We start from the raw sequence: 131,609 nt of genomic DNA, 5'->3' as shown, positions 1-131,609 counted from the left end.
CTGCCCCTTGCTGTGTGTCCTTATCTCTTGGCTCCCATGCTGGCCCAAGGGCACACACAGCTCTTATCATGGCTTGTGAGGCATGAGGCAACGCACACAGTGTGGGAACAGATCCTCTTATCAACTCCTGTCCGGCTTTGGTACGGTGATGCAGCCTCTCCTGGTGTGCAGGGTATCACTCACTAAACATTACCACCAAAGCTGGGAGCTGCTGTGGCTGGGAAAGCACCTGGGACCTGCCAGGGGAAATGGGCTGCTGTTGCACTGGGGCCTTCCCAGCAGGGTTGTTCCCCAATGCCCTGGTGCTCTGTGCGCTCTGTGCTCTGCTGCTGCTCCCCGCTTTGTCACTGGGACTTCTGCTTGAGCCTCACTGCAGGGAAGGCAGGACAGGAGCCCTGCATCTCGCTCAGTGCCTGGGGAAGCACTTACTGTGAGCCCTGGCTGTGCTGCTGTGCTGAGCTTCCTGCATCTCGTAGTGATTTGCTGCCTGATCTGAGCGTTTCAGAGCTCGCATGACACACAGCAGAGCCTGCTCAGATGCCACCCACACTTCCATTATGCATGTTCCCAATGACCTAACTTCTTGCTGGGTTTCATTACTGTATTTTTTTCCTACCTCTATACAGAGAGCTATATATGTAGATGTTTCAATACCCACGGTGCCATAACTGCACGTACCCCCACAGACCTTCCCTGTGTTGCTGTTTGAGTTTGGCTCCCAGGAGCATCCCTATGGGCTCCTCAGAGCTGCCCGTGTGTGAGTTGTTGGAGGTGAAATAAAGGCAAGGAAAGTGGGAAATGAGCACAGGGAGGTTCTGCTTCTGCAGCAACAAACAGTGTGGTGTGGTTAGAGGCTCTTGTTTTGGAGGAAGTGGGGCCAGGTGCGTAGTGTGCTGCTTCCTCTTTGCATTGCAAAGCTCCTGTTGGTGCTGACTATGGGAACAGAGGATGATCTGAGCAGAATCAGGCAGGTGTGTTTTCATGTGCTGCTCTGAGCACTCTCAGGATCCCTGCAGCCCTGATCAGAAGCGTGGAGTCTTGGCACAGCCTGGCTGAGTGTCTGCCTTAAAGCTGGAGGGGCTGAGTTACCATCATCCCCATAACTCGAAGGCCTTTGCTGCCCTGTGATGCTTGAGCGTAAAGCCTTACGAGAGGAGCAAGCCTTTGGAGGGTGGGATCCCTTCTGTTGGCACATTGATACGGAGCCTCCTGAGGGCTTTGAGCCATGTGTGTGAGATGAACGTGAGGGTGAGCCTGGGGCTGGGCAGTGATGTGGCTGCAGGAGGGATGTGGTGCAATCCAGAGATGGGATGTGACTCAGGTCACATCCTGAGTGCCTTGCAGTAACCAGGAACTGCCTTGTGTTGGGTAACACTTGGGTGAGCCGGGTTCTTCTCTGTGTTTCTGACTCTGAATCTGTGTGCTGGTCCTGTACAACACTGAGCTAAAGCTGTTTGATTCTCTCCCTCTCCCAAACCGTTCCTCTCTGCTCTCCTCTCCCTCTCACACCTGGGATGGTCGGTTCCTGCACAGGCAGCCCCAGAGAGGGATGCTCACCCGGCCATGCAGGCTGCCCTGCCATGCCAGCTCTGTCTGTTGCCCTTTCAGCCTCCCCTTCTCTTAGGGGAGCTGTGGTGCTGTGCCCAGCTCGCCCTCTCCTCATAACTGCAGTGGTTTGATGGATCTGTGGCCAAACACAGCCTGAACCCTGATCTGATGGTTTGGGTTGTTGTACCTGGAGGAGGGATGGGACTTTGAGGCCCACAAGGAGGTGGTCAAATATGGGATGGGAATGGAAGCTGTGGGGGAAAACGGGAAGAGCAGGATGAGGAGCTGTGATGGGACCATCGGGGAGCTGGGACCTCCAGCAAAGGGCAGCTGGGTCAGTGAGTGTGAACATAAAACACGTTGCAGATACCCAGCAAGTCCTGCTGTGACTCAGGTCCTCCATCAGCAGACTATTGAATCACACATGTTCTCTTCTGATGGCTTTAGCAGAGGAGCACCTTGAAACAAACTGTGATGGGAGAGCAGAGCTGCGGGTGGTGATGAGTTCTGTTCACCTGCAACGGGCTTCAGAAAGCCAGGCTGTGATTGGTTTGTGATTAGGAAAGAGCTCCTGGAAGTTCTCTGTTAGGAGGCACGCAGAGCTGAGTCACAAAGATAATCCTCTGAGCGAGGGCATCTTAGCAATCCGTGTCTATTTTCATGCTGCTGTTCTCTACCAGCTGGGTCTGTGGTGAGTGGCTGTGTAGCAACGGGTGTAAATCGGAGGTCCAAAAATGCCATGTGATTGGTTTTTTTTTTTCCCATCATAGCTGCAACTTTGGAAGTTTGTTCCTATAGTAACTGCCAGCTGAGTTATGTAAGGCCTTCAGGAGCCTCTGCAGCTTTAAGGTGATTTGCCTTTCAGTATACAAGTAGGTTATCAAAACCAGCTCGAGTCGAGAATAGCTTTGGTCTCCTCCAGGTTGGCCCAGAGCAGCGATCGCTGCGTGCGTCCCAAGAAATGTGGGGCAGAGGAGATGGAGCTTTGTGAGCAGCTGCCCTGGAACTCCACCTGCAGAGCTGCCTTCACCCGTGCTGCCTTTGGGCCATCGCAGCTCTGTTGTCAGCACGCAGTCCCATCCTGGCTCTGTTCTGCCCCCTTGTTAGGAATATTTCATCCTTTTTGGGGACTGAGAGCAAGGAGCAGCTTCTTATAGCTCCAGATAAACCAGAGCTCAGCTCCATCCTCAGGCTCGGCTGCCATCGGTGCTGGTTACAGTTGTCTTGCGTGGATTGGTGAGGCTGTTGCTTTCAAAGCACGTCCTGAAGGGACAAACGTTGCTGCCCCAAAGCAGCAGGAAGGACCTGCAGCTCACAGACCTGTAAGCACTGCAGCTGTCTGTCCAGCAGAGCCAGACGAACGCCCAGCAGTGTCAGTGGCTGCCTGCCATAACCAAGGGATCCTGACACTGAGGTTAACTGTGCTGTCCTCTTGCAAGCAGAACTCGCCTTGTTTTCCCCCTAAATAAGTGCTGAGCTGCAGAACAGACATCTGCACTCGAGAGCAGAGGAAGCTGTTTTGCAATGCAGCTTTTTGTCATCGCTTTTCTATGAACAGAATGAATTTCAGTAAGTTGCCAAGCAATCTCCTTCCAGAATGAGGAAGGCACGGGTGGAAGGAAGCTGCCGGGTGCTTGGCTGTTCCCCCCTTTGGTTCCAAGTTGGAGTGACACCCAAGTGCTGCAGAAAGCTCACAGGGAAGGACGTCTCTGTGCTGGGTCTCCCTTCTGTGAGGAGCATTTCCCCATCCCTGCATCCAGCACACTGCACTGGTTGCTGGGCTCGGGGGCTGCAGCAGCACCTTTCCAGCTCCAGCTGGGCTCCTCTGCACTTCTGCGCTGCCCCAGGCAGGGACCTGCAGGTCAGACATTGCTTTGCATTGCACTGGGAAGATTTCACCAGGCTCTGGGTAGCCCTGTGCTCTCCTTCCTGCCTGTCAAAGCATCTATTTTTCCTCGACCCCCCCCGCCCCTCTTAGCAGAGCGGTGGCTTTGCAGCCAATTTCTGTTTTATTTTTAAATGCCTTCTGCAGGGTTATTAGTGGAGAAAACTTGCAGGAGCAGCTGGAGCCAAAATGGAATGCCTGAGTAAAGGGCGAGCTGCGAATCCCTGCAGATTCCTGGGTTCAAGTCACTTGAGGCTGTGAACTTCCAGCAAGGGGCTGTGTGAAGCAGAATGGCCAGGCTGAGCTTGGGCTTAAGGGGACCTGGGCGCCTTGGCAGCAGGGCTGGTCGAGGGGTTGGTCCTGCAGGCATTGCTGGTGTGGGCAGCTCGCTGTGCAGCCTTTGTTTGGACGTGCTGGATGTAAAGCAGGCCGTGCAGTTGGCTGCTGGGGGCACTGCCTGCATAGCAGAGCTTCGCACACAGAGCTGTGTTTCAGCCCTGTGCAACAGAGCTGCAGCCCAGCAGGGCAGGGCTGTACCCAGAGGGGTTCCCATCTCACACAGCTGCTGTGCTGGAGGCGGCTGAGCTCTAGGCTGATTTGTAGCCTGTTTAACTCAAAATTGCCCTTTCTTTTTTTTTTTTTCTTTAATCCTTTGTTCACCTGCAGATGGTTTTCCTGCTCCAGGAAGGATTTGTGGTGTTGGAGGCACTGCACGAGGCATGAGCTGATTGCTCAGAGCTGAACAAGCGATGCCCAGCGCTGCTTGGTGCCATGGGACTCGCTTTGCTTCCATGGATGCTAAAATTAGATGTGATACTGAAACAGAAGGGCTGCAGCATCAAGCTGGCCTACCTGCTGCTGGCTGGCAGTGCAGAGAACTTAGCTTTGCATACAGAAAGCGAGTTTCATTTGGGACTGAAGCTCTAAAGCCATCTGAGAGCTGCGAGGGTGCCTGCCCAAAGGGAACTGCCCTTACAGCAGTCAGTGTGTTCATGCAGGGCTGCTTTGGTGGTCGAAGCCAAGTGTGTGCACTGAGCTCTGCTGCCCTCTGCTCTCAGTGGGCGCCGTGGGGCCCAGAGGCTGCAGGAGGAGGCAGCAGTGCCAGGAGCCCCAGCTCCACTGCAGTCCTCAGCTGCATTTTGTGCAGGTTTGATGCTGCAGCACGCGACTGAAGTTGCTTCTCTAAATGCTTTCAGCTGCGGCCTTGTGTGCATCAGCCACGTTGAAAATAGGATGTGAAACTGGGGTTGGTGGCTGAACTGAGCTCTGCCCTCACACGGCTGCTCCCCCAACGTGGGATTTCCAGACTGGGTTGCTTCGTTGTGGCCTTGAAAGGGGAAACGGGAGGCCTGTTGGCATCTGCACGGCCTGCACCCTGCCCTGGGGTGCTGAGAATGGCATGAAGGGTGGGATGGCAGGGCAGCCTGCTCCTCTGGGGGTTTGCCACAGCGTCAAGGCTGGGTAGGTGGGCTGAGGGGGTTTATAGGGCTGCGTAACCAGGCTGAAGACACAACCAGCCCCATTCCCAGGCACGGCACTCGTGTCTGAGCCCTGCATGGCCACAGCATCACTGGGTGATGGTGAGCACAGCCCCAGCTCTCAGGGCTGCCCACCTTCCTGCTGGCCCTCAGGGTGGCCCCACCACCCCCAAACTGCTGCAGCTGCAGCCCAGCACTCAGCCCTGGCTGCTCCAGGTCCTGCACTGCAACCAGCAGCACAGAGCGCACCGGGTGGGAGGTGGCCCATGTGATGGAGCTGAGCTGATTACTGCAGCCCTGATGGGGTATCTAGCTGACTATTAATCCTTTTAGCCCTATGAAAGCTAAATATATCTACAGTTAAATCTAACCTTGAATCTCGTGCTTAATCCTAATGCCAGGCCCTCACATCGTGGTGCTCAGGAGCAGTGAAGATGAGCTGGGAGCTTTTCTGGGCAGGGCAGTGACTTTGCTCAGCCCCATCCAACCCGTGCCCACCCAGAGCTGGGTGGCTGTGAAATGCAGTGCTGCTTTTTTAGGGTTTTGAAAAGCCACTTCCTCCTCCCCTTCCCTCCTTGCACCGCAGCATCACTTGCTTTGAGGCAGAGTCCCCCCTTTGCAGCAATGCCTGTAGCTCCTACAGAGGGGTGTGGATGGTTTGTGCTGGTCAGTGCAAAAGCAAGGAGACACGTGGAGCAGTGCTGGCTGGTTCCTGAGCAGGTGGGGGAGGTTGGGGGGCTCTTTGCCTCCCACCACATCTGCTCTGGTTACAGCTATGGGGCTGGGTGCTGTTCTCCTTCCTCAGCCGCGCCATCCCGGGTGTTGAACACTGTGTGCTGCTTTTTCAGAGCAGCTGTGAGTATTCTGGAGCCCATCCTCAGTATTCTGGAGCCCTCACCATCAGTGGGTGGGCAGGTTTCTGTTGCTGGAGCAGAAGCCCACTGTGCCACTGTGGGTTAAGCAGAAGGAGGTTGGGATTTGTAGGCTCAGGGTGATGGGATGTCTGCTTTATTACCTCTTCCTCTTTGAACTTCTCTTGTGCAGAGCTGTTATAATGCAAGAGGGAGTCAATAAAATACTACTTCTATCAATAAGAACAGGGAGGTGGTCTCTCAGCACTCTGAACTTGTCCGGTTTGAAGCTCTGCCCTGGGTTCTTCAGTCCTGGTTGGTTGGGTGCAGTTTCTCAGCCACTTGGCTGCGTGCTGTGAACACACATCTCTTCACAGGGCCACGATGGGCATCCTGGAACATCGGCATCTTCATCTGCATTCGTTGTGCTGGCATCCACAGGAACCTGGGCGTCCACATATCCAGGGTGAAGTCTGTCAACCTGGACCAGTGGACGCAGGAACAAATACAGGTGAGGCAGGCGGGTCGCCGTGTTGGTGGTGCTGTGAGCTGGGAAGAAGCAATAGAGTCTTCAGAGAGAGCAAGGAGATGGGAAGGGGATCGAGTTATCAGGCCTGGTTCGGTTGGAAGAGGAAATGTCCTAACGGCAGCCTCAGCAAACACCAGAGAGCGCAGACAAACACTGCCAGCTTCTGTCCATCTGCCAAAGGCAGCTGCTGTCGATAGCTGCTGCCCATCTCTTTTCCTCGAGGTTTCTAGAGGACAAATCCTGAACTTTGCATGTGAGCTCGGTTGCTGAGGTGCTGTTTATTTTGCCTTAGCATTGAGAGTGCGATGCAGCACTCAGGGCTGGCCGGCTCTGCAGGGTCAGAGTGCTGCAGGGGGGTTCCCAGCCTGGAGGCTGCAGCAAAAGCCTGAAGAGGGGCTGCTGTGTGCAGAGCAGACTTGAGAAGCCTGCGTGCGCCTTCTGGCTGCCACGGGTGGATTCTCACTTGGCAGCCAGCAGTGCTGATGTACGAGCTTCCATGTCTGCAAAACTATGTCAGGATTCTTTTGAATTGCAGTGCATGCAGGAGATGGGGAACGGAAAAGCAAATCGTCTTTACGAAGCCTTCCTGCCCGAGAACTTCAGGCGACCTCAGACGGATCAGCATCCTTTCTTTGCTGCTGGGGGGGTTGTCCAGCTCGTCCCATTGCTGCCCTCCCTGCCTGGGAGGCTCTGCTTCTCATGTCTGGGCATCAGCTGTGGGCAGAAGCTCCTGGATTGCACGGAGAGGATCCATCTGTGACCGCTGTGTCTTGCACTGATGGCATGTGTGCTCTTGAGCAATGGTCAAAGTAAATATGTATCGAAGGAGAAATAGTAGGAAGTGTCCTTTTCCTTATTTGATGTACCTGTTACAGCACTGTCGTGCTTGGAGTAGCCCAGAGGTGCAAAATTGAGTAGCTAAAGTAGTTGGAACTATGACTATATTATTTTAAGTTGCTGCTGGAAATGCTCGTTAGGCAGTCATTAGTTTAGTTACAGCCTGTACCTTGTATCCGCGTGTCAAACAGCGCGATGCACATCTTCCATTCCTGAGCTGTTTGTCTTTAACAAGCTGCTCGCAGAGCTGTGGAAGGCTTCATTCGTGATAAGTACGAGAAGAAGAAATACCTGGACCGGAGCATCGACATCAACGCGTTCAGGGTGAGTCCCTCAGCACCTGTGGGCATGAAGCTAAGTGTGGGTTTGTCTCGTGAGTAAGAGGTGAGTGCATGAAAATAGGTCTGCGTGTTTCCTGTGTCAGTGACTGATGTCCTCTGCGAGGCCAGCCGGGTTCAGTCGGTGTGCAGAGGAGCAGTGAAGGAACCTCTGAAGGTCGTTTGTGCAACTCTGTGCTGAGAGCAGAACTGATTTCAGGTGTTGGTCTGTGCTGCTGCCTTGGTGGCTCATCAGGAGTCTGAAAAGTGGGCGCAAGATGGGGGCCCTTTAGGTTAACAGCAGCCAATACAGCCTGGTCCCTATTTTCACCGTGTGGTGGTGTGAGCTTTGACCCTCACATCAGAGTTTTCCTCTACAGAAAGAAAAGGATGACAAATGGAAAAAGAGTAACGAGCCAGTATCAGAAAGAAAGCTGGAACCTATCATCTTTGAGAAGGTGAAGATGGTAAGCCTATGGCCACGGGTCGCTTGTAGGCTGCTCTCACACAGAGCAGAGGCAATGCAGCTTCATATGGAAGCATTTTTTCAGGTCTCAGTCATAGCAGTGGATGCTTTGAGTCACACTAATGGCAGTAGCTTGTTTTCCACCACTCAGGCAGATACTGAACAGATGTGCTCTGCTTTGCAGCACAGGGCAGATTGGAATCCAGCTATTGCCTGCTTGGCTTTCAGGCTCAGGCTGTTATTTCTCTCTGGTTTAGAGCGTGCATATTCGTATTGATATAATGGGACAAAAAACTTGGTAATGCTTGCTCTGTCTAGTGGGGGGTAGGGATGTTCAAGGGTTTAATCTCATTAAAGCCTCCTGTGTATCAGAGCTAAAAGATGACTTGAGCCAGACTTCTGCTGTTCTTTCCCCAGCCTCAGAAGAAAGAAGAAACACAGCAATCTAGGAAAAGTTCTCCCAAATCCACTGAGCCCATCATAGACTTGCTAGGACTTGGTAAGAGGCCCCCAGCCTGGCTGTGCTCACTGCAGTGACCCCCGGTGCAGTGCTTGGTCTCCTGAATTCCGTCAACTTCTAGTGGTTCCCTTCCCTGTCTGTCACCTCCTTGTCTCTCCCAGATGCTCCTGTGCCGAGCGCCCTCACCAACGGCCGGCCCTGCAGCCTGGAGAAGGACCTGGATCTCTTTGCATCAGTGGGATTGAACTCTGACTCCAGGAAGGTAAGCAGGGAGCGTCAGTGCTTGCCAAAGGGGGGGTGCAGGAGCAGGGGAGCCATCTGTTGTCCCCTGTGCTGGATGCTGCTGCACCTGTGCTGCGTCCCTCTCAGGTCTCCGGCTCTATGCCTACATCTGGAAGCGCCGGTTCTGTTCCTGAAAACCTGAATCTCTTCCCCGAGCCAGGAGGCAAAGGGGAGGAAGCGGGCAAGAAGCAGCTCTCTAAAGACTCCATCCTCTCCCTGTACGGCTCTCAGACACCTCAGCTGCCTGCGCAAGGTAACGGGTCTCAGAATAGAGCAGCGCTGATGCTGGGTGGGTGGGCCGCCCTGATGGCTGTCAGGCAGAGCTGTGGGAGGGTGGCTGGTGCTCGAGGGCTGCTGAGGAGCACGATGAGCTGCTCAGCCTGGACTCGCAGCCGAGCGAGCGTTGCAGTCGGATTTGAAGGTCGGCATTCCCACCCTGGCAGCCAACACAGCCCTCCTTCCCTTCGTCGCTTCCCTGCCTGTTTTCAGGAGCGATGTTCATGGCCCCGGCTCAGATGGCGTATCCTGCGGCGGCGTACACGGGCTTCCCGGGAGTCCCCCCCTCCAGCAGCGTGATGGGAGGCATGATGGCCCCGTCGGTGGGTGTGATGGCCCAGCCTGGGGCTGCGGGGATGGTGACCCCCATGGCCATCCCTGCTGGATACGTGGGCAACGTGCAGGCAGCTGTCATCGGTGTCCCCAACGGGATGATGGCTGCGCAGCAGGCCGGTTACGTCGCTGGCATGGCGGCGGTCCCCCAGCCTGTCTACGGCGTGCAGCCAGCACAGCAGCTCCAGTGGAACATCGCTCAGGTGAGGGGTGGCTCCTGCTGACCCGAGGGTGGACGGAGGAGGAGCGTGGTTGAATCCGACCTGTGACTGCTGTGCTCTGGGGCAGTGAGGCACAGTGGCACTGCTGCCATGCAGGGGTCACAAAGCAGTAATGCGTTCAGGGCTCGCGGGGTGGAGAACAAAAAATCAGCGTCGCATCAGCTGGCATTGAAATTTCTCAGCTCCATAGGTGGGCAGGCGCCTGAGGAGGTATCAGCTCCAAGGTGATATCCTCATGCATCCAGGTGGGAAAGCAGCAGCTCAGGGCTTCGTGGAGAGGTCCAAGAAGAGGTGGAAGCGCCTGGCTGCTCGGAATGGCGAGCTGTAGGCAGAGAGCTGCAGTGTCCTCTGTCCAAGCCAGAACTTCACATGACCTGGGTGCTGTGTGTCCGTCCAGCAGCGTCAGTCTGCACTGAGCTGAAGGCTGGGGGCTCATGGGCTGGTTTGAGGAATAGCAGGAGGTGCTGCTGAGAGACAGAGGGGAGCGCAGCTGGCTCTGCTGGCTGCTGATTCATGCTGTGTGCTGCTGCTGAAAGGTCAGATAACGGCACACTGTGATTCTGCAATGGCACAGCTTCTGTAATAAGATGAAAAAGTCGCGTGCTTGAGAATGAGGAGAGTCTGCTTCTGTAGGTCTAACTGCTGGGCTGGTGATAGTGGAGCCCAGCCTTCGGGGTAGCTTTCAGTGAAGCTGTGCTGTCTCGTTTAAGCCTCTGTTTGCTGTAACTCTTTACGAAGTCTTGCTGAAGGCTGATGTGCTGGGAGGCATGCATGCGGGCTGGCACCTTCGGCCTGGTGACTTCTCTCTCCTCCCCTTTGCAGATGACCCAGCAGATGGCTGGGATGAACTTCTATGGAGCCAACGGTGTGATGGGATACGGACAGTCCATGGGTGGAGGAGGTGCCCAGGGCAGCAATCAGTCCCTCAGCACTCAGCTGTGGAAATGATCCCGCGCGTTGTGACCATTTTTGCCTTCTGTTCTGTTTTTCAAAACTGCTCCATGAGACATTCAGGGTTTTTCTTTCAGGCTGGCTGCCCGGCCCCAGCCTCTTTCCATAACTGAGACCCACCTCTGCCTCGTCACTGTCAGACACGGTGCGACCTCGGTGACCAGAACATGAGCTCCCCTCTATTTAGCACAGTCAATGCACACTTTGGGGTGGACCCCCTCCTTGCACAAACCTCCACTAACGCTTCTGGGTAGCACGAAACGTCCTGGGATCTTAGCAGAGGTGTGACCGAGGAACGGGGCGACCTGTCCTCCTTACTGCCCGCGACTTCAGGCCTCTTAAGAACCACTCAAAGCTCCAGTATTTGTCGGGGTTTCGGTTGGCAGAGGGTGGGATCCGTGTTTGGTGCTGAGGCGCTGGATTTTAGCCCAAGCCCAGGGGCAAGCAAGCCTTGCTACCTCTTCCTCGAGCGGAGTTTGGAGCTGTGCTTGGCTCGCCAACCCTCGTTGGAACCAAAGGCATTCAGAGACCCCCTCCCTCCCCCCGTGAGCAAGCAGGATTCTCGCGCAGTGTGGGGGCAAGCTGTCAGAATGTGAAACTTGCACTTCGGAGTGGCTTTTCTGTCTGATCTGTGGTATTGATGTATTTAACTTTTAACTAACGGAGAGTTAACTTATCCAGGGCTGAGAGCCCGCTGCGAGTTTTCTTACACTTTTAAACGACATCCTAATTTATACTTTTTTCATATTTTGTTTTGTTCCCCTGTATTCCCGGTACCCATCCCTGCTAGCTTCAGCCATTTTAATCCAGGCACAAGAGTGGGTGGATCAGATTTCTTTTCTCATCTTCGGTAGAACACCACAGCTTCAACTCGTCAGCAAGGAGCCCGAGCTGTGCGGGCTGCGCCTCCCTGTCTGTATGTGAATTCCCCAATAAAACATTGCGGTGAAACCTCCCTGCCCTGCCTGTTCCTACAGCAGCGCTGCGGTGGATGCAGGCGGCCTCTGTGCCCTGGGAGCAGGGCTGTGAGCAGGGCTGCGTCCCGGCACTGGGCACGGAGGAGTGCTGGGAGCCGGGGGGGGCTGAGCAGGGTGAGTTCAGGTCAGTTGACAGCTTTGTACACAACAGAAACCTGCAGCCGTGGGCTGCGATGCTGCATTCCTGCTGCGGGGAGAGCTGCAGCAGCTGGCGGCTGATGGCAGGGGGTTGGAACTTGGTGATCCTTCAGGGTCCCTTCCAAACCAAGCCTTCCTACTGCAGTCTGCTGGGAGGCTTGGAGCTCCCAGGTGGTGGTGAGAGCAGGTTGGGCTGGGGGGCCTGCAGAGAACAAAGCGCAGGAAGGCTGCAGCGAACTGCCTGGCCTGGAGCTGATGCTGCTCTGATGCACGCAAGCTGTGCTTAACGCACTGCTCTGCTTCTTTCTGTCCTTCACTAAAAAGCTGTTCTTTTTCAGGGCGTCCCTCAGAAGAGAGCATTTCTTCCTCCTCCCCATCAATCTGCCCTGGGGGGGGGCTGCTGTTGGGCTGCACCCCTGCCTGGTGGCTGGGCGCTTTGTGACGCTCGACTCAAGCACAGAGGGGTTTTCAAGCTGGCTTTAATCATCTTCACTTGCTGCCCCGTACTGTACATGCAGGTACAAGCCAATGAAAATGTGAGTACTGAGTCAGTTTGTTCCTCCTGGGGAAAACTGGCTTAGGAGTATCTTACAAAATAGCGTGCACCCTCACAGCCATCAGTCCTGCTGCATATAAACCACAAAAATACAAGAGTTTTACATTAAGAAAGACCACGCACATATAAAACATTACAGAACACAAGTAAAAAAATTGCCATTTGCTTTTTTTTTTGTTTGTTTTTGTTTTTTTCCCTCTTAAATCTTATCACCTCAAGGAGCCATCGAAGCCCATCCTCCCCTTGTCTTGAATGCGGAGCCGGGGCGCAGCGCAGCCCCCTGCCCCCCCCTGTGCCGCTGTTTGAAGGTGGCGTTGTTGAACGTGGGGATCTGTCATCAAAGCAAAGTCTGTGAGCGCATGGTGAAGGCAGGCAGGTTTTGCTCCGTGCTGTGCTGGCAGAGGAGCTCCATCAGGCGTGGGATGCACACAGCGAGCTTCGCTCCTGGGGGAGATGGGGACGGAAAGCAAAGCCAGCAGCGATTTGTGGCTCACCAATTCTGACGGCTTCCAAATTCTTCCTCCATGCAGTTTGCTGGGGATGCAGCACGGTTTGCAGGCCGTGTTCCAGCGCTGGAGCTGCGCTGTGCTGCTGGGAGCAGCGGCTGGGGGCTCCTCCTGGCCGGGTGTCTGCAGCACACGCTGCCACTGCTCTGCTCCTCCAGGGGTTGGCAATGAAGTTCAAAAGGCATTGGTTGCGTGTGAAGAGGTTGAAGGTAAAATTCTTCCCATCTTGAAGTTTGGGAGTCTGAATTCAGAGCTTTGTGGCAGGTGAGCGCTTCAGGCGCTGCTTTCTCTGTGCTCAAAGTGCTGCTGTTCTCCTGTTGCTGTGTTTCAGGACAAACCTCAGTCTGAGCTGCTGCTCCCCTTATGGCTGTTTCCCAGCCAGAAGGGTCTGGTGTCGTATCTAACGTACAAACTGCTGAGATTCATGACAGATCCCGCAGCCCTGGCGGTGCTTTGTCCAGCCGAGCTGCTCGTCGATTGGGTTTGGAGGTGGGGAGAAGAGCAGTGCGATGGGGAAGGTGAGTCCGATTTGACTGCACGGAAAGATTGAGCCCTTTTCAGAAAACAAGGCCACCAACTTCAAAGTGCGAACAAACATTCATGGGGCCCAGAAGGCAGGAGGGAACCGTGGGGTTCTGTGCTCCGCAGCCATCCTTGTGCAGGTGAAGCCTCAGCGAGTGGGGACAGTGCACTGTGCATCGTCCTCAGCTTCCTACAGCTTCCTTGCCTGCCCTTCTGAGGGCTGCATCGCCCCCAGGTTGGGTTACGGGGCAGCATTGGGGCGCAGGAGCAGAACAGACTCTGCTGCCCCGTGTGCCATCCCTTCGCTTTGCTCCTTGGCCATCGGAGTGGCACAGAGCAGGGGAAGCACACACACGCACCAGCACCCGCCCCCAAGAATTGCTCTTCATTGCACAATGACAACAAAAAAGAACCTGAATGCGGTAGAGTGCACGAAGGTCTGGGTCTTAAAAGAGAGGGGAAAACAGGAAAGGGAGGGAGGGGGGGCGAAAAAAAACAAACCAAAACAAAAGAATGAGGTATCCCAATCAGCAGAGCTGCGTCCTGACCCCACTCCTGGGCAGCTGCTGCCCCGGTGGCTCCGGGTGCTGCTGTGCTCAGTCCCGGCTCGGGGTTGGCTGTAACAGTGCGGCGGTTCCTCGGACAGCAGGACGACCTCGTGCCCTTTGCTGTACGTTTTTCTCAAGTCTGCATTCGAAACCCAAATCTTCACAGCGTGAGGATCAGCACAGGGCAGCGAGGGCTGAGCAGCGGCGCTGCCGCCCCTCTGACCCGCTGCTCCGTGCCCCGCTGCGCTGCCCGCCTGCTGCTGCTCTCCTGCAGGCCATCACGTCTGCGGGATTCCAACCTTCCTACCCAGACCCGAGGTGTAAGCAGGGCCTTTCCACCGCCTGTGTGCATCCATGTGGTAGAGGAGGACGACTTCCCACTGAAACAGCTGCGTCGAAGGCCATCGCTGCAGCGTGGGATGCAAATCTGGCTCTTAGAGCTCTGTCTTGAGGCACGGCAGCCTGGAGGCCAGCAGGGCGAGCTGCTCGGAGCTGTACCCATCTCTGACGCGAAGCACAGCGAGACTTTGGGTGTAGCCATGAAGAACGGCGCCTGGCCACTGCTGCCTGGCCGCTGCTCCTTGGCCTTCAAGCTGTTTTCCAGCAGATGCACTCCCTTAGGGAACTCTCTGTTCCCCTCGGTGCAGGGAGAAGCATCTGAGTCAACTGGTAAGGAAGGGAAGGCGCTCCAGGAGCGCAGCGCCAGCACTGCTTCTGCACAGGAGCTGAAGTGCTGAGCTGCTCACTGCTTGTGCTGCCCCAGGACTCCAAGGCTGGTTGGGTAACATCCATCCTCACTGCTTAGCGAGGAGCCCTGGCTCCTGCCCCTCTGTGAGCTGTGCTGCAGTGAGATCCTCTGCGCCACACGTGGGTGCTGGGAGCGCCAGGCAGGGACCAGAGCACCGAGCCCCTTCTGTCTGATGCTCATTTCTTTTCTAGAGGAACATATTTGGGAAGGAGAAGGGCCTGGATCTGCTTTCCTGGGGGAGGGAAGATGCAGCGACCTCCCAGGGTCCGATCAGCCATCCTCTGCTCCTTGCAGCATGCAAGGAATGCCCTGTGCAATGAGCATTCCCCAGCAGCTCGGAGCGCAGGGCCGTGGCTGTGCTGCACTGCAGGCAGCGCTGGGTGCTGGGTGCTGCGTGGGGCCGGGTGCAGGGCTGGCACAGGGCTCACAAGGTTGGAGATGAACGGGGTGGACGCGGTGATGTGAGCACAGCCTCGGCTGCAGGAGTCGCTCCCACACCCGCAGCGTTTGCAGCAAGGCAGGCGGTGCTGCTGGGAGCCGTTTGCCCTCCTCCTGCCTGCACCGCGATGCCGTTAGGAGCAATAAGAAGTGAGCCGGCGCTGCCGGGTTCCTGGTGCTGGGCTCTCAGGTGGCGCAGAACGCAGGGGCTGCGCGGTGCTGTGCGCCCATGGCAGAGCGCAGTGCTGAGCAGTGCTGACAGAGCTCCTCCTCCTCCTTTCTCCCACTGGAGTCGAGTTGGCAAAGCGAATCGCATCAAACTGAGGGTCTGTTCTGCGCCCTCCGCTCTGCCTGCGTGCCAGGACCCGGAAGGCAGAGCCGTGGGGGCGGCGGGGATCCCCCGTTCCTCCTCTCTTGGTGTCGTGGTTTGGTTTTTCTCTCTTTTTTTTTTTAAATCTTTTTCTCTTTTTTTTTCCTCTCTGTTGGACCCCGATCCTTCGGGACAGTCCTCGTGCTCACTGTATTCCGCGAAGAAAGCAGAGTCGCTAGTGGTGTCTCCCCTGAGTATTGTCAGCAAATTTCATTTAGGCACCTTCAAAAACAAAACAAAACAAAACAAAAGAAGCTTCCGCCATTCTCGGTGTTGCTACAAGAACCGATCCCCGGGGGGGGGAGGAGGGGAAGGGAGCACCGGAATGCTGCTTGAAGAACAAACGACCTGAACACACGAACAGAAAACGAACAAACACCCAAACGCTCGTCGTCACCACCGAGCGCTGCGTCCTTCGCTCGGCTCCTCTCCGTCACCCCGCTTCCAGCGCAGCAGGAGCTGCTGTTGAGATGTTCCCTCCCCGCATGGAGGGGATGGGGGGCGCCGCGGTGCGCTGTCGCTTTGGCAATGTCACAGGCAAAACGCTACCGAAAGAAAGGAAAAAGGGCACCGGTGCCGCGGGGTCGGCGTGGGGAAACCAACGGGCTGCGCCCGCTCTGCTCCGGAGCCTCTCGGGTATTGCAGTGATTGTGTCGTTAGCACGTGGCGAGCTACATAAGAGAAGATGCTACATTCCTTGGAACGAAAAGTAGTGCTGAGTTGGATTCTTCTGCCGAGTCTCTCGTTGCTCCCTGTTCCTCTCAGGGCAAGGAGCGAGATGGAAAGAAGGGAACGGCGTCTCCGTGCTCCCAGCATGGGAGGAGCGCGCCGGGAGCAGGGGATGTTGGGAAGGAGATCTTTAAAATTAAAAAAAAAATAGGGAGGAAAAAAAAAGGATGGGATATTTACAGCCATCCACAGACAGTCCTGGGGGTCGGGATGGCTCTCCCTGCCCGGCTATGGGCAGGAGGGACTGGTGGAGCTCTCCAGAGAGGACTGGGAGAGGCGGCGTGCCAGCGGCCCGATGCTGGAGTCGGCCAGAGAGGAGGTGGGGAAGAGTTTGTACCAGCCCGCCACGGTGCTGGAGAGGTCGAGCTCCTCCAGGACGATCTGAGCCATGCCCATGAAGCACTTGCTGTCCATGCGCCCGTAGTCGCCCCACACGATCACCTGTGGGGCAGAGGCGGCATCAGGGGAGGGCGCCCTCAGGGGACGCCGGGCCCCTGCTCCATCCCAACCCCAGGGGCTGCCGGGGGGGTCACCTGCAGGACTTTGCCCTGGGGGCTCTCCTCGAAGAGCAGCGCCTGCTGGTACGAGGGGTCGCAGGTCTTCTTCACCGCTTTGGTCTTTTTCTTGGCCAGGCAGACGCCGTTTTCCAGCAGGTAAACCTTCACGTAGGTGGCTGCAGTGGGGAGAAGCGCTGACTCAGAGCAGCTCCTGGCGGCGTCCCGGCGCAGCGCCGTCCCTCGGCAGCCCACCTACCTGGGATGCATTTGGAGCCCATCTTTGGGATGAGGCCCCGTGCCTGGATCACCTCCACCTCCAGCTGCCCGCTGCGGTCCGCCATGCCCATGTGGACATCACCTGGGCAGGGGAAGGGACGCACCGCACTCAGCATCCTCCCAGCACCCGCCTCCTGCCGGCTGTCAGCTGGGCTGGTCCCCAGCCGTTGGGAAAAGCCACCTCCAGGGTTGGCAGCCCCAGTCGGAGAGTCGTTAAGGTTGGAATAGACAGCTAAGATCACCAAGTCAAACCATCGACCCACCCCGCCATGCCCACTGAACCGTGTCCCCTGCTGCCGCACTCAGCGTGCTGCCAGAATCGCCCCGTGCACCCTGCAGGGTGCATCTATGCACAACCTGTGGCCCTGTTGCTCACTTCCTGGTGGCCCTGGCAGAGCCAGGGGACAGGGAAAAGGTGTGCTGGCATCCCAGTGGGGCTTTACAGCAAGGAATGAACCTGCGCATTCTCAAAACACACCTACTGCAAAAGCCAGAGATTTGGGGCTGCCCTACATTGTGGGGAGCAGGAAGGATCTCAGGGGAAGCCAGAGCTGCCGCGTGTCCCCCCCCCCGGAGATGCTCCAGCCCTGTGCCCTGGTCAGGGACGTCCCCTTCCCTCAGCTGAGCCACACGCAGCCCCAGCTCCTGCCGTCCCACACAGCCCCGCTGCGCGGCGCAGCGCGGACCCCCAGCACTCACCCATCGGGGGGGTGGCCAAAGTCTGCCGTCCCACCAGCTGCCCCGGGCCCAACCCATCCAGGAAGTCACTGAACTGACTTTCGGCTCCCAGCCGTGCGGTGGGGAAGATGAACCTGTGTGGGATGGAGCAAGAGATGCCGACGGGGCCCCGGGTGCCCCCAGCCGCCACGGCGCGCGTGTGCCAGCGGTCCTTACGTGCCGTCGGAGCTGTTGCTGTTGGTGCTGCCGTCGGTGGACTCGCGGCTGCCCTGCCGGGTCACCCTGGTCCTCAGCTCCACCGCGATGCCGGTCTCGGTGCTCCGGCGGATGTTGCTGCGCAGCTTTTTGGGGCCGCCCTCTGGAAGCCGAGGAGTGGGGTGTGAGGCGGTGGAGAAACCATCCCAACCCCGTATCAACACCTCCAGGTCCCACTGACCCCGTTCTGTCTATGGCTGAGCCGTCCCTGTTGCCACCCCCGGGAGCAGCGGCGCCCGCTGTGCTGGCACCCCACTGCTGCTGTGTGTCCCCAGCGGTGGCAGATGGCGCAGGGAGGAGGGCGCCCAGGGGAGGAGATGCCCCCAACCCCCACCGGTGCCACCAGGCCGATCCCTGCACTGCGCTGCCTCTGCCAGAGCGGGCAGGATGCCACGATCACCACTGGCATTGCTTGCAGGAACCTGCCAGCTCGCCGAGGTCTGTTAAGGTGAGCAGGGAAGGCCGTGGCAGTGCTGCAGGAGCCCTGAGAGGGAACCACGCATCGCTCTGCTGCAGCCACAGAGGATCAGGGATGGGCTGAGGAGGTGCAGCCCCATCGCTGGGAGCGCTCCTGCCTGGCCCTGGCACCCCTCAGTTCTGGGATAACGACGTCCCTCCTGGAACGTCTGGGATGTGTGGGGCTGCAGGGCTCCAGGTGGGCACCTCTCGTTACGGAGAGCGTTCCGACTGATGGAACGCCAGCAAGGCCACTGAACTGAGCCATAACCAAAGCACTAAACTGAGCCTTTCTCCCTCCTTCGCCTTCTGCAAAGCCTCTTGAAGCACTTCAATATTTCCCACAGCCGGAGATCACTCGACTGGCCCTTTCCACACATCAATTTTTCGGGGTGTTTTAACCAGAGTGGTGCAGGCGCCCACTGCAAAGCAACGGGGACCCGGCCGTGCTCACCGCTCTGGTTGAGCTGCAGCGTGCTCCTGCTCCACTGCGACAGCCCCACGATGGCCACCATCTTGGCACCCAGGCTGGAGCGCCGCTTCTTGCTGGCCGTGATGCTGACGGAGTCGGCGCTGCCCCGCGCGCTCTTCTCCACGCCGTACATCTCCCCGCTGATGCTGGAGCTGCGCACCACATTCCTGCCCGCCGACGGGCCGGCGTCCCCGTTGAACATGGTGAGGCGTCGCGGGGTGGGATCAGCTGCAGGGACAGCGGGGCGGGTTGGGGGGCACTGCGGTACCCACAGGTGCTCAGCTGGATATTCGGGGCACCCCGAGGTGGCTGCGTGCCTTGTGGCTGCACCACCGCCAGCCCGACGGCCCAAACCCCACCACGGCCGTGGCTGTGCCCACCCCGATCCCCCATGCCCAGCACCACGCTGGGTTTCCAGCCCTCACCGCTTCCCTTCCCCATGAATATTTAAAGCGCGGCGGGATGGGAGGCATCCATCTTCCAGGCAGAGGTGAATGATGAACTGCGGGCCAAGTGAAGCCACTTTAGGATAATGGATGGAGGCAGCGCCCGGAAAAATATTTCTCTTTCAAGAGAAGCAGCCACAAACGCAGAGGAGAAGTGGCAGCTGCCAGTGGGGCAGCGCAGGGCATGGAGCATCACGAAGGAGACGCAGCGCAGAGGGGACACGGATCCCCACGGCGCCGATGTCGCCCAGCTGCACCCCGGCACGGCGCTCAGTTTTAGCCAAGCTTTGGGGCACGGCGGCCTCTGGCCGTGAGGAAGGGAGCCCAAATGCTCACCCCGACTCTGTGCACGCTGCTCCCTGCCTCAGTTTCCCCCCAGCCGTCCCTGAGCACAGCGACCCTGCAGGACCCAACGTGCCCCAAAACGGCGCACAAAGGGCTCCCAGCGCTGTGCTCCCCACTCGGCACGGAGCTTTGCTGGGAGCAGACGACATGATGACAGCGCCGTGGCAATAGCATGGTTTCACTAGGGATCCCACCCCGGAGGGAGGAGGGATTTGCTGCACTCCCGCAGCCCGGCCCGCACGCCGCACCCCTTTGCCCACCCTCTGCATCTCATCTCCTCCCTCCTGACAAAGCACTGCGATTCTGACAGCTGCAGCCCCTCCGCTCCGTGCCCCACGGCTCCGACCCACAGCCCCGATGGGCCCGGAGCGACGCCGCGGCCGTGGCGTCCCTGCACTGCTGTGCGACGGCTCCCACACGAGCTCCGCGCCGCGTTCCGCGCCCACCCTGCACGCACCCCCCCAAATAGCACGAGCTCCCTTACCTGAGAGCAGCGCCCCGCGGCCCCCCCGCCCGGCACGCAGCCCCCGGCCCCTCTATGGGAGGAGGGTGGCAGCCCGGGCACGCTGCACGGGTTTCTGGAGAGCGGCGTTGTGCCGGCGCTGCTTCAGCATCTCCATGGTGACATGGCTGACCCAGTTCTCCTCCCAGCCCTGAGCGAGCGGGGGCACGCAGCGGTGGTCCGGGGGGGAGTGGGGGAATGTGGGGCGGTGCCAAGGAAAGGGGGCAGCGGGAGATGCGGTGGGGTGAGGTGGGATTCGAGGGGATGCGGTGGGACGTAATGAGACGAGCTGGGATCCGGTGGGCTGCAGGAGGTTTCGATGGGATGCGGGTGATGTGCGGCGGGGTGCGACGTGCAGCAGGAGGTGCAGAGGGCTGGGGTGGGATGCGGGGGGACGGGGTGGGACGTGGTGGGACACGATGCAATGGGATACGGGATGGATGGGATGACGTGGGATGCGATGGAATGCAGTGGGCACACCGGACCCGCTGGGGAAACTGAGCCGGGAAAAGGGGGATGAGGAAGCTCAGAGGGTCACAGGCATTTGAAGGACCAGGGTGACAATGGAGCCCCAGCATCCCGGTGGCCCCGCATGGTGCTACCCGGGGCTGTGAGAGAGCCCGACCCCAAACATCCCACCACCACAACAGCGATAATTGTAACAACAACAACAGGAAAATTGGGATGATGCTTTGCCAAGGGCTCCGGGGGGAGGGAGGAGCTGAGTGGTGCCCCACACAGGTGGGGAGCAGCCCCTGATGATGGGCGGGGAGAGCAAGACGGGGGGAGAGGAGGTGATAAATGAGTGCCCCATGGCAGCTCTTCCCCTGGATGGAGGGCATAGAGGGGACTAGGGGTGGCCCTGGTTGTCCCCATGCAGGGGGGCTCCCCGTGCTCCGGGGCTGCAGGGGGGGGAGCCTCAACAGCAGGTGGGGGCACTCAGCCCATGCTTTTAGGGAAAAGCCCACCTGCTGGGGGTGCTGCTGCGAGGTCACAGCTCACCAGCATGCTCTCCTTGCACTGAGAGAAAGCAAGGCTCGATTTCCCCTAAAAGTACTTAATTGTAATTAAATGCTTCGGGTTTGATAGGTGATTGCTCAGCTCAGCTCAACTGCCCAGCAAGGGGCGTCACTCGGTGCACCTGAGCCGGAAACCAGCGCAATGCAGCCCAGGTGAGGACAGCAGGGACCTGGAGGTGGCGGTCCCGTATGGGAGCATCCTTCAGTCCTGCCGTGCACACATCACGCTTTGGCTGCGGGGTTTTCTTCCCCAGCCCCGACGCACAGCTCACCCGCAGCCCCCCGGTGCCACGGTGCTCCCGGCAGGGGCCGGCAGCGCCTCTGGGATGGGGAGCTGTGAGCAGCACCTCCCCACAGCTGGTCTGTCGATGGGTGGCAGCACCCACCTCTGCCCCCACGTTCGCCCCCCCCTCCCAGACGCCGTCCCTCTCCCCCTGTCCCTGTTTGACGTCTGCCACGCGGTTAAATCAGATCTGCGCTGAATCCCATCGTTTCCACGGCAACGTGGAGGAATCCGAGGACCCAAAGCCGCCCGGCGGGGCTGCGGTGGGGGGCAGCGACGCTCTACGGACCGCATCGGGCAGCCCCACCGCTCCGTGCTCGGTCCAGAGCCCCTCTTGGGGCCGTGCTCCCCACAGGGCCGTTGCTTATGGGGCTGCCCCGCTTACGGAGCTCTCCCCACAGAGATTCCCCCCGCGGGGTCGGCAGTGGGGCCGGGACCGATGCGCACGGAAGGGCCGCTTGCTGACGGCGTTTCCCATCCCCTCCGCTTTCCGCCTTCGCGCCGCCCGGCCCGGAGCTCCGCAATGCAGCTCACAGCGCTCAGCGCTGCGCGAATCCCATCAATATTTCATGGAGCCGCTTCCTCCAGGGGAAGGGCTGCGCTCGCTCTGCTTCTGCCGCTCCCAGCAGCGCTCCTGCCCTGGCGGAGATCATCCCATTTCCTTCTCCTGGCAGCCAGCCCCCAGCAGCCCCCCCTTCCCCTTCCTTTTCCAAATGAGCCACCAGCGCTGCGCCTTTCGGGGCTGCACCCTATGCGAGCTGCGAAGACCCCTCAGGTGGGAATCAAAGCCCCCGCTGATTTCTGCCCTGCGATGCTCGAGTGCAACGTGTTGGGCTGACGGGGGCAGCTCCGGGATGGGCACTTGGACCCCCCCCAGCTCCGTGTGCAGCACTGAGCGCTGAGCACAGCCCCATAAGGCAGCATGGGGTCCCTCCTGGCTGCGCCCGCGCTGCCCACAGCCCAGCAGGTCAGGTGCAGCGTTTGCAGAAAAGTTGTTTGTTGGTTGTTTTTTTCTTTAGATGCTAAGGCTGCACAATTACAGCACCGCTTCTGAAGGGATCAGCAGAAAAACTTGCTTTGGGAAGACTTCTGTGAGCCGGAGCGATGCCAGGAGAGCGCGGGAGCACAGAGCTGCCCACAGCAGCACCCAGCACTGCCTCAGCCCCCACCCACCCCGACGTGGGAGCCTCGTTGGGGACACTGCCATGCACCCATGTCCCCTCCTCGCTCCATCACCCCACAGCCAACACGTGTGCAAACAGCAAGCGGCGCCCCCGGCTCCAGGGGTCCCCCTGCAAAAGGTGAGGGGCTCTGGGGCACCCCCTGCCCCCACACAGCCCCATGGCACAGCGACCCGTGTGGGACCCCTAGGTGGGGAAGGCAGCCGTGCAGCACATCAGCCACGCTGTTAATCCTGCTCTAAATCACTACAGTGGTGACAATGTGAGCCTGTTTCCCTGCTATTAGAGATGCTGTGACACAACATCTTGGAGAGCATTGAAATGGATGCAAGGAGATGGTGCCGTGCGGCTCGGATCCTAACAAGCAGGAGGGTTTGGTGTTTTCATAAGCTGAAATTGCGCTGTGCATCACCGAGATGCTCCCACACGGCTGTGGCACAGCAGGACTGAGCTCAGCTCAAGTGGGATCAGAAGCGACAGCACAAGGATGGAGCGGGGGGGTGGCTGTCCCTGATTTGGGATGCATGAGGAAGGATGGAGGCATCACACAACGCAGGCGGTGCTTCAGGGATGGGCCTGAAACGGGGCCGGAGAGAGAGCTGCGAGTCAGGGCGTGAGCTGGGGCAGCAAATGGATGGCAGAGAGGGCACAGAGCATGGGGAGATGGGGGAGTGCAGCAGAAGAGCTGGTTTGGGAGAGGCTCTGGTGCAGGAGGAAACGGGCGCAGTGCTGGGGATGGAGGGGAGAAGCTCGGGGCTGCAGCCCAGCCTGAGGCTGTGTGCTCTGCGCTCCAAACCCCAGCCGTGTCCTCAGCACGTGGGGAGCTGCAGGACCTCACGGTCACCACAATGCAGGAAGGAAACACCCAGCACAGCCCCAGGGCTGCGGCCTGCATCCTGCCGTGCCCTTTGGCTCGGGGCTGAGGGCCCTGCTCGCAATTTGTGCTTCCCTGCAGCCGTCACCAAACCCCGTGCGCCGCAGCACCGTGGGGACGGACGTTGGCCCACCCCATAGCGCCGGGTCCTGGGCAACTCTGTGTGTGGGGGGGGTGAGGAACAATGTGGGCGCCCACCCCACAGCCCCACACCACCACCCCTGGGGACTGCGCTGAGATGTGAGAGCAGCCACTGCTCCCGAGCAGCACCGCCCGGCTCCGGTCCGTGCTGCAGGGCCGGAGTGACGCCCATGGCTTCCTCCTAACACAGAGCCCCAGTGGGGCCCCTGCCCACCCTGCAGCACCGTTTCACTCCTCCTTAGCAAACCTGTGAGGGGTTTCCCTGCAGGACCACCAGCAGCACCTGGCTGTGTGCGCGCAGAGGGCACAGCAGGACTGACAGACACGGCACAGCGGGACCGATGGACACAACACAGTGCAACTGATGGGCATGGCACAGCAGGACCGACGGACGGAGCAGAGCAGGACCGATGGACACAGCACCAGCGAGAGGTGAGGTGAGCGCCGGCATTCTGCGGGTTGGGGGCTGTGATGTGAACCCCCTCCCCTCCTCCAGGCAGGACCCCCCCCGCTCCCCCTCGGGCGCTCGCTGCCCCCGTGTCCCCCCGCGGCGGGGCCAGGCTGGCACGGGACGAGGTTGACGTCAACGGGCTTTCAGCGGGGATGACGGATGGCAGAGGGACAGCGCTCCCGGTCCCGAGCCGCTCTGGGAAGCGCTGCCCCGCCGGTTCAGAGCTCCGGTGCTCGATTCCAGCAGCGCCCGACCCGGAGCCCCCGATCCGGGCAGCCCCCGCGCTTCGGGGCTCCCTCCCTTCCCCGAGCATCCCCCAGTCGCGCCGCCCCCCCCCGGCCCCTCTGCCGCCCGCGACGCTCGGGGCAGGTGCGGTCCCGCCGGGTCCCGGAGCGCCGCGCCCCGCGGGCACTCACCCACCGCTGCCGCCGCCGCCGCCGCCGCCCGTGCCCGCTCCTCCCCTCGGCCCCGGCGGGTGCTGGGAGCGGCGGGCGGGGGAGCCCCGACGGAGCGGGCGGCGGCGGAGAGGGGCTGGAGGAGCCGCGGGGAGCGGGGCCGCTGGGGGCAGCCCGAGGGCGGCCGGGGGAGCCCGCCGTGCCCGCGTCTGTGTGGGGCTCGTGCTCATCGGCCGGACCCCAGGAGGCGCCGGACCGAGCCTGAGCCCACCGCTCGGAGCCCAAGAGCTGCCACGCTGACCCTCCTTCCACCATCCGGACCTTAAGAGCTCCCAGCTGAACCTCACCCGCACCCCAAAAGCCACCAGCCCGACCCCATACCCAACAATCGGAGTCCCCAAGAGGTGCCAGCAGGACGCTGTACCTGGCAAACAGACCCTGAGAGCCGCCAGGAGACCCTGTGTCTGTTGGTTGGACCCCTGAGCTGGCCCTTCTTCCACCATCCGAACCCCAGGAACCAGCACCGAGACCGAGAGCCCCCAGCTGCACCTCGCTCCCCATCACCCAGAGCCCCCCAGCAGGCTCCACACCCACCAAGCAGCCCCAGAGCCTCCGGCCATGCCTGCAGCCATCAGCCTACGGGTGGCTGTGGTGGATGCTGTGGGGGCAGAGGGAACACACAACCCTCTGGGATGCAGTGACCCCAAATCATCAGCCGCCATCCCTTGAGCAGGGACCAATTTGGGGGCTTTGCCTGGTGCCTGAGCGCAGCCCTGCCAGGGAACGGGGTGCATTTTGTGCCTCAGTTCCTTCTGAAGGAGGGAGACGGTCGGAGCAGAGGGGCTGCGATGTCCCGCGCTGCCCTTGGACTCACCTTGGCTCCCCAAAGACGAACACTAACGTCCCCCGGAGCCGCTTCTCTTTTCGCTCATGGTGAATTCCTGCAGTGCTCTCCCTGCGTTCCCTCCGCGGGCTGCGCACCCTTTGACATGGCAGCCACGTGCCACGAGGAAACCCTCCTTCACCAACTTTAACTCTGTCTCTCCCTCAAATAACAGCAGGCTCGGATTGCCCTGCGCTCCCCGCTGCACGGCACGGGGGTCCCGGTGGTGGGTAAAACCCCAACGGGGTCCAGGCAGTGAGCTGGGGTTTGCAGGTGGCAAAGTGCAATTTGGGGGGCAGAGAGGATGGGGAGAAAATCCCCTCGGGGTGCCACAAGGGAAGGGGACGGCAGGGACACGGCAGGGACACGGCAGGGACACGGCAGGGACACGGCAGGTCCCAGCGCCGGGCACAGGAAGGCTGGGGAAGGAGCAGGAATAGCTGAAAGAACTAAATATGGAAACTTGGATAAAACAGAGCTGAAGTAGGGAGCCGGTTTCCTAACAGAATTCAAAGCATATAAACAAAGTCGGGGAGGGAGAGAGGTTGTCTGGAGGGGGCCTTTATGAGTAATATTTAGAAAAACGGGCTGGAAATGTCTCTTGGGGAAAGGCAATTTCATCAAAGCGGGTCTGCAGCTTTGTGGTGTCGGCGTAGTTCTGGGAACACGTTGTTTGTGGGGAAGAGGTGCTCGAAACGCACGCCTCGATGCTGGAAAGCAGCTTCTTAATTCACTAAGGAGCTCAGCTTTGCCGGCTTCCCACCACCTTTGCGTTTTGGTGCTGTGTCGGAGGAAGGAGTTGTTTAATGTGATTACTGCCGTCAGGGCGACTTAAGAAGATTAATGGGGCTCGGCTTTATGGTGTTGCAGGGGCTGTGGGCAGCAGGCTCAGGTCCTGCACCCGCAGGGAGCTCAGCTGCTCGCTGCAGCAGCTCCCTGCACCCAATGGAGGCAGCCTGCCGGACCTCAGAGCCCCACATCTGACCCAAAATGGCTTCTTTCTTCCCTCCCAGCTCTACGAGGCGAAGCCTCTGCGTCCAGGCGGATCTCAATTATTCACATCCAGATTTTTCTCTTCTACGCGTTTCTTTGCTTGGGGATGCTTGCCCCAAAGCAACAGCTGGTTTGGGATTAGTGCAGAGGACTGCTGTAACGGGAGCCAGGTGGGATGGGAGAGGGCTGACTGATGGGAGGAAGGCCAGGAGTGCAACCTCTGCTGTAGCATCCGATTTCCATAAGCGTCAAACAAACCCAGCCCTCCTGAAAGCCGGCTGGAGGCTGCAGTCAGTGCAGAACAGCTCCTCTGGGTCTCATTGCTGGCGCAGGAGGCCCTGATTGAGCAGGTAGCAGATGTCAGTAAGAGCGAAATCAACAAACCACCACAAGAAAATTACACAGGCACCAATAAACCAGAGAGCGGAAAAAAAGCTGTTGTGGTTGTTGTTGGGTTTTTGTTTTGCTTTTTTGTGTTTGTTTTTCTTGGCTCCTCCGCGTTTCGGGCAGGCTGACACAAGAGATCTCTGTGTCTGCAGATGGCTGCGATCCTTGGGGAAGCCAAAGCACCCCAGACAATGCATGCATTGCTGCTGAGAGCAGGTGGGAAGGAAACGGAGCATCACGGGCACAGGGTGACGGCACACAAAGGGATTCAGCAGGAGAAGGGGTGGATGCTGTGGAGAACGCCCTCCTTCAGCAGGGAAACAGCTGGCTGGTTGGGCAGCTGGGCCCGGCAGCAGTCAGCAGCAGTTCTGGCTAATTGATTTAGAAATGAGTCATTTCAGCAAGGGGCTGCTTTGCAGATCATTGCTCCCAGTCACTGCAAAAGGAGATTAGCTTAGGAATAGTGAGAGCTGGGGGGAGGGAGGGTATACTTTTAAGGAAAAGCTGTGGCACATCTCTTATTTCTTTTGGCTGCTCTGCCTCGCGAGTGTCCCCAAACCGCAAAGCTGCAAGACTTGCAATAAAACTGCAGGGATTTGCTGCATTTTGGTGCCAACAAGCAGTCTTAAGGGCAACTTAGCTCTGAAACCCCAACGAACGTGGCAGAGGAGATCTGTCCTGTTTCCTACAAATGCACCCGTCTGTCTGTCTGTCTGTGTGTTGTCTGTCAGGCTGCAGCACTCCTCCTCCCACGCAGGGCACACAGCTCCCCGGGCCTGGCTGTAGACAAGGCCGCGCCTGGAGGCCTCGGGCCTGCAGGAGCCCAGCGCAGGCCCAGGCCAAAGCCTTGGCTGCTCCCTCAAGGCCCGGACAGCTCCCTCGCTCCGCTCCCTGCGGCCTGGCCCCGCTGCTCCCCGCTGCTCCCCGCCGTCCCCGCTCTCGGTCCCGCCCCACGCCCCGCCCGTTGGCTCCCGCCCCGGCCCCACCGCCTCCCGCCCCGACGAAATCTCGCGAGATCAGCCCCGGGTCATGCGCCTGCGTGGTGAACCGGCCCAAGGGGAAGGGGCGTGGCCTCCGCCCCGCCGCCTCACGGGTCCGCCGCCATCTTGTTTCTCGGCCGCCGGGCGCGCGCTCTGCTCCGGACGCACCCCTCCCCCTCCCTCCCGCCTCCCGCCAGCCGGGCCGGAGGCAGCGCGGCCGCCGGGCGGAGGAGGCGGAGGTCGCGGCGCCGACCGGTACGGTGAGTGAGCGGAGGGCGGGTTGGAGGACGGCGGGGGGGAGGCGGCGGCCTAGTGAGAGCCGTGGGGCGGGGGCGGCGCGAGGGATTCTCCCCCTCCCCCCTCTTCGGCGGCACCACTCCGATTGGCGCAGACTCACCGCGCGCGCTGATTGGCCCATGCGGAGGGAGGCGGGCGAAAGAAGCCGCGCGCTAATTGGCTGCTGAGAGGCGGACCGGGGAGAGGACGGGGAGCCCAACCGTTTCCCCGCGCAGCGCGGGGTGGGGGCGGCGAGGCCTAGGCGAGTCTGTGCCTGTGTGTGGGCCCTGCTGCGGACAGCTCGGTTCCGCGTCCCGTTACCAGTTGTTACCGATACCCGTTTGTTTTGGTTTATTTTTATTTTTTTTTTGCTCCGCACGCCTTAGGAGGGGCTGGGCCGGGCAGAACTGTGCTGTGTGCGCGGCTCTGTGCTGAGTCCTGAGCGGTTCCTGAGGGAAGGACAGAAGCGCTGCCCAGGGCCAACAGCTGTTGCGGTCGGCTCGGTTCCATTCAGGCCGTAGTGTTCCCTATCTGCTGGCTGTGGAGCAGCGGCAGGCTCAGAGTGCTCACAGGGAACGAACGGCGCTGGTGGCCCCTTGGTCTGCAGTCTGCCTCCTCGTGGTGCTTTGTCTGCAGGCAGCCGAATGGGGGTCCAGCTGGTTCTGCAGAGCAGACTGCAAACATGGTCTTAGACACAGCACACACACCTGGCACATCAGGCAGCAGGCACTGCCGTTGCCCGTGGCAACATCGCATGTCTTTTGATAGGTATATCCACGCTTTTTTTAAACGAGGTTATGTTTTTGGTCAGAGCTGCTGTTATTACATTGAGCCTCATTCCGTTGCTGGCCAAAAACCTTGCGCAGCACGCTGTCCCTTGTGCATTGGTGACGAACGGGCACAGCCTGTCGTGATGCTGCTGGCATTGCACGGCTCTGTGTGACCGCTGGGTTTGGTGCAGCGGGTACCGCTGACCGCGGGATGCAGAGGTCGGGCAGAGCCTCCGCTTTCATTCTGTTTGTTGCGATTTCCCGGCATCGCTTCTGAGCGGCGGGTGGGTGCCCTGACTGGCGGCCCCGCAGCGCTGCCCGCCAACCCGGCCCCGCGCTGCCCAGGGAACGGCTCTGCGCTCCGCCCTCCCGCGCGGCCCCGTGACTCGCCGCCGGAGGAGGGGGCGGGCGTTGCTGGAAGCGATAGCCGCGCTGGCCAATCAGCGGCGCCGCGCGGCCCCTCCGCGTGTCAGCTGGCCAATAGGCGTCGCCGAACGGGAGAGGAGGGCGCAAGGCCCCGCCGCCGAGGGGGCCGCGGGCGGGCGCCGCTCTGACCCCTGCGCTGCCTCTCAAGGTAACTTTAAAGCAGGAAGCGGACGGCCGGGGCGAGCTGCCGGCGACAGCCAATGAGCGCGCGGGGCTGCGGCTCCCCCCGGCGGCGCTCAGCCAATGGGCGCGGCGGGGCGGGCGCAGCAGGGTAGGCTGAGCGGCGTCTGTTAAAGGGGCCGGGGCCCCGGTCCGGCGGGGACGCGGAGTCCCGGCAGGCAGGGGTCAGCTCAAAGACAAAGGAATGGCGGACCGGCCCGGGACGCCTGGGGGCCGCGGCCCCGCGGCATCATCCCGTCTCGCCCGGCGGCCAGCCTCCGCGGCCCGGTGAGTTGGTGGTGCTGGCGGGGGCCGCGCGGGTTAGGCGGGGGGCGGCCGCGGCCCGGTGACAGCGCAGAGATGGCACCGCCCGGCACCGCGCGGGGCCTCCCCTCTGCAACGACGGACGGGGCTGCGGGTGCGGGCGCGGCTCGACGCCCCGGGCTGAGCCCCCGGCGTCGGGGAGGCGGGGGGTGCGGGCGGGCGGGCGGGCGAACGGAGGGGTCATCCCGGGCTGAGCTGTGCGCGGGGCCGCGCCGCCAACCGGGAGCGTGGATCGAGGGGGGGCACAAAATGGCAGCGCCTCCCCCGGTGCCCGCCGAGCTGCAGGGCTGGGGAAGGGGGAGAGAGATGAAGGGGGATGCGGGAGCCGGCGCTGACGCCCGGCCTCTGCGGCCCGACGGCACCGTGGGCATTGGGCCCCCAGCCGCTCCCGGGCTTCTGCCCGCAGCCCTTTTGTTGTCTCTCCCATTTGCCACCCAACACTGAAGGTCACTGAGAGGCCGAGCTCCACTGGGCACACGGCACGGCCAGCGAGCTGAGAGCGATATGGGTGAGCAGGCAGCCCCGGGGGAACCAAGCCTGGGCCTGGAGCCGGTGCTGAGCTGCAGCCCAGTGCCCGAGTGAGGCCTCCCCACATCAGCAGCAGTGACCTTGAGATGCCGCGGCTCCCGGCCTCCAGAATGAAGGACAAAGTTTGTTGACGGCACTTTGGCTGGGAAAAAAAAAAAAAAGAATGCGAGTTGAAAAATGAAGCTGCTCCCCTCGCCCAGGGCAGCAAGGGCATGGGGAACGGTGTGCAGCTCAGCATGAAGTGCACATCGCAGGCATTCCTCGCCCTGCACTGCAGCGGGATGTTGGGTGCTGCTGGCACGTCCTTGCCCACTTCAGGGCTTTTCAGCTACTAATTGTTGGCTTCAGAATTGCTGTTCTCAGAACTGGAGGTAATGATGTTTTGCACCTGATGTCAGAGCTGGGTACGTTCCCTGAGCTCGGCTGATGCCACCTGTAACTGAGGGACCACACTGGGCTCTGGCTGCAACCTGAGTGCTTTTTGAGTTGCTGCAGCCTCTGAGTGTCACTGGGTATTTTAATTCCATTACAGCTGGTGGGAAGCATTGCCTTTCCTCAAGCTTTCTGTGGCTTCATGTGGTTTCAAGTCGGACAGGAGCAGAGGGAAACCATCCCCTATTGGTACCAGTGGCTGCTCCAGATCGTTGGTGGAGCAGCAGCAGCACCTGACGCGGCTGTGGGGCATCTGGGTGTTGCTGCCAGCAAGGTCACTGCTGGCCTCTACGTGTAGACATGAGCCATTTTAAGCTGTTTTTTTCCATGTATTTTGGATGCCTTCAACTCCTCCATGCTTTTGAGAAGTAGCCAGAGCCTTCATTACATCCAGCATTCGTCGTATTTCAGATCTTGAGCTTGCAGGGGGCCGTGGATGTATAGCAGTAGGTGCTGCTTGATCTTCCTGGTAGAAGAACAGCAAAAAGAAGCCATGAAGCTTCCAGCACAGAAAAGGGATTTGCGTACGCATTCTGCCTGCTCTGACCTTCTGGTACCCGTGGAATGGAGGGAAGGTTCCTGTGTCCCAGCTGTGCTGCTCTATGGGCTTGGGGTGCATTCTCCATGCCTCAAAGGCCCCTGCTTTGAGCAGGCCCACAAACCAGGCCCTAGGTTTCCTTTGAGGACTTTTCCACGGCTGTTTCTTGTACTAATGCAGCTGGCAGCACCAGCAGGGGAGGCTTAGAGGACGCAGGGTTGTTGTGGGAAGCTGTTGCCTACGGGTTGAGCCTGGTGGGTGCCTGCAGGAGGTCACCTTCGGAGCTGGTGCTGGTGTTTGTATTGTTGGGTTCCTTGAATTGGCCTGGGATCTGGTATTTATGTAATGCAGCGTGGCATCTGTATTCCAGCGGTGTGGGTACAGGAAGCAACTTAGTAGGGCTGCCTGCACTGGAAGTGAATCAGATCGGTACGGTTAACTTCAGCTCTTTCCTTGTTTTGCTGTTGTGCTTCAGAGTGGCCAAAGAACCGCTGTGGGGGCATTGTTGTGTGACCACGCGTTGGGTTCTGCTGAGGAAGCTCCTGTTGTGTATTGCTCAGAACCCAAGAATTCCTGCGTGCTGAGATCTCGCTGTGGGGATTTTCTCCTGGTGTCTATGGCTTGCTGTCCTGTTTGGTCACTGCTTGATGAGTCAAAGTGGGTCACCCTCAGCTGTCTTCCTTATTCATTGAAGGTGACCCACAAGGGTGCAGATTTGGGTGTTTATAGCAGGAGACCATTAAAAAAAAAAATAATGAAGGCCTCATGACAGCGTTCTGCTGCCTATTGAGCACTGTAGGTTGTGCTTTAAGTGAGGTTTTCTGACCTTGGGAGGCAAAAAGCTTGAGCCCGTGTTATAAAAATGATTACTTTTAACTTCTGTGGGATGCCATTTGTTCATTTAATTAATGAAATGGAGTGAAGAAGGAAATAAGAGCATGAAGTGTTCTGATAATCCCTGTAGGACAAAGAGCCCTGCAGCCCCTAAAAGCCGTGCGTTCATTTCATTTCTCTACCAGGAGCAGCAAAGTTCTCAGAAGCAATGCTTAGAGCTGGCGGCCTTTCCCTCCGCTTACAGCTGTCACAAGGGTTTGTGAGCACCTCCTGTTTGCCGTTCACACTTCTGCTGCAGTTGAGGTGTGCTTTTAATCCTTCCTTCTGCCTTGCCCTCCTCCCTTCCAGCAGGACGGTGGTGACTGAGCCTAAAAGTGCAGCAGATGAGCAAGGAAACACGCAACGCTTAAGGCTGCATTAAAACTGGAGCATAACTGCCCTAGATGAGCAACGATTTAATGATGTTTAACTGTTGAAATTCCAGATATCGAGTGTGACCCTTGTGCTCTTTCATTCAAAGAAGAACGGGGAGTAAAATAACCAATGCAAACAGCAATTCAGATTATTTTGTTTGCTTTACCTTCCAAAAGAGAACTACGCCGGCGTTATTTTCCACGTGGTGGTTGAAGGTTTGCAGCCCAGTTTTGGACTCGGTGCAGGCAGCTCTCAAGCCGAAGCTCAGTTCTGTGCCGTGCTGGGGTTGTGATACCAGCCTGGCGGATCTGCGTGCGCGGCTGTGGGCCCTGCTGGGCTTTTAGCAGTGCTGTCAGGGAGCTCGTGCGCTGCGGTGACCTCGGTCAAAGTGTGATTGCTGTTATCTTCCTGTCCTGAAGGAGCGAAGCCAGCTGACAGCAGCCTGACGCTGCCCCGTCCCACCTCCTGCGATGGCCGCTGCCTTTGGGTCACGCCGTGTCCTGTACGGAAGTCAGCAAGGTGCCGTGGCACAGCAGTGCTCCCATCCTGAGCGCCCAGGGCAGCACGGCGCTGCGGCTCTCGTCCTGAGCAGCCTGCGTGGGAAGTGCCAGCTCTTGATCCAGTGACAGCCCGGAGTCGAAGCTTTTGTGCGGCTCTGTGAGACCTGGGCTGTAATTCCATATCAGGAGAAGCTCTCTGGTCGCTTTGTGCCCTGTGTGAATGGAGCCAGCGGGATGCTCTGTTCTGCCTCCTCTCTGCAGGAGCTGCAGCATGGCCTCGAGTCCAGCCGCGCTCCTCCAGCCCCAGGCTGCCCAAAGCAGGTGACAGGGGCTGTGCTGGGAGTACAGTGGGATTGGTGCAGGGCAGATGGGGCACGTGGGCAGCGTGCCTGGTGGCAGGGCCCAGCCAGGGTGCCAGAGGAGCTGTGTTTGAGGAGTTGGGTGCTGGTAGAAATGCAGATCCGGAGCCTCTCCTGGGCGTTGCGGCTGATTTGGGCTGAAATCAAACGCTGTGCCTGGCAGGAATGAAAACAAGTAACGCGTTAGAGGTACGAGGGAGTTAATGTTCAAACAGTGCTTTGAAGATAAAATATATACTGCTAAATAGTTCAAGAAGAAAGGGCTGGAAGGCACCTGAAGAGGTCATCTTGTTTGTTTTTCTGCCCCAAGGCAAGAGCAACTCAAGCTCAGCCCTTTCTGACTTGTTTGTGCAGCCTTTTCTTACCAACCTGCAGCAAGATGTGCTCTGTATCCTCCACAGGTAACAGTCCAGCTCCACTACCCTGTCTGTTGTGGTCAATTTTCATTTAACCAAACGAGAAATCTACAAATGTACACCTTATCCAGCCCTGGATGATCCTCCATGCCGACATCACGGGGTGACGGGACCAGCTGTGTGTGCAATGCTGCAAGAAGGAAAGGTTAAAAATAAACCACGGGGTTGCAGAAGCTTCTTATAATGGCACACTGGAAGGAAGTGCTTGTTTTGAGTTATGGTGGTTATGCAGAAACCTCTGGAATTTGCTCGTAAGAGGTTGAAAGTTTGTTTTCATCGAGAGCAGAACTTGAGAATCTTTGTAGGTTTGTGAGCATGGCCTTTTCCCACTGCCTGCAAGGCTTTGCAGGGCTGTTCTACAGAAATGGAGAAGAGTTCCTGCATCGCTTGGGTAAATGATTTTGGCCTGCATTTTAGCTGTGACTTGATGTGTGATTGCTACCCACAGTTAAAGGTTGTTCTTATGCTTTGCTAACAGCAGTGTCGCTGGTGCTGCCACGTGCTGAACTTCACTGTGCTGACCCTGCTGTCTTTGCCTCTTTCTGAGTATCAACCAGATCATTCAGCTCACCTGAAGTTTATTTTCTGGTGCAGTTGGAGCTCTGAGCAGACCCAGAGTGTGCTGCGAGGAGTGCAGTTGTGCTGCTGTGTTTTGATCACTCGCACTTACGTACACGTGTGTCTGGATGCTTTGTGCAGAGCAGCACGTGGAGCCTGGCTGTGCTCCTGGCTGGAACGTCCTGCTTGTTATCTGTGCTTCCTGCTTGGTTTTTGTTTGGTTGGTTTTGTTCAAGGCTGATCTTGCTTCAAAAACGGTTGCATACAAACACGATGTCTCCTTAGAATTGCAATAAACGCCACCTTATTTCAGGAAAGGTTTGGATGGGAATTAGAAGATTACCTGTCATCCTGAGTGGCTCTCAAAGCAGAGGAGCTGGGCGGTGAGCTGAGGCATCTCAGTGGCACGACTTCCAAAGGTTTGTTCTGAAGTGAGGCCGCACGGGGTGCGATGGTGCGCAGAGCAGCGCAGCTCCTCGCAGCATGCAGGCGTGCTGCCAGCTCAGCATCGGCCGTCACAGAGCTGCCCGGTCTCAGGCTTGGTGTAGCCCATTCCAGACTGGACTGATGCTCTGTTTGGGGTTCTGCTGCTCCCTTGGATGCCCTCATGGCCGTAATGAGAGCAGGATCTCCCAGGAGTGCTGGCACGTGGCCGTCATACACTGAAGACTCCTCCTGTGCCACCATTTACAGAGATGTGTTACTGGATTCGTGTAAACCTGTATGTGCCTCTTGTGAAACTAGTTCAGCGTCGCTAGATTGTTCCTCCTGATTTGGGCAGGATCAGGTGTCTGGCACTTCTTGCTACGCAGAGCTCATTCCTTAGATATGCAAGTGGGCTGTGCACATCTTACTTTTTAATCAAGGGACAGGCTCCCAAAACAGCGCTGCAGTGAGAGCATCGCGCTGGGAGCAGTGCTGAATGTCAGAGCAGAGTTTGTTCCAGATGCTCGCTTTTCAGCTCTGTGGATCCGTTCTTCGTACTTCAGGGTTTTGCTGTGTGCAGAGGCATTGGTTTTTATTCTTCGCTATATCAAAAAGTAGTAACATGAAAGGAAACGCAGTGCTGCTTTTTTTCCTGTCGCACCACTTCCCAGTAATTGGGCTTCTCAGGAGTTGGTGTGATAGGAAGCGTAAAACCAACAGAGTCCTGTGGCTTTTTGGGTGGTGGTTCTTCAAAGCCCTGTCTGTGGAGGTGGTAATTCCACAGAGGAATGGCGATAGACTGACGGGGGGAGGACGTGCAATGGCAGTTTCCAGTTAAAACAAATACGTCTGTACCTGCAGCTGGGGGTGCTGAGGCACAGCACCTGTCTGTGCTTCTGCCTTGTTTCTTCACAGCCTCCATCTCACTGCAGGTTGAGCCGCATCCTGGAGGCGCTGGGAAGGAACCCTGCTGCCATGGAGCGCTGTGCAGAATGGGCTCTGTGTCGTCGGGCCGGGCTGGGAGCAGCGCTGTGCCATGCAAAGCACCTGCCAGCTCTGCCCAGCAGCAGGTGCCTGGCGGTGGGAGCTGGTTCCTCCTTTCCTGAGAGCTCACAGCTTCTCAGCGCGTCCCTCCGGCGCTCTTACTTTGCATTTCCCCTCAGATGTTTGGATAAATTGCATTTAGACCTGCTCTCCACCCACCCGGTTTGTTCAGCTGCTGCCGGGCACGGCCTGCTTGGGGCTGCAGTGGGAGGTGGAGGCTGTCCTTGTGCCTGGCCCTGTGGCAGTGCCCCAGCTCCTGCCCTGCATGGCCGCTTCTTCCAGCTGAGGAGCTCCAGGTGGAACTGCAAGATCAGAGCTCTGAGTTTAGTTTGCAGCTGTTCTGCAGCTTGTGTTGCCAGTAGCAACTTCTTGCTTGAATGTGCATCAAGGCATCCAGGGGGAGATGGCTTCATTTGGCTGCTTCCCCTTCCCAGGCATTAAAGAAAGATCCTTGCTGGGGCTCTATTTAAAAACAAAACAACCACAGACAGCAGCAGTGTCTTCATGGCTGCTTTGTGTCCTACGAACTGAGGTCCTTAAGCACTTGTCAGCTGCCACAGGGTTTTTTAAGTTGAACGTCTGCAAAAGGTGTTCTGCTCTGGTGAGCAGAAAAGCTGTAATTGCAGAGTGTTGCTGCCTTAGTTCTTGAGATGTGCTGCCTAATCTGCTCTGTAATCACCTCCAGGCGTTTTATGCCCAGGCCTCAGCGTTTTGGCCTCCTTTTCCCTGTGTCTGGAAACAGAATGTTATCCTTCATGGGGCGCCCTGGGGCTGCTCAGAGGGGATGCGTGGTGTCAGGGTGGATGCAGCCCACTCCTCCGTGCCCATTTCTTACCTGGTGTGTGCTTCGGAGGCTTTGGGATTTGTTTGCTTGTGCCTAATGGAGTTATGTGAGATGGGTTTGAGCCTCATTCGGCAGCAGGATGAGGTGGGAGAGCCTGGAGCTTGTGGGGATCCACAGGAGGAAGTCCTGGGTGGGAGAAGCAAAGTGGAAGGGAGCTGTGGAAGCTCCCTGCATATCAAAGCAGGTGAACGGGGTGAGATGCTGATCCCACGAGCACACAGAGCTGCCTTCCCACTGGCTCAGGGGGGTTCAGCTCCAGCCCCGCGGTGTTTTTTCTGCTGGTGCTATTCCTGATAGCAGGCATTCTTAAATCACAGGAATGCAGTTCCCCCGGGTGAAGGAGCTTACCTAATGGTGCAGGAATGGTTCTGTTGTTAAAGTTGGTGTCATGGAGCCAACGCCGAGGGTTTGCATGGAAGTTTGGGTTTTTCTGTTTTCTCTCTGATGCTTGCATGCATATTCAAGGTCCCTCACATATCTCTCCTAGTGGGAACCAAGAACTGGAATAATGTCTTAGCTTTCACCTGCTTAGGCTTTTATTTCAGACTCTGCCATTATTTCCTTCTGTAAGTTTTCTGAAGAAACCAGGCTGTGGGCACTTCTTCTCCCCGCTCACCTGCAGCCTCCTCTCACTTCTCCTCCACAGTCACTCTCCATAGCAGGCGTCCCTCACTGCTGCTCTGAATCCAGTCCTGTGTGTGCTCTGCAGGTGGGAGTTCTCTGCCTTCCTCAGGAGGACCCTTTAAATTCTGGGTGATTGAAGCAAGCCGTTTCCAGCTCCTCCTTCCAAGTTTGGATGAGTGTGACAGAGGCCTACACCTAATGCTTAATTTGCCCTTGAGGTAACACTGTGTTGTTACCAGAGCTTTCTTCCCCTTTGCTCCATTTTTAACCTGTTGCTTCTTAGGGTTCTGTTGCATTGCAGTGCAGTGTTTAAGCAGGCTGAAAGCAAGACATCTGTGGTTTTGAGTCAGCCCTGAGAAGTGATTCGGCACCAGGATGAACGGCATCTCCAGTTGCAGCAAAGACCCCATCAGTGCCAGTGTTGAAGTATTGCCAGGTAGAAAGGATTAGCTTCTGTTTGTGCACCTATGCTATTTTTTGTCTGCATCTGACAATGCAGATCATGGGGGGGAATCAAGGGCCAATGTTAAAGTTTCGTTAGAATATTTCTCTCTGTATTTTCTTACAAATACTTGAAATATCTTCGTCTGTGGGAGGATGGCATTATAATGCAAGTAATTGTTGAAGAGCCATCAAGCAGCTTGTCAGTCCCTGATTTCCATAGGTGCCCTGCCTGCAGTTCTTCCTGTCTCAGCACCTGTTTCTCTGTGGTCTTGTTCCCTCCTCCTTGCTGTGCTCTGTCAAAATTCCCCCCAGCTCCTCCTTCCCAGGGTGGTTAAATGGAAAGGATCCTGAAGAGCACAGCCTGCAGAAGGTGCCCCTCTCCCTGATCTGCTCATAGAATTTCATGGCATGGCCTCACTTTGGCCTTGTAGGTGCTGGACTTGGTGCTGCTGTGCTGCATTGGGGCTGTGCTGCCTTTGGCCCGAGGGCTGAGGGTTGGCAGCAACACGAGCTGCACCATTCATGTCCCAGCTGAACGTGGGCTGCTGTCTTCTGCCCTGCCACGGTAATGACAGCACTGCTCTGGAGGTGTTTCCCTATGGAAGCTGTAACACCGTTGCTCTCTTCACAGCTGCTGCGTATGAGGAGAAGCTCAGAGGTGTATTCTTGTATTCTTTGTGCATCTTGTCATCTTGTGGGGACCTCGGGGCTGCTTGGGGTGTCCTCAGGAGCGTTTAGCATCACTGACACAGGGCCAACTCACCAACTCCTTTGGTGTGCACCCAAACATTTCTGTGCTGGGAACATCAGGTCCTGCACCCTGCTGGGCACGGCTGCCTGCTCTGCGGTGCTGCTGGGCTCCTGCCGCGCTTCCAGATAGTGAGCTCTGTGCACAATGACACCTTTCTAACAGGCACAGAAGAATTTGTTTAATTAAGCTTTTTAGAAATAATACCAGGCCGACCTTGACATTGTCTCTTCACCTTGAGGGGATTTGCTGCTGTATTCTGCACTGTTGTTGGCTGTAAGAAGCGCTGGAGTAAATGACTTTCCTGTTGGTGCACAGCGCAGTGTGGGCTGTGAGCACCCGTTGTGTTCTGTAAGTCCCTGTGAGAAGGCAGAACTCCAACAAGGGAATGAGGAGAGCACTTTTATTTTCAACTCTTTTTTGTGTGTATTCTTTTTACAATCTTTGGAAAAGTAAACAAACAACGAGCACAAAAAACCCCCACTTTTAGAGGTTGTGAGTATTCTGAGTATCTTCACGTGGCTGCTGAGCCGCGGCCTGGCGGACCTCAGCACTTCTTGGCCAGGCTGGGCTCTTCCCGCAGTCCTGGCACTCGGGGGGGATCTCTGGATGCCTGCATCCTTCTCATTGCTGATGCTTGCTCTGCTTTCTCCCAGCTTCCAGCATGTCTACAGATGGCAGCTTCGGCACAGGCAGCAGCAGCGATGCCCAGCAGAGCCTGCAGTCCTTCTGGCCCCGCGTCATGGAGGAGATCCGCAACCTCACAGTGGTGAGTGCCTCAGTGGCTCACATTGCTTCTAGAGAACCAGTGGTGGATTTCAGAATGCCTTCAGGTGTAGCTGCCTTCGGTGCTTTGAGCTGACAGGAGGTTGAGGGATTTCAGATGGTAACTCGTGCTGTTCTGCTGCTTCTCAGCTTCAGTAATACAAAATAAGTGACGAGAGTTACTCCCATGTAAGAGCACTCTTAATCCCCCTCCTTCCCCTTTGTAAATTCAAACATCTGGCTATTGGCAGACGGTGGCAATTTTGTGAATGAATTTTTGGTTTTCATTTTCTGTATAGAACAATTATGCTCTTTCAGAACCGCCTCCTTTGACAAGCCTGAAGTCTTGAAAATCACTTGAATGCCAAGTGCATCGTTATCACGTGCCTTATTAATTTAAAGACATTTCATTAAAAAAGAAAAATCACATAGAGGCTGAGAATAGGAATTGGACTAAGTAGCTTCTATTTTTCCATCCCCAGAAGAGAAGTGCCTGGGAACGAGGGCATATAATAAAAATTGGCTTTTGGAGAGAGATGGAGAGATGGCTGTGATGCAGCAGTCCTGCAGGCACACCCTGAGCTTGTAATGCAAGTGAAAACAAAAGAGCCCCAATTGAAGACGGGCTGTTCAAAGTGAAAACCCCAATCCAGTAGTTGGAAGATAAGCTGCTTTTTTTTCCTGCCTGCGTGCAGACAGTTGGTTGGAGAAACAGATGTAGAATTTTGTATGCATAACTAGAATTAATTACTTTCTTCTTTTACTGCGTTGAATTCTTGTGTTCAAGAGCTGTAGTTTGTCTCCACATGAAAGGGGTTTATTCCACAGCTTATCAAATACGGGCAGCTTAATTTTTAACTGCTCTGTGAAGCTATTTATCGCATGGCAAGGTAGGAAGTCGCTGGAAATTAACTGGAGACACTGGAGCAGAGATAGCAGGGAAAAGGATGAAGTGCAGCACATCTGAACGCGGCCGTTCCCAGCACAACCAAACCCTGGCACCCGTGTGCATCTGGCGCTGCCATGCATGTGGATGGAAGCAACCTCGGAGCTCACCTGTGTGTGCTGTGCTGTGCAGCTCAGAGCAGCTGTGACGGAGGCCTGCTTTGCACAGCTGTCTGCTTTGGGGCGTTTGCAACGTGCTGCCACTGGCTGGAATGCAGGGGAGGAAAAAGGGATCTGCTGTGTGAGAGCTGGGATCACTGGGCTGCCCTCCATCCTGCAGGACAAGGGGCTGTAGGTTTCTCTTGGAGAAGCAGGAGGCAGAATGAGGCTGAAACAAGCATTGCAGCTCCGCAGAGAGCTAGAAGTGGCCTGGGAAAGTATTGAGACCTAATTTGGAAAAAAGAAAAGATGAAGAATTGGTTCTACAGTTCGTTGTGCTGGGCAGTAGCCAGTAGTGGTCACGCTTCCCTTCACCGTGGTACTTGCGTATTGATTTTGATTTATGTGACATTTGCCTGTCAGCCTTAAAGGAATAAAGGCTCTTTAAATTGCTCTGGTTTCTCCCGCTGTCTCTGCTCTCTGAAGGTTTTAATAGCATTGCACCTTGTGCAGTGCACTTGTAGCTGCAAGCATCTGCTTGCACTTCTCTTGTTCTTGGAAGTGAAATAATTAGCACCGTTACGAGTTTCACCAATTAGGAATTTTGTCGTCATCTTTCCTTGAGGCCCGAAGCTCGTGGGGCACTTTAAAAAGGAATGAGCTTAACAAAATAAACTCAAGGAAATCTCTGGGATGTTTTTTCATGCCCTAGCAACCTCCTGACTTGTTTACGTGATGGTGGCTGGTGGGAAGTGCCACCCTGACGTGTGTGTGCTCAGCACAGCTCCTGCCTGCTGCCCTCTCCCAGCCCTTCCACACCAGGCCTCTGCCCTCCTGCTGCACGCACCACGTCCGAGATTCTCCCCACAGTGAGAACGCAAAGGTTTGCTGTGTTCTGATACATATCTATCATTTTCATACCTAAATTGATCACACACCTCCTGCCGGAGCGCTGGCTGTCCCACATACGGCTTCTGTACTTTATTTTAGTAGAAAATGGCATTTTCAGTATTTTTCTTTCCTCTTTTGTTTCATTACCGTGTCTGGCAGTGCTCTCTTACCACGGAGAAGAGTTTCCTTTTGCTTTTTGTGCCATTTCTGTGGAGAAGACATTTTGCAGAAGCCCTGTGTGCGCAGGGATTCTGCATCCTGGTGCAATGGACGTAACCTCACCTTTCTCCCTCTTTGAAGGGGCCCCTGCTGGCTGCACGGCGTGGATTTCTTGTTCTTCTGCACCTGCAGAGGAGGGCAGGCAGTGCTGCACTGAAGCTCGCAGCTTCCCTCGCCCCTTGCATCTTCTCAGGGCTTTGTGTTGGCGTCTCAGTGCATCTCTGTTGCTGAGCAGCCGCCAGCAGTGAGCAGGGAGGCTGATTCACTGCAGTGATGGCTTCCTCTCCTCGCTGCCTCCTAAGCCATCCTTACCCTGTTCTGAGTCAGCAGTTCCCTTTGCTGGAAAATGGCAAGGAATCCATTTAAATACAGGAGTAGACAAGGTTTTGCAGGGCTCTTGACACTAAAACTGATACTGGGGAGCAGGGAAGTGCAGGTAGGGCAGAGATTTCATCCTATGGCAATATAGCTCTTATTTGCCTTCATTTCCTCTAGTGAGTCCTTGCAAATTCCATTGCTTTCTCCGTCCTAAGGCACCTAATTGAATTAGTTGCTTCAAATACACATTTCTGCATCTATTTATAACTTTAGAAACATTCTGTTCTGCAGAAGGACTTCATCTTCGAGGTGAAACTGTAAATGCAAGTGTCTGACGGAGGGCTGAGGTACCGCTGTGCTGTGTGAAGTACAGGAAGGCGGCTGGGAATGCTCAGATCTGAGGAGGAGCTGCCCCACCTCAAAGCAAAGGAGTTGTTTCTGTCGAGTTTTAGCAGGTTCAGTTTCAAACAACAGCAATTTGTTTTAATTTTCTTACCTGTGTCTCAAATGTGGATCTCTCTGCAGAAAGACTTCAGGGTTCAGGAGCTGCCCCTGGCTCGGATTAAGAAGATAATGAAGCTGGATGAAGATGTGAAGGTACCCTCATGGCTTCTGTCTTAAGTGTTTATGACCCTTTTGGTGGATGCTGTAGCTGTAATTCTTTGCAATTCATTCCTTGTTATTGTCATTGTTTATCATTATTTTTAAGGTACTTTACAGAACAATTACTGGAATGCACCGTTAGCTGGCCTGGTGTAATTAAACTGAACTGGGGAAGCAAGATCACTTGGGATCTTTGCTGAAGACTTTTTCAATTCTGCTTTCTTTTGTTCAATACCAACCTGCTGCATAACTCTGGGTGTTTCCTGGCTGCTTGGCTTTTTTTTTCCTAGTGCTGACCCATCTTTTCTCACATCTCCTTGTTTTTCTTGACTCTTCCTTTCACAAAGCTGTAGAAGGTTCACGTGGGCAGTGACAGCACTGAAAGGTGCTGCGCTGCTCTGTGGAAAAGTAGGGAAAGGTAGTAACTTAGGTAGGTACCACTGGTTTGGTAGTGATACTCGAGCTGAATCTTTGACTTGAATCTGATAAAGTCCACTGGTGAAAGGTTGGAGGCATAAGAGGAAGGGGGGAGAATGGAGCGCGTGTTGAGTCCTGCGCTGCCCCAGCCCTCCTGTTTGTTTGAATAGCAAGAGGCCCTCAGACGTGGCTCTCCTAAGAGAGAAAAGAATGGTTTGCACTCTTATTCTCAATGTGACACCATCCTTCTCCTAGGACAGCCTTTAAATGTTAAATGAGAGTCAGAAAAAGGCGTGTGTTGTCTCCCTGTCCAAGGCAGCTATTCTGTCAGCCTGCAGCCACAAGGAACCCAACCCCCTCAGGTCCCAATTTATGTCTGAAGCGAGTGAGTGCCAGCTTTGTGATAATGAAGGGAAGGTGAGATTTAAGAGGGAAAAGAGTCTTTGGCATTCCTTCTGGTGTTATTTAAGAAGCCTGCACTGGGGATTCAGCACTAATGCCAAGCCAGCTAATAACGAAACTGCTCAACGTGAGCAAAACTTGAGCGAGATGCTTTTTAAGGGAAAGGAATTTGGTGAGGCGCATGGTCTTTATCTGTGTCTCCAAACCTCCTTTGCAATTTCTGCATTCATTTCAGATTATCTTAGTGTTACAACTATAAAGTAAGGGCCAGGCTCTCTTCAGCTTCTCGTTCAGAATCACTTGCGTGTGCCCAGCGCTGCCAGCAGAAGCTGCTGGGTGATGCCCACAGCTGAGTACAGCCTGGTGCAGCAGTTCAGAGCTGCTGGCTCAACACAACCCGACACGAAGAGGCAGCACCTGGCCAGGTGTGTGCAGCAGGCTGTGAAGACAAACTGCGTGTGGTCAGTGCTCTTGGCACTGCGTCTGACTGGAGGCTCTTTGGGCTGTCAGACCGGGGATCTGATGGGGAAATTCCCCAAGCTTCACTGTTAGGCAACACGGCCATTCAGATTTGAGTAACGTTACGCAGTCACCTTGACTTTGCTGCATTGGAGTCTTGATAGTAACTTCAAAAAACGTGTGCATTTAATTACAGATGATTAGTGCTGAGGCCCCTGTGTTGTTCGCCAAGGCAGCTCAGATATTCATAACAGAACTGACGTTGCGAGCCTGGATCCACACAGAAGACAACAAGCGCAGGACTCTGCAGGTAACAGCAGCTCCTACCTGGCCTTCAGCAGCTTCAGAAACTGTTTCCAACTTTTGTTTTCATAATAGGAGGCATGCTTTGTAAACAGAGGCTTCTATCACCAGGAACCTGGGTACAAAGCGCGTTGCCCGCTGTGGTTGTGCTACCTAAGTGCTTTTTGCTTAACTTGGTTTTAAAAACAAACAACAGCCATATAAAGAAAGAAAAAAAAGCAGCAGCTGTCTGCTAATGGTGACCTGCTCTAATCCCTTTAGGGCATCTGTATCTGTCAGACTTCTGGCTGTTTTGTTTTTCAGCAGTAATTCTCCTAAGGCAGGCTTGTAGATGTTAGTTGGGGTCCAGAGATGAGAACAAAAATGGTTCCTCCTGCGCCCTGATGCAGGGATTGCCATGGTGGCAGGCAGACAAGTGTGATTCCAGCCCAAAGGCGTCCTGTTGGCTGGGTGTCCGACCACTGAATCCTCACTAATTGAGGCCAGTGCCAGTTCCTTAACCTGGATTTTAATGCAGTTACCGTGGGAAGGATGTATTTGATGCACAGAGCAAGGACAAGGCGCTGCATAAGCAGCAAGTGTCGACTCAGGCATGTCCTGCTAACAACTTTCAAGCTGTTATTTCAGAGTTGCACTTAGATCCTGATCCTAATGTACAGGACCTTTAATTGACCCAGGTTTCAATTCAGGAGCGCTTTGCCTTCCCCAGCAGCTGCCATCGTAGAACAGCTGCTCTCCTCATGGGCAGTGCAGTGCAGCTGGAGGAATGCAGTCTTTGCTTATCAACTATTTGGGAAAAAATGTAGAGTGGAGAGGTCTGAGTTATGGGAGGAAATTGGATTGAGCCCAGCCCTCAGCACGGAGAACGGAATGGGAGAGACATCTGTTCAGTCAAAGGTTTCTTCCTGGTGAAGATCCTGCTGTAATATATGCTGCCTGTGGAACAGAAGAAATGTCTCTCTTGTGCTTTCTGCATGATCATTGTTTGCACTTAAATGCCAAGGCAGAGCAGGGTTTGGAAATGTCAGCTCTGAAATGTGAGGATGGATGGTCGTAATGTCACCACGCGCCAGGCAGCGCAGGCAGTGCTGTCCCAGCTCCTGTTCATAGAAATGCTTTACAAATTTACCTTCCGTTAATGAAAACGAGGCTTTTAAGAGCTTCTTGAGTCAGCCCTGCTTTTTGAGGTGGTTTGCTGGGATGTTAAACTGACACAGAGCCTTTTATTTTTTTCTTTTTAAGACTTGCAATCTTTTTTCACCTTTTTTTAATCGTGGGGTTGCTGGAGATCTTAAGCAAACCCTGCAGTGGTGCCTTCTGCTGGCTGCCCCTATTCAGGTCAGCAGCACTTTGACCTAATGCTCGTGTTTGGATTTCTTCTTTTGGTGAAGATACGAAAGAAAAGTTTCTTTAGATGAACTTTTTATGCTTATATGCATGAAAGCAGCTTGGAGAAGCTGTTTGCCTTGCCAGTGTTCTTAGAAGCTCACTGGCTCTTGCGCATCCTTTCTCTGATACCTTTGGCCACTTTGCTAACTCTGTGTTTTAATCTTGCTGCTTTCTCTTAAGAGCCCTTCCACAGGCTGCATTTTGTTCTCTCTCCATCTCTTGGGATTCCCCTGCCCCAAATAAGACCCTGTAATTCTGTGTCTTTTTCTCACCAAACGCGTAGGTTCCACCTAGGGGAGGTTCTGTAAAAGCTGAAGTGTAATGAACACCCCTGATTAAAAAGCTCTGCTTTGTTTATCTCGTGACAGAACATGCTTCTAAAGCTGAAAAGTGCTTTTTCTTGTTGCTGTTGTAGAGGAACGACATTGCCATGGCAATTACTAAGTTTGATCAATTTGACTTTCTGATTGACATCGTCCCAAGAGATGAGCTGAAGCCTCCGAAGCGTCAGGTGAGACAGAGCAGCTGCCCTGTTGGCTGTCCTTTCCGTGGGGTGGTTTCACTCTGATTGTTAGGGAGCTGATAACGAGTACAGAGTCTCAGATTTAGACACGTTTGTGCCCCTTTGTGCACGTTTCTTCTTCACAGTGTTCAGATTCTTAATTGTTTTTGGTGCAAATAGAGGGGTGATGACAGAAGCCCGACTCGGGCACTTACCGAAGAACAGAAGCATTTCTAAACAGCTCTGAGAACAAACATTAGCACTATTAAAAATGTTCAAAACTGTGCTGACTCTGCATCCTTTGGCTGCCATGAAGCAACCCAGGCAGCTTTGCCCAGCAGTGCCACCTCCCGCGTCCTTCAGGGCAGTCGTTGCTGCTGTAAACATCCTTGACTGGAAGCTGTGAGGTGTCAGCGGGAGCTTTCAGTCGGATGTTTACAGCTGCAGGCTGCTGCAGTCACCTGGGTGCTGCTGCCCCGTGGAAGCCAGCAGACGTTGCTCCAGGAGCCCTTGTTGCCCTCGTGTGCCAGACGGTGCCCAAACTGCAGCGTGGTGGGGCTGCAGCTCAGTCGTCCCCTGGCTCGCCGCTGCTTCACGTGCACAGAGGCAGATCCTGCACTCGGCTGGGCTGTGTCTGCCTGCTTCCTTCAGCTGGTTTTCAGATGCCTTTGGAGGTCTTTCAAAGGTTCAAGGTGGTCTTTGACATTTCTTTGAGTGCTGCTGGAAAGACTGGAGAACTGTAAAACAGCTTCCTGGCAAGTGCTTTACTTGGAAGCTTTGCTTTGATGTGTTTCTCGTATTCCATTACAAGTCAAACATACAAGAAGTACCTGCTGTGAACAGAGATGCTGCTCCCATGGTAGACCTGGAGTTTGAAAGCTGCTGTTTCACTTTCCGTCTGAATTGTTTGGGTTGGAAGGGACCTTTAAAGGCCAGCTGCTCCAGCTGCCTGCAGACAGGGACCCTCGCAGCTCCATCAGTGCTCACAGCCCCCCAGCCCGGCCTTGGCACTCTCCAGGAGCACAGCACCACGCTCCTCTAGTGACCAATGCCACTCCTCACCAGCCTTGCTGTACAAAAGACTTCCTTGTATCCAATCTACATCTCTCCTTTTTTAATGAGAAACCATTTCCCTTGCTCCTATCCCAGCAGACCCTGCTATGTCCTCACGGTTCTACTGAAGTGGCTGCAGTGGGAGCTTGCCTGTATCTGGTTTGATACAGAGATGCCAAAAGATTCACTCTGAACACAGCTGAATCATGAGAAATGCTGCTAAGGGGAGAAGTCTGATGCAGAAATCCAGCGTAGGTTGGGACTTTTCAGTGGAAAATATTTCTCTTCTTCCACGGTGTGAAGAATTGCTGCCCATAGGCTGACAGGCTGCCCTTTTTGGCTGGGGGTGCAATCTGTGCTTTAGCACGGGCAGGACTGTTTGACAACTTGGTGTTGCTTACGAGGAAGAGCTGAGGAGGGAACCATGACTGTTATGTTGCTCCGGTAACTGAAGCTACGGCTTGGAAATACAAGATGCCCAACGATGGGGTGCAGCCTACTTCATGCAGATTTGTATTTAAAGTCATTTTTGTATGTAGCAAGGAAAATTTGAACCTGGAATAGATGCTGATGTCCTTAATTGAGGGTTCAGCGAGCAGCAGGGTTGGAGCTCTATGGAAATAGCGTACCTAAGGACTGGGCTTTACAGAAACAGCCATGGCTCTTCAGTGCTTGCAGTTTTATGACTCGTTGGAGAATTGTCCTGTTGAATACATACTTACATTTATTATGAATCCCTCCTGCAGAGGATTTGATGAAGCGAGCAGGAATTAATTGTGTGCTGCTGTGTGAAGGAGGTGCTGTAAGTGGCCGTGGTACTGCGGGGTGCTGCTGGGAGCCAGGCTCAGTCACTGCTTCATTACAGCCAGCTGCCAGCAGCGTAACCTTTGGGGTGTCATTTCCTGGTATGCTGTTAGAAACCTGTTGAGTGGCTCAGAGTCCCTCTGAGAGCTGAGCACTGAAGGGAAGGGGCTCTCCTACCCACGCCTGATGCCCATGTGGGCAGCGTACACTAGTTTTGTTTAATGGAAGTTCTTGTGCTGCCCAGCTGGATGCACTGAAGGTAAGCCATGAGCGAGCCTCTTCTGATGCAGGGGAGCGGAGCAGACTTGTGTGACGTGGCCCCTGCCATGCTGTAGCACGTGTAAACATCCTACACTCTCAGCTGTGAACTCGAGGTGGCTGGGAGAGGATTGTTTACGCCTTCTGCCATGGAGTGAACGTCTGGTGATCTGTGTCTCCTGCTGGGCGCAGGGTCCAGTGCTCCTCTGGGAGCTCAAGAGGTGCGATTCTCGAGCGTTCAGCGCTTGTCACATAGCATAATCTCCCCAGATCTACTTTGCATTAAATATCTTGAGTTACAAGGCGCTTTTCTCTTCCAAAGGCATCCACAGATGAAACAAGATGGCAGTACAACAGCCTGTGCTCCTGACAGCAAGCTGGAGCAGAAGCTGTTGTTCTTTCCACTCATGAGATATCCCTGCTTCCTGCAGAATCAGGCTGTCAAGCCGTGACATGAGACAAAGTTGTTGTTATTCTGAAAAAGCTGGATTTCAATAAGTAGACCAAGGCCCTGCAGTGTGCATCGAGTGCATGGCTTCAGTTCCCAGGGGTTTGACATCAGAGCTGGGCTAAGATCTGTGTTGGGCACGTGGGCTAAGGAGAAGGCTTTGCAGGCAGATGAGGCTTTGCAGGTCTTCCTTGTGCATTGCAATTCATTCTGTGCTAAGATAACCAGCGATGATGGAATTTGCTGATGAGGAGCTGTGTGGATTTCAGCTATGGTCATTTTACACGTTTGCTTCTCATGATGAAATTGGTGACTCCATTATTATGTGTAGGATACTGGAAATGGTTTTGATTTCCTTCCGGCTTCATAAATGAGGAAACCTCATTTGAGTGATCGTTTTTGAGTCACTTAAGCTGTTAGAAAGGAGGCACTGGAGGCACCTTGGTGCTCGTGGGGGTGCTCAGCGGTGGCTGGGCTGGCAGCTGGGGGTTCCCTCCCCATTTACCCACTCTGTGCTGTGCTGCAGGAAGAGGTACGTCAGGCTGTGACCCCAGCTGAACCCGTGCAGTATTATTTCACCCTCGCTCAGCAGCCTGCTGCAGTGCAGGTCCAGGGGCAGCAGCAAGGACAGCAGACCACAACATCTACAACCACCATCCAGCCGGGGCAGATCATCATCGCACAGCCTCAGCAGGGGCAGGTGAGTGTGGGCAGAGCTCGGGGCTGTGCAGGGTGCTGGGGATCCTTGGCTCACTGCGGTGTCCTGTTCTCCCTGCTGCCAGCAGTCAGTAGTGCCACAGAAATGGGTTTTCCTTTGCAGCGTAAGGAGCTGAATTGTGTTGAGCCAGTGAGCAAAGCAGAAATATCCTTTGAATCTCCGTGCTGTAGGTTATGTTGTTTTGTGGGAGTGCAGTGCACTGTTAGCCCAGAGTGAGTCACAACAGCCATAGGACACATTCTGTCTTTTCCACGTGCAAGTGAAGCTGTAATGGTTTTTGAGCTCTGCAGTCAGCAGTGTTACTGTTACAGTGTGGTTTTGTTGGTTTTTTCCCTTCCTCTCCCTGCCTTTCTTAATAGCATATTGAGTGCCACGGTGAGGTTAGCAAGGCACCCTTTGCTTGTCTGGATGAGCACTGCTCTGGCAGCAGGCTGCCCTTGCCAGGTGCCGACCACGACACCGCTGCGATCTTCAGAGCTCTGAGATCTCAATTTGAAATGCATGCATTTTCTTGAACGTATTTGGCACGTCTCTCGAGTACCTGTGCCAAAGAGTGGCTATCTGCAAAACCAGGACACAGGACTCCCCCTTCGTAGTGTTGTTACAGGGTGTGCAGGATGCCCTAAAGCCAGGATCACGCGGGTCTTGCTGCGGTGACTGAAGCATCAGCGAGGAGCAGCGGGGCTCAGCAGCAGCCCTGCGGCCTCAGCCCTGTTCTGAACGCAGCCCTGTGCCAATGCAGGTGGGAGAAGGCCAGCAGGTGCAGATTGTGCAGGCCCAGCCGCAAGGACAGAGCCAGCAGGCGCAGAGCGGGACGGGGCAGACCATGCAGGTCATGCAGCAGATCATCACCAACACGGGGGAGATCCAGCAGATCCCGGTAAGCCGTCGTGGGGCTGGGAGTGAGGTGTCTGCAGCTGCTTCAGCGCGGGGCTGTGTGTGTTTGTGTGCCTTCAGAGCTGTGCAAGGAGGTTTGGGCTGCGCGCGTTTCCTGCGCCGGGAGAGAAAACGAGCCGGGTGTGACGTGAAGGGGGAAATAAACTGAGGCCGTGCAGTGCCAGCACCACTGCTCCCCACGGGTGGAATGGAGTTATTAGGAGGCAGGACAGAAAGCACTTCCTGCGTAAATTAGTTCTCCACGACAGCGTGCTTGCAGTAAAACCTAATTAACTTGTGTTGCCTTTACTCGGTTCTGCCTCTGCAACCCGGAGCCACGGCCTGTCGGACCGAGTGGGAAAAGTGCTGCCTGTGAGTCATTAACCAACTCCTACGCTGCAAAAAAGCATTTCTACAACGTAGTCTGAGCTGATGGCAGGGATGGCTTTGTGCTACCAGGAGATTTCTTCTCACTTTCACGTGAACGTAAGGCTGCTGTGCCCTAAGAATGGGATTTTGAGTACACAGCGAGCCGTGAATTCTGGCACGTGTCCTGGGTAAACACGAGGCTCCCAAAATGTCATTTTCCCTCTCTTTGTAGCTTGGAATGACAACAAAGCTGAGCCTTTTGGTTCCCACCTGAAAAATTTCACACGCCTTAAAATAAAAATGGATAAAATCCTTCCAGTTCCACGCACTCAACCAGCAGCACAGGGGTCAGGCAGGTGACCAAGATGAGCGCTTCGCTTCATCTGTGATTCCTCTTGCTGTTAGGAGGCTGAGCAGCTGCGCAGAGCTGATCTCACACAGGCTGAGGTTTGGTCAGCATCCCTTTGGCAGATGTTTGTGCTCTGACAGAGCATCTCGAGGAAAGCGAAGGCTCTGCGTGCTGCCACATTGTCCCAGTTCACTTCCCTCTTCTCATCTCTGCAATCCTCAGCTGATTCCTACACCAGGTGTTGATCAGGAGGGACAAGACTGCTTGCCAAACGTGCTGCTTTACCACCAGCAGCCTTTTTCCTTCTCCACGTTCTTCACCGCCTTTCTCTTGCATTTTTGTCCTCCTTTGCTTTATGGAAGTCTCTCTTGGATGCTTCTTAAAAGCATTTTGGATAGAGATCTCTACCCCTGCCTGGGTGAATCTGGCATAACAGAGCAGCAATAAAAGAAGTTCAGGCTTGTTTTGCAGTCATCCCCAGTGCAAGCTGTAAGTCCCTGTAGGAAAGCGACCTGGAGATTTGCAGGGGAAAGAATTCTTTATAAAGCAGCTTTGGAAGGGGCTGAAGCATTCTGCAGGAAATGCCATTCTCCACCCAGGTGATGCTGTTTTAATTGATGGCGTGTTTATGAACGAGCCACTGGAGGCTATTTAATTAGCACCTGCTTTTGGCCAGGAGAATTCTTCCACCTCATCTTGCCTGGCAGCGCTGGGGCTCGTGGCCATCCTCAGGCACTGCTGGGGTTGCAGTTGGGATGGAGCTGCCTGAGTGGGCATCTGTTGTGCTGGGGATGCTTGGGCTCCTCGTGAGCGTAAGGCGATAAAGCCGAGTACCTCAGGAGGGGTGTTACAGTGGAATACAGTTCTCACTCCAGTACCTAGGAGAAATGCTGCCTTGACAGTAATTAATGTGATTTCTCTTAATTGCAGCATGTTGAAGAACCACAGCCTGTGCTGGAGGAAACACCTTTCCCTTTGCTTCCAGCAAATGAAATGCAGCAGAGCAGGAGCCACACAGCCAGCATGAGAGCAGAGTGCCTGGGAGCACGCTGTGTGGATCCACAGTCACAGTCCTTGCTCTGCTCACTGCTGCTCTCTGTTCTGCTCTCTTTCTGCTCCTCTTTTATCCTTTCTCCCCTAAATCTCCTTCCTATCTTGGTGCAGTCAGTGTTACCTTCTGGCAGCTCTTTTCACTCCGCTCTCTGGTAGCGTTCAGCTCCAAATCTTCCTTAACACAAACACAAAAGGCTGAAACACAGAGCTGGTAGCATCTGCCAGCATAGGAGTGGTGGGAGAACGGCCTCAAACAAACAGAGTGGAGCTGGAAGGAAGGCAGGAAATGCATCCATTACAGAGCAGCCATTTGTTTGCCCACATGAATTCTGTGTTCAATTTCATCCATGCCTTCGCCTTGACGTCGCGGGGCGAATCTTTGGAGGTTGCCCTCATTTCTGGAGGAACTGTGTGTGAATTGCTTCCATCGCTGCTGGGAGCGTGGTTGAGATGGAAGCAGGAAGCTGCAGCGTGGAGAAGTTGCTCAGCAGGCAGAGCTCAGTGCAGAAATGGAGTCTTTGCTGAGATGTGTGCTTGCGTGGGGTCCATTTGCTCATGAAGTAACGTTGGTGCTGCTGGGTGCAGCTGGTTCAGCAGCGGGTGGCAGCAGGGCTGTGTGCCAGCAGCTCCTGGTCCCTGAGCGGTGCTCAGGTGCTCTGCACGCCTTCCTTGCCCCTCCTTAAAAACAAAAAGCACCTCAAAGTGTTTGGGATGTAAGGCACCGTAAGGCTGCGAACCAAAATGTTCTGAAGTTCAACAGCGCAGCACCAGGAGCTCGATGGCAGTCAGCCACGTGGGGACCTTTCCATCGCCTCTCGGCGTGTCCCACCAGCTGCCTCTGTCACAGACTGAGAGCTGAGGGCACTAAGATGGCTCTGCTCAGACCCCTCTCCCCAGGCATCCAAGATCCAGGCTGTAGGAAATAAATGAACTTGCATTGGAATGTGACCCAGCGCTGACACGAAGCGTTGGCTTTGCCAGGTAAAGAAGAGTTGCGCTTCAGGGCTGCAGATATTGTGGTATACTTCTGTCATCTCTGCTGCCTTCAATGATTTGAAAATGTCCTGTGTTTCCTTTATGTTTTTGGCAGCACGTAGTGGGAGTGTCATGACGTGCAGCTAGCTTGGAGGAGCCTCTGTGTGTGAGATGAAAGGCTGAGCAGTCGCTGCATTCTGGTGACTGAGAGGGAAAACAAGTGTTACAGTGCTCCGAAACGTAGCACTCAACATGCTTTAGCTACTAACTGGCCTTTTGTCCTGGAGAAGGAAGCGCTGTGCTTCTTCAGGTTCTCCTTGCAGAGCCTGGAGGAGTTCTGGGGACTTGGCTCTTGCCCTGTGCTAATTCCTCTCCCCCACCGCTGCCCGGCTGGAGCTCCCCAGTCTCATCTGTTACCTGGCTTCTGTTGTGGAAACGAGAAGGCAAGTTGGTGTGTTTCAGGTTACACAGTTACCTGTTTAATTTTCTTTCCCTGCCCCCTCCGCTTGTCTCCAGGTTCAGTTGAATGCTGGCCAGCTGCAGTATATCCGCTTAGCCCAGCCTGTGTCAGGCACCCAGGTAGTCCAGGGGCAGATCCAGACGCTTGCAACCAATGCCCAGCAGGTATGCGCTCCAGCAGCAGGGCTGGCCTTTGCTGTTATGGTGTTGTTCCCTAACTCCTGAAACTGCAAACTCTGGTGGAATTGACCAACTCTTGGGCCAGGGATCCTGAGTTTCTTTTCTTCCTGTTTACCTTCATCAGAATAACGAAGCGAGGAGCGCAGCGGATGTTTCCCTTACCTGTGTGTGAAAGCTGCATGCTGTGTGTGTGTGTCTTGCTGCATAAAGCCCTTGCTGCTTCTGAGCTGGCTGCAGGTTTATCAGCCTTTTCTTTACTTCTCCTGGTTGGGTGAGGGAGGAGCAGCAGCTCTCAAAGCTCTGCAGCAGTGACACATCAAGGCCAGCCCTGCAGCCGCCAGGTTGGCTCATGATCTGTGGGGCTGCTCGTTAAGGGATTCTGCTCTGCCTTCCGAGGACAGGAGGGCTGCTGCTTCCCTGACATCCTGGAGGCCGCAAGGTTCTCCTTGTGAAAGCCAGACGTGCTTTGTGAGCACTCAGTCCCTGTCCTTTGTTCCTGACTGCAGTCAGGACCAACGTGAGCACAGGCTGCTGCCCTGCCATGTGTCCCCCCCTCACGGCGGGGCAGTGAAGCTTGCAAGAGTGGAAAAGCTCTGGAAGGGCTGCGGCAGGATGTTGTCTGTGGGTTCTGAGCCTCCCCAGAGCTCCGTCCCTGACTGCCCTTCTCTCATCCTCGCAGATCACGCAGACAGAAGTCCAGCAGGGGCAGCAGCAGTTCAGCCAGTTCACAGACGGGCAGGTAAGAGCTCGGGCCGTGTTGGTGCCGCGTGCCTTCAAAGTCCCAGCTGGAAGGACGGTTTGGGTTTGTCCTGGCAAATCAGCTCTTGGGGTAAAGCGCTGCTACTGCAGCCAAACCTGAAGCAGAGGCAGAATAATGGATCCTGGCCACTCCTGATGCAGCTCCTCAGCGCTCTGTTTGCTCCAGATTAACGCAGCCCATTTCAGTCCTGACCAGCTTTCAAATACAGGTCTGAACGTTTAGCCTGGCTGTTGTGTGAGCAGCACGAGCTCAGTCTGAGCATCAGGAATGGACAGAACGATGTACGATGCAGTGATAAAAGTCCGATTCACGGCCTGGTTCTGGGGACAGATTTCACACTGAGCTGCTCAGGCTTCGTGCCCACAGCGGCGCTGCGTAGAACTGACCTCCCTTCCCCTCCTTCTGTCTGCCAGCAGCTCTACCAGATCCAGCAAGTGACCATGCCTGCAGGCCAGGACATCGCGCAGCCCATGTTCATCCAGTCCACCAACCAGAGCTCGGATGGCCAGGCCACGCAGGTGGCGGGGGACTGAGCGGCGTCCCTGAGTGGGGATGCAAACAGCTTCACCCGGCCTGGTCTGAGGAATGCGTTGCTTCTGCGTCTCCGTACTTGACAGTGAGCCTCCAGCAGGCTGCAGTCTCTGGTGCACCACACGCCTTCGTCTGGTGGGTATGAGAGCATATCCAGCAGACACCGACAAGAATGCAAGATTTTTATTTTTGGAAGTCCATGTTTCAGTGCGTTCAGCTCCTCGTTCAAAGCGAAACCGAAGGGGGCCGATGGAATTCGGAGCATCTCACTGAGCAGCGGTGAAAGGCTCTGACCTGGGGAAATGATTCAAGGTTTGCTGCAGGAGCTTCCTGCCTGGTGCCCCGTTTGTGTTTCTCCCCGAATAGAGCTAGGTTCAGTGCTGCCATCTCAGTGGTCTGTTACGGGTGGGAGGGGGGAGCGTGTCTGTGTGTTGGGTTGCCTCTCCTGCCTCCTTTTTTGGTAAGCCGGAGCATTGGATATATGCAGCAAGGGGGCAGGGAGTGGGGGCAGAGTAATTAAAGTGAAAACAAAAACATTCCTTGCATTATGACTGTGTTTTCTAAAGACAAAATGATTCTTGAATTTGACCTGGTTTATTCCAGAGATGCTGATGGCGTCCGGATGAACCCCAACCCCTGTTCACTGTGCTTCGGTCGATGCATGTAATATAAGCTTCCTCAAACAAAATAAATTCCCTTTGTAAGATAACGCGTGCCCTGTGGTTGAGAAGCAGAGCCTGGCATCAGCCTGGAGCCGCGGTGAGGAGCAGCGAGGAGCCGCGAGGAGCACGGCGGTACAGCGATGCTGGCGGCAGCACGGCCGGGCGGAGCTCGTGGCCGGAGCTCGGTGAGGTTTCGCAGCTCCTCATCGCTGTGTCCGCCGTCGGGGGGCGCGACGGCCTCGGTGCTGCGTCCCGGAGGGGCTCCGCTCTGTCGGCGGGGACGGCGGCAGCGCCGGCAGCTCGGCTTTGCTGCTGGTGGAGGTGCTGAGCTGGCCGTGCTTCGGCGGCGTGAGAGCCGGGAAACCGCGGCGTGAAGGGGGGGAGAAGCGCAGCGCCCGAGTGGAGCGGAGCGGGGGAGACGGAGGGGGGCGGGGTGGGCGCTCAGTGCGGGGAGCGCGGCCGCCAGGGGGCGCCCGTGGGCGGCTGCGGTTGAGCTGCGCGCTGCGAGACCCCCGGCTCAGCCCGCAGCAGCGCCGGGCTCTGCCGAAGGAAAACTCTTTCCCCCAAAGCAGCGGCGTGTGATGCGTTTGCTGGAAAGAGTTTAAATGTGAATGGGGGAAAAAAAGGAGGAAAGGATCCCTCGTGTCCTTCTGGAAAGGCAGGAAGGGGGGGTGAGGTGGTGCGGCTGAAGGGAGAGTGGTTTCTGTGGGAGCCCCAGCGGGGGATGCTGAGGATGCTGAGGATGCTGAGGATGCTGAGGATGCTGAGGATGCTCCCCACGCGGCATCGTCCCGAGGGCTGCCTGAAATCAGAGCTCTGCCAGCACTGTGAGCGCTCCGCTCTGCACAGGTAGCACTGGAGCTGGCAGTGTTCACACAGCTCGTAATGGAGATAAGGCATCCCAGAGCAGCGCCCTCACTGCCTCCAGCAGCAGCGCTGTTATGAAGATAGCTGAAATCGTTGGGCTGTCACAGGTACTGTAAACCCCAGGCGTTAATAAGAGCCAGATCTCCCATATAAGGCTGCGTGTGCTGCTCCGATCCTTTTGGTCCCCACTCGTAGGAGAAATGGTTTGGGACCCATTGGCTGCTTTCTAACCTTAAGCTGGGGCTCTGCCCCTCTCCTGGAGCTGGCAGAGCCTGGGCACGCTGCTGGGCGGCACACGCAGCACAACACAGCCGGCAGCCTCAGCTTTGGGTCTGAGCGCAGTGCAGCATCTCTGTCTGCCCCGCTCAGTGCCTCCCTCCCCAGGAGCAGTTTCTGCATCTCCTGGTTGGGATGAGCTCAGCACAGCCGCGGTGTGGGTGACAACGGGCAGCTGATGCTGGGGAAAGTTGCACTGTGCTGCTGACAGCTGCTGTGCCCCGGGGTGCACATCTCAGGCTGCCCTGCAGGAGGAAAACGCAGCTATGAAGGTCACAGTGCTTCCGAGGGCTCCGGGCACGATGAAGTGCTCTGTGACTCTGCCCACCACGGTGGGAAATGGGGTCCATGGGAGCACAGCTGATGTGGCTGAGGCCTTTCTGAGGAGCTCGTGCTCAGCTCTTCCCTTCCGAGCATCACAAGCTCTGGGGATCCTCGCCCAGGGGCTCTGCAGGACCTCGTGCTGCAGCACACGGCGCTGAGGCTGCGCTGGGCAGAACCAGAGACCACGCAGGCACAGCAGCTCAGGGTCTGCCTTCAGCCTCCCGTTTGCTGGAGCTCAGCAGCTCCAGGCTGGCTGCTGCCTGCCCTGGGCTGAGCCCAAGCCTCACACAGACGCAGGTGCTGCACGGCTCCTGCAGCTCCCAGCGCAGCATCCCTCACACCGTGGGGCTGCTCGCATCCTCCTCTGCACCACAGCAGCCCCAGGATCTCCCAGCACCCCCATCCAGGGCACCGACCCGGGGCTTTGCTCCGCCCCATCGCAGCCCCATCCCGCAGTGCCCCCATCCCACCCTCCCCCCCCCCCAAACCAGCAGCTCTGCAGCTGCATACCAGGGCTGCAAAACTTACTGGAAATCCTGTAGATGCAAATCCCGGCCTCCCATCCGTGCCAGGAATTTGAGCTGCAATCCCAAGAGGGCAGCAGGCTCCAGGCACGCAGGCCTCCCCGCTCTCATTGCCCAGCATCCGAAATGCTCTTTAAGGCCAGACTGGAGGAGGCGCTGCTCGCAGCCGCCTGCCGGCTTCCCCAGCCCCATTTCTGGGGCCGTGCCCGTTGATGGCAGCTGGCCGCCCGCAGCTCCAGCAGTGGCAGAGATGCCCCGCGTGTGCGTGCAGCTCGGCCCTCGGGAGCGGCTGCACCTGCAGTGCTGTGCAGCAGTGAAGGATTGCAGCGCTGGGGCGGCCTGGGTGCGATCGGCAGAAGCGAAACTCTCGCGATGGAAGCCTCAGGGAGGGCAGCGCTGGGCCGCGGCTCTGCTCCGTCCCTCTAATTTATGAGCAGCTCGCAGCGCCCAACAAACAAGTTGGAGGAGTGACGTCTGTGGTTAAAAAATAAATCAGTGGTTCTTCTTTGCTTCCAAACTCAGCTCTCCCGATGCTTCCCCAGCAAGACGTCGGCCGGGCAGCCCGTCCAGCCACAGAGCAGCAGCATGAAGCGATTCCCACCTCCTGTGAATAAATGCAACGGTTCCCCCTCCCCAGAGCCCTCCTTCAAGGGACCCCAGGCCCCGTCTGAGTCCTTTGGGGTCACCTTAGCTCTGCCCCTGCGCAGCCCCGAGGCTTCGATCCATCCCAGGTGAAACCCAACCCTGCAGAGCGCAGCCCGGCGCTGCACCGAGGCAGCAGTGAAGGTCAGGGAGCTCCACGGCACTGAGGGGTGCAGGGTCCTATTGGGGAGCACCGGGGGGGCTGCAGGGCTGCGGAGGGAGCTGGTTTGGGTTTGCACGATTTCAGCCTCTGCGGACACAGCTCTCATTGCTGCGCTGGGGTTTGTGTTGGCAGGGAGGCTCCTGGGGGGTGGGAGATGTTGGACGGGACCGTTTCCCCCCGTGCCCAAATCGACATAAGTGTCTATTTATCGTTTGTGCGCTTCCCTACACCTCCCAAATACCGCAGTGCTCACACGGGCGCACGCTGGTGCCAGGATCTCCAACCACGTTAAATAATTCACCGCCCCACGCCGTAACCGCTCTGCTCTGCGGGAGCTCAGGGCGCGCTGTGGGGCGGGGGCAAACGGCCTCTGGGGCGCGGGTCCGGCTGGGAGCGGGGCAGAGCGGCGGGGGAGCGAAGGGCGGGGGGTGGCGGCGCATCCGGAGCGCAGGAAGGACCGGATGCGCGTGGCCGAAGCGCTCCGTGCAGAGCGGCTCCGAGGGGCGTCGGGCACCGCAGGGTCGGGATGCTCGCTACCGGGATGCTCCGCACCCGCAGCTTTGGGAGGCTGCTCCCGGGATGCTCGGTTGTCAGGGATGCGCGTTGCAGGACGCTCCGCACCCGCAGTTCGAGATGCTCGCTGCCGGGATGCTCGCCGCCCCACCGCCCGCGACGCTCTGCAGCGTGGGACGGCCGCTCCGGGACGCTCCCCATCCCCGGGACCGCGCGCTCCCCGCCCGACTCGGGGTCAGCAGGGGCCCTCGGAGCAGCGTCACCCCGCGGGGATCCCCCTCCCCTCCTCCCCGGTCGGAGCCGCGCCCCCCGCGGGCGCCCATCGCGGCGGTGCCGGGGGCGGGGGCCAGGTGCTGCGGGGCGGGCCGAGCGGAGCGGCGGGGGAGGGCCCGCAGGGGCGGCTAAAGGCAGGTGGCGGCGGGCAGCGGCCGCGGGAGGGCGGGACGGATGGGACGGGACGGACGGGTCGAGCCGAGCGCTCCGCAGCGCGGGGCCATGCGGCGGGAGGCGGCGGGGCGGTGAGCGGGGCGGCGCGCCATGGCCGGGGCGGCGCGGAGCGGCGGGGGGCGGCGGGGGGCAGCGCTGACGGCGGTGCGCAGCGAGGACGGGACCCCCCCTCCCAGCGCTCCCCTCAACCGTCGGGGGGGACCGACGGCTCCGCGCCCCGCGGCCGCCTCCCGCCCCGCCGGGACCGCGCGCAGCTGCCGCCGCCGACTGCAGAACTGCCTCTACAACGTGCTGGAGCGGCCCCGCGGGTGGGCCTTCGTGTACCACGCCTTCATGTGAGTGCCGGCCGTGCGGGACCCCCTTCGCTCCCGGGGCGGGGGGCGGCGGTGCTTTTACCGAAGTTTTCCCGGAGGTCGAGGGGGGGATCCGGGCCGTGGGTCGGGAGGGTCCGTGCGGACGCGGCTGAGCCCCTGGAGCTCCTCCGAACGCGGCGCCCGTCGGTCACCGTCCCGCTCCGGCCCCGTCCCGTCCCGGGTTCCCGGCGCGGGGGGAGACCCAAAAATGAGAGGAGGAGACTCGGGAGGGGTCGGGGTAGGACTGGGGGTTGGGGGCAGCGGGGGAAGCACGGCGAGACCCCGCCTGCGCCCGTGGGGTGGGGACGGCGGCTTTGGGTAACGCCGTGGGGACGCCGTGGGGCTGCGGTGCCCGGAGCTGCGCGTGAAGGGTGGCAGCGGGCACCGAAGCCCGGAGCGTTACGAGCCCGGCGTTACGGCATCGCCCTGTGGACCGCGATGCTCCGGGCTCACGTCCGCTCCCCGCCGCGCGTCGGGCCGCTCCGACAAAGCCGAGCCGTGCGTGCGCCGATTGTGCCGGGGGTCCGAACCGCTCCGGGCGGCTGCGGTGGCACGACGGGGTGATGCGGGGAGATGCTGCCGCTCCTGCCCGGCCGTGCCGTGAGAAAGGCGGCCGCTTTGGAAAGTGGGTCTCGCCGAAGTGCGCGCACGGAGCCGTGCGGGCCGCCCGTCACCTGATCGCCGCGCACCTGAGCTCCCCGGGGAGCTGCGCTGCTCCTCACACCCCCGCGCTGTGCTTCGGAAATAATACCTGCGCTGCAAACGCTGCCCTCGAAAGATCTGTAATTAAGGATGGCAGCTGAAACCCCATGGAAAGAGAGGTGGGGGGGTCGGGCTTTTGGGTGCTCGCCGGGCTTTGGCACAGGGATCCTCCTCGGTGCTTTTTCCCCAGAAACAACCACGCAGCGCTGGATGTGAGGTGCGCGTTGGGTCGGTGGCACTATGGGGCTCCTGTGGGTTTACCTGCTGGGGCTGTGCGTGGCTCCAAGCGGCCCCATCCCTGCCAGTTCATGGCCACGACCCGGCCCTCCCTCAGCGCCCTGCGGGGCTCACGTTGGATGGAGCCTTTCTGGGAGCGGAGCTCAGCTCGCGGCTCTGCCCCGTTTCCCCCTCCCTCAGATGGAGATGAGGCTTTCACTGGGCGCTGACGTTCGCGAGAGCGAACCCTGCGTGTCCGAGTGCTGGGCTGTGAACGAGGAGGGCTCAAACCCGTCTCCTCGGGGACATCGGGGCACAGCGGTGCCGCAGTCCGTGGATCCATCCCAGAATGATGGCAGCTCCCCGCAGCCCGGCTCTGACACCAAGATGCGCTAACACGGGAATCCTGCTGCGAAGCAAAGAGCTTCGCTCCCCCCTCCCCCCCGAGCAGGGCTGAGCTGAGACCCCTTATTGGAGAAGTTCGCCCCTTTCTGCTGCCGAATTGATCCCGAAAAGCTCCATCTGAGCCGCTGTTGGTGCACATCGCAGGGGGGATTTGTCACCGCCCCATCTCTGCAGCCCCGGCCCTGCCTGCTCTGCTCCCATCCCTCCGTGCCCTGGCTTTGGGGCCGCGCTGTGCCCGGGCTCCCGGTGCAGCTCTACCAGAGCTTCTGGCCCCGGAGCTTACAGAGAAAATCTGGGAGCGTGACTGGAGCCTTAACCTAAAGCTTTACGGCCAGAGGCAAATGCAGGCTTCCTTTTTCAGCCTCCTCTTTGCGCGTGCAGCGCTGCATCGGGGGCAGCGAGCAGAGCTCAGGCCGAGGAGCGGCGCACCGGGTGCTGCTGCTCCATGGGGACGGGGAGCTTTGGGGGCGGCAGCACCGATCGCGGCGCTGGACGTGGCGCTGGAGGCGCTGGCTGGGACAGGCGCTGCCGATGAGGAAGGCAGCAGGACGAGCGCTTTCCCTGCGACGCCGGGGGTTGCGCTGCGCTCCGAGCTTTTGGCCGCTCGGCTCGACGCCGAGCACGTGGCAGAGCGCAGCAATCCCAGGGAAATGGCTTCGTCCCCCGCTCGGCGCTGCTGAGAGCCTCTCCCAAATCGGCTCCGAGGTTTAACGCGGCGCTCATCCCCAACCGCGGGCGTCTCTCGTGGGGCTTCGGCAGGAGGAGCGCTTTCCCATCCCGACTCCCGCGTTCAGGCGGTGGCGGCGGGATGGGTGCCGAGGCCGGGGGGAGGCTTTGCCCCCCAGTGGGGCCGCCCCCGGGCTGCGCTCACCTTGTCCGGCTGTGAAACGGGAGCCGCTTTGGGGCAGCGCCCGCACGGAGCCGCCGGCGCAGCAGTTCCTGAACCCGACGCGCTGTCGCTGGGGCGTAAAATTAAGCGACGATGGCGCAACATGAAACTCTGCATTGATTGCCTTTTTCCTGTTTTTTTTTTTTTTTTTTTCTCCCCTAATTTCCCCTTTTGCTGCCGCCTTCAGCACGGGTTTGGGCCCCGTTGGCGTTCACCTCCCCGTGTCCCCAAGGTCCCCAGCAAAGCCCTCCATGCTGGGCTGTGCAGCCACCCGTGGGGCGCGTGGCCGCTCCGTGCGAAGCATCCGCAGCGACCAACCGGGGTGAGGTGTGGGGCTCAGCCGTGGGGTGACGCACGGGGCTGCGGGCTCCCACCCCACTGGTGGGCACCGAAGGGGCAGAGCTCGGCCGAGGAGCCCCGTGTGCCGCTGGGGAGCGGCGGCTGCGTCCCCCGTCCCATCGCAGCGCGGGGCGGGCGGCCGTGCCATGGTTACGCTGCAAACAGCGCGGTTATTTATATCCCGGGGCGGACAGGACGCCTGCCCGGCTCTCCTGGAAGGCTGCGGGGTGGATTTATAGGACGTGCTGTTTATACAGCCCGGGCTGAGCTGACGGGGCCGCGCGGAGCAGCGAAGCGCCGACCCCATCCCCATCCCCCCCCCCGTGCCGCCGGCTTGGCTTTGTCCCACCCTGACCCCTTCCCCACAAGTGTGGGTCAGCCCATGTGGGGCTGTGCGTCCCCACGCCGAGCTGTTGGCACCGCGTGTTGTTTTCCTGCCCGGCACCGGGGGCCGTAGCAGAGCTGTTTGCCTCCTCCTCCTCCTCATCCAGGTTCCCCCCCCCCCAAACCACGCCGCCCTTTGCCAACCAGGGCTGCCCCCAGCGCCGTTTTCCCCGACCTCAGCATCTTTCCCAGCTCACCTGCTCCATCCCCTCCCGTGCAGCCGGCAGCATATGGCCGAGGCCGCTCTAATGAAGATTAATGCGAGGAGATTCGCCTTCTCCAAGCAGGGCTCCCCCCCCCCCGCGATGGGTTTTAATTAATATCTGGGGGCAAGGAGAGAGAAGTGCTCCCGCAGGCAGGCGCCGTGCCTGCAGGCTGTGAGCTGCCCTGCGCGCTCTGTGTCACTGCAACGCCGTTCAGTGCTGCTGCAGTGTCCCCTCCACCCGGGGCTGCGGGGAGCCCCTTCCTTCCAGCCCCCCCCGCGGCTGGCCGTGCCCTAAGCTGCTTAGGAGCTGCCGGGACGGGGCGTTTGCGTGGCTTTGTGAGTTAATTCCCAGCAGGTGATGCATTCCCAGCAAGTTGTTTCCCAGCCGGACCGCTGGGGCTCACATGACTGCGTCCTGCACCAGGGCCGGGGGGGGCTGCCACCCCTAAACAGCCTTCCCCAGGCAGAATGCTTTTTGCTGAGGGCTCTGGATGGGTTGCTGGGGATCGGGTGTCTCCCAGCATCCCTCCACGGGGCCGGGCTGCAGGCATCCCTCGCCTGCGTGGTCCCACTGCTGCTAGGAATTGTGCTCGGGGAAAAGAAGGGACCCCCCCGTCCCTGCACCCCAGGTTGGGTGAGGAGCACCAGCCTTTGCAGCCAGGGTGATTTCTGCATTCTCTTCTGCTTTGTGCTTCGCTGCCTGTGTAATTGCCGGCTAAATCCCGCTTGGATAATCCTTCTTGCTGATGGTGCACGAAGGCGCTGCCCTGGGCGGCTCCTCCAGACCTTGTTTTGCTCCTGGGGCTCAGCGGGGAGCGGTGCTGCCGTGTTAAGGGTTGGCACAGAGCTGGGGTGGGCACAGAGGGATGAGCACCGGGGGGGGGGCAGAGCTGCTGCAGCGCAGCACGGCACAGCTCTGCACTGCACTGCACAGCCAGCTCCTTGCCCAGCTCTGACCCTTCCATCCCCTCCAGCATCCCCCTCCCCAGCATCCCTGCATCCCAAACCAGCTCCTGCTCCTTGCTGTGCACTCACACCACACGGCAGCACCCGCTGACCCCCACCCGGCTCCGCGCTGAGCCCCCTCCCACATCCCCACGGTCTCAGTGCCCAACCCGGGGCCGCGGTGCCCCTCGCTGCCACGCGGAGCGGCTCCGGCCCCTCGCACATCACGTGGCACAGTGGCACCAACCCTTTGCTTTCCATTTTTAGAACCGCTGGATCAGGGGAAAAAAAAATGTATTTTTGGAGAGTTTCGTTCGCTTCAGCTCCAGGATCTTTTTTTTTTCTTTTTTTTTTTTCCCCTCCTTCCTTATTTTAAATGGGCCAAAGCCCCTTTTGCCTTCAGCCGGCTCTCGGGGCGCATGGCCTCAGGGCAGCTCTCCATCCGCCACCCCGGGCTCTGCCCCCCTCCCCCCCCCCGTGCCCCCATGGTGGCAGTGGGGCAGCAGATGAGGTCCCGCCGTGCTGTGGGGCCTCGGCTCCCTGCCTGCCTTTCATTAGCAGCAGTTTTGCCGGGGGGGAAAGGCTGCAGGGCTGCGGCACAACCTGGCATTGAGCCACGTGCTGCTGGAGCCCGGCCTTCCTCCTCCTCCTCCTCCTCCTCCAAGTGCTGTGGGGTGACCCGGGGACACATCCCCATCCCAGAGGATGGGACCATTGGGCACAGCTGCCCCGTGGCACATGGAGGATTTCGTTCTTGTGCTTCCATGGCTCCAGGGGGAGGCAGGTTTGAGGGCTTTCCTGAGCCTTCTCTGTGCTACGCACCCTCGGCCTCCCTCACAGCAGAGCTGCTCCCACCTCTGAGCATCCCCACGTTCCTGTGCCGGGGCCCAGAGCTGAAAGCAGCACTCAGGTGGGGCCCTGTGAGAACTCGCAATTAACCCTGAAGCAATCCCCACACGTTTGGGTGAGGGCGGAAGGTGGGCGCTGGGGGCTGGAGCTGCGGGTCAGGGTCAGCCCCGTGCCGCCCCCTGTAGTCCGTGCCTCCAACCCTGCGTGCTCTGCTTCCAGATTCCTGCTCGTCTTCAGCTGCCTGGTGCTCTCCGTTTTCTCCACCATCCAGGAGCACCAGAAGTTGGCCAACCAGTGCCTCTTCATCCTGGTAAGCGGGGGGGCACTCAGGGGCCCCCTCCCCACACTGCACCCACTGTCACCCCGTAGCCCTTCCCATTCCCTCAGCCTCTCTTCACCCTCTGTGGCTCATCTTGGTGGGGGGGAGGGGCTCAGACCGCTGGAGGAAGCAGGGCAGAGGTGGGGGGTGGGGGGAGGCGTTAAGAAAAGGCCGACTTTTCCCCCAAACTGTCAGAAAGGGCTGACGCCGGAGTTCTCCCGAGTGACGGAGACTAAATCGGGAAGGTCCTTGTGACTTTCCCGCAAGTAAGCAGAACGGGGCCGGTTGGGGCGCGCGGCCGGAGGACAATGCTGACGGAGGAGGAACAGAACCCGGCTCCGCTCGGTGCCGGCAGGAGGAGGAGCGCAGGAGCCGCCGCGCCGGGGTGTCCCGGGAGGGACGCAGCGCTCCCCTCGCACCGCCGTTCAATTCTCGCCCCATCCCAAAGCTCCCACCCCGCACCTCCCGCCTCGCGTTGTGCTTTTCCCCGCAGGAGTTTGTCATGATCGTGGTGTTCGGGATGGAGTACGTCATCCGCGTCTGGGCGGCCGGCTGCTGCTGCCGCTACCGGGGCTGGCGGGGCCGCCTTCGCTTCGCCCGGAAACCTTTCTGTGTGATAGGTAGCGCGGGGGGACGTGGGCACGGGGGGACGCGGGGTCGGGGGCTGCTTCAGCGGTGCTGCCCCTCACCGCCCCCCACCCGCCCTCCAGATTTCATCGTCTTCATCGCCTCTGTGGCCGTCATCGCGGCCGGCACGCAGGGCAACATCTTCGCCACCTCTGCGCTGCGCAGCATGCGCTTCCTGCAGATCCTGCGCATGGTGCGCATGGACCGCCGTGGCGGCACCTGGAAGCTGCTGGGCTCCGTGGTTTACGCGCACAGCAAGGTGGGGGGCGGCCCCCCCGTGAGCCCCCGCCCCTTGCCCACCCCCGCCGACCCCCCCCTCATCCGGCCCCGCTGCCCCCCGCTGCCCGCAGGAGCTGATCACCGCGTGGTACATCGGCTTCCTGGTGCTCATCTTCGCCTCCTTCCTCGTCTACCTGGCCGAGAAGGACACCAACGGCGAGTTCGCCACCTACGCCGATTCCCTGTGGTGGGGCACGGTAAGCTGAGCGGCGGGAGGGAGGGAGGGGGCCGTGGGGGGGGAGCTCCCTGCAGGGCCCCCCGTGTTCTCTCCCCGCGCAGGTGACGCTGACCACCATTGGTTACGGGGACAAAACGCCGCAGACGTGGCTGGGACGGATGCTGGCAGCCGGGTTTGCTCTGCTCGGCATCTCCTTCTTTGCGCTGCCTGCAGTGAGTGTGGCCGGGGCTGGGGGGCCGGAGGGGTCCCCGCTCTCCGTGTCCCATCGCAGGGCAGGAATTTGGGAGAAAGGGGCAAAATCCACCCCTGTGGAGGTGACCCCAGTGTGCCCCATCCTCCTCCCATCTCCAGGGTATCCTGGGCTCCGGTTTCGCCCTCAAGGTGCAGGAGCAGCACCGGCAGAAGCACTTCGAGAAGAGGAGGACCCCAGCAGCAAACCTGATCCAGGTGCCCCATCTGCACCCATCTCCTCCTGCAGTGCCACCGTTCGTTCCTCCGTGACCCGTGGCTGGATCCTGACCTTGGGGGCTGGGAGGGGGGGCTCGGGGGACTCAGGCTGACCCACGGGCTGCTTCCCCCTGCAGGCAGCGTGGCGGCTGTACTCCACAGATACCAGCCGGGGGTACCTGACGGCCACGTGGTGCTACTACGACAGCCTGCTGCCCTCCTTCAGGTAGGGGAGGGGGCACGGGGGGACTCACCGGGGGTCCCCGCAGGGCTGCTGGGTGAGCACTGCAGCGAACACACACGTGGGCGCACGGAGCCGCAGCCCGCTGGCTGCCCAGCGCCCCCTCCCCACCCGCAGCACCCACCCCCCTCCACCTCTCACCCACCATCACTTCCTGGGGGAGGAGCGGTGCCGACAGTCGCGGCTCGCACCGCGCGGCGCTCAGCCCTCTGCCCTCCGCCGCCCCCGGTGGACGGACGGTTCTGTTTCACCTTTTTGCTTTTCCGAAGGCGGAGATTTCTTACCAGCTGCCCTCACGGAGCTCGGTGCCCCGCAATGGGTCCCGGTCCCGCTGCGCCGGGAGCTGTGGAGGAGCTGGATTTAGGATCCCGGCTCTGCTTTTGCTTCTTGTTTGGCTCCGTTTTGGCGCTTGGTTTTGCACGGAGGACCCGGCTCTGCTCCGCCTTGGTTTTGCTCATCTCGTTTCTTTTGGGAAGTTTTAATTTCTCCATGTTTTTATTTAACCCCCAACCTCAGAGAGCTGCTCCTAATGTTTGAGCACTTGCACCGAGCCCGCAACGGAGGATTTAGGAATTCAGAGGTGAAAAAATGGCCTGACGGAGCCCCGCCGCCGTATCAGCCCTTCTTCACCTCTGGCCAGAAAAGCCCCATCCCCGCCGCGTGTGCCGGGGACAGGTAGGGAGCAGCCGGCTCTGCCCCCGTGTGTGTGTGTCTGCGCGTGGTGCCGCCGCCAGCAGCAGAGCAGCCGCCCCGGGATGCCGCGTGCGGGGACCCAGCGCGGTCCCCGACTCCAGGGGCTGAAGGGCACCCAGTGTTCCCACCGCGCCACCCGGGCCGGGGCAGCGGCGCTTTGGGTCAGGGTCAGTCGGGGCCGACGGCTCCGCTCTGCCTCCTCGCGGTGCCGGAGCTGCGGCTCCGGGAAGTCTGGTGCGGCACAGGGATGTGCTGAGCTGTGATGCCGCCCCACTGCAGGGCTGCGGGCACAGCCAGGTGAGTACGGGCCGGGGGCTCCGGTCCCATCCCCGGCTTCTCCGCGAGCTTCACCTCTCATGACATCTCATCTTCTCTCTCTCCCCTTCCCTCTACTGCTCACCTTCCGCTCTCCATCCCCCCCACACCTTCCCCGCCCCACTCACCCCGAAGCTGGAAGGAGGAGGACGCGCAGCCCCACAAGTGCTTGAGCCTCAGGTAACGTCCGCCCCAAAACGTGGCCGTGGTTTCGGCCGCCCTCCCCGCTCTGTGCCATCCTCCCATGGGGACCCCGGCACCGTTCCCGTGCCGCTGCTGTGCCAGAGCTCTGCCACCGGGACGACAGCCATCAGCGTTTATGCAGGACCCACACAAACGCGCTCACGCTTCTCACCTCCGCAGCGGGGAGGAGGCGCCTGGGGGCTCTGCGCCCTCACACGGGGGTCACACGTGGGGCCGGGGCGCAGCGGCTCAGCTCACTGATGCTCTCTTTCTCTGTGTCCCTGCCCTGCCCCCCAGCCAGGCGGGTGGTGGGAAGCGGAGGCTCTTGAGAACGTGGGCCACGTGGAGACGGAGGTACCGCGGCCCAGGAGCTGCCGGGTGCATGGGGAGCTGCCGGGTGCTGGGCAGGGGATGGGGCAGAGGGGCAGAGGGGGGAACTGTGATGCAGCACTGGGGGTCGTGCATGGCTTGGGCTGGGAGCCGGCTTGGGCACGTTGGGCTGCGCCTCAGTTTCTCCCCGTGCAGCGTGGGTGAGCCTGGTTGTGCCGTGTCTGACAGCAGCAAACTGAGGGTAACCCCGTGGCGGTGTGCCCAACAGCCTGCCCTCCCCCCCTCCCCTTGGGGAAGGAATTTCCCCCACCCTGTGTGTGTGCTGCCAGCCCAGACCCAGCTCCTGGCCAGGGAAATTCACAGAGCTCTCCCTCCGACTGCAGTTTTGTGGCATCCCCTGCACAGCAGCAGGTGTCTCCCTGCACTGCGCTGTGTGCTGTGTCCTGCCCAGCTCTGACTCCCTCTGTTCTTGGGTGCCATTCTGCTTGGCCTCCTCTCATGTCCCCAACGTGAGCCTGCAGTCCCCCATCACCCCAGAGGCAGCACCAGGTGGTGTTTTTGTGTCGGTCCTACATAAATGATGTCCTCTGCTCCCCCCCCCCAACCTCCCCCCAGCCAGCAGAGGGGTTGGTTTCGGGAGCAGAGTTTGCAGCGGGGCTGCAGGAGCAGAGCAGAATGGTGGTGCAGCCTGCAGGAGGAGAAGGAGGAGGATGGCAGGGCCCAGCCGGCCCCACGTGTCAGCAGGAACGGGGCTGCTCCATGCACTGCTCTGCTGCGTGTCCCCACCTGTCTGTCCCTCCACCGTCCGTCTGTCTCTTCTCTCTGCTCTCAGAAAGAGCTGCATAGAGGCTGCTCTGCACGGGCATGCAGTGACGCCTGCTGCCAGCCTGAGCTCGTGCCCAGTTCACGTGCTGGGCGCTGCCCATCCCTTCCACCCCCCGTCCCCATCCCTGCTCCCCGGGCACCCGCCAGGCACTCATTCTGCCCCCCACCCCCCCTCGCAGCACCAAGATGGGCATCAAGGAGCGCATCCGCCTGGGCTCCCCGCAGCGCCTGGGCAGCCGCGGCCGCCTGCACCTGGCCCCCCCCCTGCACCGCTCCCCCAGCACCGAGGCCGTCCCCGAAGCCCCCAGCCCCAGCAAGGTGCACAAGAGCTGGAGCTTCAACGACCGCACGCGCTTCCGCGCATCGCTGCGGCTCAAACCGCGGCTGCAACCTGAGGGTGAGCGCCGGGGGGGACACAGGGGGCCTTGGGGGGGCTCAGTGTGGGGGCTGAGACCTCTGCTACCCCCCTTGCAGCAGAGTGCCCACCAGAGGACAGCGGCGAGGAGAAGGGCTCCCACTGCGACCTGACCTTCGAGGACATCATGCCAGCAGTGAAGACCCTGATCCGTGCTGTGCGGTGAGCGCGTCCAGCCCCGGGCACTGGGACACCAGAGCCACGGGGGCTGGGTCCCCACCACAACCCCATAGCAACAAACAGAGCCCCGGGTGCTGGCCGTTCTGCATCCAACCCCCTTCCCCCCACCCGCAGGATCCTCAAGTTCCTGGTGGCCAAGAGGAAATTCAAGGAGACCCTGCGGCCCTACGATGTGAAGGACGTCATTGAGCAGTACTCAGCCGGGCACCTGGACATGCTGGGCAGGATCAAGAGCCTGCAGACACGGTGAGATGGCCCCGGGGAGGGAGGGGAGACCCTTGGGTCCTGCACATCCCCAGTTACGTGGGGCACATCCTGCCAGCCCCACGGCCATCAATGGGGCCCCATCCCCGTGACCCCAGTCCATTGGGAGTGATGCGCCGTGTCCCCTCCCTGCAGCGTGGACCAGATTGTGGGCAGGGGGGGCCCCGCTGCTGACAAGAAGATCAGGGAGAAGGGGGAGAAGGCAGCGCTGGATGCAGAGCTGGTGGATGAGCTGAGCATGATGGGCCGCGTGGTCAAGGTGGAGCGGCAGGTATGGAGGGGACGTCCGCGTGTGTCACCGCGTCACCGCGTCACCATGTCACCACGTCACCACGTCACCACCCCATGGCTCATCCCGTGCCCACAGGTGCAGTCCATCGAGCACAAGCTGGACCTGCTGCTCGGCCTCTACTCGCAGTGCCTGCGCAAAGGCTCGGCCAACTCCTTCAGCCTGGCCGCCGTGCCGCTGCCCCGCGAGCCCGACATCACGTCGGATTACCACAGCCCTGTGGAGCACGAGGACGTGTCGGCGTCAGCCCAGACGCTGAGCATCTCCAGGTCGGGCAGCGCCAACATGGACTGAGCGGGGGGATGGGGCCGCAGGGACGGGCTCCGGCAGTGGGGGGACGTGGGGACGTGGGGAGCCCTGGCCCCACTGAGCTGCGTCCCTCTCTGCGTTACTTGAACTCAGCGTCCTCGTGGCTGGGCAGCAGCGGCGCTCTGTGCTGAGCGCTGTGGTGGGGATGGGGGGCAGCGGCAGTTCTGCGGTGGCCGCTCTCTCCAGGGGGGGTTGGGAGCCCCCAGCCCAGGGTGGGTGTCCGCCTCCCCATGGGGGTCCTGCACGTCCCAGAGCCGCACTGGGACCGGCACAGCTATGCAAGGCTCCGGCTCCGGAGCTGAGCCCTTGGGCACAACCCCATGGGGTCTTATCGGGGTTGGGGGGGGTTACCCCCCATCGCCCTCCTCTGCCAGGGTTCCCCCCGCTCACGGGGCTGCGGCTGCACCTCCACAAGTGCAGCAGAACCTTCTGCCCCTGCATGCTCCCAGGGCAGCATCTATCCGTATATGTAAGAGACAGATATGCAATAATGTCTTAATATGCAACACCCCCGGGAACAGCCGCCCGGGGGACCAACGTAGGCAATAAGAACCTCCTGCCAGCACGCGGGGCGGCGTCCTGCTCTGCAGGGGGCTCAGACCCCCCCGGAGGGCGGCCCCGAGGCTGTGGGGCCGGGCAGGAGGAACCAGGATCATCCCTCCCTGCCCCCGCTGCAGGACTGACTCCTTCCCTGCTTGTCCCTGTCCCCTGGGGGTGACTGCGGGTGGGGACGGCGCGGCGGCGGCGCCCTTTGCACGCTGCTTGCACCAGGGCTGCTTTCCAGTCCCCCACCGCAGTAGTGCCAAAATTTGTTGGTACCCCTCGGGGGGGCTCGTGGGACCCCCTTTTGCCTTGGAATCGTGGGGGATCCCAACCCCACTCTGCTGCTGCTCCCAGCAGGGCTGTGCCCTGGGATGCCCCCAGCCCCTCCTTTCCCTCCGTAGTGCATGCGAACAGCATGGGCTGTGCTCGCAGCCCCCCGGGCTGTGCCGTGGGGCCGGGGGTGCCCAGGGGGTGATGCACAGCCGTGGGTACCCGGCCCTGGAATGAGGGTGCATGTGACAGCTTCACCCCCAGCCCCGCTCAGTCCTTAACCCGTAGGGCTCCTCCCTGGGGCTGGCTGGGCCCCTCAGTTCCTCTTTTTCCCCCCCAGCCGCCCGTAGTGACCTCACTTTATTAACTTATTAACTTATTTCTTTCATTAAACTTTGAAGTAGACGCCGCCTGCCCGCCTGGTTTCTGCCCCCGCTCTCCCGAGAGGTGGCACTCCAGCCCCACCGCAGCACCCAGCGCCCATCCCCCGCCCCCCCCCCCCCCCAACCACTGCCCCACCTCGGCCGGCAGAGGGGCTGTGCTTTCCGGGGCGGTGTGGTGTCCCCAAACGGCGCGTCCCCACACGGGCATGGCGTTGCGATAGCCTCAGGAGCGTTCCAGACGAGATGAGGGTGCGAGACCCGTCCTCACAGTGCTGCAGCCCCCCCGGGGGGGGTGTCAGACCCCCTTGGGCACGCGGCCCCCCGCCCGCAGTGTCCCAGCACCGACCCCATTGCCGGAAGGAAGCCGGACTCTCGGCCGCTCCTTCGCCGCATTTCCTGGCTGAGCCTTCGCCAACAGCCGGTCCTGCAACCGCCACGCAGCGATGGAGCGACCCCTGCAGCCCCTCTGCCGCTCCTCCCGCCCCCCAGAGCAGCCGGGCCGCGTCGGGACGGAGCCTTTGGGTGGCCTCGCTGAGCGCTCGGGGTGCGGGGTGCAACCCGGGGAACCCCCACCTGCTGGCGGTGCAGCTCTGGCTGCGGTACCTCCGGGGCTGCTTTGAAGGGAGAGCCAGGTCGGGGCGAGCAGGAAAACCCCGTTCTGCTCTGCTTTGCTCCCGGCTGGCAGCAGAGCTTCTCGGAAGGGGGGGGGGAGGGAGGTGGTCCGCGGTCACTCCTTGTGCCCGCAGTGGGGTCCGTGCATCACTGAGGGGGGCTCCGGCCATGCAAAAGGCTGAGCCCCCGCGTGCCCCCATTGCTCCGGGTCTGAGCTCTGCGCAGCGCTCCGGGTCGTGGCTGCAGCCTCACCCACGCGGGGCAAAGAGCACAAGTGTGCGATGCCCCCTGCAGTCGCGTGTGGCACAGACGGGGACGAGGCTGTGGCCCAGCGAATGTGTCCGTGCGTCCTGCCGGCCGCCAAGGGCACCTGCGGGAGGAGCGTGGGGCTGCGGGTGCTGCTGCCCGTATTGCGGGGGGGGGGGGGGAAAGGGGGGGGAAAGGCAGGACAATACAGAGCAGAAGAGGCGATGTCTCGCGTCCCTCTCGCGGTGGCTTTGCTCTGTCCCCGGAGGGTCTCGGAGAATTCGTGACTCACTCCGAATTCCTGTCCGTGTGCCTGCAGACAGCCGGGCTCCGGCCCAGTTCCTTCCTGAAGCTCTCGGCGGTCCAAGGCCGCGTGCTCAGGAAAAAGCTCTTGGAGGAGCACCGGGCAGCGCTGCCTGCGGAGGTGGGGGGGGCCGGGGAGAGGGGTGCTCTTGTAGGACCCCCGGGGGTCGCGCTGTCTCCGTCGGACACCGGGAGCTCCTTCGGGGAATCCCTCGGCAGCGCCGGTGCCGCTCCTCGGGGCCAAACCTCCCCGGGAGGAACAGAGTGCAGCAGGTGGGGGGGCCAGGGGCTGCCTGTATTCACCCCCAGCGTGCGCCCCAGCGGCGGGACAGCCGCGTTCCGCCCCGGCAGACGCAGTGCCGGGCACACGGACGCACACACGGCCCCCTCCACACGCTGGCGGCTCGGGGGACCCCCACCCTGCGACAGACGGGTCGGGGTGCGCAGAGCTTTTATAGCGCGCTCTCTTTGGCCCCAGCATTCCGAGGGTCTCCCCCTCCACACCCCCGGCAGAACTCGGGACCCCGGCAGCAACAGGAGAAGGGGCTCTGCGGGCGGCGGCATCGAACTCATTCGGCGCGGGGTGGGGCAGCGCGGCCCGGCCTCTACCCGGGATACCCCCGGCACCTCCCCGTGCCCCCTCCCCCCCCCTGGGCGCGGCTATAAGGGAGCGGCGGGGCCGGAGGAGGCGCTCGGAAGCGGCTGCGGCGGGGAGCGGTGCACGGCGGGGCGGCAGGTATGGGGCGGGCGCGGGTGTGCCGCTTCGGTGCCATTCGGGGTCACCTTGAGCCCCTCAGGAGTTCTCCTAGGGTCCCCCAGGGGGTTTTCTCGGGTTCCTGGGGCCGCGTTCCTCTCCTTTTCTCTGACAGCCGTGGGCTGAGGTTGGGGAACTCATCTCAGCGATGGTACCGCCGAGCTCCCCTCAGGCAGCCTTTACGGTCCGGTTCCCCCATGGGGCGCAGCCCGTGCTCGGCCTGGGCGTCCCACGCAGCCCCACCGCTTTCAGGGCTCCGCCTGAAAGCTTTGCTTCGGGAAGGGGGGCTGAGCTGAGCGTGGACGCGGGGCTGTGAGGCCGTATGGGGGGGAGGAGTGAGGGAAGCCGGGCAGGGAGGGGGGGTCACAGAGCGGCTGAGGATCTCCGCTCCGGAGCTGCGTGGGCGCTCCGTTAAGGAGTTGGGCGGGAGATGAGGAATGCGAAGGATTTGCGCGTCACCTGGCTCCGAGGTCCCAGCCCCTCCGGCGGCTCAGAGCCCGGCACGAGGCGACGCCGGGGGCTCGGGGTCCCCACGCACACCGCCCCATCCCGTACAGCGGCTCCGGGGACATGGCCAGCACCGCGCTCGTGCCCTGGGCGCTGCTCTGGCTGCTGGCGGCGCTGGGTTCGGCCGCCCGGACGCGGACGCGCCGGGAGTTGTCGCCGGGTTTGTACGAGCACGGGGTGTTCGATGCCGGCGGCTCCTACTGCCAACGCGGGGATGTCTGCTGCCGCGGGCGCGACGACGGCTGCACCGTGCCCTACCTCGACACCATCTGCTACTGCGACCTCTTCTGCAACCGCACCGTCTCCGATTGCTGCCCCGACTTCTGGGAGTACTGCCTGGGCATCCCGGCCCCGTTCCCTAAAGCTGCAGGTGAGGCGGAACCCCCCGGAGCGGTGCGCGGCTGCGGGATGCGATGCGCGAGTCCGGACGGCGGCAGAACTCGTGGGACCCGCGGAGCCGCTCTGTGGGGCAGAACGGGGCCGGGTGCCGCCCCGGTCGTGTCTGGGGCACGGCGCGCCGTCCCCGACTTCACCCCGTGGGCAGCGGGGGAGGGATGGGAGAGAGGGGGGGGAACCGGGGCGGCCCCCTCGTGCAGCACAAGGCTCTCTCAGAATCCCCGCAGAGCAGAGCCAGCTCCGGCCATCAGTGGCCCCTTTATCCCGTCCCAGCCTGCAGTTAACCCTCCTCTTGCCCACCTCTCTCCCTCCCAGGCTGCGTTCGCTCCGGTCGCGCTTATCCCAGCGGGGCCACGTACCGGGACAACTGCAACCTGTGGTGAGTGCCCCCGTGCTGCGCCGGCCCCGCAGCGTGGCACCCTGACCCCGAACCCAGCCGTGGTGGGAGCGGGGCCGCGCCGGATGGCGGGGGCTGATGCAAGTTCCTTTGCTGTGGCATATTTGGGGTTTCTGTGCCCGCACCCAGCTTGCCCCGGCTTGATGGGCTGAGCGTGCCCCGTCCTGCTCCAGGTGGGGATCCGGCCCCACGCAGCTCAGCGCTGCACCGGGGTTGGCTCCGACACGGCACTGCGGGCGTGCTGGGATGGGGAGCACGGAACCTGCAGCTGAGGAGCACTGAGCTGCACTGAGATGAGGGCAAATCCAATGCTCCATATGGAGCTGCGCATCAGCGTGCGTGGATGCAACCAGTGTGTGCTCCTGCAAGCCCAAGCAGCCTCGTGCAGCCCTGCAGGATGAGCACAGCCCTCCCTGACCCACCGCTGCCCCCCTGGGCACAAAGGAGTTGGGGGAACTGAGGCCCCTCCGTGCTCAAAGGAGCTTTTTCTGTGCTGGGAAAGCATCCCTGCTGCGCCCCAGATCTTCTTCCCCTGCACTTGGAATGCAGAGAGCAATTCCTGCTGTGCTTCACCCCAACTTGGGGCTGTTGTATGGGAGGAAAATGTAAAGCATGGGAGATGCAGGAGAGTTGTGGGGAGATGCTGTGGGTGCGCAGCTTGGCTTCACCCCAGATACGCCCCCAACAGCTGGGCTGCTCAGTGCTTGTGCCCAAGGAGTTAACAGCAAGCAGCTGGGTCACCAGAGCTGCGGCCAAGGAGGGCAGCGAGGGGTGAAGGGCTCGGGAAGCGTCTTACAGGGTTTTTCCATTGCCTCACAGTGCCTGGGGAGAGCAGATATCGGGGGATTCACACTGCCTGCTCCAAACGGAGCCTTGGGATTTGCCCTGTGTGGGGATGTGGGGCTGAAGGCGATGGCTGGGATGTGGGATGGCTCCTGGGAGGGGCTGATGGTGGGAATTGGGGTCTGGGCGGTGCTCTGACCCCAACGGGGTGGTTGGGATGGGGATGGGGAGCGGTGAGCGGGGCTGCTCTGTTCCCATAAAAGGGAACGGCGTGCCGGCAGCTCGCACTGCGGGCAGCGGGGCCGGATGCCGAGCATTGCTGGGAATGTGGGGGGAGCACGGCTGGAGGCTCCCCATGGGGACACCCGTCCCCCCCCCACCCGGGTCCCCCATGGGTTGTGCAGTGCTCCCTGCTCAGAGCAGCGCAGCTCCTCCCTGGGCTCATTTCCAAACCCTGCTGCAGCCCTGGTGGGTTTTCGGCTCGTTTCTGTCCTTGGGGACCAGGCTGGTGTTGGGGCTCCCAATTCCTGGGGTTGCTGCTCCCCACCTGCTGACCATTTCCTCCCCACAGCACCTGCGGCCCTGCAGGGCAGTGGCAGTGTGAGGAGCACGCCTGCCTCGTGGATGGGGACCTCATCGACGCCGTCAACAGGGGAAATTACGGGTAAGGGCTGTAAGCGACTGAAGGGATGCAGGGGTGCTTCACCCCTCTGTGCTCTGTGGATGTGCCGACCCCATTCCGTGCTCTGTGCAGGTGGAGAGCAGCCAACTACAGCCAGTTTTGGGGCATGACGCTGGAGGACGGGATGCGCTACCGCCTGGGCACCTTCCGGCCGCCCCCCACCGTCATGAACATGAATGAGATGCACGTGAGTGGGACCCCACAGATCTTACCTTGTAACCCCCGGCCCCAAAGCTGCGAGCTGCCCCGCTTTTTGGAGACAGCAGCTCAGCACATTCCCCCTCACAATCCCTGCGTTGCCAGTGTTGTTTTTGCCCCTTCCCTCCTTGCTGGGTTCCCATCGGAAAGCCGGCCCCGTAGCTGCTGAGTCGGCACAGCCGTGTGACGGGATGCCCTCGGGCTGCAGCCAGAGCCGGCCCCATGGGGCACCTTCTGCTGACCCCATAGCGGGCTCCATCAGTGGAACCCTGTGGCTCTGTCCCTTGTCATGCCCAGAATTTGAAGTCCTCCTGCGCTGGGTGGCCCCAAAGGATGCTCCGTGGGGACAGGATGAGCCCAGCGCACGGCTCACACCCATTGCAGGGCCTTGACTTGCGAGGTTTAATTTTAGCAGCATTTCCTGCACTGGGTGCTGTGACCTCCCCAGAAGGGCTGCTCTGCGCGTGGCCTCCAGGCGGAAATGCCGGGCGTCACTCGGAGCCGGGAGCAGGGATACAATGAGGGCCCCCTGTTGGCACCCGTGGCCGGATGCTGAGCACTGGAGGTGCTGTTGCTGAGCCTGAATTTGGCAGAGGTTGAGAGAGATGGCTCCTCAGGGCGGCACCCACATCCTGGCTGTGGTGTCTGTGGTGGGGCTGGGGTGGCGCTAGGGATGGCAGCTCTGGGGGTGCCTTGGAGCGGGGGTCCCCACACCGTGAGGCCGTGCCCCTGCAGATGGCCATGGACTCCAACGAGGTGCTGCCCCGCCACTTTGATGCGGCCACCAAATGGCCCGGGATGATCCATGAGCCCCTGGACCAGGGCAACTGCGCCGGCTCCTGGGCCTTCTCCACGGCAGGTGAGATGCAATGGGTTTGGGGATGGGGGCTCGTGGGGCAGTGGGATGGGACCCCCGGGGCCGCCTCCATCCCTGACCGCCGTGCTCGTCCCCAGCCGTCGCCTCCGACCGCATCTCCATCCATTCCATGGGCCACATGACGCCCTCCCTGTCGCCCCAAAACCTCCTGTCCTGTGACACACGCAACCAGCGGGGCTGCAGCGGGGGGCGGCTGGATGGAGCCTGGTGGTACCTGCGCAGGAGGGGGTGAGCAAGGATGGGGGGGATGGCGATGGTGGCAGGATGGCAGCGGCAGTTGGTCCAGGGGTGGGTTGGGATGGTGGTGATGATGATGGTGAAGGCGGCGGCGGTGGGAAGGCAAAGGGCTGGGAGTGGAGATGGGGATAGCAACAGGGATGGGAATGGGGTGGCAGTGGTTGTGGGAAGGGGATGGGAAGGTGAAGGAATGGGTGTAACCTGGGGATAGCGATGGCTATGGGGTGGCAGGGGGATGCTGATGGAGTTGGGCAAGGGGACAGGAATGAGGACAGCAACGAGGACAGGGACGTGTCCAGGTTTTCCATCTCCTCCTCTCATCCCCATCCCTCGCACAGGGTGGTGACAGACGAGTGCTACCCCTTCACCAGTCAGGAGAGCCAGCCTGCTGCACAGCCCTGCATGATGCACAGCCGCTCCACGGGCCGGGGCAAGAGGCAGGCCACAGCGCGCTGCCCCAACCCCCAGAGCCACGGCAATGAGATCTACCAGTCCACCCCTGCCTACCGCCTGGCCCCCAGTGTGAGCAGCTGTGGGGCTGGGGGTGGTTCTGCCTGCAAAAGCCAAGCTGGGGATCAAAGCGGGGCAGAGAGGGAGGGGAGGGATGCGATGCCGGGGTTGGATGTGGAGCTGCCTCTGCAGGTGGCAGAAGAGGGGTGGTGTCACCGTGCTGGGTGTCCATGGGGTGCTGTGGGTCAGAAGGTGGGGACCCCAGCCCTTGGTATCGGCTGTTTCTGTGCTTGCAGGAGAAGGAAATCATGAAGGAGCTGATGGAGAACGGCCCTGTGCAAGGTAGGGAGCTGGGGGGGGGGGGGCACTGCCCTGCAGAAATGGGATCTGTGCCCTGGGGTGCACTGAGCTGAGAGGGGACTGGGGGGGGACAGCTGCTGCTGGAACAACTCAGGAGCTGCCCCAACCCCGCTGCTGCTTAATGCTTAATGCAGCCCCAGGGAGCTGCCCGCTGGCACCTGTTGCTCATTAACTTCTCAGAGTTAATCTCTGTCTCGGCAGTTGGTTTTATTTGATTTTTATTTTCTTAATCCTCCTCCCCCGCGCAGCTGAGCCTTGTCCCATGTCCCCAGCGCGGCCCCGTGTCCTCTGTGCTCGCGCCCTCCGCTCTGGGGGACGCAGAGCTGAGCACCCAACCCCTGTCCTCAACCCTACAGCCATCCTGGAGGTGCACGAGGATTTTTTCCTGTACAAGAGTGGGATCTATCGGCACACACCAGTGGCTGAGGGGAAGGGGCCGAAGCACCAGCAGCATGGCACGCACTCAGTGAAAATCACAGGGTAGGTCTGGGGGGGTGCAGGGCATCACAGTGGCTGGAGAAATGCTTCCTTAGGGGGGAGGAAAGGCGTCCACCTTCCTCTGGGCAGGGAGAGGAAGCGAGGAGGGAAGGAGGCTGCTGGGCTGCACTGGGGCTGCTGCCACAACTGGTGGGGAGCATTCTGTGCTCAGCAATGGGGCTGGGATGGAGGCACAGACCTTTGTGCCGGGGTCCCAGAGGGGCTCCTGGCCCTGGGGGAAGATGCTGGAGCTGGGAGTTGGTTTCCCCAGTGGGCAGGGAGAAGGTGTGTTTCAAGAGCCCCCTGGTGCATCCCCGCGGGGGGCCCGCAGTCCCTCCTCACTGCCCTCTTGCTGCAGGTGGGGTGAGGAGCAGCTGCCCGACGGCCAGATCCAAAAATACTGGGTGAGTACCGGTGTGATGAGCGCAGCCGGGCTCAGCCCCGAGCTTGGAGGCTGCAGCCCGGGGAAGATCTGAACACCAGATTTGGTGCCGGGGAGGGGAACGGTCGCTCCTGTGCTCAGCGTCCCCCGTTGCAGACCGCGGCCAACTCGTGGGGCAGAGCGTGGGGCGAGGACGGGCATTTCCGCATCGCCCGCGGCGTCAACGAGTGTGAGGTGGAGAGCTTCGTGGTGGGCGTGTGGGGCCGCGTCAGCGTGGAGGACATGGCCCATAAGTGAGCGCAGACCCTGCGGAGCTTTCCTTGTCCCTGCCCTGCCCTGCAGCCCCCCCCGGCCCCAGCAGGGACACCCCGGGTCGGACCCCTCGTGCCGCCGGGCGCTGACGCAGCGGCCGGGGTGCATTGGGCCGTGCACGGGGTGTGGGGCCGGGGCGGGGGGCATCGCATTGCCTGTGGGACGGAGGATTTACTCACTAATCCAGCCCGGGCTCAGCCGGCTTTGTTGGCAGTCGGGGGCTCTTCAAAAGCAGCCACCCCTGCCCGCGGTGTCTGAGCCCCCCCCGGTCGCGTACGTAGGGCGGGAGGTGCTGTAGGATCCCCCAGGCAAAGCACGGCTCCTACAGCCCTCCGTCTGCCCCTATGGAGATGCGGGGGGTAAAATGCCGCGGCACCGGGAGAGGGGAGGACGGGGGAGGCTCCATCTGAGTCCCCAAGGAGGAGGAGCCCAGGGCTGGATGCTACCTGATAAGGATGGCGTCCCTGCAGCTCCCTCCCCCCCTCCCCATGGTGCTAAGGCCCCGGTGCAGGGAAACGGCCGCTGCAACCAGCCCTGGGGTCTCCAGGCCCCCCCCTGTGTCCCCACCCCTGCCAAAGGAGGGACCCGAGCTGCCGCACAGCCTCACCTAACCTTCAACCCCCCCCAGGCTGTACTTTTAAGTCTCTTTTTTTTGGTATTTATTTTGCTTTTTATTATTTGTAAATAAAACTCCTCGAAGTCTCCTCCTGCCCCTGCAGTGCAGCTCCTTCCCCCACCCCGGCTGGGGACGCGTGGCCCCGCTGCCCCAAGAGCCCCATGGTTACGGGCTGAGCTCCACCCCCATCCCGGGGTCAGCACCTGGAAGGGCTGCGTGGGGCTGATAAGGACCACATTGTCTGCTTTCCTGTTTTGTCAGCACAGTGACCTCAGCCACGGGCCGGAGGGGCTGTGGGCAGGCGCAGACGTACGGCGTCCCTGTGCTGGGAACAGCGGGCGTGAGGCTTTGTGGGAGGGTTTGAGGTTTGAGGAGGGCACCAGCAGCTTTAGGGGGAGGTGGGGGCTCCCTCCAGGCTGGTACCCTTGTGCCGTGCTCAGCTCTGTACCCACAGGATCACAGGGGGTGGAAGGGAGCCCTGCAGCTCAGCTGCTCCGTCCCCCTGCTGAGGCAGGTTCACCTCCATCACTATGAACAGCTTTGGCCCTTTAAAACTATTTTTAAAACAATTTTTTAAGTGATCATTTGCAGCGTGGAAACGTGGCGGTCTGGGATCTTTAGCACAGCTTGCACAACTGATCTGGAAATCAAACCTTTCTTTTTCGTCTTTCGAAGTGCCGTTTCAGCCCTGCTCCCAGCCGTCGGGTTCCCCTTCATTTCTGCACGTCCACCCCGTGCCCACATCCCTCCCTGCGCCCACACCCAGCTGATATCCACACCTCCACTCTCACCTTTCCCCCTGCCCAGCTCAGGGGGGCGCTGGGATGCTGCACCCCTCCTGCTCAGCACCCAAACGCGGCACCCATGCGGCTGCACCTCGCCCTGAGCTCCCGGGGATCACAGCAGGCCCTCAGCGTCGCTTTGGCTCCTCGGCTGAACGCTTTGCATCCGCATTTTCTCTCTTTCACTGTTTCCCTTTCCCTCCTCGTGTCTCCGAGCGCTGGCTGGGCCCCAACACGGAGTGCGGCGCCACCTGGTGGCTGCAGCCCGCCCTGCATCCAACGCCTGCAGCGCCGTACGTAAACACACAGAGCTCCATGTAAACATCGGCCCGACGCACAGCGATATTTACACATATATGCGGATACATCGATGTGCGGGGACGGAGGGGCGCACGCTCTCACACACACCCTGCTGTGCGCCTGCTGCCAGCTGGCCCGAGCCGCAGCCTTGTCTGAAAAGCCACAAAAGTCAGCTCCAAAAATAGAGCAGGAACGGCTTTACTCACCAGAATACAACTCCAAATATTTTGGGAATGGTTACTGGCGCTCAGAAAGTCCCACCTGGGGCCGAAGTTGAGAAAAATAAGCTTTGTTATTTCTCCTAAAAGCACCAGATAATGTTTTAACCCTTTCATACAAAATCCTCTGTCCCCACAGAAAGAAACGCAGCCGTCACAAAACATTCAGTGCACAATTAAAGGCCAAAGAATTCAAAGAATAACTACACAAACATCATTTTGGAGGCACAGGGGAGAAAAAAAACCCAAACCTTTTCAGTGACGATTTGCACTTTTGTGGCCGTATCTCAGATTTATGACAGCATTTCTTCCCTGAGCCGTGCAGCCATCGCCCCACAGACCAGCCAGGAAATGGTGCCAGGGGTCTTTTATTAGAGCTACAAAAATTAGCTGTAAACCGTCTTTCCAAGCTTGGCTTCCACAGGCAGAAAGAAATCAGTACAGACATTGGCAATGGGGGACCTAATCCTGCCTGCCAACAGCACGAGGCAGCCCCGGGTTTTGCTATGATTCTGAGGCTGGCAGAAGATCCAGGCGCTCCCAGAGGCACGGCGCAGAATCTCAGCATGGCACAGACACCCCCAGTTTGGTTGTCACACTGTGGCACAGCCCCGCAGCACAGAGGCACCCGCCGCCATCCAGCAGGGATGAGGAATGGGAGCAGGGAGCTGCCAGCAGGGCTCGGGGCCCTGTGCTCCTTCCTGCAGCACGGGGGGCACAGCGAGGGGCAGGACGGCCACCACCCCCCTTGGCCTCGGGCCTCACAACATGCGTGTCATGACCATGGTGAGGAAGTCCTCGTAGCCCAGCCGCACGTTGCCCGCCATCCCCGTGTCCTTCTCACGGAAGGCCTCCGTTAGGCTCTGCAGCTGCATGCAGATGTGAATGAAGCGGTCGAGCTGGATGGTGGGGTTGGAGGACCTCTGGGCGTAACGGGACAGCAGCAGCTGGCTGAACTGGGGGCTCAGGTTGTAGCCCATCTGGGAGAACGCTGGGAGTGAGAAACGCACAGATTAAAACCCTCCGAGAAGGGAAACAGCGCCCTCCCAAAGCGTGTTCCTGAAGGGCTTCTGAGTGCAGGCAGGGTCCTCGAGAGAGAGGAACCAAATCCAGGCAGGAATTCCAGACATTCTTCCCCTCCATCTGAGCACACACCCAAGAGCTCCTCCCAGAACGCAGGGCTTAGTCATGTGCCATCAGGAAGGGCAACAAAGAAGGGATTTCCCTAAGGAAGTTCACACTGTGGCCGGTTCAGCCTGATGCAGGGGAAACCGGGAAGCTCAGAGAGAACCAACAGCAGGAATGGGACTGGGAAGGGGAGGGAGGTCAGTGGACTGGCTATTAGGAAGAGAATCTCCTCTGAAAGAGTGATCAAGCATTGGCAAAGGCTGCCGGGAAGCAGTGGAGTCACCCTCCATAGGTGTGTTGACAAAACGTGGACATGTGGCACTCAGGGATGTGGTTTAGTGGTGTGGTGATGAGCTGGCAGCTGAACCAGATGACCTCAGAGACCTTTTCCAACCTTAACGATTCTATGCTGGGCTACAAATTAGCACCAAGCAGGCAGTGCTCCCTGGGGAACTCGAGTGTGGTGCCTCAGCCCCTCACCCACCTTGCTGGAGCTCACTGAAGCTGATGGAGCCCGACTGGTCCCTGTCGTACTGCTGGAAGAGGTTTTTCCACTGCTGGATGAAGCGCAGCAGGGCTGAGAAGCCGTACACATCCATGCGTCCCGACCTGCTCCTATCAAACATGTCTGGCAGGAAGGCAGAGAAGCACACACGGGGCAGTGAGGAGAAAGCACCGACGCTCCTGGGGAGCCCAGGACCGCGCTTTGGCTCCAGCGCTCCCCCCGGTGCGCCCACATGGAACGGCCCGGGGAGGTGGGGGGGGGAGGGGAGCGGCCCCCACTCACTGATCATCAGCAGGCAGGTCTCGTCGTTGAACGCCGACCAGTTGGAGTTGAGCAGCGCCTGTTTCAGCTCCTTCACCGAGATGTAACCGCTGCGGTCAGCGTCCACCGCCTGGAACCAGGCGAAGGCCTCGGGATCCACGCCCTGCGGAGCGCCGCCTGCGGAAAAACGGCACCGGCGGCTCCGGCTCCGGCCCAGCGCGCGGCCTCCTCCCCCTCAGCACCGCTCCCCGCTCACCTCCAGGAGCGGCTCCTCCGTAGGGTCCCGCCGGGGGCGCTCCGTAGGGCTGCCCGGGGGCTGCGCCGCCGCCGTAGGGGCCTCCGGAGTAGGGCCCGGCCTGGCCCGCGCCGGGGTAGCCCTGCGGATTGGAGCAGAGCTCGGTCGGGGGGGGCAGCGCCGGGCCAACCGGCCTCGATCCTCCCCAGCCGGGCCTCGGAGCCCCGCGCAGCACCGCACCGCACCTGCCCCGGAAACCCCGCCATGACTCCGCTTCCGGCAACGCTTCCGCCCCCGCTCGCTCCTCTTCCGTTCGTCTCGGGCGTCTCCCACTCCTATTGGTCGAGCCCCGCGGATGAGCCCGGAAATCCCGCCTCCCCAGGTGATGTGGGTCACGTGACGGAGAGGCTTAAAGCGGCGATGTTGGGTGGAGAAGAGTGGGGCTCACAGGGTTGGGATCCCGCAGGAGCGCGGACGGAAACCTCCGGGCAGCTTCCAGGGCCACCAGTAGTGCAGGATTCCCCCCGCATCAGGCCCAGAACCACCATCAACATTATATCCCTGTCACCATTACCGTCATCACCCCCACCACAGCCATCACCATCTCCACCATCATTGCCATCAGCCACATCACCATCATCATCACCACTGGAGTTGGACTTAACGGGTTGTTATGGGACCAATCGGTTCTTATGGTGGCTCTTATGGGACCAATGGAGGATATTCTGTGATCTCTATCATCAATATCACACTGTGCTCATCACCATCATCACCATCATCATCATCACTACCATCACCATCATCAAAGGCAGGAGCAGGGCGCTGGCCTCAGCTCCATGCACAGGGCTGGGGACAGGGACAGGGATGGGGACAGGATGATCAGACGAGACACCACACAAGAGGAGTCAAGGTGTGGGGCAGCAGCACGGCTGTATTTCGGCTGGGCAGGATCCACCTGCCCTACAACAACCACCCACCCGCGGAGCCGGACAACACCCACAGCCCCGGGACCGGCGCAGCCCCCTGGAAAACGGGGGCAAGAATAAGAGCAGCAGTGGGGAGCGGTGGGGCCGGCTCAGCCGAAAGGACCCTTGGCATTCTTGGGCTGGAAGAGTGGCTGCTCCATGGGCAGAGCGCCCATGCACTCAGCAGGGCTGCAGTGCCCCGTTTTGCCCGGCGGCCCCGTGGCACCTGGGGGACCGGGGATGCCAGGGATGCCCTGCTGCCCCACGGGGCCTGGAGGGCCCATCTTCCCATAGCCTGGTGGCCCTTGGGGACCTGGAAGGCAAAGAGAGCGATGGAGGAAGGTGGCACCGAGCTGACGGCATCATCAGGAACACGGAGAGGGAAGGGGAAGTCACCTGGGGGTCCTGGTGGGCCACTGTCCCCCATCAGCCCCATGCCCTTCTCCCCTTTCTCTCCTTTGGCACCCGGCTCCCCTGGAGGAGAGATGTGAACGGTCAGACCCCCATCGCAGCAGACACCCCAGCGCTTGGGGACACGGGGGGCAGCACCTACCCCGCATGCCTGGCACACCCTGCCGCCCCTCTCTGCCAATCTGCCCTGGCATCCCTGGGGATCCTGGGGGTCCCGGCCGGCCAGGCAGCCCATCCTTGCCCGGGGGACCTGGTCTGCCTGGGGCTGCCACCATCTCCACCGGGAAGTGCATCCGTGAGGTGTAGTATGCCATGCGCTCTGTGGGGACAGGCGGCTCAGCTGGGGCTGGAGGGACTGGAGGAGCACCAGCCCTTGCCCCTATCACCCCCGTTACCATCAAACATCTTGTTAATCTCCTGCTGGATGAACCTTTTGATCTCATCGTAATTCACCACGTCACCCTGGAGGAGATACGGAAAAGACACGGCTGCTGAGCCCCGGCTCTGCGCCTCGGAGTCGGAGCTCCTGCCCCCGGCTGCCCCCTGCTTACCATCATCCCAGGGGGTCCCGGCAGCCCGGGGCTGCCCGCAGGTCCTGGTGAGCCGGGGGGACCCCTCTCTCCTGCAGGACCCCGCAGCCCTATGGGGCCCATGGAGCCACTCTTCCCTGGCCCCCCAGGTGATCCAGCACGGCCCTTCTCCCCAGGATACCCTCGCATTCCAGGGGACCCGGCTTCACCCTGTGGGGACACAGAGAAGCAGAGCTCTCACCGTGACACCTCCGATGTGGTGTAGGGCTGGGGACGCCATGGGGGAGCTGTGGCAGACCTCACCTTCTGGCCAGCAGGTCCTGCAGTGCCAGGCTTTCCTGGGGGGCCCTGGGGAGACAGAGAGGTGTGGGGTGGTGGTGCTGTCCCAGGGGCACCCCAGCATGCACTGCCCCTCCTGTACCTCTTTACCAACGGGTCCATCCGGCCCCTGCTCCCCCTGTGGGATGAAAGTGAGGTGATGTGAGGTGTGCTTGGCGCAGTGCTCGCAGTCCCCTGTGCTCACCCGCTGCTCTCACCGGTGGCCCTGGGTGTCCTGGTGGCCCTGGCTGTCCTGGCATTCCTGGCAGACCTCGGTCCCCCGCTGAGCCACGCTCACCCTTCATCCCCTGTGGTGTGGATGCAGTGTGAGATGGGGATGGCCACCACTTTTTGTCCCCATCTCTGTCTCCATCCTGCTGCCACTTGGGGGACCACAGGGCAGCCCCACAGGTACTCACCACTCCAGCGAGACCAGCAGGACCCGGCTGCCCCGGGCTGCCAGGGGGGCCCTGAGGACAGAGAGAGGGGTTTCAGCAGGAGACAGAGCCCCTCGGTTTGGGGACACAGCTCCATAGCACTCCCTACACCATCCCAGTGCACATCAAGGGAACAGAGCCACTTACAATGAGTCCCGGGGGTCCCTGCCGGCCTTGGGGTCCCATGGGGCCGGGGTCACCCTGCAGGAGGCAGTAGGATGAAGGGAGGGCGCAGGTCCCATCACTCAGCACAGGGCTCCTTTGCCCCCTCCCCACTTTCTCACCTCCGCCCCGGGACGACCCGTGCTCCCGGGAGGACCAGGTTTGCCGCAGTCACCCTGCAAGGACAAAGGGATGGGATGGGCAACACAGTGCATGGAGACCCTCCCACGGGGCTGTCAGCACCGCAGGATGACCACTGCTCTGGGGACAACAAGGGACCCCCAGCCACTGACCTTTGGTCCAGGCAGCCCTGGGTGCCCCGGTTTTCCTTTGAAGCCCTGGAGGGAGAGGACAGGTAGGTTGGGGTCAGGACTTGCACCTGCCACAGTAGTGACATTGGTGCAGCATGTGGGACAGTGCGGGCATCAGGAAAGCCATCGCTCACCGGAGGACCCATCATTCCTGGTGGCCCAGGGGGGCCGGGGTCACCCTATGGAGAAAGAAAGAGACAGACATGGGCTGGGGACATCCAGGGGCTATGGGGTGGTGCTGCCTTCGGAGCCTGGCACACCCCGACGCCTCACCCGCAGCCCCGGCTTGCCATCCTTGCCATCCAGTCCTTCCAAGCCAGCAGGGCCCTGCAGGGACAAGGAAGGGATTTGGGGGTGACGAGCCCAGAACGGCTCCTCAGGGACCAGCACAGGAACAGGAGCAACTGTGATAGGCAGGGGAAGCCCTTACCTGAACGCCTGGAGGTCCAGGGGGTCCAGGGGGCCCTGGCATCCCTGTGGGCCCCCGCATGCCCTCGCTGCCCTGTGAGAACAACACCAGGGTCAGGGTGTCCCCTGGTGCCACCACCCGCTCCTGTCCCCATGGCACTCACCTTCTCTGCCGCAGGTCCCGGTGGCCCAGCAGGGCCAACCTTCCCTGGGAAGCCGGGGGGACCCTGAAGAGGAGAGCAATATTCCCCAGGGATGAATGAGATCCCCCATCCCCTCTCGTGCATCCCTTCATCCCCAAATTCACTGCAGTGGGTTTGCTACAGGGATGCTCTCTTTGCATTGTCCCACTGCATGCGCCCAGGGAGAAGATATCGACCCCTGCCCTACAGGATGTACTCACAGGTGGCCCTGGGAAGCCGGGCTGGCCCTGGAAACCCTGTGGAGAGACAGAGCTGAGCTGGGTCCTGCCCAATGGCCATGGATCCTCTTCCCAAAGGGAACGAGGCCGGCAGGAAGGGGCTGTAGGGATGAGTTCGGCCACCTGGGGATCTCACCTGATCGCCCTTCTCACCAGCACCGCCTGGGAGCCCGCGCTCACCCCTTGGTCCCTGCAGACAGCAAGCGTGAGCCCCTTGGGGTCCCTGGGACCACCGCCCCCTCCCCACAGCCCCGCACCTACCGCTGGCCCCATGGCACCGGGGAGACCATCCAAGCCTGGGGGGCCCTGGGGAAGGGAGAGCAGGGCTCAAATAGAGGCAGCGACAATGCCGCAGTGAGGGGGCATCCGGATGAGCCCCCAACCCCTCTGCCCCACACAGCTGGGCACAGCGCTGCACTCACCAGTTCCCCTTTCTCCCCCGGTGGGCCCATGTAGCCTCGTTCACCTTTGATGCCCTGAAGAAGGAAGGAGATGGAGAGGGGACACAGGGCATGGATGGGACACGGGGCACTGAGGGGACACGGAGAGGGGATGGGACACAGGATGTGGGTGGGTCATGAATGTGACACGGGGATGGATGGAGGGAAAGGATGTGGCACAGCAGGTGGGGGGGCACAGTGAGTAGAGGGAATCAATAGGGCACTGGGGACACTGGGACAAGGGACAGACGGGGCAGGCGTGAGCCCTGCAGGGATGTGGCACTCAGTGCCCACTCAGGTCCCCTGACCGCCCACCAGTCCCTGGCAGCATGGGGGCCCAAGCAAGCATGAGAGGGGGGCATGGGGACACAGGAGGTGGCAGGGGGCTGGTGCATGCTGCAGGGCTCCCCACATTACTCACAGGAAGGCCAGGAGGGCCTGTGGCACCGGGATAGCCAGGCTGTCCTGGGGGTCCCTGTGTAGGGGGAGGGTGGTGCTGAGCCAGCTGCACCCCAGGAAGGTGCGCAGGGACAGCGGTGTCCCCCAGCCCCTCCTGCCTTCCCCCCCATGGCACTCACCGGCTCCCCTTTGGCTCCAGCCAGCCCAGCAGGGCCTCGCTCCCCCTGGAGACCCTTTGGAGGGGGAGAAAAGAGGAGCTGCAGGGGGGCTGCACCCCCAAGAGCTGCGCTCTGCCCCCCAGCTGTGCTGTGCACATCCTGCGCACACACTGGGTGTAGGGGCACCAGCACCTGTGCCACCCCCCAGTGCCAGGGCAGACCCTGGGCGTCTGCAGGGAGCCCAGCCAGGAAGGCGCTGTGCAGGGGTGCCCACATTTTGGAGCACAGCTCCAGCCTGGTTAGGGCACTCAGTGCCGCCCATCCTCCTGCAGCACATGAGGCATGGTGATACAGGTGACACAGGTGACAAGAGACACAGGTGACAGCCAGCAGCCCCTGGGCTCGATGGCACAGGCTGCAGGGGGGGGTTAGTGGTGGTTATGTGGTGCTGACACAGTGGAGTCTGGACGGGACAGGCTGACACCACAGAGCGACAACCCACACAGACCCACACAGACCGTGACGTTACGGTGACGTTAGCAGGTGAGGGGATGGGAGCAGGATGTGGGGAGGGCAGGATCTTCCCAGAGCCACTGGAGTGGGGCTGCCACCAACCCCACAGACACTTCCTGAGAGTGGGGATGACGGGAGGATGAGGATGAAGATGATGAAGATGCAGATGGACATGGCGGTGGACCCTGGAGGAGCCGGGGACCAGGGGAAGGTGAGGACGAGCGCACTGGCTGCATGGCAGCATCCCCCCGGCCCTGAGAGAGGCGGGCTGAGGACCACCGGCTGCACTCAGCGCACACACGTGGCTGCACCATGATGTGCCTGGCTGCTGGCTGTCCCACCCTCCTGGCACGTGGTGTGGGACCCAGCATGGATGGCAGAAGGGAGCTGCACCCTGAGCTCAGGGCGATGAGCCTTAGACCAGTGAGAGCCCCTGAATGGAGATGGAAGGCATGAATGGATGGAGATGTGGGGAATGGAGAAGGGCAGAGCCGTGCTGTGGCTGCTCCCGGGAAGCTGGGATGGGGACACAGCCAAACCAAGAAGCAGCGACAGACGGCACAGAACGGAGCCCTGCTGGGTCCTTACGGGCAGTCCAGGTGCGCCAGGCGTGCCAGGAAAGCCTGGGGGGCCCTGAGGGGAGAAATGGGGAGGTCACAGCCTGGAAGCGCCCACCGGGGCCTGGGCTGAGCCCTCAGAGTGCCACACAGCAGGCGGCGTGGGGCAGCTCAGCCCCAGCCCAGCTCTATCGGGTCCTGCTCCATCTCCGTGCCGCTGCTCCACGCTGCCTGTCACCGTGGCCTCATGGCAGGGCACCAGGTCCTTCCTTGGCGACTCAAAACGCAGTGACATGATGCCCACGCAGCCCCCCGCCTCTGAGCATGGCTACTTACGATGGGCCCGGGTGGCCCTGGGGGTCCCCGCTGTCCTGGTAAGCCCTGGGGAGGGAAAGGTGCCATCAGATGGGACCACGGCATGGGGACACGGCCCCACTCCAGCTCCAGGGGCACCCACCTGCTCGCCTCTCTCACCCGGGACACCTGGGGCACCGGGGAGCCCAGGTTCACCGCAGTCTGTGTCTGGGCTGTCACCCTGCAGGAACGGCACCAACGTCAGCACCTGCATCAGGAGCCCAACGGCACCCAGCCCCAGCAAGCACCCTGCCAAGCAGCCCAGCAGAGCAGGGCCGTGTCCTGAGTCACTCACCCGAGCCTCCTCAGCTCTTGGGAACTGGGCAAAGCACTGCAAGAAAACCCAGAGTCACCGGGGGCTGAGCTGGGAGCAGCGCTCAGCACCCTCTGCTCCCAAGCTGTACAGGATCAGCCCATGTCCCCACTGTGCCAGCTGCGTGTGGAAGCGTGCCCAGAGCCTGCCCAGCCCTGCAAGCACCTGCTGCTTTGCACAACTGCTGCTTTGCACAACTGCTGCTTTGCACAACTGCTGCTTTGCACAACTGCTGCACAAGCTGATGCCTGGGTGCTCGGGAGCATCTCTGCATTTCACCCAAGGTGCTCCAGTCCCAGGTGGGAGCCGTGCCAATACTCACACGAGCACAGCCCTCGTTGCCGGGGGCTCCTGGCATGCCTTGGTCTCCTTTTTCCCCCTTGAAGCTTCTGGGTGCTTCAAAGGCCGCCTGCAGCTGTGCGCAGTCCCCACAGATGTTCTGGGAGGAGGCGGGGGGTCAGCAGCTCCCCGAGGGGCTCAAGAGGGTGGTGTGACCCCAGGTCCCACCCCAAGCTCTCACCTTCAGCACCTCGATGTTCCTCTCAGCCATGACGGCCAATGGTCCCTGCAAGATAAGAGGGAGGGATGCAGGAGGGATGCATAGGGATGCAGAAGAGAAGTGGGAGGGATGCATAACAGATGCCTGCGGGGCACTGTGCCCAGAACAGCCACCACCTACCAGGTCTCCTGCTGGTCCGGGCAGCCCTGGCAATCCGTTGTGTCCTGGGACCCCCTAAAGCCAAGGAGAGAGCTCTGACTATTGAAACCCTTTGCCCAGTGAGGGCTAGGATGTGTCCAACTGGACGCTCCACCATTTCCATTTTCTGCCACTTACCTGGCGGCCCGGGGCACCAGGAGGACCAGGGGGACCAGGCGCTCCAGGAGGACCCTACAACACCCCAAAATAGGCAAGGAAATGAGCAGTGAAGCAGTGTGAGCTGGAAGCTGTGCCACACGCAGGGACTGCACCCACCTGGGGACCCGGCTGGGGCTGCCAGGATGTCCCAGTCCAGAGTCCTGGAGCTCCCTGGGGCCGAGAGAAAGAAGGGATGCTCGGTGGGATGGCACTGTGTTGTGGGAATGGGGATGGGAGCCATGGCACTCACCGGCATCCCAGTGTGGTTGGGGTCCTGGCGTGGGCTGGGAGGGCACACACATTCCCCAGGGTCTCCCTGCAGAAAAATGGAGCAAGAGCAGAGTGGTGGAAGGTGGCAGAGGTGCAGCCCCATCCTCACCCCAGCACCCGCTCACCTTCTCGCCCCGGGCACCCTTCTCTCCCTGCAGAAAAGCACAGATGGATGTCAGCAGGCGGCCCCCAGCCCCACTGTGTCCCCACCACATCCCACACCTACCGGCATCCCACTGGAGCCAGGCACCCCGGGGAGCCCCCGCTGCCCTTCGGGGCCCTGAGAGGAAGAGGAACATGAGGAAGCTCAGAGCTCAGCACCAAGAGGACACTGATGGCGACGTCCCCCTCAGGGCTGCACTTACTGGTGGCCCAGTGACGCTGATCCCTGGTGGCCCGGGGGGGCCTACAGCACCTTTGAGCCCTGGAGATCCCTGCAGAGAAAGGACAGCAGGAGCTGAGGGCAAAGGGAGGCAGAGAGAGCTGGGGGTGCACAGTGGCAGAGCCCTGCCAGAGCACGGGAACGTGAGGCAGCACAGGGGGACAAAGCTCAGTGCCACGTTCCTATACCTTGGCTCCTTTCTCTGCTGCCATTCCTGGAGGTCCCTGGGGCCCTGGGGGTCCCTGGGGACAGGAGATGCCGTTAACTCTCCCCACCCATCCCACTCAGCCAGCAGCAGTGACAGCACTGTCCTCAAGGCCACTCCAGAGCCAGGACCGTGCTGTCACCATCGACACAGGGATGCTGCCTGGGGGAGGTGTAGGAATTGCGGGGCTGGAGACTCTGCATCTCAGTGCTGAGGAGCCCAGAATAACACTTACGGGGGTCCCAGGCTCTCCAGCGCTCCCGGGCTCTCCCTGGAAAAACAGAGAGGGAGAAAGGTGGCAGAGTTGCCTGGCACAGCAGAGCACAGCATGGCATGGCACAGCACAGCATGGCACAGCATGGCTCAGCACAGCACAGCACAGCATGGCACAGCATGGCACAGCACAGCATGGCACAGCATGGCTCAGCATGGCACAGCACGGCATGGCACAGCACAGCACAGCATGGCACAGCATGGCTCAGCACGGCACAGCAGGCGCTCACCTGTGGTCCCGGCTTGCCAATGCCTGGTGGTCCTGGCTCACCCTGCAGACACGAGGGGCAGTGAGAGGCATTGAGAGCCCCCCCCATCGCCCACCCCCGTGGCCCCACTCACCTGCAGCCCTTTCAGCCCAGCGGGACCTCGGATCCCTGGCAGCCCCGGCTTCCCCTACAACACAGCGTGGTCACCCCGGGGCTCGGTGCTGGCGGGTTGCTGTGGGTCGGGGCACTCACGGCTCTGCCCGGCTGCCCGATGCCCGGAGCTCCTTGGTCCCCTTTGGCACCGGGTTTTCCCGGGATGCCGATCACGTCTGAGAAGCGCCCCTGCAGCGTGGGGCAGGATTCGCAGGCGTCTCCCTGAGGAGGAGGGAGCAGAGAGGGGAGGTTGGGATGGGGTGACAGGACGAGGGTCTCTTCCTGAGCCACTCCAATGCAGGGTCCTCACCTTCTCGCCTTTGGGGCCGGCCGGACCCCTGATGCCCGGCTCACCCGACAGCCCTGGCAGTCCATCTGTGCCCGGCGTGCCTGGGTCCCCAGGGCTGCCCACGTCCCCCTGGCAAAGAGAAGGCGATGGCTGGCACAGCGCAGGGAGCACTGCCCAGCTCCATGGACAGCGGGGTCCCCCTCTGCGTCCCCACCCCATACCATCTCACCTTCTGCCCTTTCTGGCCAGCATCACCAGGCTTGCCCTGTGGGAATGGAGGAACTGATGAGGCCAGAGCATCCCTGGGCCCCTAAACAGGAATCCCTCAGACACTGGGGGAACTCACCGCTCTTCCGGGAGCACCATCCCTGCCCTGCGGTCCTGGTGCCCCGGGCACAGCCATCACTGTTGCTGCCCCTTCCAGTGCCTGTGGAGCTGAGGGACACTGCCCACACGGCTCACCCTGCGGGGCACAGCGTGCTCAGAGCCGGGCATGGGGACTGACCCCCAGCCTCAACCCAGGGCCCACCTGCACGGGGACACTTCAGTGATGGGGCAGGGAGGTTGGGGACACAGCGCAGCACTCACCTTCTCCCCTTTGAGCCCCTGCACGCCTGGATCACCCTTGCTCCCAGGGAGCCCCTGCAATGGCAGAGATGAGCCTGCAGAGTTCACAGACCCCCACAAGCCCCCAACCCACACCCTACCCACCGGTCTGCCTGCAGGTCCCTCCTGGCCACCAGCTCCCTGCAAGACAGCAGGGTCGGGGTCTGGGTCAGGCAGCCTCCCTGAGCCCATGGAGTGGGCAGAAAGGGGGCTGTGGAGTCACCCACCTTCTCGCCTTTGATGCCAGCCAGCCCAGGGAGGATTGCTTTGTCCTGCTGATCAGCACGTGTGGTCACACACAGCCACAGCAGCATGGGGATGGGCTGGGGGTCTCAGCCCCATGCACTCACCAGTGATCCCAGTTCACTCTCACGCCCCTCGGGGGGCTCCCGCAGCAGCGCGGCGAGGACACGGCTGTCACAGGACAGGCAGGAGTCCCCCTGTGAGAGGCATGGGGGGCTGTGGGACTGTCTGTGGGGCAAGTCAAAGGGATAGAGGGACAGGGGACAGCAGGACGAACACTCACCTTCTCTCCTTTGATCCCATTGATGCCAGGGTCTCCCTGGGAAGGAAAGAGAGGAGCTGACACTCAGCGCTGTCCCACTCCAGCGCGCTCAGCCCTGCATCACCTACCCTGTCCCCTTTGGGTCCTGCAGGGCCGGGTCTGTCCTGGAGATGGAGAAGCAGTATTTAGAGCTGCAGAGACAAAATCCCCCTCCTGCCCTCCCACAGGCTCACAGCCCGGCTCACCGACACTCCATCCTTGCCAGGAGTCCCGGGCTCCCCCCTGGGTCCAGGCTTTCCAGGAAGCCCCGCAGTGCTGAGCATCCCTGTGGGCAGAGCGGGGCACGGCTGGCACGGCTCACCCTGCAAACAGGGACAGTGAGACACAGCCCAGGAGAGGGGGCTCCCCAAGGGGCTCCGAGCAGCCTGGAAAGGCACAGGGAAAGGCACAGCCCTGTGCCCAGTACCATGCACCCACCTTGTCTCCTTTGGGCCCCAGGACACCACGTGGTCCCTGCAGGAGGAAGGCAGCAGATGGCAACAGGGCATTGGGTTCCTGGAGGTCTGTCTGCCTGCACACAGCACCTCCAAACCCCCAGCTGCTGTAGGGTTCATCCCAGCCCCCAGCAAGGCTGTTGGCCATCCCAAACCCTTCTTATGTCTGGGCTTGGATCCCACTCAGGGCTCGGGCCAAGCAGCCCCAACCCTGCGCCAAGAAACCCGTCTGTGACCCTGGTTTGGCTCCAAGTGCAGCATTCGGTACTCACGGGTGTCCCAGGAGATCCGCCGGGTCCAGGAGCTCCTGAGCTGCCCTGGAGCCAGAAGTCACAGTGTGAGCCTGGCACACTGGGAGCTGCAGCTCCTCAGCTCCATGCCCCCAACCCAGCATCCTCCCCCCTCCCCAGCACTCCCATCCAGCTCCATAAATCAGGGATTGGAACCAGCCCCTCTTCCATGCTCCCCAGCACCAGCTATTACAGGCAACCCCAGCAGCTGCCAAGCCCCCACAGAGGGGTCTCAGTACCTCCTGAGCAGCCCCTCCCCGGGCAAGGCGTTCCCACTCCCCTGAATGAGCCCCCAGTGAAGCCACAGCACCATGACACAACCAGAGAGGGTCCCACGAGCCACGCACTGACCCTTCAGGCAGGAGGAGGTAGTGGGCACCCCCCATCCCCCTCTACTCACCTTTTCTCCCTTTGGACCTGGGGGGCCACCAGGATCACCCTGAAAAGCAGAGGATGGTATCAGCTGTGTGGCAGCCATGGGGCCCTGTGGGGCAGCATCCCCTCACTGCCCCTCCTGCAGCAATGCCCACGGCACAGCATCCATACCGGCTTCCCCGGAAAGCCGATCCCTGGTGCACCCGGTTTCCCTGGTGGCCCCGGCTCTCCTGCCAGCCCCTCAGGTCCCACGAGGCCCGGGTCCCCCTGGAAGGGAAGGAGGGGTGTCCACGGCATCGCTCCCAGGTGCTCTCAGATGCCCCCAAGACCCCACTTACCTTCTGGCCCTTGGGACCCACCACACAGATCTCTCCAGGCCGGCCCTGATGGGATGGATGTGTGGTGAGTGTGGTGCATGGCACAAGGTGGGCAGGTCTGGGGGTGCTGGTGCCCCACAGCCTGCCCCACAGCTGGCACTACTCACATCACGACCTGGGCGGCCTGGCTTGCCCTGGAGTCCCCCGTCACCCTTCTCACCCTTCTGGCCCTGTGGGACAGACAGACAGATGTCACCAGCATCACCTCCCTTGGGCAGAGTTTTGTCCCCTCTGTGCCTTTGGGCTCCCCATCCCCATATCTGCAATGTCATCTCCTCACCTCCCCAGCGCTGCCCTTTGTCCCCAGCAGCACTGCCCCACATCCCCCCAGCAAAACCCTCCAACCCCACATCATCCAACCCCACATCAGCACCCCCAGCTCCCGGCACCCCTGTCACCACGCTGTGCCCAGATGTCCTCAACCCATATCCTCACCTTCTGCCCATCGGCACCGGCCACCCCTGGCAGCCCCTGCGTGGGACAGAGAGGGCAGTGTGAGCGGGACCCTCAGGCACACACCTTGCAGAGGATGTGCGTGCAAATACTGACATCCAGCAGCAGCCCCAGCCCCACTCACCCGCTCTCCACGCTGCCCCTGCTCGCCCCGCGGCCCCTCAGCGCACTGGGGACAGAAGGGGACAGAAGGGGATGAGGTGGGGTTGGAGATGGGGCAAAGGGGTCTGTGTGAGGTGGGGGGGGGGGGGTCTCACCTGCACAGGGCCAACGGGGTCTGTGCGCACGCAGTCAGCACCCTGCAGAGGGGAGGAGGTGGCTCAGAGTGGGACACAGCTCCGGAGCCCCATGGCACAGGGGGACAGCGGGATCCCTGCTGGGGAAACTCACACGCTCGCCTTTCTCCCCCTTGGTGCCGTGGGTGCCGGGCAGGCCGCGCTCTCCCTTCAAGCCCTGTGAGAGAATGGGTGACAAGAGGTGACATCACTGCCCCACATCCACGTGCACCCCTCACCAACGTGACTGGGGCGCAGCCGGGGGTCTCCGCAGCCAAAGCCTGCTGGAGCTGTCCTGGGGGGGACAAACCTACCTTGGGTCCTGGGGGACCGAGCGTCACCTACAGAGAGGAGACAGAAGTGTCACCTCGCCTGGCACAGCCACAGGTGACACTGAACAGGGACCCAGAACCCCGTGCAGCCCCAGGACACTCACATTCGTTGGAGCCGTCTGCGGTGGGCAGGGCGGGCACTGCAAGAGATGGAGAGGGCATCTGTACCCACAGAGCTGTGGGGATGTGTGGAGTGGGAAAAGGGAAATGGAGGAAAGAGTTCCGGCCCCAGAGGGGGCAAGCACATGGCCTGGCACAGGCTGTCCCTGTGGCTTTGTGGCTGACCACAGCTCCTCGGAGCCAAAGCAGCCACTTAGGCACGTTGCCATGGGACTGAGGAATATACGACTGAAGGCACCCAGGGGTCCCCCCCTCCCACAGCCCCCAGCCTCACCTCCTCGTTGGACATCCTCTTGTAGCCCTGTGGGAAGCAACATGGAGCAGAGGTGAGAAGGAGCATCGGGCAGGCTCAGACCCCCCTGCACCCCTCTGCCCACGCCAAGGGGTCCCTGAGCCCCCAGGGATGCCCAGTGGGATCCCATTGAGCCAGACAGGGCGGTGCAGGGACGGGGCACGGGCTGTGCTGGAGATGTTTCCCAGCTCTGTGGCCGCTTGGAAGGAACAAAGAGGCCCTGAGTCGCGGTTGGGATTGCTCCAGCAGCAGCAGAGAGCAAATGGGGCCTTCATTCCTGCTCGGGGGAGCAGACACGCCGCTTCCTGACAGCAGCTCTGGCAGAACCGCCCGAAGGCGGCGGAGGAGGAAGAGCAGCACAGGGCACGTGGGAGCGGGACGGGGGGGTCGGGGGGCTCCTGGCCACCCTCATCTCACCTTCTCCACATAATCTCCCTTCAGGCTGCTCTTCTCTCTCTCTGGCTCCTGGGGAGAGAGCAGAGCATCCTGGGGTGATGCCTCTGCGTGCACCCCTGAGGTACCCTGAAATTGTACCCTGGGCTGATGCTGCTCCATGCACCCCCCGGGTTACCCCACAGCTGCACCTCAGGGCAACGCCACCCCATACACCCCTGGCTACCAACCCACATCTGTACCCTCCCCACCAAACAGGACCGGCAGCCAGCAGCCCCCCCCATCCTCCCACCCTCCGCAGCGCTCGGTGCCGCCGGCTCCTGTGCGCTCCCTCCCTCCCAGCCCTGCAGGCAGTGGAAAAAGTGAGGCAGGGCTTTTCCAAGGCTGAATCCACGTGGCTGCGCGCTGAGGCTGCCAGCACGCCGCCTCACCGAGCCCAGCGGCTCCTCCAGGCAGAAGCAGCGTGTGAACACCCGGCCCTGCGGCTGCGGGGAGATCTCGATGAGGTTGCTGCTCTGCATCAGCTCCGCCTGACGCCGCGTCTTGGGCGCTTCAGGTTGGCACTGATGGGAGACAAGAGGGCACAGGGGGCTGTGAGCCAACGCAACTGGGGACGGGGACGCGCCCTGCACCGCGTTGCTGGTGGGGAGATGTGCAGCAGTGCTCACGACGCATCCCCAGCCACCCACAGCCCCGGTTCCCCCTCCAGCAAGGCTCTGCTTGCAGCGCTCACCCCGCTGGCTGAGATCTCGCAGCATCCCTCGTGCCGGGCCAGCTCTGCGTTGCAGTAGATGTGCGCCTGCTGCAGGTCGAACTGCGGCACCGCGGGGCGGTGGGGTGAGGGGTGACGGCCCCGGTGCCAAACCCCGACCCCGCAACCCCACGGGGACTCACCCGCACCGGGGTCCCGCGCACGGCATCCAGCCCCAGGAAGGCATTGCCCTCAGGGGTCAGCGCCCGCCGCGGCGCCAGCGGTTTGGAGGAGATGGAGCCGCAGTCCACATGCAGGGACACAGCGCGGCTCTGCACAGCCAGCAGCACTTTGTGCCACCGCCCGTCAAACAGCGACGAGACGGCCTTCCCCGTAAAGACGGTGCTGACAAATGTGGATCCTGGCGCCCTGGCTTGGAACTCCAGGCTCTTCTCAGGGCCGTGCACGGACAGGGAGAGCTGGCAGAGAGGGGACACAGTGCTCACGGCCAGCACCTGGCCGTCCCCTGGCCCCACATCCCACGGTCCCACAGCCGTACCTGGGGGTAGCCGTGGCGGTCGGTGACCTGGAAGAGGTACCAGTGCTCCCCCGTGCTGTTCTTCTTCAGCAGCAAGGTGAGGATGAGGGTGAACTCAGAGGGCAGCCCGTGGGGGAACACCTGCCTGCAGGAACAGGCATCAGCAGGGCCCAAGTGAGCTCCATCTGCACCAACCCTGGGCCTCCACATCACCACCAATGCCACGTCCCAAACAGCCCCGCAGGGCTGTTCCCACTGGGACAGGAGCAGCTCTGGTCCCAGTGCCATGCTGGGAAGTGCAGCCCCAGGACAATGCTGGACCAGCAGCTGTGTGGGGCTGGGAGCTGTTTGTGTCTCTGCTGGAACACAAGTGGGCTCTGGCTGGGAGCTGCCAGCGCTTGTGCAACAGGAGCTGAACAGGAGATAAACATCAGAGCTGCTCCCTCCTGCCTGATGGGACACAGACCTCAGTGCCACTTATCCCAAAGCACAGCTCCACAGCCCCACATCTCAGCCCCACAGCCCTCACAGCAGCCAAAAGCACGTGCAGAGGTGAGGACAGACCATCCTCGTGCCCACACACAGCCCAGCCTGTGCCAGGGGCTCTGTCCCCACCCCTGCCCCATGGCACAGCCCCACCTCGCACCCCGAGCGCTGGGTATCCCCACACATCCTACTGGTGCAGCACCCAGGAGCGTTCATTGCTGCAGCACTTGGTTTTGTCCCTGGGCAGCCATCCCCACTCCGAGGGCCGTGCAGGATGGATGCTCCCACGGAGGCAATGTGCTGAGGCAGCCACAGAGCCCCACTCTCCGCCCGCTCCACCACTGCAGCTATTTGCTTTGGGATGCACTCAGCTCCCAACCTCCACCACAGCAGCAATTTTCCAAACCGCCGCTCTGGAGCAGGACCAGGGTGGCTGTGTGGGAGTGGGCTGTCCCCTCCGTGGGGCGCAGGGCCGTCCTTGCTGGGCATCACAGAGCAATGCCAGGGCAGCAGAGCACCCATGGGTGCCTGGTGACGGTGCCATCCCCGCGCTGAGCTTTCCCAAGAACTGTCTCCAGGCACCCAGCCAAGAGCAACACCAGCCTGCAGCCTCCAAAAGCCATCTAAGGACTCAGCTGCCCGGGCCGGGAGCTGGCTCTCCTTCACCCTAAGATACCCTCAAACTCTGAGCCTTCTCCCCACTGCCAAACTCAGGAAATGCAAAGCACATCCCATTCCTACACTCCCCAGCACACGGATGCTCTTCCACCCCACGGTGTCCCCACGCCAGCGTGGCGGCCCCACAGAGCCGCTGGCCCCGATGCCATGAGTTGGCGCAGCCAGAGCAGAGCCTCAGGCACAGGCGGACGGGATGTGATGCAGACATCAGGGCTGGGCTCTGCACGGCCCCAGCAAACCCGCACCCACCGCTCAGAGCTGTGCAGCACTTCGGGCTCATTAGACCCCAGGCAGTGCCTGCCAAGTTCAGGACAGCAAAGACAGAGCATCCGCAGCGCAGCGGTTGCGTAAGGGCTGGCTGCGTCCCCACCGCCCAGAGTGATTTACTTCCGAGGAGGAGAGCAGGCAGCGCACACCACCGGCACCTCCGCACCCCTATGGGTGCCGCAGTCCTGCTGCCTCCCGCAGCGCTGGAAGGGCCGGGTTCACACACGGCGCTGCTGGAGGGGTGGGTGGGAGAGGGCTGGGAGTGGGGGGCTGCGCTCACCTTGTGGGCTGCACCAGCGGCACGGCCCCCAGCCGCAGCAGCACCGCGCCCCGTGGGCCGCGCACTTTCTTGACGGAGGAGATCTTCGTCAGGTCGAAGCGCTTAATGAGGTTGAAGCCTGGCGGACGAAGGGGGTGAGGGCATCGCTGCGGCTGCGCAGCCCATCCCTGCGTCACCAGGCCCCTGTCGCCATCTCCTTACCCGTCACGTTCTCATACTTGTTCCCAACCAGATCCTCGTCCCAAAGCTGCGGGCACAGCGTCCCTGCAAAGGCAAAGCAGGGCATCAGCACCGCCTCCCCGCAGTGTCGCTGCAGTGTCTCCCAGCGGAGTCATGTGCAGCCCCGCACCACGGCAGCTCCAGCATGGCGCCCACCAGGAGCAGAGCCGCGCCGTGAGCGGGCGCAGCACCAGCTCAGCCCTGGCTGTGCACGGCGAGGTCACTGCATGCAATGCCTTCCCCAGCTGTGCTTTGTCTGGACGGCCCCGTGCCTGGAATCACCATCAGGAGTTGGGCCCGGCGCCGCGGCCACCCAGCGCGGGGAGGTGGTGTCCTGTGTGCCCTGCTGCATCCCCAGAGCTGGCGGCACGTGGGGTGGGAGTGAGGGCTGCCAGGTGAGGGGTGAGCAGCACCGAAGGAATGGGGGCAGGCAGGAAGCACTGCGTCAGACCCAGAGTTGATAGATCACCGCTCCAACATCATTCAGCCACCTCCGCTGGATGCTGCCAGATGTTGGGAGGAGCGAGATGGAGGAGGAAACAAGAGGATATTGAAAGAGGGATTTGTTGTGCCTCAGTGCAGGCGGCAGCGCAGGGCCATCCCCCGCCTCCGTCCCCACAGCCCGCGCCCCACAGCTTCTCCCCATCGCTGCCCACTCCCTTGCACTGCAGGGCTGGCATCGGCCCTGGAGCACATCGTGCTGCCAGAGCGGAGCTCCACGCGCAGGCGGTGCTGAGATCATTGCTCGGGGCAGGGGGTAGAGCCTCACCCCCAGCACTGCCTGCTTTGAGGCCACCCCAGCCCTCGTTTCCCTAATTAACAGCCCACAGTAGCATTGCCACGGGGTCCCACACACTGCACCAGGACCTCACGGTGCCGTGCCAACAACGGTGCTCTGCCCTCCGGCTGCCCCGGCTGTGCCAAGGGGCTGCAGCCCCTGCGCCCCCCAGCAGGATGAGCGCCGCTCCACCCCCACAAGGACTGATGCAACCACAGCCTCGCTGCCAGCAGCTCCTCCCCACCATCCGCCTGCAGCTCGCCCCACAGCCAGCCCCACACCGCGCCCCACACACAGCCAGGGACACTGCAGAGGGGACTCCCAGGGCTCCACCAATGCCCACTGCTCCCCAGAGCATGGGCCCAGCCCCGTGCCTCCATTCTTTCCACACGCTGTGGCCAGATCCCTTCCCACCTTGCACCCCAGAGCCACAACGCGCCATGAGCTCCGAGCAGCCCCACTACAGGACAGAACAGCCAGCTGGCAACCGGCACCTGCAACCAAAGCGTGGCCAAACCCCCCCCTTCCCTGCAGGGTGTTCCCAGTGCCGTGGGGGTGACGTGGGTGAGAGCGGGGTGTCCCCAGCCTGGCTCCCCACAATGGCGCTGGCGCTGCTCTCGCTGGCCCTGGGCCCGGCTGGGACGCTGAGCAAAGCCCCACATCCCGTGCAGTCGGCACAGGGAGCACACAGCCTGCCCTGCTGCCGGCACGTGGGGTCCTGGCACGGCTCGTGGTGACCCCCAGCCACCTCTGCCCCACGCTTCGTGGCTCCAGCATTGCTCTCTCATCTTCTCCTTGAACACCCAGGGACAGGTAAGGAGGGAGCATCCTGTGGGGTGCAGACCCTGTGCCCCTACTCTCCGTGCCCCTTACCTTCTTCTGCTGGCATCTCCGTCCCATCGCAGGCGCTGATGAGCCCCACCACGACGACGGCCCAGAGACCCCTCATGGTGCCCTTGGCAGCAGCTCGGGGTCAACTCAGCTGCCTGCAGGTGGGAGATGGGCAGTCAGGCAGGTGGGCGGTGGGCCCCAGCCATTCCCCACACTGGGAAGCCGCCTGCGAGCCACCAGCATGGAGGAGGCCCTGAGTCACTCGGCCGCAGCTCACACAGCCTTCGGGGCTGCAGTGAGGCCCCCACCCACTGCTGGATCCCCCCACCCAGACTTCACATTCAGGGTCGCTACCCGACCCACAAACCCCAAACCCAGACGCACCCCAAAGTCAGGTTGAGGCGCCCCAGAGCCCCACGTGCTTCCTGCTGAGGACCCCAAAAGAACTCTCCGTTCTCTTTTGCCTCCCGGACCCACGTGGTTCCCTGGAGTGGTCCAAAGCCCTTCGGGTCACTGCGACCTGACCCCCCCCCCCCCTCCGCCCGCTTCCTGCCACGAAGCAAGGCTGTGAAACAGCACGAGGCTGCTGCCCCGCTCCCCACTGCTCCCCATTGCCGGGTGGGACACGCACAGGACCCCCCGCACCCCCGCTTCATCCCCCTGCACCGCGACTTTACACCCTCGGCTCTGTTGTAGTCGCGCTCTCCCTTGCAGCCCTGCACTCCAACCTCACAGCGCTGCAGCCCGACCCGACACCACCGCGCCTCGGCTTTGCCACTTCTGCATCCCGGCTTCGCTGCCCTTCTACCCCGACTTCATAACACCGCATCCCAACTTTATCACGCTGCATTCCAACCCTACACCCCCGCACCCCGATTTTATACCCCTCTATCCCCACTTTATGCCCCTAAATCCCGACATCATAGCACCGCACCCCGACTCTGTGCCATCGTTTCCTCAACAGCCCCAACATCGCCCCCCTGCACCCCGACTTCACAAGCCAGCAGCCCGGCTCCTGCCGTGCCCCGTCCTGTCCCGGTCTCCGCTCGCCATTCCCAGAACGCGGATCAATCCCGGTTCGGAGCACCGCCCTCCCCCGCCCGCTGCCTGGAGCTCACCTGCCGGGCTCGGTGCGGCTCGGGCCGGGCGCTGAGCTCCGGGCGCTGCGCTCCGTCCGACCGTCCGTCCGCCGCCGCCTTCCCCGCCTCCCTCCGGGGGGAGCCCGAGCCGCCCCCGGCCGCTGCCCGCCCTCCTCCTCCCCTGCACGGGGCGGGGGGGTAGGGCAGAACCACCGCCCTCCTTCGCCTCCCGCCTTCCTCCTCCTCTTCCTCCTCTCCCTCCTGGCCGGGCCGCCCCCCAGCGGGGGTCCCGGTAACGGCACACCGCCCTCCGCTCCCTTCCCATTGTCGTCCCCCCCGGGGTGTCCTGGGGAAGCGAGCCCCGCTCTGCTCCTGTCCATGGGAAGCGGCTCCTCGTCCCCTGGGGACACTGAGACACGGGGGCAAAGAGGGACATTGGGGCACTGCAGCACAGCTGAGGCACCGGGGGGACGTTGTGGTGCGGGAGGATACTGGAGCACAGAGAGGACGTTGGGACAGCGGGGCACGGGGGGACACTGAGGCACAGAGGGTGACCCAGGTGCTGGCACCAGTGACAGCCGTCGCTGGCCCGAAATGTGGGGAGCACGGCGTCCTCCCGGGATGCCCCTGTGCTCACAGTTCCCTCAGGCCCAGCCCTGGGACCCACACGCAGACCCCACGGGACAGCGCTGCCCCCCACGAGCCGCGCATCGGCCCCAGGCATCCCCTGCGTCCCCTCACCCCACTGCAACGCAGCACCGCCGCGCCTCTGCTCGACCGCTTCCCTCCCAAATTAGGACGAATCTATTTACACTGAAGCTTTACAAATGTGTGTTAGGGACGCATGCATCTCAATAAGCGCGCTCTAATTAACAACTGATATTTATTCAGCCCGCAGTAAATAAGCTGTCTGGGGCAGAGCAGGCAGCGCTGCTGCTGGAGCGGTGCGGTGCCGTTTATCCACCCGGCAGCCCCTGAGATGCGGTGACAGAGCGCTCAGTTCATCTGCAGCTTGCCTACTGTAGCAATTAAGGCTAATTAAAGCAAGTGGGTATGAAACATCACGAAACTTTTATCATTCCTTTTTAGTGGGTGATTATTCACTCTGAGCTGCTCTCTTTGCAGAGCCTCCCAGCGGCTCCATGCGGGTTCGAGCAGGGCTCCGGCACCTGGCTGCAGCCTGGGCGCGTCCTCTCGCCCCTCGGTGGTGCCGGCACAGCTGTGGGTCGTGTTGGGGGTGGTCCCACTGTGCCTCAATTTTCCCGTCCTGGTTGGTTGTTCCCGGTGCGGTGGCACAAAGTGACTCTGCTGGCATGGAGAGCGCGGGGGCAGCCACAGCACAGAGGTGACCGCAGCTCTGTGCCATTCCATGCCAGCACGTGGGGCAGGAGGCTGCACCCTGCTCCTCCAGCTATGGGGCAGGCTCAGGGATGGCTTTTTGCTGCCTTCTGCCAAAGGCTCCGTGGGGATGGTGGCCTCAAGCTCCACTGAGGGGGCAAACATCCCCCCACCATCCCCCCGGAGCAAGGATGGGAAGAGACCGCGGGCCCCCGTGAAGCGCCGAGGCGAGCTGGATTTCCAAGAATCAGCAGCACCAGCGGCCAAGAAACCCGACCCCGAGCAGAGCGCTGCAATTTTCAAGCTGGAGACAATTTGCCTCCGATGGAGCGTCATGCGGTGCAGCGTCGTCACCGCGGGGCTCCCCGCCTCCACCCCTTGCTCGTGCCAGCCCGGAATTCCTGCGGTGTGAATTCCGGGTTTGTGGCGCTGGAGCAGCAGCTTTGTCTCTTCTGGTGGAAGTGCTTCGCCACAAAGGCGGAGGCGCTCAAACCCGAGCAGAGGAACTTTCCGTGCACAGCATCGCAGGGTTTTCTCCATCGTTTCCGCCCCCCCCCAAAACCAAACATTTTTGGCACGGGTCTTCGTGGCGCACAGCGGCTCAGATGGAAAATGGCTGCGATGCTCTCCAAGCCTTTCCCCCGGACGCCGCTCACACCTCGTGCACCCACCAACGGGATTTGGGGCTGAAGACCCCCGCGCTCCCTCCTACGCATCCCCAGCCCTACGGAACTTCACTCCCTCCCATCCCCTTTGCAATCCTGCACCGCCAGGGCGGGCTCCGTTCCCTCACCCATATGGCGTCTCCATGAGTAATGAAAGCTGCTAATTGCCACCAGATGCCCCAGGACTGCCTGCCGCTGCTGCCTGGGGCTGGGAACCAGAGCCGGCCCCAAAGTTTGGGCTGGGCTGGATGTGGGGTGGTGGAGAGAAGAGCAAACAACTCTGAAGAGCGTGAGGACATGGCTGCTGTTCTGAGCAATGAGCGCCGTGACCCAGAGAGCAGCGCGTGGTGTCAGGGGGCTGCGTGCCCCCATCCTGCAGCAGTGCCCTGGAAACCCCAGCTGCAGTCCCTGCACCGAGGCTGCGGTCCCCAGTGTTGCACAACTGGAGTTGGCCCCAGCCCAGCGCTGCCTCGCTCCCAGCACGCAGCCTGCAGCCCAGCCCCAAACCAGTCAGCACTGGGATAAGCTGGGCCATGCAGTCGGTGCTCAGTGGGACGAACAGGGGATGAGAGACCTGCGCTCCGGGGGTCTGCATCCTGCCCCTGCACTGTGCAGCTCCCCACGGTTGCAGCACACGGACGGTTCTCCCCTCGGGCCCCACAAGAATGGGCCCCATCTCTGCTCCTCCTCAGACTGTGCCCCTGTCCCTGCCCCAGGCACCAGCCGCCTCCAAAGTTTGCTCACAGATTGATTACCGTGTCATTCAGCACCCTCAGCTCCTGCTCTCATTTGCACAGCAGTGCGTCAGGGTGGGCTGAGATGCAATCAGGATCCAGGGCACAGCAGGCAGGGCTGGGACAGACGCGTCCCCAGCGAGCGCCATCCCTCCGTCCGTAGGTGGCACACGAAGCACCGCGTGGCGCCCCGCGGCTCCACAGAGAGTGAACTTTTATTTCCAACAACGACAGCACCTGCCCCGTGGGGTGGGGACGGCGGGGACGGCTGGGAGGGGGCGGCCACGGGGCGAGGGCGCCCGGCCACGGTTCCACTACCCAGCGTGGGGGGCGTGGGGTGCCCGGGGCCGCCGCGCGCGTGCACACGGTGCACTGCGTGAAGAAACATCCCGGTAGAAAAGAACGGAGATGCCAGGGCCTCGGCGGCCGGTCCTGCCCGGGGGGGGCCGGGAGGGTGCGCAAGTGAGCGGTGGGTGAGTGCGGGGTGCGCGGTCCCCCCGCGGGGATGGCTCCGACGGCTGGGATCCCCCCGGGCGCAGAGGAGGACGGAGTAACACAGCGTCCGAGCTGGTCCTGCGCGGGGCTCACACCTCCGTCTGGAAGTCCCCATCGGCCGCATCCAGACCAGCGCAGGGGCCCTCCCAGTCCGCACAACGCAGCTCCAGGCGGTCCCGGTGAGCGCTGGGCAGCGAGCCCAGAGTCATCGCCTTGAATGTGCTCCAGGGCTTGGGCGGCGCGGCCGGCGGCTGCGGGTCCTCGGGGCCAGCGGTGTCCTGCGGGGTGAGCGGGGCTGCGGTGTGTGGCACTGCACAGCTCCAGCCCTATAGGGGGCACAGCCACCCGTGTGCCCCTGCATCCCTGTCCACACACAGCCCCGCACTTACAGTGGCCACGCTCTTCTCCCCACCACCTGATGAGACGCTCCATCGCTTTTCTCGCTGCAGAAAGAGGCAGCACTCAGCCCACAGCCCCCCACAGCCCAGGATCCCACATCCCCCCTGAGTGCCCAGCTCTGCTGGAGCCCAGAGCTCACCTTGATGGTGCCGGCAGCTGGCGCCCGGTACCGGTCCAGCGTGTGGAACTTCTGGTTGAGCTCATGATAGAGCTCAGAGTGACGCTTCCGAGTGTGCATCACCTTCTGCAGGGGAGAGAAGAGCCCTCAGCACACGCACCCACACCCATGGCTGCACAGCTGCCACGTGGGGACACCCAGGGACAGTCTGGCTGTGAGCGACACCCCGTCCCACCAAACCAAAATGTTCCCACCCAGTGCTGGAGATCTGGCGGGCAGTCAGCGTTCTGCAGTGCCCGGTGTGATGTTTTTACAGCCTGGCTCTACCCCATCTGCCCCACGTGGCACAGCTGAGGGTCCCTGCCCCACCACAGCCCGCTGCCACCACTCACCTCGAAATCCAGGTCGGAGTACCGCAACCTCTTCCTCTGGGGGGGGGATGCACAGAGCAGTGGGGAGGAGAGGGACAAGAACAAGGAAAGGTCTTTGCAGGCCAAGGCAGAGCCTCGGGCGTCACACAGCCATCCCCACACAGCAGGTGCCAGGCAGGGAGCACGGGAACAGGGCAGCTCTGCAGCCCTTGGCACACACATATATGCTCACGCACGCTCACCACCCTTCTCCCCGCTGCTTCCCTCCCCACGCACACACATCCCCCAGCACACCCAGCTCTGCGCCCCTCCTCACTTCCCGCTCACCTCCAGGGACCCCACTTTCATGGCAGAGCCAGGCACGGTGCGCGGCATGGTGCGGCTGCGCTCCGACAGCTCCGACGCCAGGATCTGCCGCACCGTGGGGTGCTGCTTGAACTGCAGCCCGTAGGGGTGCTTCACCGTCCCGTAGGGCTGGCTCAGGTTCACGTTGACGTGCTCCACAGAGACAAAGCCGGGGTAGGAATCCCCCTCTCCTGCCCCGGTGGGACGGGGGGTCCCTTCCTCAGTGCTGGGCCCCTCCTCGCGCTGGAAGGGCTGCAGGCTGCGGCGTGGCAGCACCATATAATCGCTCTCCCTTGGCGGCTCCGGTGCCCGCAGCCAGCCGTACTCCAGGGGCCGCAGGCTGCTCTCGGTGCACAGGTACACAGGACCCTGTGCCTCCAGCTGCGCCGGCGGCTCGCCCAGCTCCAAACCCGCCACCACGTTGGGTGTCATCTTGGGCACCTGCACCAGGATGCTGGCGGTGGGGATGTTGCCCGGCAGGCTGGAGAAGCCCAAATTGCCCTCTGAGCTGGTGTTGAGCTTGGGGTCTTCGTCGCCATCCAGCGAAATGCGCGACAAAGTGCCAGTGATGGTGGCAGGGTTGCAGGTGTTCACCTCCTTGAAGAGCACTGCGGGCAGACAGGGGGTTGGAGGGGGTCCTCTGGGTGGGTGGGGGACAAGGAGCAAGCCCCCACATGCTGGCATCACATCGGCATCGCGCCCTCTCCATGGCATGGAGCGGCGATGTCCCCAACCCCCGCGCACGGCACAGGGAGCCCTCACCTGTCTGACATGCCAGGTCAACGTCCTTTTCAAAATCTGTCTATAAAAACACAGAAAGAGGGGGAAAGGGAAAGAGAAAGAGAGAAGAGAGAGAGAGGTGGGGAAGTGAATGCATCTTGGGGACCTGCGGGGCACACGGGGGTCCCTGCCTGCTCCGCGCTGGCGCTGCCGCGCTCACCAGGATCTGCACCTGCCCATTCTTGCAGGAGTCGGGCGAGTTTTCATTCTCCTCGCTCCTGCACACCCCTATCTGACACTTCACCACGTCCTGGACCTGCGGGGACACAGCCGGTGATGGGGGTCCCCCGCAGGCAGTGGGGTGCCCCCGCGCCCCTGGCCCACCTCTCGGCGCAGGAAGCCGTGCACAGTGATGATGACGAAGCCCTGGACGGAGTTGAAGACGGCGAAGAGGACCTGGAAGAGGATGGAGCGCCGGTCGGTCATGGCGAGCACGGCCGACATCCAGGTCAGCGCCAGCAGGGGAAGGACCACGCAGGAGCTCCACAGCGATGCCCTGGGGCAGGGAGAGAGGGCAGGGGGTGAGCCCACCGGAGGGGTGCACTGACACAGCCCCGAGACCCCGACTGCTCCCCGACTGCTGCACCCACACGTGCAGCATCCGAGCACCCCCCCGGGTCCCCTTTTTCTTGGCCATGGTCCCCAGTCCGGTGCTCACCCACGTGTGGGTGAGGGTCATGGGAGCTCCTTGTCCCCCCATCAGTCCCAGGGCGCTGGGGGCCGCGGGGTGGCCCTCACCCTCCCGTAGAACAAAGGGAGGTATTTGGCACTGCCTTTTGGGGATGCGTCCCCTGCAATAGGGACGTCAGGTGGATGGGGGTCCCACCAGCACCCGGGGTCTCAGCGCCAGGAAAGGGCTCCCATGCTGCCCTCCCCCAATCCCCACACTCCAAGCAGGAGGAGCAGAGCCCCCATGCCCCGACCCCGGCGATGAGGTGATGGCAGAAGCCATGCCATGCGGGGGGGATGGCTGCAGGGGGCACGCGACCCCGCGCCCGGGGCCGCCCCGAGCACACAGCCTTGTCTCACACCCCATCCCCGACCCCACGGGGGTGCCCAGCACCCAGCCCAAGTACCGACCCCCCCTCCTCCCACCCCGGTACAGGCTGTGCTCGGGGTGGGGGCGCAGCGGGCGCGTGGCGGGCACTAACATGGCGCTGCTGGCGGTGGCGGAGGTCATGGCCGCGCTGGACACCACGCCGCACTTGGTGCATTTCAGCAGCAGGCTGCCGCAGGGGGGGGGCTTCGAGCTACGTGCCCACCACCCCCCCGGCACCCCGCGGCCAGGAGCGGGCCACGCAGGGGGGGGCAGGAGGGGACAACAAGGCAGGGGGGCAGCGGGAGGGACAGATGGATGGACAGACGGATGGATGGACGTGGGCAGAAAGCAAATGGAGGGAGAAAAAGAAAGAGAAAGAGGGTTAGTTGGGGCAGCAGAGCTGTTAATGATTTGCAGCGGTGGCCAAGCGGCAGCAAGGGGGGTCCACAGCCCCTCTCCCTGGGGTGACAGCCCCCTCCCCATGCGCTGCCCCCAAAGCCCCCTGCAAAAGGGCTGCTCCAGCCTCAGTCCCACCTCCCACCGATGTGACAAATTCCGCTCCATGCTCACCCCGTGCCCATGAGCCCCCGCAGCCCCCAGCCCCACAGCAGGGCAGGGGGCTCCGCGCCGGCCCCGCACCGTCCCGCCAGGCGCAGGGCACTTACCCAGCTCGCTGCTTTTTGGACTTATCTGAAATGCCGTCGCGGGACATGAGCTTGTTGAAGACGATGATGCCCACCAGCATGTTCACCTTGGGGGGAGCGGAGCCAGGGTTAGGGCATCACGGCCCCCACGACACACAGGAAGGGTCTGGGGTCCGCGGGGGTCCGTCCTACCAGCACAATGACGGCTGCGGGTCCCACGAAGGCGTAGAGCAGACCGCCCTCCAGTGAGAGCCAGCAGCTGCGGGGACCAGGGGGGGTCAGGGGTGTGGGGAGGGGATGCCCCCGCCCGCTCCCCATCCCCATCCCCAGCCTGGTGTGCCCCCCTTCCCCACATACTAGCTTGCCGTCCCATAGCCTTTGGTCCGTGTGAAGCCAACGGAGACGGCGACCACGAGTGCTGGCAAACCTGGAGAAGGGAGGGAGGTGCTGTGCCCCTGGCCACCCCTCCAGGACAGCCCCAATGGATGGGGACAGGGAACACAAGCCAAGTGGGGCCACGCTGCTCTCCGCCTTGCCTCCATTCCTTACGAGGGCTCCAACAACCCCGCGGGGAATGGGAAAGTCGCACGGTGCCCCATCCTCCATCCCGCCAGCCCTTACCCCATCCCAAGCACAGGAAGCGCTTCCTGACCAGGCGTGTCCGGATGCGGCCGATCACCGCCAGGTAGGACTGCCAGGCCTCCGTCAGCACCCAGCAGAAGGATGAGAGGAAGAAGAAGTGGAGGAAGGCGGCCGTCATGGTGCAAACGCCCTGCAGGGACACGGGGAATTTCAGGGGATGCGGCGCGGCGGCGGTTAACATCCTGTGCCCGCGGTGAGGGTTGCGCCAAAGCCGTCACACAAAGCGTTTAATCTCGAGATTGAGTTAATCCAAATCCAATCTGGGAGCTGGGGGTGGGACGCAGCGCGTGGGGGGTGTGGTGAGATGCCCACCTTGCTGAGCATCTGGGTCTGCCCCACGAGGATGAGGACGTTGGAGGCCAGGATGGAGACGCAGAAGTTGAGCAGAATGATGGAGCGCTCTGACTTGATGAACCTGGGGGCAGAGAGGTGTGGGGCTGGGGGGTTGGACCGTCCCCTTCCCTTCCCCTTCCCGTCCCATGTCTCCAAACTGCTGCATGAGCTGCCCCGACTCAGGGATGGTGCCCACCCTAACCCCAGCCGTAACCCTATCCTGACGTTCACCTTTCCCTGCATGGCATCACATCGAGCTGATCCCATTGCTCATGCTGTGCCCCCTTCCCACCCCACTCCCCACCTCTGTCATGCCTTGGGTGCCCCCCAGTCCCCCACCCGACTGGATGCTCACCTCCAGAACGCAGCGTAGATCACCAGCAGCGTCAGCAGGGCCATGCAGGACACAGCACAGCCGATCATCAGCGGCACCGACGGGCTGCCCGAGGGGTCCATGGCCTGAAGGGGAAAGGAGGGAGAGGCTCAGCCCAGCCTCCCCTTGGCAGCTCCCTGCTGGACCCCTCTGCTCCCACTGGGGACCCCCTGAGCATGTGGGCGGTGGCAATGGTGTGGCCAAGGCACCTTCCTGGGGACCCGTGCCCATCTCCATGTCAACGGGGGATGTGGGCAGAATAGCAATAGGGCAGGGGCCTTATGCCACAAGGGTTGAGACCCATCCCCTAAACAGAGCCCACGCCACCTGAGTGCATCCCTCGGACTCCAGGATCCCAAACAGTGGGGAAACCCCCCCCCCCTCCTGCTCTGACATCCCCCATTGCACCCCCCCTCAGTGCCACGGCCGCAACACCTCCTCACCCCCACCCCAGGACTCCCGTTCAGCCGTGCCCTGCAACGTTCCCATCCCCACCTGCTGTCCCCATCCCCACCCGCCGTCCCCTACCAGGTCTTTGGGCAGCTGTGCGATGATGGCGAAGGTGGCGAGCCGGCGGCACTGGCATTTGGTGTGTGCTGGAAGGGTCTCCAGGGTTTGGCAGCTCTCCGTGTCCCAGTTTCCCAAGCCAGCATCGCTGATTAATGGGACAAGCACAAGAGGGAGAGAGCAATTTGATCAAACCACCGCACAGCCCCTCGCAGCTCTGGATTAACCCTTCGCTCACCCCCCCAGGGTGAGTGCCTGGGGTGCGAGGCATGGCATGAAGCGCTGATCCCCTCTTGGAGCCTCAGTCTGCAATCGTCCCATCCAGACTGGGGGGCGACAGCCAGACAGAGGGGTCCAGGCCTGGAGGGATGGGTGTAAGCAGTCCTGGGGCTCCCCAGCACCTGGCACAGGAAAACCCTCTGCAAACTCAAATTCAGGGGGGCAAATGCTCCCCCTCTGCAACTGCGGGGCCAATGCCCTGCAAGAGGCAGTGCTGGGATGGGGAGCCCATGGGGATGCTGTGCCACTTGCATAGGGCAGAGGGGACTGAGCTGTGGGTCTGTGGCACAGCTGGGAACATCCGTCCCCATGCTGGGCTGAGACCCAGCGCGCTCATCACAGCCACAGCCATCACCACGGCACATCTCCTGCCAGCAGCAGCCCCCCAGCACCAGTGGGGCTGTCCTGGCACCAGGGATGCCAAGGTGCAGGGCGCCCAGGGGTGCTGTGTCCAACCCCACGATGCAGCCCCCCCCCCACCGTGCCCTACTTTTCCTCTCTCCTGCCACAGCAGCAAGCACTGCGCTAACAAATTGCATCTGGCAGGCTGTAGGCAGCTGTCTCCAGCGTCATGCTGAAGCAAATCGATACCCACACCAGCAAAATTATCCCCCAGCCGGAGGGGCTCAGCGTGGGATGGCACTGGCCCCACTCCCCACGGTGCCTCTGGGGCCATGGGAACAGCACCTCCCCCCCCCACCCCATCCCTGCACCCCACTCACGTCCTTGAGTAGTCCCAGGTGACGCACTGCGGGTGGGATGTGCCCTGCGGATGGACAGACAGACGGGTTGGACCCGGCCCCACAGGGTGCCCATCCCCACATGGGGCAGGAGGGGCTGAGGGGACACTCACATTGATGATGTGGGAGAGCTCCACCAGCACGAGGGGCTCAGAGGGCCTGGTGGGTGGGCGCACCGTCACCATCAGCACTTTGGAGGTGACGGCCAGCGGGGTCCTGTGGGGAGCAGGCAGCTGCGGTGGGGACACAGGGACATGGGGACAGGGGGACATGAAGACAGGGGGACACGGGGACAGCCCCACTCACCTGGGGGGCGGCAGGATGAGTCCCAGCGTGCGGTACAGCACGGCCCCGATGACAAAGTGGGACGACTCATCCAGCTCTGCAGAGGGGACGGAGAGCGGTGCTGCGGTGCAGGGAGGAGCAGAGCCATTGCCCAGCACACGCGTGTGCACGCATTGCAGACATGCACCCAGCAGGCACACACAGCTGCTGGGACACGCAGGAGGGAGCACACGGCCCTGCAGCACAGGCACACGCTGCTCCCCAGCAGATGAGCAGGCAACATGAGCAGGCATCGTGCCACCTGCACACACATGCACACTTGCAGCTGTGCGCTCAGTCATGCACTCACATACGTGCACACTCGTGCTGACACAGACTCCTGGACGTGCATGCTCAGCCACGTGCACACATGGACACACTCACAAAGGGTCAGGTGCACACTCACATGTCCTCACACGTCTGCTCACACAGCCAGAGATGCGCGTTCTCACGTGTGCACCCTCACATGTATGTGCACAAAGAGGCAAGAGCGTGCTCACAGCCATGCTGGCTCAGACATGCACATACACCGGTGCAGACTCCAGGATGCCTACGCTCATCCACTCGCACACACGTGTGCACACTCGCTCCCCTGCCCACCCCCGTACCGGCAGAGGCGAGGCTCAGCACCTCCCTGGGGATGAAGAGTTTGTCCTCAGAGCTGCGTGCCCAGTCCTTCATGCCCCGACGGCCCTTCATGGGGAAGTTGATGTCGCTGGACACGGCAGAGACGGGCTCACGCTGGATGCTGATCACTGCGAGCACAGCAGGTGTCATCCCCAGGACCCCCCACCCCAGGACCCCCACCCCAGGACCCCCACCCATCCCACCCCACTGCCCGTCGCTCACCCAGGTTGTCGGTGACAATGAGCGAGCTCTGGAACGCCTTCAGTGCATCCCCCACCAGGTGGATGAAGTCCTCCACCACCTTCATCAGGTGCACGGAGCCGGGAGAGACCTGTGGGCAGCAGGCAGCTTGGTGTACATCCCCCGCATGGGACACCGTAGGGGCGCCTCGTGGGGACAAACGGCCACGCTGCTCACCTGCTGTGCGTCCTCCCACTTGTCCCTGTTCTCTGCATCAACCATGTAGCTCACCACCTGGAAGAAGCGCTGCAGGGACGGGGCTCAGTGGCACCGGGGGTGGACAACCACCACCCCCACCAGCACCCAGCAGTGCCCCCATCCTACCTGCACATCCTCAGAGGACGGGATGTAGGTGGCTCTCTTGAAGGTGTCGGTGACGTTGCGCAGGATCTCGACGGAGAAGAGCAGGTCCCCGCTGTAGTAGGTCTTGCGGGCCATCAGCTCCAGCAGGCTGCGCACCACCTGCGACATGCCCTCACCCGCCAGCACTCGCTGCCCCTTGGCCAGGTGCTCCCGCAGCTGGATCAGGATGAGGGCAGGGGACAGCGGTGTCACCCAGTGGCCAGCAGGTGCCCTCATCCCTTGCCATGCCCAGAACTAATCAGACTAATTAGGGAAGCAGCAGGAAAAGGGGGCCAGAGGGTCTTTCCATCGCAAGAGTCACTTTGCGACTTCCTTCCCCACCCTGCCTCAGTTTCCCCACGTGGTTACCCACAGGGCGATGAAATAACCCCCCTGTGGAGCAGGAAGCGTGCTAGGGGGACACCCACCCTGCATGGGGACAGCAAGGGACGGGGACTGCGGACCCACGGGGACAGGGGACGGAGCGTGCACCTACTGAGAGATGCAAGTATCGATACTCGTGGGAGATGCAGCGGGCGAAGCTGGGCACACCCCAGTATGCAACCCCGTGGGGGTTCAGCAGGCACCGGCGGCTGGCGGACCCTGCAGGGGAAACAAGGGCTGGGGGCTCAATGGCAGCACCCCCAGGGCTGGGGGGAAGCTCGCCCCTCGCCCCTCACCTGTGGCATTGGGAGGACACTTGTTGTAGATGACGTCCCCCGCTGCGGTTTTCTTCCAGGTCATCAGCATGACGTACTCGTCCTTGCACATCTCGTGGTAGGCTGTGGGGCGGGAAGGGGGTCAGACACAGCCCCGGCCCCTGGGTGGGCGCTGGGGGCTGCCCCGTACCTGGGCACTTCTTCTCATTGCAGGTCTTCACCTCCTCGCCCGTGCCCTCGCAGGGGTAGCCCTGCACGCCGGTGCCCTCGCACATGCGGAAGCGGCGCTGCCAACCCGTGTCGCACGTCTTGGAGCAGAGGCTCCAGTGGTTCCAGGGGCCCCACTTGCTGTCGGCTGTGGGGACAGGGACACCGTGGGGGCCCCGGGCTGCTGAGCGCGACAAGCGACACCCAGTGCCATGTGGGGATGGGGACGGGGCAGGGCTGTGCTCCCGCTGCGCTGCTGACTGCAGAGTCAGTAACTTAAATCTCTCCAACAAGAGAAACGTCCCCCTCCTGCAGGCCTGCTGTTGGCAGCCTGAGGGCACCCAGCCCACCCTACACCCAGTTCCCTCCACCTGCAGCTGATGCAGGGAGAGATGAAGGACGGGGGGAGGACAGGGCACAGCTGTTAGCCCCGTGTCCCCATTCCTGATCCCCAGGACCCTGCGGGGCAGTGGGACGGGGTCAGTTCTCAGTCCCACCATTGCACTGCGTGCACCAGGACCTGCAGCCATCAGGTACCGATGGGTACTCGGCACGGTGCAAGGAGCAGCAGGGATGAGCAGCACAGAGATCTCCTCCAGCTGGAGGGAGCAACCAGCGCGAGCTGGGCGGCTGCTGCACCCCAGCACTGTGCTTTTGTCCTGCTCCCCATGCACCCCCCCTCCGCAACGGTGACCCCGCAAGCATGCCAGCAGCTTCGCAACACCGACAGCGACACCACAGCAGCATTAAGGCAGAATCATGCCGCATCCCTCCCGGCCCCCCCCCAGCACACGGAGCCTTACTGGGACACATGGGGTTGGAGCACTCGCGGGCATCGGCGTGGGCTCCCCTGCACTCCGCCCAGCCGTGGGCTGAGACGCTGCACTTGCGCGTGCGCTGCTGGGTGCCGTTGGCGCAGGTGACGGAGCAGCGGCTCCAGGCGCCCCACTCCAACCACTGCCCTTCCACTGTGGGGACAAAGTGAGAGAAATGGGTCAATGCCCGCGCAGCCCCAGCTGCCCACCGCCCGCACCGCGCTCTGCGTGCAACGGGTCCAACCTAACGACGCGCCGCTTCACGTGGCCGAGCTGAGCTGGCAGCACCCAGCTGTGCCCTCACCAGGGTCTCTTCACCAGGACAGACCCCGACCCCACAGCACTGCTGCTATGGCACAGCAACGCCGCAGCACCGCTCTGCACCATGAACTCCGACAGATTCCAGCACTCTGGGTGACAAAAGCCACAACGCGCAGCGGGGACGCAGCCCTGCATGGCGAGGATGTCGGGTGCACGCAGTGCACCTCGCGTTCCTCCTGCATCACTGCACCTCACACGGGGTGTCCCTGCAGCCCATGGCTCTGACACAGCATCTCCGACAGCATCTCCACAGCTCCGACACGCAGCCAGAGCCCTCCGCTGCCTCCAGCACCTCCCCAGTGCCCCACGATGTTCCCGTGCCACCCCAAGTGCAGCACACTCTGGGGATGGCTCCTCATGCCCATGGTGGGGGCTCCGGGCCCTGCAGCACGGCTGGCTCTCCATGGGGACCACTGCGTGGGATGCACCCCTGTGTCCTCCCCACGCTGTCCCATGTCCCCGTGGCTGCAATGCCTGAACCTTGCATCACTGCAGCCCCTGTGCCGAGAGCACAGCCCTCACTCTCAGCTCTTTTCCTGGCTGTCCCAGGGCTGGGGACACGGAGCAGGGGGAGAGGGGAGTGGTACTGACCCAGGCAGGTCGCGATACTGCAGGGCTTGGCCTGCAGCTCGGGGCCCTCGCAGGCTTTCCCTCCGTGCTGCGGGGCCACGCACCGCCGCGTCCTGGTCCTGGCCCCTCGCCCGCAGGTCACCGAGCACAGGCTCCACGGGGACCAGTCCTCCCAGGCACCGTGAACTGCAACACAGCACAAGGCCGTCACGGCACTCCTGGCTCCCTGGACTGCAGCCTCCCTGCATCCCCTCCTCCTGGCACCGAGGGGTCCTGGACATTGCAGACCCCTTGTGCCTGGGGGCACCGCTGGGCATGATCCCATGGCACAGCTGTACCCTCCCCACCTTTGTGCCCTACCAGCTCCAAGCAGGCAGCAGCGAAGCCACATGGCTCCCTGCCCAGCTCCAGCTTCCCTGCTGGGTTCCCAGTGGTGTGTGCATGCTGTGCCTGCTCACCCTGGCACCAAACCATGCGCACAGCCCCTGTGTGTGTGCACATTACACGAGCTCAGCTCATCTGGAAGCAGCCAGGGACCATGCAGCTCCCCAGGCATCCTAAAGGATGCTCTGTGAGCTGAGATGTCCCCATCAGCTCCCGCACCCAGGGGAGCACCCATATGTCATGGAGTGCACAGCCTGCCTGCTGCAGACACACTGCTCCCTGCAGCCCCACACAAGATGCACAGCCCCCTTAGTGCACAGGGCACAGCAGGCATCCATCCTGCTGCTCCTGCCCGTGATCCTGCTATGAGCACCAGGCAGCTTGGCCACCTCCTGCCACGCACAGATTGGGATCAGCTACCGGTGGCTTCCCGACCCCAGCCCCACGCCATGGGGCGCACACACTGCACTGTTCCCCAGGCACAGCGCTCTGCGGGTTCGATGCCCCAGGGATGGTGAGATGATGGGGAAACGAGCTGCACAAAGCTGCATCCTCGCTCCCCCCATTTTCCACAAACGCACAGCGCTGCTGTCCCCATCCCTGCACGTCCCCCCGCTCCCCAGTGCCCCATACCTGGGCAGGTGGCCGTGTTGTTGCAGGTGCGTGTCTCCCTCAGCAGCCCACTGCACAGCGTCCCGTATGGAGAGGAGACACAGGAGCGCGTCCGCACCTGGGAGCCCTGCCCACACGTCAGTGAGCAGACGCTCCACTGCGACCACTCCTCCGCTGCGGGGTCCCCTGAGGGGAGACAGGGTGTGAGGGATGGGGACAGCGTGGGGAGAGTCGTGCGGACCCTTTGGGGATGGGGTTGGAGTTGGGGACGGGGTTGGAGACGGGCAGCATCCACAGGCACAGCGAGCACGAGCACACCGAGGTTGCAAGCAGGGTGAAGGAGCCCCCGCTATGGCACTGCTGCTCCCAAGCCTGGAAAAAGGGTCAGGGCTCAAGATCCGACACCTCTCGGAGTCCCTGCGCAGATCTGACCCTGTGTGGAGTCCCAGCCCTGCACGACCTCTGGGTGCCCTGGGAGACCTGCGGCATGCAGCACCGCCTGCCCTCCCCGCAAAGCCACACTGCTGACATTTGCAAGCACCCAGCTCTGATGAAGCTTGATGATCTACCTGAAGCTATCGGACAGACCAGAAGAAAAGGCCATCAATTTAAATTAAAAAGGAATACATGGAAAAAGGCTCTGAAGGGGACAGAATTTGTCCCGCAGGCAGGCTCTGCTCCTTCCGAGCTGCCTGCATCATGGGGCGATGGGGCCATCCCTCCCATGGGGTCATATTTGGGGCGGCAGTGGGGCTGGGTGCCCCCCACAGTGGGTGTTCCCATGCCCCTGGCTGCACCCAGCAGTTCCATGGGGTAGGAGCTGGCTGTGGGAGATCTGCATGCCGGGCACACGGAGCAGTGCTGGGGCCCATCCATCTCCCAGCTTGCCTCCAGGCCCATCAATCAGGAGGTGCTGGGGAGGGGGAGCACAGCACTCCAATTACCCAGATGAATTTGCCAAATAAATACATTTGAACGAAACAATTAATAGATTTTTCTTTTCTTTTCTTTTCTTTTTTTTTTTTTGCTTTACAACCCTCGGAGGAAGGCGCAGAGGAAAAATGTATAAATGGAACAAATGAAGTCTGTCCGTGGGCTGGAAGCAAAGGAAGTCACTCTGTCTGCATCACCCATCACCCTGTGCAGAGCCACCCATCCCTCACCCTACTCTACCTGTCTGGGCCATGTACACCCCTGGCTCATCCGCCGACCGTGGCCACTGCGTCTTCACCTTCTGGTTCTCCTCAACAGCATTGCCTGGAAGAGAGAAGGGCTGCAGTGAGAGCAGGAGGGGGACGGGCACGGAGATGGGACATTGTGGGGACAGCAAATACAGGGATGGGCACGGGGACGTGGGGACAGAGCTGGGATGGGATGTGGTGGGGACGCTGTGAAGTGGGGTGAGGATGCCCAGCCCCATGCTGAGCACTGTGCGGCTTCACGGTGTGTGAGGGTCACAGATGGCTGAGCACAACCACAGCCTCAAAATGCACCACACCTCTGCCAGCCCCTGCATTTTGGTCGCGTGGGCTGAAATCCATCCACGCGCTCCAGGGTACCGATGTCCCCAGTGCACCTCTGGGCACCCGAATGGCAGCGAGCGGCGGCGCTCTCCCTTCCCCACCGAACAGATTGCTGCAGTGAGGTGGCACAAATTTATGGCTCAGCTCACCAAAAATAACAAGAGATCCATCAAGAGCATTTGGCGTGAAATTAACTGGCACACAGAGAGCTCAGCAGAGAGGCACGGGGGCAGCCTTACCCCATCTCCCCATCCAGATCCTCCTGGGACCCCTCTGTGTCCCCACATCCAGCACACCGATGTGATCCCAGCGGTGGGAGCGGCGCGGTGCCATCGGGATGGAGGTGGCACCGATGTCCCCAGGCATCAGGGTGCAGGTGGCACACACAGCCCGAAGCCCCACTGCACCCCATTGCCGGGCCAGCTGGGATGGTGTGACCAGTGACCACCTCAACACAGCGACGTCCCCATGGGATGGACGGGAGGTGACACGGGGATGTGGAGCACCCAGCTGTGCTCCTTGTGCCATGCACGCAGGTGATCCATGGCTGCAGGCACGGAGCACCTCCTGTGCTGTCACTTTGCAGTGCCAGAAGATAGACTCAAATTTACCGACTCGCCTTCATGACCCTGCCTGGCTCTGCCCCGTGCTGGGACGCAGCCCCGCTCTGCGTGCGCCACTCTGCAGCACATGGGGACACGGGGGACCATCAGGTGCTGCTCAGCCATAGGGCCACCCGGCCCTGAGAACAGCACAGTGCAATTACAAACATCCCCGCGAGAGCCCGGGGAAGCCATAAATCCAGAGGATATATGAGGGCGCTCTGCCCAGCTGTGTTCGACAGAGACACCAAATTCAATTTTCTTTGGAGAGCACTAAATCCCCAGTCCTCACTGCAGGGCTCTGCCCGCAGCCGTGCCCAGACCCTGCTGCACCCGTAGCACCTGACCCAGGGTTCCCCATAACGCCGCTGCTGCGAGGAGGGGGTCCTTTAGTTTGACCCCCCCAACGGTGGCCATGTCCCTGAAAGCTGGGAGCCCACAGCATCACTGCCGTGGCGGGGGCTGCTGTGGGGCAGTGGTTTCAATGGAATGGGCACCGCGGCCCCATGAGCTGCACGGCTGGAAGGCTGAGAGCCCAATGGCAGAAATACGGGCAGCACAGCTGTGACACAAGCAGTCACTTCATGATGCCCCGAGCCTCCATCCACCCGGTGGGGCAGTTCTGCCTGCCCGTGCACCCACACGATGCTGCACCCACACGATGCTGCACTCCGGGGGCTGCATCCCTTTGGGTACGTGGTGCACAGGGACGGCGCTGGGGATGGGAACTCCATGGCACCGCCGCAGCTGGGAACAGGGCTGCATCCCTTTGGCTCCCACAGTGTAAAAGGGGACAGCGCTGGGGACGGGGACCCCGTGGCACCGCCGTGGCTGGGAACGGGGAGGCCCCGGGAGCTGCTGGGCCGATGCCAGCCCCGAACGGCTGCGGCTCTCGGCGGAGGAGAGCCGGTGAGATCAGTGCTGGGCACCCGCCAAGCTCTGCTCACAGGCGCCATTCAGCCCCAGCCCCGCTGCCGCCCTGAAAGGAGCCCATTCTCCCCCCGGGGGGCTCGGGGGAGGCCAGGTGGGAGCAACCCCTCGCTGCCATGAAGGATGCTCTGTGCTCTGGGCGCAGTGACGCACGTGAGCGCCCGGTGTGCGTGGGGATGCAATGCAACGGGGACGCAGCGCAATGGGATGGCACCTGGACCCAGCGCTCAGCTCTTAATCCTCCCATGCAGAGTTGCATTTGAAGTGGGGAGGGAAGGGGGGGGAGAAGAAAAAAAATCAGATCAAGGAGCTCCCATCGGGATGAGGCGATTTATAGCCACGCAGCTGAAACGGACCGGGGATTTATTTGGGGGATCTGCCCGTAATGACATTTAGCTCCTGAAATAAATGCTAAAGCCCAATGAAATTATATATATACACACAGCCCATCGCCACCACCTAATCTGCTGGGAGCAGCGGTGCCCTGGATAAAGAGAAAGCAGCTAAGCTCCTCGTTGCATCGCCTGGGGCTGGCACAGGGGAACAACATCTGGCCAGACGTGCTCCCAAAGCACCAGGGACGGCGCCACGTGCAAAGGGCGCGTTGGGATGGGAGGCTCCCCAGCAGCCCAGCCCCGCTGCTCAGGGCAGGGGGGGCACGACTGCTTTGCTTGCAATTTGTTGCCGCAATTCCATCCTGAGCAAATGGCTTTGCTGTGCCTGGTTAACAGCCCGGCCGTGCCATCCTGCCTGGAATAACAAGAGCACGGGCTGCAGCAGTCAAGGGTAATTTGCCGTGGGAAAGGGTCATTTTACCTGCAAATTGTTTTCCACGTCTGCACCAATGCAGAGTGACAGCGCTCCTGCTCTGGGCTCGCGGTCAGGCGAGCAGAAGAGCGGCCGCGCAGGAGGAGAGCGAGGCCCCGGGGCTGCACAGGCTGTGCTCAAAGAGCCGTGGCAAAGCGCAGGGGCTGGGCTGGTCAGAGCGAGCTGCAGCTCTGGGAGCTCAGCGTGTTGCTCAGAGAGAAGCACCCAGAGCTGGGAGTGGGCACGGGAGGGATTTACCCCTGGTGTGGGTTCTCAGCTCCGTGCGCTGCGCACGCTGGGCACCCTCCTGTCTCAGGAAGTGTATGCAGCAGGATTTATCCTTTGCGTGGTGTTTCTGCTCAGTGCAGAGCCCATTTTGCATCCCCCCCCCACCTTGAGAAGTTGCATGAGCAAGATCCATCCTTCGCATATTTCCTTGCTCCACAACCAGATGTGGATTTGCACCTCCATTCCCGAGGAGCGTGGTCAGGATCCATCCATTCACATTCTCCCTGCTCAGAGCACAGCGCCCAGTGAGGGACAGGAGTGTGCATGAACAAGATCCACCCTTTGCACCGTCCCCGCTCTGTCTCCAGCCCCAAACCCCATCCCACCACCCCCCAGCACGCCCCACTCACCATGGGGGACCTCGGGCAGCTCGAACTCATTGCCACTGGCAGAATGCAGCTCAGGTTGGGGGCAGCACTGGGGGGTGGCAGCGGGCGGCGGGGCAGGCGTGCGGGTGGTGGGGAGCCGTGTGCCGTTGTGCCGCGGTGCCGGGGGGCTTTCTGCTTGGCAGCTGCAACCCGCATGGGTGAGGCCGCAGCGCCGGGCGCCGGGGGCTTGCAGGCACTCCTCCAGCCAGCGGCACAGCACGCTGCATGTGAACTGGCTGGAGTTGTTGTTGTTGATGAGCAGCACCTCCACGAAGCGGAACTCCAGCGCTTGCGGGGCCAGCAGGCGCGGGGCAGCCTCGGGTTCCGCCGCCAGGCACAGCTGCACAAAGTTCTTGTCGAAGTGCAGGAAGGTGAAGGGCCCCGCGGCCTCGCACAGCTCCAGTTCGGCTTCCTCGCCCTCCTCCTCCTCCTCCTCCTCCTCGGGGTGTGGGGAGGGCGGGGGGCTGGCGGGCTCTGTGCGCGGCTCGCAGGTGTAGTTGGCCAAGTAGTGGTCGAGCGGCAGCACCATGGGCGAGAAGTGGGTGCACACCTGCTCCTCACGGTTGAAGCGGAGGTACAGAGAGTACTTGGTGGGGTCGGGGTTCTCCAGGGTCCAGGAGCAGCCGGAGGAGATGGTGGGGAAGAGGTCCTTGAGAGAGAAGGAGCCGTAGAGGACGCCGGAGGCCAGAGCGGAGCAGGCGCTGGGAGCCGGGTCAAAGCCCCGCGTGAGCCACAGGACAGACGATATCACAGCCAGTAAGAGGGGACCAGCAGCGGTCATCCTATGGCATTTGCCCTGTGGGAGAGATGGACGGATGGATAAGCAGACGAGACAAATGGGCAGGCAGATGGATGCTTACAGGGAGCTGCACCAGGAGTGCGGAGCTGGTGCAGGGGGGGTCAGGCACATCGGGTGTCCCCAGCCCCCAGGGGACAGCCCTCACCCAGTGCTGCACTGTGCTGCGGTGACCTCCATGATGGCAGCTGTGAGCCAAAGCCACCAATGCTGCAGCCCCTGCTCGCTCAAGGGCAGGAGCTGTGCAGTGAACGGATGCTGGGGGTCACCGTGGGAGATGCCATCCCCTGCAACACAGCCCCCAGGCTCTGCACAGCACCCAGGACCCTGCTGCCATCCCATTTCCATGCACATCCCTGAGATTGGCAGCCTCTGTAGGGATCCCTCCTGCAGCCCCGACCAGCACTGCCCAGCAGGCACAGCACTCTGGACTCATCCTGCAGCCCCCCCCTGCACCCCACAGCTCACTGGGACGCCCTGCTGTCACGGCATCCACACCTCCCACACCAAGACCCCAGCACGGGGCGAGCTATCATTCCAACACCTATTTCTTGGGAACCGCACCAAGCACGCAGAGCATTGCTGTCAATAGCTGTTTAAGAACTCATTAACAAAATAATGCACGCGGTGGCCTTTTTAAGCAGGACCAGAGGGCAGCTTTACAGCAGCCAAGGACACCGATCGCCCATCAGCACTGCTCTGTGGGGCAAGGGGACAACTGGAGAGGGCTGGGAGGTGCCCCTTCACCCTCAGGCTCTTCTATGTTCCAAATCCTATCCTTACTGCTGGCAGCCGGGCTTCCCCTACGCAGGGCAGGAGCCGGAGCTGCGGCTGAGGCTGCGCTGAAGCGGTGCAGGGCACATTAGGGAGCTAAAAATAATCCAGCTCACATGCAACAGGCACAGGGGCTCAGTGCCGGCAGCACGTGCACGGGGAGGAAGGCACGGCAGGCGGCGGTTGGGCAGGATGGAGGTGGGACCCCCAGGTGTAAAATGGGGGGGAATGAATGGAAGCACTGCTTTGTTCCAGCCCCGTTCAACGGGAGACCCCACAAGCAGCTGCGCCGTGCCCCTGCCAGAGCCCTGCAGGCATCACAGACACCGTCAGGATCACGGGGTCCCCTGGAGGATGTGACCATGTGCAGCGTTAGGGATGGCAAGGAAGAGGAGGAGGAGGAAGGGGAGGAGGAGGTCAGATGGGGACACGCTCCACTCTGCAGCGAGCTGAGCGCGGGGCTCCCGCAGCCTGGCAGGGACACAAGATGGTGCTTGCTTCCCTCACCCGGCAGCAGCGAGCAGGGAACGCTTCAGCCCCTCTGCCAGCACAGCCGGCACGGCTCCCTGCATCCCAACCACGCTGCCCTGCAGGAGCATCCCGCAGCCCAGCCCCATAGCAGAGCCAGGATGCTCCCAGCACCAGCGCACAGCCGCTGCCGAAGGCCTTGTTAAGCACCAGCCCCGCTCCCTGCAGCGAGTGCTGCTGCCGCTGCAGTGAAAATATTTCATTGGGCCTCACGCTGAGCCTGAGAAGATATTGAACAGCTGGGGCACCGAGTGACCCGCGGGGACACAGAGCTGCAGAGAGGCTCGGGGACATCGCGGCTGCCACCAGCCCTACCTGGCACCGCCGTGGGGACATCGCGCCGTGCAGCATCGCCGTCCCAGTGCTCCAAAACGGCCCCATCCCTCGTGCAGGGGAGAGCCCAGCACACACCTTGCCATGCTGGGAGCTGTGGGCTGCAGGGATCCCCGCTGCCCCCGGAGATCTGCTGCATCCCAGCGCCTCACGGGGCTGTGGGAGCTGCTGCTGGCACTGCTGGCACTGCTGGCACACTGCAGCCTGCTCCAGCCCCTCTCATCTCCCTTTGTTCCCCGCCCGGGCTGAAGGGAGGGCTGGGTTTTTAATTAAAGCTTTTAAAGAGCCATTACAGAGCCGGGAAACGACGGCATGGAAATGACAGCGCTGTGCCACAGGGGGAGGCGTGGCGGCTCCGCTGGGGAGTGGGCAGCGCTCCATCGCCACTGGGATCCCACATCTCCCCATTGCTGCCGGCATCCTGCATCGCTCCAGGTTCCAGCAGCAGGAGGAGGCGCTGCCCTGCACCGCAACACCCCGGCTGTGCTCACAGGCTGTTTTCCTGAAGATCTTTGCATTAATGGTGACTTCATGGGGGACTCCGCGCAGCTCCGTCTGCCCAGCCCCGGTGCTGGGAGCAGAGGTTTCTCCGTGCCAGGCAATGGTAGAAACAAAGACACCGCCCCAAAAGCGATAAGCGGGCGTCACTAAATCCTGCCAGCATTAATAATCTGAGAAACGATTAATAGCAAAGTAAAGGAGATTTGGGTTTTAAGCGACACGCTTTTCAGCCGGGCGGTGTTCCGTTAATAGGCTGAATTGAGACACGCGATCAGCAGGACTTCGGGAGGTGAGGGAGCAGGGCAGGGCACGGCGCGGGGCAGCGCTGCAGCACCGGGCAGCGGGCTGGAAAGCAACGGCAGGAGGAGTGGGACGGTGGGTGGTTCGGCACAGCGCGGCACGGCTCGGCGCAGGACGCACAGCCCCGCGGCTGCGGGCACGGAGCGCCTCCATCCCATCGCAGCACATCGCAGCTGCCCAGCGGTGACCGCCGGCGAACCAAGCTCCCTAACGAGCTCTTCCCCACGAGGTGAGCCGCCCGCCTCCCACTCCTGGCATCTTCGCTTCTGCTTCAAAGGCAGCGGGAGCCTCAGAGCCGCCCCTGCGCTCACCTCCCGCTGCCGCCCGCACCCAGCGCCGGCGCGGCCTCTCCATCCCTCCTTCAGGCTCTGAGCTCCGCCCGATGAAAGAGCAGAGCACCGAAAACGCAGCCTTCCCCCCTGTCGGCCCCCCGGAACGCGGCACCCTGCGAAGCACGCACGTGCACACGTGTGCGCCCAGGCGTTGCGCGCTGGTGCCGCCGCGAGCACCGACCCGTGTGCGCTCGGCTCGGAGTTGGCTTTGCAGCGCATCCCCCCCTGCCCCCGCTGCCGCCCCTCTCCCTGCTCGCTCCCCGTTTCCTCCCCCCCCGCAGCGCCGTGCCTCCCGGCTCGCTGCCACCGCCGTTCCTGAAGCACGCAGGCTGGCAGCGGCGCGGAGCCGTAATTAATGGGGCCGCTTTGCCAATCAGTGGCCGCGCCGCGCTACCACTGGCAAGCAAAGGCCTTTTTATTTATTTTACTTAACTGCTGTTGGTAAAACTCCGCTCCAGAAGCAAGGCCGGGAGACGGCGCGGGGGGATCTCCGCTGGGATTAAGGATTGCGCTCTGCCAGGGAATGGGGTGAGCACAGCCCACACCCCATCAGCAGCGAGGCCCCCCCAAGTCCGGCACTGGGCTGCTCCCTCTGCCATCCCAGTGCCACAGGGACGCTGTTCCCACTGCACAGACCCGTCCTGCCCCTCCCCCCCGCCCCCCCCCGACACCGTGCCAAGGGGCAGGGGGTTCCAGGAGGTCACCAAACTGGGGTTCCAGACCTTCAGGCAGCGGCAGTAAATGGATGCGTGCGGGGTGGGGGTTCAGTAGTCCCTGGTTTTGTCTGGAGCTGGATGCGTCGGGAGCCTCCGAGGTGCTGCTCTCTGGGGAGGAGAAGAGCTTGGATCCACCCTGCTTTCGGCAGACATTGAGAATGAATAGATGGGCTGAGAGCAGAGGGACGCGGTGGCCCCTGCAAGCACAGAGGAAAGACGGAGCCTTGATGTTTGGCAACCGAGTCGGGTGGCTCCAGGCCAGCTTCGTCCCCATTAGAGGATGGCAGCGTGGTAGGAAGTGAATTTGCAGGGCCCTGGTCCAAATTCCCTTGGAGAAGCATCGAGGCGTCAAAGTAGGCAGGTCCCAAAAGGTCCGTGTGTCCGTCCGAGTGCGGGGCTGCCGCATCCCCTCCTGTGGGGCACGGAAAGCACAGGGAGCCTGTGGGGACGGGGCTGTCCTGCCCCATATCTGTCACTCAGCAGCGATGGGCACAGCCCAGGTGAAGGAAAACCCATCGATTCCCGTGGTTCCATATAGAAATAGCCTGGATGCAGGCAATGATGGCAGCACCCACAGGTCTGTGTCCATTTTCTCTCCAGCTCAGACTGAGGTTTGTAGCATCCCAGCTCTCAGCTCCTGGCGAACTCCTTAGATCAAAAGCAGTGTGTGGGAAGAAAAGGCCTCGAGGAGGAACTGCTGCCAGGCTCCAGCACAGAGGGGCTGACGCCGCCTCGCAGCCGCCTCCAGTGTCCGCGGTGCCAAACCCCACTGGGGAATGGGGCTCTGAGCAACCCGACGAGGGCGGCCAGGGGGCAGCCAAGCGAGAGCCACAGTGACAGTGACGACAGCTGTGGCCGCCCCGCTCCTCCCCACCTCCTCTGCGCTGGGACCACATGAGCACCAACGCTGGCTCCCACAGCCTGGCTCCAAACCGAGCCGCCGTGGGGCAGGGCTCAGCCCCCACTGCTCCCAGTGCCTCCCCAAAGCTCCGCTCAGCGCCAGTCCCACACCACATGCCCCATCTACCAGCATCACCCACCCCAAAACCACAGCCAGACGCTCAGCACAGCGCAGCTCGGCCGCCCCAGGGCCGCCTCCTTGGGGCCAAATCCCCACGTCAGCGGTGCCAGGCGGCATCCAGCACACAGCAGTGCCATGACCTAGAAAAACAGAGGGCTGCTCACACACCGCGAGCCACAGCGCACACTGCCAGAATGGGGCTGCACAGATCCTCCTGGTGCTTCAACAAGTGACACAGGGACACATGTGGCATCGCTCCATCTGCACATCCCTGAGCACATAGGTCCCAAAGGAAGGGAAGGGAAGGGAAGGGAAGGGAAGGGAAGGGAAGGGAAGGGAAGGGAAGGGAAGGGAAGGGAAGGGAAGGGAAGGGAAGGGAAGGGAAGGGAAGGGAAGGGAAGGGAAGGGAAGGGAAGGGAAGGGAAGGGAAGGGAAGGGAAGGGAAGGGAAGGGAAGGGAAGGGAAGGGAAGGGAAGGGAAGGGAAGGGAAGGGAAGGGAAGGGAAGGGAAGGGAAGGGAAGGGAAGGGAAGGGAAGGGAAGGGAAGGGAAGGGAAGGGAAGGGAAGGGAAGGGAAGGGAAGGGAAGGGAAGGGAAGGGAAGCTCTCCCCGTTCTCCCCCAGATCCTCCTGCCACCTGCACACGTGCCCATGCCAGCACACGCTCGGTGCCCACGTGTGTGTCCTCACTGCGTGCCCACGCTCCCCAGGCACCGCTCACCCCATAGCACTGCACTGGGGGCTCTGTGTAGCCCCTGACCAAACAAAGCCCCGCGCAGGAACGGCCGCACGCTGTCCCTGGTGCGGTGCCAGCGCCGTGCCCACGCTGCCCATTCACCGCGGTGCCGGCGTGGGGACAGGCACACGCCACACACCCACGGGTGCCAGGCTGGCAGCGCGCGCGTGCCCACACCGGGGCTGGCGAGGACACCGCTCAGGCAACCGAACCCCCGCGGATGCGATGCCACAGTGCGGCGCAGCGCCCACCCGCGCGTGGGCACCTCCGTGTCGTAGGGGCAGCGCTGTGGACCCGCACCCCGCGCACGCCCGGTGCGAACCGAGCGCCGCAGCCCCGCAGCTTCCAGCGGGGGCCGGGGCCGCCCTCGGGGGCACCGCATCCCGGCGCCGGTGCGGGAAAGTTCCCCGGGGCCGGAGCTCCCGCAGCGCGGCGGAGCGGGGGCTGTGCCAAGCGGCAGAACGGGAACCGCAGCCCGCAGAGCTGCCGCCCCCGCCGAGCGCACCGCACCCCGGGGCTGGGCACAGCGGGGCGAGACGGAGAAAAGGGCTTCGGTGCACCGGGAGGGGGGGGGGGGCGGCGCACCGGGACGGGGCTTCGATGCACCGGGAGGGGGGTTTCGGCGCACCGGGGGGGGGGGGGATGCTCGGTGCCGCCCTTACCTGCGCTCCGTCAGCAGCGCGTGGAGCCCCGGCGCGGCGCGGCGTGCAGCGGGATGGCCATCCCCGAGCGGCGGCGGCGGCTGCCGGTGCCCGGGAGCGCCCGGGGGAGCGCGGCGGAGGAAGCGGCGGCGCGCAGGGCCGGCAGCGGGCACGCGGAGCGCCGGGCCCCGGCGGTGGTGGCGGAGGAACGCGGCGGCGCGCGCGGCTCGGGCACTTGCTGCATGCGGGGCGGTGTGACAGCAGCGGGCATGGCGGAGTGCGCGGCCCCGCCGCCGCCTTAAGGAGACCGCGGGCGGTGGGAGGAGGGGAGGGGAGGGGGGGAGGAGGGGGTGTCCCCCCCTATCGGTGCTGGAAGGGAGGGGGCGGCCGCTGGGATGGTGAGGGATAGGGGGGGAGGGGGGAAGTGCGCTGGCTGCGCGTGCACGCGGAGCGGGGGGCGGGGTGGTGCACATGTGCAAATGGCTGTTGTGCAAACCGGGAGCGTGCGATGCGCGCGTGCAGATGTGCGGGGTGCACGTGTGGGGGTTGCTTTGTGCGGGCAGGGGCTGCAAGGTGCACACGCGTGGATCGGGATTGTGAACGCAGCGGCCGGGTTGCGTGCATGAGTGTGCACGGCTGGGTGCTCAGCACGCTGCTGCGTGGTGCTGCGTGTGCAGCAGATGCGTTGCACGTGTGTGCAGAGCACGATCTGCAGGGAGTGTGGCACAGGGAGCACCTCGCTGGGTGAGGAGTGTGCTCGGCACACACAGTGCTTGCACACATGTGGAACAAGTGTGTGTGGCACCAGGATGTCCTGCGGGAGGATGGCGGGGAGCTGCAACCCCTCCAACAAAGAGCTGCAGCACATGCAGCAGCTGCAGGAATTGCAGGAGGTGCAGGAGGTCTGCGTTCCCCCCTGCTCTGGGCCCTGTGTGGGTGAACCTCAACACCATGGTGGCACGTGGGGGATTGAGAGCAGCTCTGCACCCACCAAGCACCGACCCAGCGCCGTTCCATCACCCACCACTGCTGGCAGCTTCCAGCCCAGCACAGTGCAGCTGCACGCAGGGCCGTGCCCACGCTGTGCCCGGCGTCTCCTTCCATCCCCCCCCCGTCCCTTCCCTGCAGCCTGCTGGTGCCTGACCCCACGTCCCCAGGCAGGCGCTCGTCCCCTCTGGGTTGAGGCTGAAGGAAAGCACAGCAGCTCACGGGCTGCTCGTTACGCCAGGGAGAGCAGCAGCGGTGGCTCAGACATCACTGGAGGATATTCTGGGCCCATGTCTGTAAACACAGATCAGTGCAGATCGGAGCAGAAGGGCGATCCTGAGCCCACAGCTCTCCGGGTCACACTCTCTGCTTCCCTATGGCTGTTTGCTCCTGCAGCTGACTGGGGCTGCAGGGCCACACGCTTGATATGCTTCCAAATTTCCATGTCAGCAGCTCCAGGCGCCCTGTGAGCGCTGTGGGTCTCTGGGTGCCACTGCTGTGGCCCAGCCCAGCTCCCAGCACCCATCCTAAAGAGCTCCATGTGCAGCAGGGGGGCCCAAGCTGCAGGAGCTGGAGGCACCCACTGTTACCAGGACAACTGGGTGCTTTCTCTGTAGCTGCTTTTTGCTGCTGCATCCCTGCAAACCTCCCCCTGTCACAGCACCACCAGCTGTGCCCACAGCCACCAGCAAAGCACGGGGGTGATCAGACCCCCCCTGACCTCCACGCTCTCCCCTCCAGGACCAGGTGGTGCTCAGGAAAGTGCAGAAGAATCCCATCCCACGCAGGGTATGGCGCCACGATGTGCAGCACTGAGCACCACCAGCACTGGGCAGGGCCCAGCCCAGCCCTCCCCACTGGTTCCCACAGCACCCACACCGCCGTGCTTCCGGCGCAGGCTCTGATTTCCCCTTCACTTGGCACAGAAATCAAGGATGGGGCAGAGTCAGCAGGCTGGCAGGTCCTCTGTGTGTGGCCCCGGGGAGGATTCAGCATAAAGGAGCGCAGTGCCCCCACCGGCACCTGGAGCAGGGGATGCTGAGGGCGGCCCCAGGCTCCTGCAGGCCCTGCACCACTCCCAGGCTCTGTGTCCCAGCAGCAGTTTGGAGGCTGAGCCGTAAGGTGGCCCTCTGTCAGCCGCTTCCCACAAACTTTGCTGCAAATTGCTCCAGCAGAAGAACCGAGGCCACAATAAATGGGAAGGTTTGGGTTTGCAGAAATGATTTGCTTTAATGGGAAACGGCGGTGAGTGCCTGGAGAAGGAGCCCACACAAGGCATGGAGGAGCAGGGCGATGCCCATCGCTGGGGTGGACGGATCAGCCCTGTGCCCTCTGCTCCCCCCAGGTTCTCTGCAAGTGGTGGTGGGGAGAAAAGCAAAGTGAAAGGAGCAGGGGAAGCCTGTGCGTGTGACCAGGATGTGAAAAGCCCTGTGATAAAACCCCGTTGGGGTTTGTGAAGGACCAAGGCGTGCTGCTGCAGGGCACCAGCTGACCCCTGACCCCCCCAGCACTGCCCTCCTGCCCAGGAGATGTTCTGAGCTCAGCATCATCGCTGCATTCGCTTCCAAGCGCTGTTGGACACGGACCAGCAGCCTGTCTGTGTCACCAGGGCAGGGCACAGGGCTCAGCACGCCGGGCTGGGCACAGCACAGGGAGCTCATGGGGAAACTGGGAGAAATGGGGTGAAATGGGGGGAAATGAGAGAATCCCAACCTGGGGGCTGAGCACAGC

The 131,609-nt window shown here is 61.2% G+C and overlaps 8 protein-coding genes and 1 long non-coding RNA gene across 22 annotated transcripts in view; 5 read left to right on the top strand and 4 right to left on the bottom strand.

The window, feature by feature from the left end:
• The window catches only part of SMAP2 (small ArfGAP2), a 12,222-nt gene extending 833 nt beyond the window's left edge, over positions 1-11,389 (top strand). The window contains exons 2-10 of the mRNA XM_052698657.1: positions 6,140-6,273; positions 6,827-6,912; positions 7,374-7,452; positions 7,826-7,912; positions 8,329-8,410; positions 8,533-8,633; positions 8,741-8,906; positions 9,143-9,465; positions 10,306-11,389. Of these exons, the coding sequence (XP_052554617.1) occupies positions 6,140-6,273; positions 6,827-6,912; positions 7,374-7,452; positions 7,826-7,912; positions 8,329-8,410; positions 8,533-8,633; positions 8,741-8,906; positions 9,143-9,465; positions 10,306-10,431 (1,184 nt within the window). The 3' untranslated portion in view covers positions 10,432-11,389. The remainder of the gene's footprint in view (positions 1-6,139; positions 6,274-6,826; positions 6,913-7,373; positions 7,453-7,825; positions 7,913-8,328; positions 8,411-8,532; positions 8,634-8,740; positions 8,907-9,142; positions 9,466-10,305) is intronic.
• A 623-nt stretch (positions 11,390-12,012) lies between these two features.
• Positions 12,013-25,409, bottom strand: RIMS3 (regulating synaptic membrane exocytosis 3). 2 transcript variants are annotated; one of them, XM_052698669.1, is made up of 8 exons: positions 25,112-25,409; positions 18,583-18,828; positions 17,634-17,775; positions 17,439-17,551; positions 16,720-16,821; positions 16,500-16,639; positions 16,147-16,407; positions 12,013-15,459 (listed from the first exon to the last, which is right to left on the bottom strand). In XM_052698669.1, exons 2-7 carry the CDS (start codon positions 18,800-18,802, stop codon positions 16,195-16,197), a joined length of 930 nt encoding a protein of 309 aa, XP_052554629.1. In that variant the 5' UTR covers positions 18,803-18,828; positions 25,112-25,409; the 3' UTR covers positions 12,013-15,459; positions 16,147-16,194. The 2 variants fall into 2 exon arrangements, with proteins under 2 accessions (XP_052554629.1, XP_052554628.1); XM_052698668.1 differs by lacking the exon at positions 25,112-25,409 and adding an exon at positions 24,259-24,290 and having other exon boundaries at positions 12,013-16,407.
• Positions 20,807-23,850, top strand: LOC128088298 (uncharacterized). Its single transcript, XR_008210219.1, has 3 exons — positions 20,807-21,065; positions 22,215-22,496; positions 23,660-23,850. It is a non-coding gene; the product is annotated as an uncharacterized LOC128088298 (long non-coding RNA).
• A 2,171-nt stretch (positions 25,410-27,580) lies between the features above and the next one.
• On the top strand, positions 27,581-54,998 carry NFYC (nuclear transcription factor Y subunit gamma). Of its 7 annotated transcripts, none has more exons than XM_052698659.1 (10): positions 27,581-27,740; positions 38,801-38,913; positions 41,907-41,978; positions 43,459-43,572; positions 45,370-45,465; positions 48,546-48,719; positions 49,480-49,617; positions 52,876-52,983; positions 53,678-53,737; positions 54,175-54,998. In XM_052698659.1, exons 2-10 carry the CDS (start codon positions 38,809-38,811, stop codon positions 54,289-54,291), a joined length of 984 nt encoding a protein of 327 aa, XP_052554619.1. In that variant the 5' UTR covers positions 27,581-27,740; positions 38,801-38,808; the 3' UTR covers positions 54,292-54,998. The 7 variants fall into 7 exon arrangements, with proteins under 7 accessions (XP_052554619.1, XP_052554621.1, XP_052554620.1 ...); XM_052698658.1 differs by having other exon boundaries at positions 27,582-27,740; positions 54,172-54,998; XM_052698664.1 differs by having other exon boundaries at positions 27,717-27,735; positions 54,172-54,998.
• Positions 54,999-63,612: 8,614 nt separating this feature from the next.
• KCNQ4 (potassium voltage-gated channel subfamily Q member 4) lies at positions 63,613-71,106 on the top strand. Of its 2 annotated transcripts, XM_052698648.1 has the most exons (15): positions 63,613-64,055; positions 64,214-64,304; positions 64,807-64,933; positions 65,024-65,199; positions 65,291-65,416; positions 65,499-65,609; positions 65,749-65,844; positions 65,982-66,070; positions 66,602-66,760; positions 67,229-67,273; positions 68,611-68,828; positions 68,906-69,008; positions 69,141-69,272; positions 69,426-69,561; positions 69,658-71,106. In XM_052698648.1, exons 1-15 carry the CDS (start codon positions 63,631-63,633, stop codon positions 69,871-69,873), a joined length of 2,250 nt encoding a protein of 749 aa, XP_052554608.1. In that variant the 5' UTR covers positions 63,613-63,630; the 3' UTR covers positions 69,874-71,106. The 2 variants fall into 2 exon arrangements, with proteins under 2 accessions (XP_052554608.1, XP_052554609.1); XM_052698649.1 differs by lacking the exon at positions 67,229-67,273 and having other exon boundaries at positions 63,617-64,055.
• A 1,822-nt stretch (positions 71,107-72,928) lies between these two features.
• Positions 72,929-79,761, top strand: TINAGL1 (tubulointerstitial nephritis antigen like 1). The gene is made up of 12 exons (XM_052698654.1): positions 72,929-72,981; positions 73,557-73,876; positions 74,218-74,281; positions 75,654-75,746; positions 75,837-75,951; positions 76,698-76,821; positions 76,917-77,067; positions 77,415-77,598; positions 77,823-77,868; positions 78,243-78,366; positions 78,722-78,767; positions 78,902-79,761. Exons 2-12 carry the CDS (start codon positions 73,570-73,572, stop codon positions 79,040-79,042), a joined length of 1,395 nt encoding a protein of 464 aa, XP_052554614.1. The 5' UTR covers positions 72,929-72,981; positions 73,557-73,569; the 3' UTR covers positions 79,043-79,761.
• A 1,564-nt stretch (positions 79,762-81,325) lies between these two features.
• On the bottom strand, positions 81,326-83,450 carry PEF1 (penta-EF-hand domain containing 1). The gene is made up of 5 exons (XM_052698673.1): positions 83,348-83,450; positions 83,124-83,244; positions 82,889-83,044; positions 82,586-82,729; positions 81,326-81,964 (listed from the first exon to the last, which is right to left on the bottom strand). The coding sequence occupies exons 1-5, from the start codon at positions 83,366-83,368 to the stop codon at positions 81,735-81,737; spliced, it is 672 nt and encodes a 223-aa protein (XP_052554633.1). The 5' UTR covers positions 83,369-83,450; the 3' UTR covers positions 81,326-81,734.
• Positions 83,451-84,015: 565 nt separating this feature from the next.
• COL16A1 (collagen type XVI alpha 1 chain) lies at positions 84,016-102,958 on the bottom strand. Of its 5 annotated transcripts, none has more exons than XM_052698619.1 (72): positions 102,835-102,958; positions 101,759-101,871; positions 100,090-100,152; positions 99,889-100,006; positions 98,199-98,322; positions 97,843-98,118; positions 97,682-97,762; positions 97,380-97,511; positions 96,973-97,020; positions 96,538-96,564; positions 96,248-96,283; positions 96,126-96,152; positions 95,927-95,989; positions 95,794-95,835; positions 95,661-95,705; positions 95,519-95,554; positions 95,191-95,253; positions 95,045-95,089; positions 94,878-94,973; positions 94,732-94,770; positions 94,314-94,358; positions 94,025-94,060; positions 93,793-93,909; positions 93,676-93,711; positions 93,569-93,604; positions 93,393-93,482; positions 93,270-93,317; positions 93,148-93,183; positions 93,025-93,078; positions 92,783-92,899; positions 92,666-92,701; positions 92,458-92,565; positions 92,247-92,369; positions 92,128-92,181; positions 92,016-92,057; positions 91,748-91,783; positions 91,496-91,549; positions 91,291-91,359; positions 91,152-91,205; positions 91,051-91,077; positions 90,906-90,971; positions 90,773-90,826; positions 90,635-90,688; positions 90,479-90,532; positions 90,320-90,364; positions 90,122-90,238; positions 89,782-89,817; positions 89,590-89,667; positions 89,469-89,513; positions 89,164-89,208; positions 88,084-88,137; positions 87,927-87,980; positions 87,488-87,541; positions 87,327-87,371; positions 87,202-87,255; positions 87,048-87,083; positions 86,809-86,871; positions 86,667-86,738; positions 86,510-86,563; positions 86,371-86,415; positions 86,219-86,263; positions 86,048-86,101; positions 85,911-85,964; positions 85,746-85,796; positions 85,545-85,634; positions 85,430-85,465; positions 85,312-85,356; positions 85,030-85,218; positions 84,874-84,940; positions 84,621-84,797; positions 84,464-84,541; positions 84,016-84,380 (listed from the first exon to the last, which is right to left on the bottom strand). In XM_052698619.1, exons 2-72 carry the CDS (start codon positions 101,832-101,834, stop codon positions 84,178-84,180), a joined length of 4,869 nt encoding a protein of 1,622 aa, XP_052554579.1. In that variant the 5' UTR covers positions 101,835-101,871; positions 102,835-102,958; the 3' UTR covers positions 84,016-84,177. The 5 variants fall into 5 exon arrangements, with proteins under 5 accessions (XP_052554579.1, XP_052554581.1, XP_052554580.1 ...); XM_052698621.1 differs by having other exon boundaries at positions 93,270-93,314; XM_052698620.1 differs by lacking the exon at positions 91,051-91,077 and having other exon boundaries at positions 91,125-91,205.
• A 2,788-nt stretch (positions 102,959-105,746) lies between these two features.
• ADGRB2 (adhesion G protein-coupled receptor B2) lies at positions 105,747-129,011 on the bottom strand. 2 transcript variants are annotated; one of them, XM_052698875.1, is made up of 31 exons: positions 128,913-129,011; positions 122,199-123,012; positions 118,872-118,955; positions 117,720-117,884; positions 116,724-116,888; positions 115,800-115,964; positions 114,980-115,144; positions 114,811-114,912; positions 114,627-114,733; positions 114,113-114,307; positions 113,966-114,034; positions 113,771-113,879; positions 113,530-113,676; positions 112,904-112,979; positions 112,711-112,813; positions 112,580-112,623; positions 111,600-111,726; positions 111,054-111,157; positions 110,678-110,780; positions 110,345-110,495; positions 110,081-110,150; positions 109,916-109,982; positions 109,745-109,830; positions 108,365-108,536; positions 108,201-108,296; positions 108,023-108,062; positions 107,243-107,868; positions 106,937-106,972; positions 106,566-106,670; positions 106,417-106,470; positions 105,747-106,305 (listed from the first exon to the last, which is right to left on the bottom strand). In XM_052698875.1, the coding sequence occupies exons 2-31, from the start codon at positions 122,995-122,997 to the stop codon at positions 106,117-106,119; spliced, it is 4,521 nt and encodes a 1,506-aa protein (XP_052554835.1). In that variant the 5' UTR covers positions 122,998-123,012; positions 128,913-129,011; the 3' UTR covers positions 105,747-106,116. The 2 variants fall into 2 exon arrangements, with proteins under 2 accessions (XP_052554835.1, XP_052554834.1); XM_052698874.1 differs by lacking the exon at positions 116,724-116,888 and adding an exon at positions 109,192-109,290.
• Between the last annotated feature and the right edge of the window lie 2,598 nt (positions 129,012-131,609).

The sequence above is a fragment of the Tympanuchus pallidicinctus genome, unplaced genomic scaffold (assembly GCF_026119805.1).
Source record: "Tympanuchus pallidicinctus isolate F22 unplaced genomic scaffold, pur_lepc_1.0 scaffold33, whole genome shotgun sequence".
NCBI classification, from domain to species: Eukaryota; Metazoa; Chordata; class Aves; order Galliformes; family Phasianidae; genus Tympanuchus; species Tympanuchus pallidicinctus.
This window is presented reverse-complemented; position numbering and strand designations above follow the sequence as displayed.

Coding starts and splice junctions, on each gene's coding strand:
- PEF1 (XM_052698673.1), bottom strand. CDS start 83,368: ATGGCGGGGTTTCCGGGGCAG. Junction 83,245..83,347: donor TGGCGGGGTTTCCGGGGCAG/GTGCGGTGCGGT, acceptor TCCAATCCGCAG/GGCTACCCCGGCGCGGGCCA. Junction 83,045..83,123: donor CGGAGGAGCCGCTCCTGGAG/GTGAGCGGGGAG, acceptor GTTTTTCCGCAG/GCGGCGCTCCGCAGGGCGTG.
- KCNQ4 (XM_052698648.1), top strand. CDS start 63,631: ATGGTGGCAGTGGGGCAGCAGATGAGGTCCCGCCGTGCTGTGGGGCCT. Junction 64,056..64,213: donor GAGCTGAAAGCAGCACTCAG/GTGGGGCCCTGT, acceptor CTCTGCTTCCAG/ATTCCTGCTCGTCTTCAGCT. Junction 67,274..68,610: donor CACAAGTGCTTGAGCCTCAG/GTAACGTCCGCC, acceptor CCCCCCTCGCAG/CACCAAGATGGGCATCAAGG.
- TINAGL1 (XM_052698654.1), top strand. CDS start 73,570: ATGGCCAGCACCGCGCTCGTGCCCTGGGCGCTGCTCTGGCTGCTGGCG. Junction 73,877..74,217: donor CCCGTTCCCTAAAGCTGCAG/GTGAGGCGGAAC, acceptor TCTCCCTCCCAG/GCTGCGTTCGCTCCGGTCGC. Junction 77,869..78,242: donor GGAGAACGGCCCTGTGCAAG/GTAGGGAGCTGG, acceptor TCAACCCTACAG/CCATCCTGGAGGTGCACGAG.
- NFYC (XM_052698662.1), top strand. CDS start 37,328: ATGAACGGCATCTCCAGTTGCAGCAAAGACCCCATCAGTGCCAGTGTT. Junction 52,984..53,677: donor TTGCAACCAATGCCCAGCAG/GTATGCGCTCCA, acceptor TCATCCTCGCAG/ATCACGCAGACAGAAGTCCA. Junction 53,738..54,171: donor GCCAGTTCACAGACGGGCAG/GTAAGAGCTCGG, acceptor TCTGTCTGCCAG/CAGCTCTACCAGATCCAGCA.
- COL16A1 (XM_052698620.1), bottom strand. CDS start 101,834: ATGAGGGGTCTCTGGGCCGTCGTCGTGGTGGGGCTCATCAGCGCCTGC. Junction 92,566..92,665: donor CTGGCCAGAAAGGGCAGAAG/GTGAGATGGTAT, acceptor TCTCTTTGCCAG/GGGGACGTGGGCAGCCCTGG. Junction 92,058..92,127: donor CTGGGCTGAAAGGGCTGCAG/GTGAGTGGGGCC, acceptor TCGTGTCTGCAG/GGTGAGCCAGGACCACCAGG.
- RIMS3 (XM_052698669.1), bottom strand. CDS start 18,802: ATGTTCAACGGGGACGCCGGCCCGTCGGCGGGCAGGAATGTGGTGCGC. Junction 17,776..18,582: donor GCTGCAGCTCAACCAGAGCG/GTGAGCACGGCC, acceptor CTCGGCTTCCAG/AGGGCGGCCCCAAAAAGCTG. Junction 16,408..16,499: donor CCCAGGGCAAAGTCCTGCAG/GTGACCCCCCCG, acceptor TCTGCCCCACAG/GTGATCGTGTGGGGCGACTA.
- ADGRB2 (XM_052698875.1), bottom strand. CDS start 122,997: ATGACCGCTGCTGGTCCCCTCTTACTGGCTGTGATATCGTCTGTCCTG. Junction 112,814..112,903: donor CTCATCCTGCCGCCCCCCAG/GTGAGTGGGGCT, acceptor TGCTCCCCACAG/GACCCCGCTGGCCGTCACCT. Junction 106,671..106,936: donor ACTCCGACCTGGATTTCGAG/GTGAGTGGTGGC, acceptor TCTCCCCTGCAG/AAGGTGATGCACACTCGGAA.